Source organism: Electrophorus electricus, chromosome 2, assembly GCF_013358815.1.
Source record: "Electrophorus electricus isolate fEleEle1 chromosome 2, fEleEle1.pri, whole genome shotgun sequence".
Taxonomy (NCBI): Eukaryota; Metazoa; Chordata; class Actinopteri; order Gymnotiformes; family Gymnotidae; genus Electrophorus; species Electrophorus electricus.
The window spans coordinates 5,629,171-5,759,948 of NC_049536.1; the positions used below are offsets into that span (position 1 = coordinate 5,629,171).

At 40.5% G+C, this 130,778-nt stretch overlaps 10 protein-coding genes and 1 long non-coding RNA gene across 19 annotated transcripts in view; 5 read left to right on the forward strand and 6 right to left on the reverse strand.

Moving 5' to 3' along the window:
• Positions 1-3,476: 3,476 nt before the first annotated feature.
• Positions 3,477-17,484, reverse strand: cib2 (calcium and integrin binding family member 2). Of its 4 annotated transcripts, none has more exons than XR_003410182.2 (7): positions 17,160-17,484; positions 15,212-15,246; positions 8,803-8,914; positions 6,803-6,950; positions 6,414-6,609; positions 4,077-4,507; positions 3,477-3,721 (listed from the first exon to the last, which is right to left on the reverse strand). XR_003410182.2 is itself a non-coding variant. In XM_027003281.2 (7 exons), the coding sequence occupies exons 2-7, from the start codon at positions 17,208-17,210 to the stop codon at positions 4,486-4,488; spliced, it is 564 nt and encodes a 187-aa protein (XP_026859082.1). In that variant the 5' UTR covers positions 17,211-17,230; positions 17,357-17,484; the 3' UTR covers positions 3,477-4,485. The 4 variants fall into 4 exon arrangements, 3 of the variants coding, with proteins under 3 accessions (XP_026859082.1, XP_026859081.1, XP_026859083.1); XM_027003281.2 differs by having other exon boundaries at positions 3,477-4,507; positions 17,160-17,230; positions 17,357-17,484; XM_027003280.2 differs by having other exon boundaries at positions 3,477-4,507.
• Positions 17,485-18,341: 857 nt separating this feature from the next.
• On the forward strand, positions 18,342-23,251 carry lrrc61 (leucine rich repeat containing 61). Of its 3 annotated transcripts, XM_027003189.2 has the most exons (10): positions 18,342-18,614; positions 19,444-19,539; positions 19,627-19,773; positions 19,880-19,940; positions 20,067-20,152; positions 20,245-20,310; positions 20,408-20,476; positions 20,744-20,869; positions 21,041-21,179; positions 22,093-23,251. In XM_027003189.2, exons 1-9 carry the CDS (start codon positions 18,587-18,589, stop codon positions 21,145-21,147), a joined length of 786 nt encoding a protein of 261 aa, XP_026858990.1. In that variant the 5' UTR covers positions 18,342-18,586; the 3' UTR covers positions 21,148-21,179; positions 22,093-23,251. The 3 variants fall into 3 exon arrangements, with proteins under 3 accessions (XP_026858990.1, XP_026858988.1, XP_026858991.1); XM_027003187.2 differs by having other exon boundaries at positions 21,041-23,251; XM_027003190.2 differs by lacking the exon at positions 20,744-20,869 and having other exon boundaries at positions 21,041-23,251.
• Positions 23,252-25,185: 1,934 nt separating this feature from the next.
• Positions 25,186-32,651, forward strand: idh3a (isocitrate dehydrogenase (NAD(+)) 3 catalytic subunit alpha). Of its 2 annotated transcripts, XM_027003273.2 has the most exons (12): positions 25,212-25,300; positions 26,778-26,870; positions 27,584-27,643; positions 28,198-28,281; positions 28,630-28,744; positions 28,820-29,007; positions 29,672-29,805; positions 30,865-30,967; positions 31,414-31,478; positions 31,568-31,652; positions 31,820-31,972; positions 32,156-32,651. In XM_027003273.2, exons 4-12 carry the CDS (start codon positions 28,258-28,260, stop codon positions 32,237-32,239), a joined length of 951 nt encoding a protein of 316 aa, XP_026859074.1. In that variant the 5' UTR covers positions 25,212-25,300; positions 26,778-26,870; positions 27,584-27,643; positions 28,198-28,257; the 3' UTR covers positions 32,240-32,651. The 2 variants fall into 2 exon arrangements, with proteins under 2 accessions (XP_026859073.1, XP_026859074.1); XM_027003272.2 differs by lacking the exon at positions 26,778-26,870 and having other exon boundaries at positions 25,186-25,300.
• acsbg1 (acyl-CoA synthetase bubblegum family member 1) lies at positions 32,514-38,380 on the reverse strand. Of its 2 annotated transcripts, none has more exons than XM_027003271.2 (14): positions 37,970-38,380; positions 37,082-37,158; positions 36,597-36,865; positions 36,335-36,423; positions 36,120-36,240; positions 35,957-36,037; positions 35,720-35,869; positions 35,102-35,278; positions 34,720-34,898; positions 34,376-34,609; positions 34,022-34,239; positions 33,733-33,872; positions 33,371-33,617; positions 32,514-33,290 (listed from the first exon to the last, which is right to left on the reverse strand). In XM_027003271.2, the coding sequence occupies exons 1-14, from the start codon at positions 38,044-38,046 to the stop codon at positions 33,214-33,216; spliced, it is 2,136 nt and encodes a 711-aa protein (XP_026859072.2). In that variant the 5' UTR covers positions 38,047-38,380; the 3' UTR covers positions 32,514-33,213. The 2 variants fall into 2 exon arrangements, with proteins under 2 accessions (XP_026859072.2, XP_026859071.2); XM_027003270.2 differs by having other exon boundaries at positions 36,597-36,868.
• An 868-nt stretch (positions 38,381-39,248) lies between these two features.
• Positions 39,249-42,719, forward strand: dnaja (DnaJ heat shock protein family (Hsp40) member A). The gene is made up of 8 exons (XM_035523803.1): positions 39,249-39,368; positions 39,760-39,908; positions 40,378-40,558; positions 40,771-40,875; positions 41,112-41,339; positions 41,493-41,723; positions 41,819-41,919; positions 42,018-42,719. Exons 2-8 carry the CDS (start codon positions 39,777-39,779, stop codon positions 42,231-42,233), a joined length of 1,194 nt encoding a protein of 397 aa, XP_035379696.1. The 5' UTR covers positions 39,249-39,368; positions 39,760-39,776; the 3' UTR covers positions 42,234-42,719.
• A 68-nt stretch (positions 42,720-42,787) lies between these two features.
• On the reverse strand, positions 42,788-44,993 carry rps27l (ribosomal protein S27 like). The gene is made up of 4 exons (XM_027003171.2): positions 44,897-44,993; positions 44,154-44,262; positions 43,958-44,068; positions 42,788-43,860 (listed from the first exon to the last, which is right to left on the reverse strand). The coding sequence occupies exons 1-4, from the start codon at positions 44,900-44,902 to the stop codon at positions 43,832-43,834; spliced, it is 255 nt and encodes an 84-aa protein (XP_026858972.1). The 5' UTR covers positions 44,903-44,993; the 3' UTR covers positions 42,788-43,831.
• Positions 44,994-46,453: 1,460 nt separating this feature from the next.
• Positions 46,454-52,954, forward strand: LOC113573109 (ras-related protein Rab-8B). The gene is made up of 7 exons (XM_027003169.2): positions 46,454-46,656; positions 49,394-49,454; positions 50,071-50,131; positions 50,220-50,297; positions 50,585-50,674; positions 50,946-51,062; positions 51,176-52,954. The coding sequence occupies exons 1-7, from the start codon at positions 46,533-46,535 to the stop codon at positions 51,266-51,268; spliced, it is 624 nt and encodes a 207-aa protein (XP_026858970.1). The 5' UTR covers positions 46,454-46,532; the 3' UTR covers positions 51,269-52,954.
• A 956-nt stretch (positions 52,955-53,910) lies between these two features.
• On the reverse strand, positions 53,911-74,344 carry LOC113573125 (transient receptor potential cation channel subfamily M member 1-like). The gene is made up of 27 exons (XM_035523615.1): positions 74,246-74,344; positions 68,565-68,641; positions 67,456-67,648; positions 67,029-67,242; positions 66,689-66,813; positions 66,378-66,549; positions 65,540-65,714; positions 65,305-65,428; positions 63,083-63,155; positions 62,879-62,979; positions 62,587-62,769; positions 62,251-62,385; positions 62,040-62,090; positions 61,429-61,569; positions 61,312-61,341; positions 60,926-61,215; positions 60,393-60,621; positions 60,052-60,180; positions 59,562-59,690; positions 59,316-59,444; positions 58,059-58,307; positions 57,552-57,744; positions 56,549-56,569; positions 56,303-56,447; positions 55,929-56,131; positions 55,446-55,578; positions 53,911-55,328 (listed from the first exon to the last, which is right to left on the reverse strand). The coding sequence occupies exons 1-27, from the start codon at positions 74,342-74,344 to the stop codon at positions 53,921-53,923; spliced, it is 5,151 nt and encodes a 1,716-aa protein (XP_035379508.1). The 3' UTR covers positions 53,911-53,920.
• A 15,313-nt stretch (positions 74,345-89,657) lies between these two features.
• LOC113573181 lies at positions 89,658-91,958 on the reverse strand. Of its 2 annotated transcripts, none has more exons than XR_003410183.2 (4): positions 91,893-91,958; positions 90,812-90,968; positions 90,236-90,269; positions 89,658-89,961 (listed from the first exon to the last, which is right to left on the reverse strand). It is a non-coding gene; the product is annotated as an uncharacterized LOC113573181 (long non-coding RNA). The 2 variants fall into 2 exon arrangements; XR_003410184.2 differs by having other exon boundaries at positions 91,897-91,929.
• A 144-nt stretch (positions 91,959-92,102) lies between these two features.
• Positions 92,103-114,649, forward strand: klf13 (Kruppel-like factor 13). Its single transcript, XM_027003243.2, has 2 exons — positions 92,103-92,892; positions 107,013-114,649. Exons 1-2 carry the CDS (start codon positions 92,445-92,447, stop codon positions 107,324-107,326), a joined length of 762 nt encoding a protein of 253 aa, XP_026859044.1. The 5' UTR covers positions 92,103-92,444; the 3' UTR covers positions 107,327-114,649.
• An 8,603-nt stretch (positions 114,650-123,252) lies between these two features.
• The window catches only part of otud7a (OTU deubiquitinase 7A), a 54,216-nt gene continuing 46,690 nt past the window's right edge, over positions 123,253-130,778 (reverse strand). The window contains exons 11-13 of the mRNA XM_035523512.1: positions 127,794-127,908; positions 126,896-126,980; positions 123,253-126,774 (exon numbers count right to left, since the gene is read on the reverse strand). Of these exons, the coding sequence (XP_035379405.1) occupies positions 125,254-126,774; positions 126,896-126,980; positions 127,794-127,908 (1,721 nt within the window). The 3' untranslated portion in view covers positions 123,253-125,253. The remainder of the gene's footprint in view (positions 126,775-126,895; positions 126,981-127,793; positions 127,909-130,778) is intronic.

The following is a 130,778-nucleotide window of genomic DNA, read 5'->3' on the forward strand; positions in this document are numbered from 1 at the left end:
ATGCCAAATTAAATGTCTAGCTGGCCTTCTTCCTCCTCTCTGGTGCTCTCTCCAGCTGGTGGCACTCTAAGCACCTATGGGGGGTCTTCTCGTGGAAATGTGTCTGAAAAGTTCTGAAAAAACCTAGTCTAGCCAGTGTACCAAAACGTAAAGGTGCTGTATGTACACTGAGCTGTTGGCCCATAAAGATACGTATCCTCTTCACTGTGTGCTGTCTGCACATGCACTCTTGACATGGGTGATGAGAAATTTTGTTTTAAGGTTTATAGCACCTCTCTTACTAATCAATACACATACAGTGACAAGATGGCAATGGAATATTGAATCAATGAGTACAGCATGTCTGCACGCACTGCTGATTCATTCTGCAAAACTGTTACTTTTAATTACATAGTTAAGTTACGGTAATAAAATACAAAATTAATTCAAACAACAATCTTACATTGTCATCACACACTGTGAACAACTAGTTTGCCTAAAACCCATTTTAAAGCATATTCAGAATCCTGTTACACTTTCATTCAGCAGAGATCTCTGTCTACTCTACAAGCTCAGTTAGATGGGTTTTGACTGAGACTGGCAGGGACTAAATAACAAAACAGCAAACCAAACAAGTATAGCAGGTCATTGCTAAATCATCTGTTTTGCAAGGAAACTGCACACTTCCTGAAACTAGATCATGTTCTTCCACACTGCTTGAGTCATCCAGTACTGTGACAGTAGTGGTGTAATACAGTTTTAATGTCAAGACTGCTACAGTGAGGGGAGGGTTAAAGGGATGTGATGAGTTTTGATGTAACTGAATTCTGTAGCTATGCGCTCATAGTCATTCAAACCAGTTGATTTCTGTTGAGGTCAAAACAGACCATAATCAAACCAGGGCTTGAGAGCCCTAAAGTCTGGTTTGGTCTACACACAAAGCTTTATTTGTATGCATATGCATGATTACATTAAGGCTTAATCAGCATGCACATCTTCAACACATTTTAATGAAACTTCCTTGGCTGTTGCAGACTGATTTCCACACAAGTGATCTATGGGTAAAGGAGATTTATCTTGCTTGAGATGCAAGACTACTTGATTTGCACAGTTATGCATAAACTCAAGAGTCAAAATTATGTTGGACAAGATCTTCATGTAAAGGAGGCTAGTAAAGCTGTCTGCAATGACTGATCCTTGTTTTGTGGGAAGGAGTGCTCATAAATAACACAACATCAGAGCAGGCTAGATCTGAGCAAGTAAGAGATAAGCTGTAACAACTGGGGCCTTCCAAATTCTGCTAGCAAGAGTATACTGTGTTAGCGAGAGAGAGAGAGAGAGAGAGAGAGAGAGAGAGAGAGAGAGAGAGAGAGAGAGAGAGAGAGAGAGAGAGAGAGAGAGAGAGAGAGAATTGTTAATGTAAATATCTTGGTCAGTAAGCAGGAAAGAACACTCTATCTGTTTCCTTGTTTTTATCTTCACCATGTGATTAGGGAAAGCGTGATTATAATTAAACATTAACCTGGTTTCTGTGAGAGTTGCTATTGTATTCTCACTAATGTTTCTTGTTTTGCCTACAGCCAAAAGAACCAGGAACAAGACAAAAAAAACCAAACACCAACTTGTTTGTATAACAAATAGAAAATCACCACTGACCCACAAATGGAAACTATGTCTTTATCAAATGCTCTCAGATCTAAGTGCTATTGAGCTGCTTTTAAAAATTACCAAATGCAAAGATGGAACATTGTACAGCCTAGTGGAGGTGCCATCCTACACCCTCAGTGTCATCAGAAAAGATTAGAGGGCAGCCAAGGCCAGCAATTCTAAGAAGAAAGAGAGAGAGAGGGAGAGAGCGCTAGTGTGTGTGTGTGTGTGTGTGTGTGTGTGTGTGTGTGGTGTCTGTGTGTGTGTGTGTGTGTGTGTGTGTGTGTGTGTGTCTGTGTGTGTGTGTGTGTGTGTGTGTGTGTGTGTGTGTGTGTGTGTGTGTGTGTGTGTTTGTGTGTGTGTGTCTATCTGTCTGTCTGTCTGTCTGTCTGTCTGTCTGTCTGTCTTCATCTGTGTGGAGTTGCTGATGGCCCACTTTGCAATAGGGGCTACAGAATCAATGCCTTAATGACTACTTTACAGTTCAGCAGACACAGTGGCTGTATCAAACCTGAACAGAAGCCCTCCTTTTGGTATCTAAATCAGCAGCTGCTCTGGCTGAGGAGCGTAATTAATGTAGCAGCATCATCAGCACTTACATCCCCCTGCAGGTTTGCACACGGGCCTAATAAAGGGAGCTGGAGGCAACACCGGAGGAATTAACGGCATATTAGCACAGGCTGCCTTCCCCCAATGACTGCCCTCTGCTGCACACTGGCTCCAGAATGGTGCTTCTCACATCTTAGTCGTATCTTTTTAAGACCTGAAAACCATCCCAGTGCTTAAGCACACATTCTTAGTGATCTTTTTCAATTAGATGGTCAAGGTGGAAATGCTGTTAGCTTTAGGAATAAACTACGCATTCCTTACTTTAGGAGGTGTATCCTGGCAAAAATGAATATGTACAGAATCTACATCCTTGCTACCCATTTTCTAGCGTGACCTACCACACAAATAATGAAATATTTTTGATTCCTGTGGGATCCATATTATTAGAACCATGTAAAACCTTAAAGACCATAGCAGAAACTTCTTAGAGTGATGACCGCGAAAGGAACTAGCTCAGTGATTTCACTTGGAGCAATCACGCACACTTGCATTTAACCATCCTTTCTGTACTCTAGCACAAACAATTCTTACCCTTATCTACAAACTGAGAAAAATCCACGACTTCATATTGGGTCAGCGTCAGCCCTGTTCTTGTTGCAGAGGGCAGGTCTGCAGGGGCTCCCTATAAATCATCAGCCCAGCTAATACGGCCAAGGACAGTTGCCCGTGCATTTCGGGGGCAGATTTATCACGCTCCACTCGATAGGTATAATCATGCTGCTGGGTGCTGAGGCAGCGGTGCTCCTTACGATCTCATTCAACTTAAAAAGTCATTACAGGCTATACGACAAGAGGTGAGCAGGAATAATCACTGGACCGTCTTTATTGGGATGGCCGACCAGTTGGGCATTTGGGCTGGTAAAAAGGCGTGAGATCACAAGTGAGCAGTAATAAGAATGTATTTTACCATGGCTTTGACAAAGAATTCAGGTTGTTCATAGCTATTATGTGTGCTGAGACTGTGATATTAGTGCAACTGTGACAGACCAGAACAAGGCTTATCTGTAGTGTATGGCACATTATGATACATTACACATGATATTAAGAAAACATCACAAGCGTTCTTAGGATTTTCTTCTGTGAAACCCATTGAGAATATCCATATAATGATATTTGTTATAAATACTGACGCTTGGCACTGTAGATAAAAATCAATATTATATTAATTAGACTGTATATTATCATGCTCATGCATGAGGGGTAAAATAATTCAGTCAGCATGAAACACTCCTGCACTCGGCTGACAAACAACAGAAAATAATTTATTCAAATTTAAGTCAAATGCCCTCTATGACATGAAATACTGAAAAGGGCTGACATTAATAGACAACGTACACGAACAGGTGAAATTTATACAGGAGGAGAGTAGCCTAAATAAGAGCACAGTAAAATGCAAGGATTACAAATAGCTGAATATAAGACAAGGTGAGAGAGCCCTTCGATCAACTGGAGAACAGTTTGATATGATTGTCGTCATGCTCCAGTCCTATAAGCAATAAAAGACAAACAGAATTAGACACTGCAAAAGCAATTTATAGTGGGGGTGAATCTAATGTAGGCTTAACTCATGCATTTCATAGTGAAAGATTGCATAGCTGTATAACAGTTTTTTGACTGTGATGCCAGTGCTGTGCTTTTAGCCCTCTTTCATGTGCTTTCTCTTTCTCTCCCTCTCATGTCTTCTGTCCATGTCCACACCATATATATATATATATATATCTTTAGCAGCCCTAAATGAGAGAAGACGTCAGGAGTAGAGTCCATCTGAAGTGTGTCTGTTTCTGCCGTGGACATTGTAAGACTGACGAAGAAAGAAGTGTAAGACCATTAGAGCAGTCCACCTTTTGGTGCATCCTTCCTCAAAAACCACATGGGTAAATGAGACATGTGGCAGGTCTGTCAGGCAAGCTTTGTTATCCCTTCTGAAAATCTGAGCTATTGGTAGAGCTTTTCCAGTGAGAAAAAAATAGTCATGCATTGTGATATTTTGTTAGCCCTCCGCTATGTAAAATGTGCTTCCTCAGAAAACAGCAAAAAAAGGTAGATATAGCCAACGAGAGCCAAAATCCTGCTTTGCCAGCAAGTGACCACTGTTTGAACAGGACCAGGCAAGCACTCTTCAGCGCTGTAGCAGACAGGCACCACAATGGCCTCTATGTTTCCAAAGTTTGCAGGAGGGCTTCAAGTTGTAATTAAGTTGGACTCCAAATAAGTTCAACTGAGGAATTTCCCAATGAAGTTGAAGCTTTCTCAGATTCGTATATGGAAAGTGCTGTATAAGAGAGAGAGAGAGAGAGAGAGAGAGAGAGAGAGAGAGAGAGAGAGAGAGAGAGAGAGAGAGAGAGAGAGAGAGAGAGAGAGAGAGAAAGATGTTTAAGCCATTATTTATTATGAATAATTGATCTTATTTTCTTAAGTTTAATGTGCTATGGCACTTCTTGATCTAAGTAAACTAGAACATTACTGCATTTAAAGTATGTGACATTTAGTGCCAATCACAAGTTTTAGAACAGTGGTAAAGGCATTAAAACAGAGAAGGAAACTATGCCCTATTCTGAGTTATAACCTTGCAATAGAACATCATTAATGCTGTCTGACTCAGCAAAGGACTGAAGTTGTCCATATGTCTATTGGCAGCATAAGTACAACGGAATATAAAGATACATTGACAATAATCTTTGAAAGGAACAGATGGCGTTCAATATCATTTTCACTGAATGGTAAATTATGTTCAAATGACCTGGGATAAATAATAGAATAACTGAACAAGGCCATGTAAAATGGTTACTTCTATTTCAGTCTTGATTTGGAGGTCTATTATTTAACCCTTGTCCTTGTCTGTGTGGCTGGATTCAGAAAGAGATTTTGTTGAAGCACTGTCACAGTAACTGTGAGCCATCTAACATACACCAATGTATTATACTTTATGAGACATGGCAAAGTGATTTTCTAGAACGTTCTACTGTTCTCTCTCTGTGCAGTGGCCTTAGCTGACACCTTACCACCAACCACACTTAAAGGCACAATTAAACTGACTTTGCACTTTACAGATTTTTTTTCTTAAACTATATGCCAGCAGCAGTACAGTACCATATATGAAAACTGCATTTTATTTAATCGCCAGTACATAGTGAAATTACTAGATCTGAATTAAGTCCCCTAAAGGGAACAGAATAAAAATCCTCCACTTGAGTAATTTTAACTCTGGCTAATCGTGGCGGTGTCTCAGATAGAGAGATAGGGATTTAGCATCACAGAACAATGGCTCAGCAGCCTTCTGCTGCTGCCCTTCCCTCTGTGGCAGTCAGGGACAGCTGTGTAGTCCCAGCAGCTTGTAAATGTCATGCAGAGGAATGGCTGGCCCATAAAACGCACTGGAACGCTTCGCAGTCAAATTACAGTAGGAGGCATACAATTCAGACAGTGCTCACACGAAAGCTTCAGTACAAACAGGCTGGTGAAAGTTAAAAAGGAGCTGATCATTGTTACCAGTTAGTAATATTAGTTGTGCATTTAGTGACAATTACATTTACAAATCCCTTTAGGTACTGATAGCAGATATGCCTTGTTATCCTAAGATGCACGGAAAGCATTCCAAATGAAGGAAACAATTTCAAATAATTATTTCACAACTCATTTTCAACGGTGTAGTAATAATGAGCCTATCAGCAAAACCCCAGAATATGCAAAACAATAAATAAAACAAACAGGGAGCAGTTAGGATGGTCTGATTTGCATAATATTAACTGACAGCCACTACATTTCACACATTATTATCAACACTAACGTTTAACTGATATATTACTTTAGTAGTTGACAGACATGCAAGAGCATGGTTCACATTCACATCACATGGTTCACATTACACCACTATTATAGTGTCTTGTGATGAATGTCCACTGTGTATAGCACAGCTCTGGCAGCCTGTCTGCCCTCTAATGAGTGACTATGGTGGCACTTCAGTCTGATCTGATGAGAGCAAGGTGCCAATGAAATGATCAACATCTCCAGTGACCAGGGTAAAACCATGTAATCATCATCATCATCATCATCATCAGGAGAGACTGCACTCCTTCTTTTCAGCCTTTCATTCCTCTGATTCAAAGGCTCTTTCTCACAAGCCCACACTTTAAGCCTGAGACCACATGTCAATAATTTCAGTAACTAACGTTCTGTACCTTAAAAAGTCAGGCGCTCTGGAGATCATGTTTTCAAAATCAGCAAAGGAGAGCTTGCTGTCTCCATCCAGGTCGGCCTCCTCAATTGCCTTCTCACACACCAAGTTCACTTCCTCTGGAGTTAGCTCCTCCTTTGTCAGCTTGTTCAGAGTCTTCTCAAGGTCCTCTTTGCAGATATAATTATCCACATTGAAATCTACAAAGGAAATGCCATTAGGAGTATGGAAATGGTTACTTTTTGTTAGACTGTTATAATATTACAGCATCATTATTACATAAAACAGTTAGAAACATTATCAGTATAAATATGACAGTTTTTAGGGCCACTAATATACAACACTGAGCTTTTACATTTGTGGGAACAGGCTAATAAAAGGAATATATTTTACCGTATATTTTGAAAGCATAAATAGCCTTTAGCTCTCTGGGGGCCATCTCACTCAGAACTGAGAACATGTCCACAAAGTCATTAAAGCTGAGGTTCCCCAGGCCATCCTCAGAGAAGGACTCTACAATCCTATTCCGGAATGGGTTTTCCTGCAGAACACAGATGGATAACATCAATACAGAAAACATTCAGGTAGAAGCACAGACACAATGTTGCGCTCCAGACATTTGCCACTGCAGGACAATTGATGCCAAATGTAGAGTTTGAAACACTACAGGAGGTAGACCTGTATCTGTAGGATGTCTGAGCAGTACTGTACGCACCCTTACAGAATCCAAGCCTGCGCATAACACACCCAGTTTTGCTGAGTGAGAGCATGTAAAATGGAGAATGGCTGAGTCTTCATGCTAGTGCCCATATATTTCCTCTGCCTGTGAACTCTCCAATGGCAGCGAAGAATTTTTATGCCCAACACAACGGGCTGACTCAACACCTCTGAGTACAGTGAAATGAGCACAACAAAGAGAGGTCAAGCTTATAGTTTGAGCTCTGGTACAAATGCTGTATAGTGTCTCATGCATAGCTAATATGCATAGCTAACTTCATTTGATTCAACATTAAAAATGGTGATGATGGCATTCATTAGATCATATAAGTTGTGCTTTACAAACACTGATCAACAACTGTTGTCCATTTACAACACATTCAAATCAACACTTTGTGTAATGAATTAATGCAAAGTTCATCCCTACAATAAACACATAAGGACAGCCAATCAACAACTGTATTTGCTACAAGCAATCATTCTGCACTAATGACACCAGATTTGTCTTAAAAGTGGTCAAAATCTGATAAAGGGGCATTTGCTTGTAGGTCCAGCATGGAAGGACCAAACTGTCAACTGTATTTGCAGCACTCTGGCTTTAGACTCAGTGGTCTGTAGTGAATCAATTCACTTCAGCACAAAAAGCCTAATTAGCAGCCAGACCTGAGAGAGAACTATGAATTATGTTTATGAAGTCTAGGGGGACTTTTGGAGACTGCGTGCTGTCAGGGGCTCATCAATTCCAATTTGAATGGTCTCCATCAATATAGGCCACTCCAGAGAGTGGGGTTTATGGCCCTCTAAGCGTGAGACATCTTTACAGGGAGGAGCAATTATACTACCTGCAAGGACACTGCATTATGGTGGCCCTGTCTGAGGTTGTAACAAGATGGCTTGTGGCATGTTAACCCCTGCAAAGTCTCAGGTGAACACAGAGGCAGGAAGCTATGTAAGATTATTTTTCCGCGCATGCCTCACATCAGGGGTTGCCCCTGCTGTTGCACAATCTTTGCACAAATACTGGTAAACGGCTGAATGTAAATCTGTACTCTACAGCAGCCCTTGCTGTTCACGTGACATTCAGTAAAATTCAGTCTTAATGCAGAAATAATGCAGAAGTAGAACCACATGTAGTAAAGCTTTTATTGCTAACTTAGATGGCCTCTCTGTGAACAAATGAGCAGATGAACCATAAATGCTTGTTTTATATTAGTTGCCATTAGTTGCCATTTTTGTTCAGAATGCTACCACAGTCTAAACCCCTTTTAGTGGATAGTACAACCAATCTATTTGCAAATAAATAAGCTTGCACTGAAGTCACAGACTTACAGATTAACAGTATGTCTCTTAACAACCATGGCAAATCCAAAGTGCCAGCTAATATGTTAAAACACTATCATGTCACAGAGCATTAACTTTTACAAGCCCAGTGATGTAATCATCCCTTCCTTCCACGGCCCGTGCTTCATCATATAAACAGCAAAGTAGTAGCATGCCTATTAAAAACCAATTTCACACTATAAAAAAGTGTCTATTCATTTTGCTTTTAAATCTAAACTGTAGTACAGGTTATCAAACAAATGTGCTGCTATTTTAACAAGAATAGCAGACATTTTATATGGCCTCATATAATATTGCAGCAGCACTCAATGTACTCCCAAACTGTGGAGTATTACCTTCAGTTCTGGCATGTTGACTATGAGAGTTAAAGGTATTTTAACATCAGGGTCATCTGTGTAGTCCATGGGAACTAAATGTGGAGCCAGTTCATGGAATCGTCCATGTAACCTGCAAAGAAGAGAACAGTAGGGTTCCCTGATTTTTAATTTTCCTTGCATATAAGCTTCATCTTTTTGCCAAATGTTTAGCATAAATTGGAAGTTATTTAGCCTCATCTGGACATATGCAACTTATATACATTATAAATAATATATATAAGTTATGTACATTATAAATAATGTGTACATCACTAAAGGTAAAGGTAACCAGGTTGCCACATACTGATAGAGACATTTATGTCTTAAAACACTGTGTTCTGGACTTCAGTCACAGTGTTCTAAATTATCAAATGTTTTTTTTTTCCTAATTATTACAAGACAGCTGTTATTTCCACATAGGCAATAATGTTCTCAGGAATGGAAGAATCCATAACAATATACAGTATATATACATATGCATATACTTTTTTATTGATTTATGATCTTGTGATGCAGTATATACAGTATCAACTATGATTTCATATTTAGAAGCAGATGTCTCATGGATGGCTGTAAAAATGCTTTTCTCATACATTTGAGAAATTCAATTATCAATGATTCCAACCTAATATAATATTTTGCTGGACAAGGGGGAATATCATAATGTGCTTGGCTGATTTCACAAGGCTGTTTTGTCCATTTCTCACAGAGGCACTTGGAGCCTTTCCAGAGCTATGATGACTCATTCTGAGCATAACAACTGGTGAGAAAAACAAGGCTCCTACTTTATTGCGATAGAAAAAATAACACACACACACACACACACACACACACACACACACACACACACACACACACACACTCACACACACACACACATACACACACATACACACATTTGCAAAAAGATGTTTCATAACAATCAGTCTAGCCAGAACACATGGGCATAAACGGGCATACACATGCACCAACACATAGTCACATCACAGAGAAAAACCAAGAGTTCAGAACAGAGGAGAACAAACTATGCTTGTGTGTCTGAAAATATATGGTATGTAAATCAAGACCAATCACATATGAACAATTGCTATTTTGGTGCTCTAAAAGAGGATAAAAGACCAAAAGGTTGCAAAGCAAGAAGATGCATCACAAAAGGTTTATCCCATCTGATTATTTTATATTTAGCAAAATCAGTTCAAATCAGTTCCTCTCTCTGATGTCCTTCTATCCTGTCAAATCCCATTCATTCATAGCCTTACACTGTTGCCATGGCAGCAGTACCCAGTCAAACCATCCATCACTAAGAACACTAATACTAAAAGGTACAGCTATTTTGTATTGAGGAATACAGAAGTGATCCATCATGTCTTTATGTGCAAATATATGAGCAATTTTTTTCATATCTTGACACATGATATTATGGTCACAGAATATAACCTAAACAAATCAGTACTGAATTACTGAGGACAGAGAGCAAAAGCTTGTTCTGTAGCCAAATCAGGACCAAATCAGGATGATAGAAAAAGAGAGACAAGACATAACTACTGGTGATAACCCTTCTCTAGCCTGGCATGATAGTGTCACACAGCTTGAGACTGTGGAGACTAGACAAGACGAAGAGTGTGTTTTATGAAGGGCATAAAACACAGGACTCCATTAGGTTGGGAGGGGATTGTCCATTTTGTTTCCTGTGCTCCACTGGCCCTGTTATCAAACCCAATCTCAGTGTCATCGTGGCTGGATGGTTCAATCACATGAATCAAGGGAGGTGTGTCGTTTCTTGCGTAAGAGCTACAAAGCGTGGAACTCTTTTAAAACACCAGATCACAGCTCAGCATCAGTGAAATAAGGGACAGTACAATATTCCACATTACGTCAACCTTCTTGCACTAATTTCCTGAAGTTTGGGTCGAGGATTTTGCACTGCTACACCCAAGCACAGAGCTAACACCACACGCAGGCGTGACAACCCTTCCTCTTGCAGTACCCTGGGAAATGCATCTTAGTAAGAAAGTGAAGAGCAGCTGCAGAGGATAACCCACAATGCCTCAGTGCATGACACTTTTCCCTATAGACAGCTCCATCTGAGGAGTAATGAAAGCGGTTGGTGGCAAAGCTCTCTGAAGCCAGGAGATAAAAGCCCATAATGGCTCAATGGTGAGGAATAAGCTGAAGTTTTAGTGGCCATTAGCACTTAATATATTAAACATCTCATTAACCTTCATACATTGAAAATAAGTGCTACCTATTTTTATAAGCATACACTTAGCTGGTGTAGTGCTTGGCATGTGAGCAGGTAGCCAGGTTTATGCCAACAACCCTTTAAATATACTCTAAAATCTGACAGTGCATTGCAGACTTCATGATTTTAATTTGGAAGGTTAATGTCTCCACAGCATCTATACTATTCAGTATGCAATTTGTAACCACCATGTAGCCTTTACATACAAAGTGAAAGAAAGGTTACTTATCTGGTTTGATGACTAATAGCATGAGCAAGATTGTACTACCTACCCAGGATGGGGACTTCATACAATACTTTATATCCCCTCCCCCAGAGGTATGGTATTACAAAAAGATGAGTAACATAATGAGTCACGTGGGGATTTTTGAACAGTGTGCTTAATGCCATCACATTAAAGTCTTTTACTACAGTTTTTCCAATGTAGATAATAAAACAATTCAAATGAAATATAAATGAGGAGGAGAACAAGTGAATACAAGTGAAAACAACATTCATTAACACGCTCAGTCATCATCGTCATCTGCACTGGGACATGGGAATCAGCTCTGCTGCTTCTCTGTTCCTCTGAGGATTCACTTTTAAAGTCAACATTACCAACTATATAACTGTCCATCACAGTTCCAATAAAAGATCATATAACTTCTATGGCGTGTGCACTGGGGAAAACAATGATAAATCTTGTATGTGTGAGGCAATATAGAAACATGGATCATATTACATTATATATTACATTATACTTTCAGAGTTTACATGAGTGTCTGAGTCATATTCAGCCTACCTGTCAAAGCTCTCACAGAAATGCTTTCTTATAGAATTCATTGTACTGGATTGTTCTTCAACTAGAAGGCCTAATTGAAACAGGAGTGATTTAGTTTACATGGGCAGAAAAGCAAGCTGAGGTAAAGAATCTCATTAAAGGAAATATCTTTCATTCCTGGGAAGCTTGACTTAAAAAAAAAACAAAAAAACAAACAAACATATAAACTTGGATAGTTCCCTGTACTACCTAAAGCAAACACACACACAAAATAAATCTACAACAACTTGAATTGCCAAAACACTCATTTAAGCAACTACTGACATGAGGTAAAAAAAAAAAAAAAAGATTACAATAGGAATTATATTTAATATTTTAATAAACTAAAATAAGGTAAGCACTCTATACACAGTGCAAATGGTTCTTTTGTTCGTTGTACTTTTACAAGCTTCCCTGCTATATGTGCTAATCTGATTTTCCACCGATCCAACTCAGAAAATCAAGGCCCAGCATCTGTATGACTATAACTTGGACATTAGCCTCTAACCCTGTGCTCTGCCCCATTCCCCTGTATCTTCTTTTAATTCCTTTGAGTAGTGACTTGATCTTCAAACAACACCAATTAATAGCATATACTGAAACCTGAGAGTGGCATGTCAATTCCATTAGAAAACTGAGAACTTTGTTTTATATATTTTATATATACAGTCAGACTGAAACACAAACAACTGTAACCTCTTATAATGTAATCTTTCCGTTCAATTCTAAGTAAATATGCATAAAGGTAATGAATTTTGGGATGGTTTGGATGTCTGCCCCTAACCAGAAGATTGGGTTCCAGTTCTGTTGCAAGGCTTGCAAAGTGATCCCTGTTCAAGTGAGAAGACCAACGCATAGGTTAAAGGGTTTCAGTGAAAACTGAACCACTCTTCTCAGAATACACATGCAAGGGCTTTTGAGAACATTCTAGTACTCTGCATTTTTGGTACACCAGCAAATGTGAAATGCAGTAAGAGCTGTAAGAACCGGATCCTTCTTTGGCGAAAGACAAAGGGGAAAAGAACGAGGGCAGCTCAGCCCTGAGCCTCAAGGCTTTATCTAATGATTGTCTCGTATAAATCTAGACGTCGTAAAACTGCTGAATCAATAACTGTGACAGACATGATAGACCAAAGGGGAGGGGAAGAAGGCAAAGTCAATAACAGCAATGTGCAACAAAAAAATTTAAAAATCAAGGACCTCTAGAAAAAAAAAACAAGATGAGAAGTAACAAAATGTTGTTGTTTTGACCTCCTAGTTGTGGTGTTGATTGTTAATTACCAATATGAGACCTTGCTGTATTTTATGACTAATAGTTTCATTAGAGACACCTGCAAGGGGAGTGATTCAATCAAATCTATTTATGAAAAATGTTTCTTTAAAATATATATGTTCCTAAAGCTATGATAATATGTCAAATTCAACCAGGGTTTTCATGTATACTGTTAATATTTATTTATGAGTTGTCATATATATATATATATATATATATATATATATATATATATAGAGAGAGAGAGAGAGAGAGAGAGAGAGAGAGAGAGAGATAGATAGATAGATAGATAGATAGATAGATAGATAGATAGATAGATAGATAGATAGATAGATAGATAGATAGATAGATAGATTTAAATAGCATTTGTACAACTCACTTTGCTTGACATCATTCTTCTTTGTCTCATCTATGTAGACTGTTTTCCACAATACAAATGTGATACATGTAATATTTACAATGTCAACAATTACAGTGGCTAAGTACAAAACACCCACACCACTGTCAAGGATGCCATATATAACAAAATCCACTTCTGGAGAGCAGCCACCCATCCCAGCAGAGCTGGCAGGGAAAATGAAAGATTGGCTCTAAATCACTGTTTGCTGCGGATCCCACTGGTCTTGCTGATAAATATGGAACATTTCTGAATGAAAAGCTTGTGTTACAAATGAACTGACTTTTTATCAACAGAGGTGTGGCATTTGGGATTAAAAATAATCCTGCATACACCCCCACAGCAACAGCGCAAGCTACAGAGAGGTCTGTGCACAGATATGGGTGTACATGTGTGAATTTGAAATGACAAAGTGTCTTGTAACTGAGCTAGTATCATGTTTGTAGTTCAACCCATTAAACGCTTTGCTGCCTGCTGCTTGTCCTGCTCTGGTGGAGATTTTGATAGAGACATGTGAAAAGAGGACATGCAGAAAGAGTGGGGCTATAAATTGTGAATGGATAGGATTTAATATCTCTGTTCTCCTTTACTAGGACACAGTCATACTCATTGTAGAACAAAATGTAATATCTGCTAACTTTAATTTGGTGTGAGACAGTGTTGTCATGCGTTATTTTTGGACAGGTTCGTGTGCAGTGTTTAGTTTATCAGTTGGAACACAGGTTTTATAACGTGACCCAAAATCCATGTAAAATATATTAATTTGATGCAAACTGAGACAAGTAATGAACATACGAAAATATTTATTTTTAACTTTCAAATATGTCTTCATTTGTATGATAAGAAACACAGAATAAGATATTTCAGATTTAAACAACCCCATAAAATAACTTATTCTTTCTCAGTGCCATTAAAATGACACCTACCATTAAAAATTCCATTAAAATATACCACAGCTAGAGCAGCCTCTAAACAAAGCAAAACAAAGCAACCAAGGCATAGATGTGATCTAAGCACACTTCTGTTCCAACCATTTCTTATGATCAATGAGTCTTAACAATAAATTCTAATTAAAACAAATGGAAGTTTAGCCATTTGATTAGTTTGTCTCAAACACCTAAGAAATGTAATGGAGAAAATTTCACATATCTAAGGCTCAAATCTAAGATGTAGTCCTAACATATCAAATGAAGACTCCCAGAATAGAAATATACAGATAACAAAACACTCATGGCTTTGAACAAAGTTCAAGATTCAGCAACCTCTGTGACCCCAGTATGTGAAATCATAGACATCATAGCTCAAACATTCTGAGTTCACACATACATAGCCCATGCATTCATAGCTCACACATACATAGCTCATACATTCTAAGCTCACATGTTCGTAGCTCGTATGTTCAGAGCTCATATATTCATAGCTCATACATTTATAACTCAATGCAGCTCAGCAGTTTCCTCCCTGCATGAAAACACTCCCATATCACAGTAAACACTCCCATACCACTGGTAAACTGGTAAATGCGAAGTAAGGAGGGCAACATAGGATCTACTCTGTCTGAGTTAGTCCACCAGAAAAGTACAGATGAAAAACAATATGCCAAAACCACTTAACTGTGTTATGGAAATAAGGAAGACTGTAACAGCGCCATGACACCAATTCACTCATAGAACTTACCGAAGGATTTCCTTACGTGTGAAAAAGGTGCAATCCTGCAAGAACAGAAAAAAATCTCTTTAAAAATATGAACACTGATAACAGAAACAACATTTGCTACCTCATTGTTTTAAACAAACATTGCCTGATCTTTAATCTATGTTAACTATGCAGTTAAGCATGAGGTCTGTATTTATATTGCATTACTACACGCAAATGAACACAGTGGGCCATTGTTACCTATAAGCATTTCATCTACAGACATGGTAGGGTTTAATGTTTCACACAGACAATGATGTTTTGTCTGAGAGCTGCTATCTCTCACGTACATGTGATATGAAACCAAACAAAATTATAGGGGAATAGATGTGCCTGTCTGCATGCCTTGAGACCTTTCACCTGCCATAAACCCACCAACACATAGCACTGTTGCTGACATAAACCTACCAACACATAGCACTGTTGTTCTCGGCTCTGTGGTTCCATATTTCCTTATCCCCATTCAATGCCAACCAGAGCTGACAGTTTTATTAGCTAGTGATGTATCTCATCTTTATGACGTTTACCCTTCTTTCTCCTGCACACATGGCTTATGCTAAACAAAAGAAATTCCAGAAATAAGGATTTATGAGCATAAGCCTTCGACTATTGTTAATTGCTCGTTAATATGAGATATTAGGTCCTGAATCTGTTCGATGTGAAGTAAGGACAGAGAGCTAAGAATTATTAGCACACTGGATAGATGACCGAGAGCTAAATTATTGCCAGGGACAGAACACAACCCACATAATTATTTCATGCACAGAGAAGAAAACAGCTGCCTGACAAAGGCACAGTTTCTTGTAATGCTCCCATGAAAGCATAACAGAACTGCTTTAGGGGTTCAAAGGTTGGAGAAACATTGTCATGCTAAAATTAAGAGTAGTTATGTGAGTCAGCAAGACTTGGCCAACTAGAATAGTCCTTCTTTCAGCCAATTGTACAAGCTCAATTCATTCTTGGCACTAGTGGGGGTTTTTTTAAGTAAATGTATATAATGATATTCCATGATCTTTGATATGCAATTAGAAGAACTGAAATTACATTAATGATCAAAATGACAATATAATAAAACATCATAATAATGAAATTGCATTAATTAATCTACTTAACTTTTTCTTGAACTGAATCAATCAGTTCAATCCCCCCGTTTTCTTAATTGTTCATTTTACATTTTTATTCTTACAAGTCAAAAAACAGTGATGTTGGGAGCATAATACATGTAAAGATTTTACTAAAAAGACTGTAAGAGTCTATAATAGTACTGTCTGAAGATTATATATGTTGAAGACACACAATTAAGAAAGAAAGAAAAAAAAAACCTTTAGTCAGCACAAGTGTGCATGCCCTGCCAAGACACGAGACATTAGATCTTACCCCTTGTCCAACCTGCTCTAGCTATTTTCATATTCAGACTTGTAAACTCAAAGCCTCACATTCTAAAGTTTCATGTTTTAACCTTGATCTTTCACGACTTGATGACATTTGAGGCAACAGTGCTGACAGTAAGACTTGTGCATCGTCCAAACGCTGAGGTTCTTATGTCGCAGACACAGTTAAAGATAAAGCTTAAATGTTTTATGTAATGAACACCTTTTCATCCAACCACAGAAAAAAAAAACGTTTATATTACCCCCGTTCAGACTGGGGATTCATCGTCTTTACCTGACATGTTTACAAAGTCCCTTCATGTTAATTTTAGCCTACATACTATACGTCGAGAAAGAGAAGTAATTGCCGTCGCAAGGCGTTAAATAGCAAGTGTTTGCATTAAAACATATATAGGTTACGCACGTGAAAAATATGTAAACTTGCAATCTTGATCTTTGGTTTGATCGATTTTGTGATGGTCAGCAGTTTTCTCCATGCTTTATCATTAAGATTAAGTAACTGGTGGAAAACGTAGAATATTTAGAAAAAAAGCTCTTACCTGGTAGGCGTCTAACTGTTCATCAGTAAATATCGTTTGCTTATTACCCATCTTAGTCGAGTAATTTTCCTCTTGGACAGATGCATCACATTGGAAGTTAGAGGAATCCTTTGTTTTCTAGGCATTTATGGCATGTATACGATGTGGCCAAACGAGAAAACTGTGACCACGTATAGAATTTCAGAACTCCGACTTACTTATGGGTGTTTGAAATGCAGATAACACTCTCCATAAATACTTGAGTGCAACGTGATCGAGGTTCCTCCGCTGCTTAAATGTAGGGGGTCATGAATAGCAGAATAGCCCACAGCCTGCTCACTCACTCCCGTTTCAGCACCGACTGCTATCCATAGCTACTCGTACTGCCAATATCAAAGGTGATATCAATATGCTACAAGGAAAATTCAACGTTGGTACCACTAGGTGGTATTGTGCTTCAAGGGCCAAATCAATAGCCTTTGAGAAAAAAGGAAGCTTCTTGGCAGTCGCTGAAATGAGTTTAGATAGATTCCATGCAGCAACTGTAGCCTAAAAGGATCAGAAGGTAGTAAAATGTCGTAGCGGATGCAAGGTTTCGGACAGAAGCTGACAAAGGGGCCTTATATATATATAAATATATATATATATATATATATATATATATATATATATATATATATATATATATATATATATATATATATAAAACACACTTTTATTTATGTGTATTTTGTGTGTACGCGCGCGCGGCTTTTAGACAATGGACGTTTAGGCACGTTTAGGCAACTTTTCAGGTAGTCTTCAATTTAAGCAGGCAATTTAATAAAATAAATATTACAGCCTTTTCTCTTTCTTTCTTTCTTTATTTTTGATTACAGCTGCTCGTCGTGTTCAGCAGCTCACAACGTAGGGATAACACGGGTTATCTGTAATGATTAAATAGCCGGCAGGAACAACTCTGTGACCTTGGCAACGTTACTGGTAACCATTTAAAATGCATAGAAATAGAACTTCCTGGTGTGATAAAATTAAAGATGCCAAATTAGTTTGTATTAATAAATTACAGAATCAATACTTTTTAAAAAATTCCATCCCAAAAAGATTGGTGAGGGAAATGACGTTAGCTAATGTCTAATGTAAAACATCCAAGCCTTTAAAAGAGTGACACGCCACTAGCTAGCTCATACGGTACATAAGGTTAGCTAACCACAGCCAGTATCTGCACTGAGATGACATTACAGTCACCTTTACCTAGTGTAAACGGACAGCATTCCCATAGTTTACTTAGTGTAAACGGACAGCATTCCCAAATAGTTTACCTAGTGTAAACGGACAGTATTCCCATATAGTTTACTTAGTGTAAACGGACAGCATTCCCATATAGTTTACCTAGTGTAAACGGACAGCATTTCCATATAGTTCAAATGACTTAATGCAATTTGAACAGAATGGAATCAAAGAAGGACAAAGACAACGGTACGTGTTTTAACGACGTCTGACAAATTAATCTGCCAGGTTTTCATAGCTGTATCACGTCAGCTAGATTTTCCTATGTTGTAGTAACGTTTGTAGCTGTCCATTCGCAGTGGTGCTAATATCGATTTCGTTTGAATCGTGGTTTTTTTTTCTGACGCTAAGTTTTGGTTTCAGTTACTAAATAAAATAATCTAGCTAACGCTAGGTAGCTATGTAGCTAACATTAGCTAGCTGGCTAAGATAATGTTATACGAAGCTTTACACGTTATGGAGGAACAGGCTTTACTTCATGCAGTTAAATGATCGTTTGCTTGTATCTTTCATTGGTCGTGGTTTAACGATATCTCACGAAAATGTTATGCTTATCACCAGTTTCATTTTGTTCTGTGCCCCCATTGTTTTAGTAGCTCGTATACTACACAAATGTCTTTCCATCCAGCGATGTTTTCCCCAATGGTACATTTTTATTTGGCAGGATTAAAATAGGTAATATAACTCTAGCTAGCTATAAAACATTTTTGGCTCACGTTCTGAAGCTGGAACTATTACGAGTAGGGTAGCCATTACACATACATAGGTGTTAAAAGAAGAGTTATTTCTCAGGCCTACACGAAGAAAGACATCAAATGACCCAATAACAGTGAACATTGTAAGTCAATTTATATTAAAAAGAAAGAAAAATACCCGTGTTTCCTGGCCAAACACTAAACGGATAACTCGTATCATAAATTACTCGTTGTGCAAAAGTGAAGATTTGCGCCCGAATAGGTAGCCAAATGTTTTTTGTTTTGTCTTATGATCAGTATTTTCAATTCTGTTTCTTTTACAGAACCAGAATGTGCAAGGATCACCAATGGGCTTCTGAAGTCCCGAACAGGGGAATTTGATTTAGAGTCCATTTTGTTTCTTAAACTAAGGGGTCTAGGTACGTATTGAGTTGTGAATGCTTTAAAGAAGATGTGTAGCAAATAGGTCTTGTTTTAGAAGGTTACAGGTTATATGCATTTTGCAGGAATTTATGACCTTGGTTGCATTGGTGAATGTATAAACCTGGAGAGACTGGACCTCTCTGGGAATAATATTACAAATCTAGCACCTCTGGCATCACTCAGGCTTCTTGTTGTGCTTAACCTGTCAGCTAACAGGATATCAAACTTAGGTAAGTGAACATTAATAGAACATATTCATGATGTATTGATTAATTATAATAAATAAGCCATGGGTAAATATGGTGTCCATAACCATTAACCATATAATTTTTGGAGAACCCATCTCTAGCTGTGAAAGCCTTCAGAGTCTAAATGTGGCCGGCAATCTTATATGCAGGTAATTGTTGTGTTCCAAACATAAAACACTGCAAAAATCACATGAGTTCTGCATTTTAAATTCTGTTTATTTACCTGTTGCCCTTATTCCTCTGTGTGTAAATGTACTATTTAATCAAATCTACAGCCCTGATAACCTCCATGCTCTGAAGTCTTTAAGAAAATTAGAGATAATTAGACTGAAAGACAACACCTATAATTACACTAATCCAGGTTGGGTTTTCACTTGATCTCTTTTTCATTTTAAACTGTGTATTGGTTTTTTTTGGTTTTGATTTAAACTTTACCTCACTCATTTCCTTCAGTTTGCAAGAATTCCTCATACAGAAACATCCTCCTTGAAATGTTTCCAAACATCAAGGTGTTAGATGGTGAGAACCATTTTGCTTATATTTACAGCAACTAACTAAAAATGTAAGCAGTCAGCCAAATGAGCTTGCAAGTGATGTTTTATATGTGTTACTGTAGGCGAACGGGTGGTTGGTCGTGGGAGTGATCTATATCAGCTATGTAAAGATATTGATGATACAATAAAAGGTACCTCTAACTTTCCAACATGTCTTGTATATTTTAAACCTGTAAGTTAATGGTAATAATATGATCAATTATTCTATTATATTCATTCTTTAGAATTAACCAGATGTTTCTGATGTTACTCTTATGTTTTGTATCAACTTGTTAAAACCATAAATAGTTGTTTTTAGTTACTGTATACTGTAAATACTGTATTTCAGCATTATTTACAGCAATACAGGACAAATCTTACTATTCAATTATAAGTATTTTTACCTTTATTTTTTACAGCAAGCATATTTAAAAATTGCCAACTACCAGAACTGCCAGACTGTAAACCCTGGGTAGAAGACAGTTTTTGGGAGATAAAGAGATCAAATAATGCCATTGTTGATGAAGCTTACAAACAATTTAATGGTAATATTTTTTATTATAAATTAAGGTTTGTTTTTCTACTAAGGCCAAATAGTTACTTCACAACAGATACTAATTACAGAAGATAGAAGTGGATAATTGTTCTGAAGGGTAATGGCTTAAAAGTTTAAAAACAAAACTTTCATTTTGTGATATTGTCTTGCTCTTCAACAGATGTTCTTCACGAATGCAGGCTGCTGAACAGTAGAGCATCTCATGCAATCTCTCAAACTGAAAGAAGCCTTGGCCTCAAGAACCAACCAAAGCAGTATGCTGTTTAAAATCAGAAGCTGTGCCACAGTGAATATTTTGAGTATACCGAAACAGCTTTGCTGTTTTTTTACTTTCATCTTTTTCTTTTTTAACACACTTGCTTCTTTGTGCGTTTAAAGATTTGTATGCTTGAGACATCACCAGTGCCAGAACTCTCAACTAGGTGTTGCCTGCATTGTGAAAGTTTAGTTAACTATGATTTTGTCCTTTATGGTTATCCAACACAGAAAAGACCTGACATTTATAAACTGAATTCAGTTTTGACTGTCATTTCAGGATGTTCCATGAGTTGTTTTTGGACTTGTAACACAGCAGCATTGTTTAAAGCAATAACAGCTTAAAATGTGTTTGTGAAGCCCTTTTGAGGCTTTTCTGTATTGACCATTGTTGGCTTTCCAGTACTAAACCTCTTGGTTGCGTTTTTATTGGATTTTGTACTTATTGGGTGCTTTATATGAATGCTTGTAGTTTTTGCATCCTAAGTGTACTTTGTATTTTTTTTAACCCTTTTTTCTCATGTATCTATCTATATCAGAGTCAATAGTGACATAAATCTATATTTGTGTGTTTGTACACTGGGGAAACTTGATCCCCTGCTGATTTTGTCATTTTAACCCCTTTACAAAGACATGGGTTGTCTATAATTTGCCATGTTAGGTTTATTTTAACACAGAGACAGAATATCAACAAAGATATAAAAACACTAAAGGTTATACATTAATTTATATATGATTAAGTGAAATAACTTTGATCCTCAAGCAAAACGTGACTTAGTACTTGGTGGAGAAACCCTTGTTAGCAGTCACAGATCAGGTGTTTCTTGTAGTTGGTCCCCAGGTTTGTGTATGTCTCTGGGGTGATTTTGGCCTACTCCTCTTCACAGACACTCTGTGAGGCCTGGCCACTAAGTGAGACTTCATTTAGAAGCAAGTGGATCCTTTCTCCACCTGCAGGTTCCTATTCAGTGGGAGGAAAGAAACGTTACAGTCATAAAAGGACCAGGAGGCAAATGGATGATTCCTCCTGAAGCCAAAGAGTCAATGGACAGAAGCAAAATAGGGCTAAAGGGTATGTCCACTTCCTTTGTCATGTATTTATCTTGCATTTTCTGTTGTTGTTCACATCATGATTGCTAATGCTCAGGTCCTCTGAAAACACATATTCCTAATCCTGAAGGTTTTGAAGATGTTGCTTAGCAACACGATGTTTGAGCTCCTTCCACAGATTTTCTATAGGATTATGGTCCAGAGACTGGCTAGGCCACTCCAGGATCTTAATGTGATCCTTCTTAAGACACTCCTTTGTTGCCTTGGCCATATGTTTTGGATCATTGTCATGCTGGAAGACCCATCCACGACCAATCTTCAGTGTTCTGGCTGAGGCTAGGAGGTTCTCATTCAAGATTCTACTGTACATGGCCCCGTTCATCAGCCCCTCAATCCCTTGAAGTATTTCTGTACCCGTTGCAGAGAAACAGCCAAATGCAGAATGTTTCCACCTCTGTTTGACAGTGGGGATGGTGTTCTTGGGGTCATATCCAGCATTTCTATGCCTCCAAACACAGTGAGTCGAGTTGATGCCAAAGAGCTCAATTTTGTTCTCATCTGACCACATCACATTCTTCAAGACTTCTCTGAATCATTCACTGGCAAACTTTAGATGGGCCTGTACATGAGCCTTCTTGAGCAGAGGGGCTTTGTGGGCATTGCAGGTTCATAATCCATTACGGCAAAGTGTGTTATTAAAGGTTTTCTTGGTGACTGTGCTCCAAGCTTCCTTGAGATCATTTACAAGCTCTTCCTGTGTAATTATGGGCTGACACCTCATCTCTCTCATAATCATCCTTACCCCACAAGGTGAGATCTTGCATGGATCTCCAGAGCGAGGGCGATTGACTGTTATTTTGTATTTCTTCCATTTTCAAATTATCATGCCAACAGTGGTCTCTTTCTCACCAAGCTCCTTACTGATTTTCCTGTAGCCCATTCCAGCCTTGTGCAGGTCTACAATCTTCTCCCTGATGTCCTTTGACAGCTCTTTAGTCTTACCCATGGTAGTCAAGGGGAAATAAAATACTTATTTCACTTAATAAAATACAAATTGTAACCTTTATTTAATGTTTTTTTTTTATTTCCTTGTTGATATTTCTCTCTCTCTCTCTCTCTCTCTCTCTCTCTCTCTCTCTGTTAAAATAAACATACCATGAAAATTATAGACTGTTCATTTCTTTCTAAAATCAGGAGGGGAGCAAATAATTATTTGCCCCAGTGTATAATTTATAGGGATAGATATCACTATTGAGTGGAGTGTCCCATGCCATTTTTATTGTTATTTAGGTGTCTCATTGAAAAACCATGACTGTGAGATACACCACTGTTAATATCATTATAAAGCTTATTAATAGCATTACAAAAACCTGATTTGAAACCAAACTTTTCCAAGGCTTTAAATAAAGGTGTTCCAGTGTATCAAAGGCTCTGAAGAAATCTAAAAATAAAAATGAAGCTATGATGAGGGATCAGTAAATTATAATCAACATATCAAGTGCCAGTGAAGTGTGATTATAAATATGCTGTCTTATGACAAAAGCAGACTTTCATCATTTATTTTGCTTGGCCCTTTCTTAAAGTCTAGTAGCATAAAAATGTTTGAAAATCTTATAATCACAAGTGACATGTAATAATCCAATGAAAACTGATCTTTGTTCAGATTTTGGTATAAGCATGATTATGCCTTGTTTCATAATTGAAATAGAGCTGTCTAGAAAGGCATCATAAATCAGGTCCCTAATTTCAGCACACAAGTGTTTCTGAAGCTCTGTTGTGACTTTCAATAAGGCATCTGTGAAATGACAAAGTCTAACTGCCATAGAGCATTCAGCTTCTGTTAAAACTCTTCTCTCCAGTCATCTATTCTCTCATCTGTTTTTACTTATGTATTTGTTTTATTGATTACCACACCCACCCACCCCCCCTGTTGGGGCACAGTTTTATTCATTTCAAATTAGGGCTTTTCTATTATTAATCATATTTATGTTTAATCTATTTTTATTGACTTTGCTTACTTTATATATAAAATACTTTCTCCTTTCCTCTCCTATCCTCCCATCATCTCTCTAGGCAATGACAAAACGTTTTTGCACTTATCTCTGGCACTGATAAAAGACTGGCATATGGCATTATTTGGTCTTCACTATCAATGTTTGCTCTGTTTCTCACTCTCCTCTAAATCACCTGCTCTCCCTGACCTGTCCGCATCCTCATTCTTTCTCTCTCTCTCTCTCTCTCTCTCTCTCTCTCTCTCTCTCTCTCTCTCTCTCTTTACTCTGAATGAATCAGGGTGAACATGAAAGAAATATTATCAGCAACCCACTCATATTTCTAGCCATGACATTCAGGAATGAATTATTGACAATTTCCTATCCAACTGGTTATGATGTCAGGAAACAACTCTTGTACAACTGTCTTCTATACTTATATCATGTGACTAGTACTCATTTTCTCACAACTTCTTACTTTTCTTTTTTTTCTGAGGTTGCCCAAAAAACTGCCAAATGCCAAAAATCAGACCTCAGCGGGTTAAAGGGGGTCCTGCCGCTCGTCTGGATCCATGTTGGTCACCTCCAACAATGACTGTGTCTTTTGTGTATATTGCCTTCCAACCATCAATCATGCTACCTAAATTGGAAACCAATTTCTTATTTTTGTCCCTATTATTAAAATCTATAAATTCACCAACATATAATTACAATAATTTAGATCAATAATAACCATAACCCAATGGCTGTCTAGCTAATTAATACAGAATACTAGAAATATAATTATACAGAATGGGCAAATTATGAAGAACATGTTAAAGATTAGTGGCAAGACCGTTAATCATCTGTCTATGTCGATAAAACATGTACTAGGGCATTGCATTCATTGACTTCATTCAGTCATCTGAGCGCCTGGTCCCGTCTCCCTCTAGGAGGTCTATGGTTCCATTCCTCCAAGGATTTTTTTTTTACGTGTCGCATCATTGACGTCAGTAATCCGCGACGTGTTTCGGCCAGTTAATGCTGAGCAAATACTGCACGGGCTCATCATCCGCGACATTGATCTGATCTTAAACGGCTGAAGGAGGTCGGCAAGGATGGCTGGAAACGCTTTAAGATCAACGGTAAGGAATGGAGTAGCCAGTGGTTGCAAGTTTTTAATTAGTATGAATAATCATGCTGGTATTCGAGTTATGTCGAGTGGTACAGATGTTGGGTCTGTCAGGCTAGAGTTCAAACTTTGGTGCGAAGAGGCCCTCTCATGCTCTCAGTGGTAACTCGCAGTAGTAACGTTGTTGCTTGGATGTGTCCAGTGTATTGTGAAACTACTAACGTGGGTTAGATAGTGATTTCAGCCTTATAATCTGGCTGTCTTGGCTAAGTATTGCAGTTTTCGCAGTTCTTGATCACAGTTGCACATCTAGCTAGCTAGCGTGCCAGTGATCCCCACCTGATTCATGTGGATTAAGTAGGTTAGCAAGCGACCTACCTAGATAAAATGCTAACTGGTAGTAATGTTCCTTCTAACGGTAAATTTAATCTATCTGGCTAGAGTGAGTAGATATGAGCATCTTGATGGTGAACCCCATAGCTCGCTACGTATCGTGATGTCCACCCTTTGCCATATATTGGCCTTTGATGGTCAAAATGCCTTTTATTTTGGTAACATTTTGTGTTCACTTTGAACTTAAATGAATAGGAACTCAGAGTTATGCTTGGAAATAACTTTCAGCTTTAGAAGAGTAGATAAGATCACATATTGATCTAGTCCTCTATCTACCCACTTAAGCTATGAGGTGAGAATTGATTGATAATAATGATCAATTTTGTTTGGACACAAGGCCTATTCCTTGGACTGATAGAGACCATCACGCAATAACTCTGTTGTACAAGATGGTATTCCTCAGAACTAAAAGCCCATCGATGTTGCTTTTATTACAAACATTGAATTGATTGTTTTAAACAGCTCTTATTACTTAAATTCTGTAGTCATATTGTGTAAATAGCATCTGGCTTTTATGTTTTTACAGTTAATTCTTGTTGGTTGTTCACTATACCAGAAAATGTCATTCACAGATCTACTAATCTATTTGGGTTAGGCTCAAAATAGTAAGATTTTTTTTATCAGTGGTAGAGTTTATGCTTCTGTAATAATCCAGACCGATGTTATATTTTTGGATCACTTTCTCAGATGTGGAATAGATAGGTATTTAGATCAATCCATCCATCCATCCATCCATCCATCCATGTATCCTTGAGAGAAATTTTGTTACAGCAGCATACAAGTGGTAGCTGTATGGATAAGGTAATAGTAGTAATTATTAATAGTAGTGACTAGTAATCAGAAGGTTGTTGGTTCAAGCCCCACCACTGCCAGGTTGCTACTGTTGCATCCTTGAACATGGCCCTTAACCCTCAACTGCGCAAAGTTGTATTCAGTTAGAATTGTAAGTCGCTTTGGATAAAAGTGTCACCCAAATGCCGTAAATGGACCAAATTGAGTCACCACTGGAAATTGACTTTAGTCTAGATTTAGACTTGATCTACGCCTGTGAAACTGGCTTTTAATGTTCTATAAATTGACACACAGCCTCCTTTCAGGATCTTTGATGTCATCCAACTCAACACCAGGGATTAATTCTACTTTTCTGAAGTGTTTGATGTTGACTGGTGGAAACACAACATTTTGTCCTGGTACTTGTTCCTGAGTTTACCCCTGGGTTTATTTGCATTTTACAGCTGCATGTGCCATGCTTTTGAACTACTAAGCAAATATTTAAATGCTTAAGATGCTTTGCTATTAGTTGTGTACCATGGTCTTTACCCTTTGCACATATGGGATTTAACCATACCAAAGTGGGTCAGTTATCTCTTTCCCTTAGAAGTTTTGGGGCTTTTATGAGGCTTGTGATGTTTATCACTGCCTAGACCTAAAGTATATGTACTTCTTGCAGCTCACGGTATGTCTTAAGCCCAATGGCAGGGTTTTGATCATAAGCAGAGTTCCAGTTCTAAAATTTTGGTGACACTCAAATCTTTCTTTTATGGAAAAGTCTAAGCCAGATAGCCCTTTTCCCATAATCATTTTGCTCTCTGTTGTCGTTATGTCACCAGAAATAATAGTCAGTCGATAATGAAAAGCAAATGCTATGCTTTATAGTGTTTACTAGCAGAACCAGATCCCATCTGTTAATGTGGTGTTTCTTTTCCTTTATTAAAAATGCAGATGGACTGTGACAATACAGACAAGTCTGCACTCACAGCATCAGACATGCTCATTGGCTTGCCTAGGTGTGAACTAGCCTCACCTGTCAAATTTTGACAGTCTATGTGGTGTACGGAGTCAGTTTTGTTTCAGTGCAGATTTTACTTTTTTTAAAAAAAAATTTGTTTGTTTTTTCCTTCAGTTGTCTCGTGTCCTAGGTGCTGTGAAAAGTCAAACACAGCCCAGAACATTTTCCAGAGGAGTAAGTACATGGAATTTTGGATTATTTTCCTTAATGTTAAACAGCAATGCAAAATTCACTTAGGACTGGGAGAAAATACGTTTGAAATGTTTAATAAAGGTTATGAAATCAAATCGGTTTTATCGTCAAATTGAACATGTTAAAATGTAAAAGGGTAAACCTTTATACACACACACACACACACACACTGTTCATGTGAACATCTTGCACACATCATGTATTCACTATACATACTGTGGACCATTGCAAAACAACCCTGAGTATCTAGGAAACAAACAGTAGTTAACTGTTTTGTAAGATTTTGCACTTTTACAGGGCTTGCTTGACATACTATATCATTTCATTTGTTATAATGATCTGTTCTGTGTCAAAATGTACAAGCTGTATACAAGTTTTAGGATTATTAGTTTAGTTTTTTATGATTTTTATTTATATTTATGAAAGTATTTTGGATGGTTCTAATCTTTGTTGAATATTGATAGGCTGTGATGCTCAGGTGATCGGAATCTAAAGTCTTAGGCCAGCTAATCCTTGGTAATTTTTTTGCTTTCCAGGTGCACACTGTAACATTAATTCCAGGAGATGGAATTGGCCCAGAGATCTCCACTGCTGTAATGAAGATTTTTGAAGCAGCTAAAGTAGGAATAACACTGGAGATTCTTTTAAATCTTGTATTGAGCAAGATTTCAATCTAATTAAACCACACCTTCTGCATGCTGCTTTGTTCTTGGTACATTCACCTAATTGTGACTACCTAATTTTAAAAAGCTCAAGTATGTTGGTCTTGAGAGTTGGGTACTTACAACACTAAAGGCTTGGGTCTGATTCCCTGGGGGCACACATGCTGTCCTACTGAGAAATGTGTACAAGTTGGATATGAGCATCTGTCAAATGTTGAAAATGAAAATAAAAAATTACTCCCTCTGTGAGGCCTGCACTAAGTGAGACTTCATTTAGCAGCAAGTGGATCCTTTCGCCACCTGCAGGTTCCTATTCAGTGGGAGGAAAGAAACGTTACAGCCATAAAAGGACCAGGAGGCAAATGGATGATTCCTCCTGAAGCCAAAGAGTCAATGGACAGAAGCAAAATAGGGCTAAAGGGTATGTCCACTTCCTTTGTCATATATTTATCTTGCATTTTCTGTTGTTGTTCACATCATGATTGCTAATGCTTAGGTCCTCTGAAGACACCTATTGCTGCTGGCCATCCCTCCATGAACCTACTTCTCAGGAAGACCTTTGACCTGTATGCCAACGTGCGCCCATGTGTGTCTATTGAGGGCTATAAGACCCCTTACACAGATGTCGACCTGGTTACCATTAGAGAAAACACAGAGGGAGAGTACAGTGGAATTGAACATGTGGTATGTAACTGTAAATATTTGTGCCTTCAACTTTGTCTGTCATCCTTTAAAATGTGGGTTTTATCCCCTTTGAATGTGCTGTTACGTAAACATGCTATGACTTTCAAATATTCTTAACATTCTACATCTAAAAACAGCTTGTTTTTACTATGAAGCCACATCTTTCTACATGCGTGTGTCTGCCCCTCTTTTATCATAGAAGTTGTACTCTTCTTTCTGTTTTTCCATTTTATCAGCTGCTCCATTCTTCCTGACTATGTTTTCCTGACTATTTTACCACTGAATTTCAGCGAGTATACACAATTTGTTTTTCAGTGCAAGTTTTTCTCTAGGTAGGCACAATCCACCTGCTTTAAATCAGATGCTCCACTATATGTCAGTCATGCATGACAACTGAACTCTTTATCCCTCTGCCTCTACACTGTCTGCTGTAGTCTAGCAGTGTGTGTGCATTTGTTTCTAGACTTGCACACTGTCATGCCCCTATAAAACATGCTGTGCTAACCCCTGAGCCTTAATCCTGCATCTCTCAACACAGTATGTGTCATAGTTTTGGTGAGGGACTGTATGAACTCCTAGAACATCTACCGCAAGAGCTGTTTGTGGTGTGTGTATTTTGTTGCTCTGTGGCAGTACATTTGTGCTCCTTTTTCCTCTGTACTAGATTGTGGATGGGGTTGTGCAGAGTATTAAGCTCATCACAGAGCAGGCAAGCCGCCGCATTGCAGAGTATGCCTTTGAGTATGCCAGGAATAACCAAAGAAGCAGTGTTACAGCTGTTCACAAGGCCAACATCATGTGGGTGATATTTGTACCATTTGTGTAAATAGGCATTCATTCATTTCACACCTTTCTTTATAATGGTTAACACATTATACTTTATTACATTTTCACTTTTTTTTTTATATAAAATTTTTCACTTGTCTAAGTGTGTTAAATTAGCCAACATAAGTTGTGTCCAAATTGTGCTGCTTTTTTTTTTGTTTTGTTTTAGAATATCAGGCTATCATAGACACCATGCAATTACTTTAATTCACCTTAATTAATTAATTAATGTGCACCACAATACAAAACAGTCAAACCAAAATCATGAACACATTTGATTCTATATCTTCAAATAAACATAAACAAAAATAATGGAATATGTAATGTACATCAACCTGGAACCATGTTAGTTTCACCTCAGGTTGTTCATCACCTAGTAGTTTTTTTGCTAGGTTCAAGTTCACATGATCCATTTCCTTATAGCCCTTAGTGTGTTCTTGTTCAAATTTGTAAGACTGGAGATGTTAAATCTAAAAAATAATTGTATTAGTAGTTTGACACTTCATATTTTAGAGTTTGTGTCTGTCCTAATCTCTTGCCACTTTAGGAACTCAAACCTCATATATTCTAGTCTGTTAATTACACGGTGACATGTTATTATCTTAAAAAAGCATGGGACTCTCTCATGTTCTACCACTGTGGTTTCCTTTTACTTTAAATGATGAGCTTTTATTACCAATGTATTGCCTTAATTGGTTTTGTAAATTGAGGAAAACATTTCCATGGAACTATATTAAAACTTGTTCAGTGGAAAAATCTATTACTACTGTAGTTGTAAAAAAAAAATTAAAAATTCTCCTCACATTAGAAATTATTTTTATCTCCTAACATTAGGAGAAGCTTTGGCAGTTGATGGTGCCTTGTAATTGATGTTAAGCACTGCATGGAAGCTCCATCATTATTCTGTTATTTTGAATCAGCTAACCATTTTTTTTTAAACAGCTACCTCTTTTAAAATGACTACACTGTAATTATTTAGACTTTACAACACTCATATTGTGGGTGCTTGCTCACTTCTTGTCTGTGCCATAGGCGCATGTCTGATGGCCTCTTCCTAAGAAAGTGCAGAGAGGTGGCTGAGAACTACAAGGATGTGAAGTTCACAGAGATGTACCTAGATACAGTTTGTCTCAATGTATGTATTCTTGAATCTTTACACACATTTTCTACTTTTCAGCCAAGGCCAAAGTCCAAATTTTGTATTGACTATTGTATACAGGAGCATAGGTAACAAGTAATGGAACTGTAGGACTACCAGTCAGCATCATGCAAAATGTGTATAAATAATAATACATTTATTATTATTATTATTATTATATGATGATGATGATGATGATGTTTGGCTGTCATAGTGGTAATGTATTTTAAACATTCACTTGCATCAAGAAAAAGAAAGAGAACCTTTTTAAGTTACATTTTATTTTTCATTATTTCATTATCCAACTGGAGAATTTTTGGAGTTGCTGTCCCACGTCTGCTTTTGCTAGTTCTTGTCAGCAAGATTATATAAGTGGAGCGATGTTAGCTCTGTGTAGTTTCAGCCTTAGAGGCTAATGACCTGTTGTCTTTCCACACCTTCAGATGGTGCAGGATCCCACTCAGTTTGACGTGCTCGTCATGCCCAACCTTTATGGTGATATTCTGAGGTGAGTTCAACCCTCTGAGTCAGCCTAAAGTGTTCTTTCCTAATGAATTGACTACCAACATTTTATGGTGCATGGTCTCTTCATTTCAGTGATCTTTGTGCGGGACTAATTGGAGGTCTAGGAGTGACTCCTAGTGGCAACATTGGTGCCAATGGTGTTGCCATATTTGAATCGGTATCTGAAGTATTCTTTTGCTCTAAATGGAATAAGAATTGACATGCCCACTAAAGTACATGTCCGCTCACATTCCTGTACAAGTTTTATTTGGCCCCTGTGCACAATCGTATTGTTTATGGGGAACTTGTGTGAATTTGTGTGTTTAAAAAAAAAAAAAAAAACAGGTGCATGGAACTGCACCTGACATTGCTGGCAAAGACCTGGCCAACCCCACAGCCCTTCTGCTTAGTGCTGTGATGATGCTACGACACATGGGATTGCACGCGGATGCCAAGAAAATTGAGACTGCCTGCTATGACACCATCCGGGACAAGAAGGTGTGGTGTATATTCTTTTGAAAGAGACTAAGTTTCCTGAACAGAAAACATAATTCTCAAGTTATGTTGGAAGAAAAGGCTTAGGATTTTTTAGGCCATCTTTTAATAGCATGTAAAGTGTATAAATTAATGTAATTTTTTTTTTGTCTACCTCATGCCAGTATTGTTACTTAATTGTTTTAGGTTTTGACCAAAGACCTTGGTGGAAACTCCAAATGTTCTGAGTTCACAACAGAGATCTGCCGGAGAGTACAAGACATGGACTGAAATTATGTCAGCGATTGACTGACTGTCTATGGTGTTCCTGACTCAAAGGATGCATACCAAAAAAAGTCAACTTCATATCATTCTAATATCTACGCACAAATCTACTATTACTGTATATGTATACATGAAAACAAAAATGGCTGACGGTTTATTCTGGAATGTTGTTTTTATTTTATTTTATTTTTTTCACTACTTGAATAACATACGATATATCTTCATGTCCTATGGTATTCATTTGTGATGTACTCTCTCTCTAATTGCACTGGTAAAATAGCTTTTATTTATTGCTTGTATTTCTTGTCTGTATTTTAAAATGCCTATACCAATTTGTAATTCGGTTAATAGCAAGCATATTCTCATTCAATATATAAAAGATCAAATTCATTAAAGTTATAGATATTTTGAATGTAAATACTTGCTGGTCTTTGCTGTCTAAAGGTAGTTTGCTAATTGTACTTAATGATTACCATTTAAATATATATATCCATGAAGTAGCTAATGAATCAGCCATAAATCTTAGAATGATTCAGTAGGATTCAAAAAGCCATTTCTGTGTTTCAAAGCAGAGTAATTCTAACTGAAACAGGACTATGTTGGAAATACATGTTGCTAAATCTCACACAGACACAGGAATAGTTATACTTTCCATTGTTTCCATTGATGTTAGCAGATCATATGCATCAGATGTGACCACAGCTATAAATATTACTTACCTATAACCGACCCTTACACAAACTCTTTACTTGATTACTTGTTATAGGCTGAGAAGTAAAAGCTTATATTTTATATACTGCAAGTACATCCAACAAGCATTTTTGTAATCCTAAAATAGGAGACTACAAACTGAAGGCACTTAGCATTACTAACATTAGTTTAAAGTTTAAGTCCTATTTCAAGATGTTTATGACAAAAAAGATGTTTGGTCTGTTAGAATCAACAGTTCCCTCTAGATTGTACTAAGCTCCTTTTTTCCTTCATTCTCGGTAGAAGGTCTCGATCTCACTCTGGTACATCTTTAGGACAATGGGTCGTCGCAGTTTCATTGTTGGGCCTAAAAGGTTACAAAATAAGATTTGCTTATTTTACATTAACGGACAAAAAAAATCTATCCAATGCCAAGACCACACTTACCTAACTCTCCTCCGGAGCCTGAAAACTCTTTCCTTAAGATGGTCCATTTCTGAATTCGTTGGGCATTGGAAGTGGCCTTTGCATTGACCCGATCAATTCCCTCTTGAATGGCGTGGTTCACCACCTTGTCTCTCCCACCTATTATATCTGAAACATTTCTTGCTTGGCTTCCAAGCTGCTGACAGTATTCCACAGCCTCCAAGCTAAGGTTATCAGTAGGCTCCATGGTTTCAGGATTGGTGACACACTGAACAAAGGAAGTAAAATCACTAGTTTTATCCCATCTTAACTTTGTCCAGTATCTTTCTGATGTGGAATGCACTGCTGTTTAGATGTAGCAGATTTTCCTGTTCTAAGATTACCTTGAGTGTGAGAAGTATGGATAGAAACTTTCTCTTGTCCCCTATCAGCATAGCATTGCTGATGATGGGTATCTCCCTTTTCACAGCTTGCTCTATGGGGAGTGGAGGAATATTCTCTCCACCAGCAGTAATTATTAACTCTAAATAGAGAGAGGGAAGAACACTAACAATGCTTTACATGAAAAATGTGTAACAATGATTTAAGATGGTGTTATCTGAATTATGAGTAAAAATACAAAAACAATATGCTTTTTTAAATCTTTTTAATCTTGTATGCAACTTATTTAACCTTTTATCCTTCCAGTGATGTAAAGGAATCCTTCCTCATCCATCTTGGCCAAGTCTCCAGAACGTAGCCAGCCATCCTCACCCAAGGCTTCCATTGTCTTATCCTCCATGTTGAGATACCCCATGAAAACGTTACGCCCCCAAAAGCACACCTCCCCAATGCCATCTGCATCTATATTGGCTAGTTTACATCTGCAGCCAGGAACTACTTTACCACAACTAGAAGTTGAAAGTAAACAGTGAACAAAATGAGAACATATTTTATTAAATACTGTATAAAGAACTTCCAAGCCTAAACAATCTTTTATCTACGCTGGCAGGAAGATGCAATAAATTCATGCTGAGTGAAATGTACCTTAGGAGTTTGCAGGCCTTGGGGCCAGACATAAAGTGAGGTCCAGCACTCTCGCTCATCCCATAGACCTCATATATCCAGATGTTGAGGCCAAGGAAGAATTGCATAGTATCGCTTCCAATGGGAGCTGCACCAGAGAAGAATTTTTGACAACGAGAGAAGCCTAGTTCAGCACGAAGTTTCTCCATGACAAGGGAATCTGCTAGAGTGAAGACAAATGATTTCTCTTCATCCCTGTTCCAAAAACATAAATTCAGAGAGCAATAACTTCAATGTAGCTGATCATAAAAGAGGAATAACTTAAGTGTATATGAGGAATTGTTGAAGTGATGTAATCATCTTACTTTGTGGACCTTTGATTTGCGTCCAAGATAACTGACATGGCCCAGGTCACAAGTTTCTTTTTCATGTATGCACTGTGAGAAATCTCCTCTTTTATTTTCTCCATTATTTTTTCCCAAACACGGGGAACTCCCATATGTGATGAAGGGCTGGCCTCTCTAAGAGTGGTTATTAAGCTCCCCTGAACCGGAATGTCAACATATAGATATTACCAGTGAACTCTGCAAGTACTATTTAATGCTACTTTTAATGGTACGACACTTTTTAAAATTAGTGCATAAGCATATCAGGGCATACTTATTACGCCCTGATATGCTGACAACATATCAGGGCATCTTGACAGTACCTTACAAAAAAATGGTAAGATCATTCCCTCTCCTGTACCTTCAAAGCATCAGGCTGAGCAAAGTAGACTAGCTCCCCCCACTGGATCCCTGTCCACAGATCATAGATCTGACCAGCAATGTGGCTCAATGGCAGGTAGCTCACTATTGTTTCCTGTTTCACCTCAGCAGGCTGCATGTCACCAGCCTGACTAGCATGGCGAGCTGTCCATGTAATCTACCAAAAAATAAAAGGATTTGCAGATATAATATTAATCCTAACATATAATGTTAAACATCTAATGCTCAAAAGAGTTTTATTTTAATAGTAATTAGGCTCCTATAGCTTTATAGGGAGATATAGACATTGGAGATGGTTTTCAAGACAGAAGTACTAGACAGGTTTATTCCTTAACCAAATGGTACATGATGAATCTCCGACTTAATTTAAAATCATTTAAAATGTTGTTTTTATAACAGTTTTCTTAATGTAATGTTAAAGAAAGACAGATTTCATTTAAAATGAAAGTAGCATCTTAGTATCTTTTCATCTTATTCGCACATTAGGTCACTAGAATAGTTATGCTTAATACTGTGAATTACTGTAATAAAGCTGGTTTGTAAAATATTTTTCTGTATTATTCTTTTTTTTTTTTCATTTTCATCACAGTATACCTACATTGTCATGGCTGAGCATAACTCCTTTTGGCATGCCTGTGGTTCCCGAGGTATAGATGAGTACACAGCATTGGTTGGCTTTCTGACTGTCAATAATGTCGTCAAGTGATTTGTCAGAAATGTCCACTCCAAAACCCATGAATTCCTCCCACTATCCAAAAACACAGCAACAGTTACTCTGGGGTGCTCACTGCACAGTCTGTATGTGTGTATGTGCAGATCATATTATCTTACTGACTGAATAGAGATTGGGCATTTTTTTCTGCAGTGGCCCGGAATACTGCACAATCGCTTTTAAATGTGTTAGGTTATCTTTTATCTGTTAAAAGAAGGAGTCAACATTAGATAAGGCATTTATACACTGGCAAAGAGAAGAAGACAAACAAAAATATATGCATTACCTGCAAAATTTTATCCAGCTGCTTTTGGTTCTCAACTACAATGACATTTGCTCTTGAGTCACTAGCCACATAAAGGCAGGCTTCTGGTGAGTTTGTGGCATAGATCCCTGTCATTAAACCCCTAATGGAATCACAAGTCTTAAATAATAATATAGACATGAAGATAGCAGTTCAAATTAATTTTATTTACACTGTATGTTTTAGAAGTATCTTACCCTGCAAAAACAGCTCCTACAGCAGAAAGGAACCACTCTTCTGAATTAAATCCTAAAATGGCCACACTGTGGAAACGCTCTAGGCCCAACTAGAGATATGTGGAAATCAACATCATTTGGTATTATCAGCTAGACTCAAGATCTTAGAACCATTCCGAACTGTTCATATGGTGCCTTTAATTTGGTTAGAATGATGCTGGAATGGGTTTTTGAAAAGAATTATTATGTAATTAAAACAGATTTTGTTCATCATTAAGATCACCTTTAGAAAGCTCTTGGCAGCCATCCTGCTTAAATGGTAGTATTCGGAGAATGTGATCTTTTCCCATTTATCATTTCTTTTAGTTGCCAGGGCAAACAAATTTCCGTATTTCTGAACTGAGGTCATGAACATCTGATGCACTGTGATGGGTTCCTGAGGGCAAAGTTCATCAATTCTGAGTCGCACTGATCCATTCGCCTCTGTGGTCCAAAGGCAATGAGCTGGTGCCAAAGACACCCCTTCCAGAACCTCTTCAACACACTTTTTCTCTGCTATACAGAATAGAAGACAATGACTATCAAAGGCTTTATGGTCTTTTAATAATGTGAAAAGAAGAATTCCTCAGACCTGATGAACAGCATTCCATAAAAACGCTAATCCAACTTGGAGTATAACCAAACCACAAGCCTTTTGTTTATTAAAAAGTTGCTTAATACAGACAGCAATGGCTGCAATGGTGTGCCAACCGAAGCTGGCTTACTCACGTGTTTCATTATCCATAACCTGTTCTTTTCCTTCTTCTCTCAGGTCTGTCATGAGCCCTGGAGACAAATGCTCCGAGCTGTAAAAGAGAGTGGGCACAGTAGCCTGTGAGAGGAGGCGAGCTCCAGATCGCACTTATGCATAGCAGAGAGCCACTGCTGCAGCAGGAAATCACATGGCTTCAGTGCAGCATTGTAAACTCACACAATGTCGGGTTTTAGTTATCAAGTGCCAAAGCCCCTGCGGCTTTGTAATAATGGGGAGTGCCCAGAATGCATGAGCACTATTCCTTCCCATCGGTTGTGGAAACATTTTCCCTAAAATTTGATGTTGTCTAAAACAGCTATTAGGTTTTTTTGTTTTTGTTTTTTGTTTTTTGTTTTAAAAACACCCCATGACTTTGAAACAGACTGCATTCTAGTAAACCTATTTGAGATGCTCTTTACTCTTTGTATGCAGTACCAGCAAACTTGGCATTTCTTTTTCTGAAAAGCCCCAAAACACACTAAAACATCCAATGTTTTTCTGGCTGAATAATACTGACAAGCTCTTTTTAAACAATATGTTATTTTCTCACCAATTCTACTAATCTCTGGACCAATTTAATTGGCACAGTTCAGTAATAGCCATTTACTTGCCTACTTTCCCACAGTTACAATTATGTAAGTACTGATATAATTAGGAATTTGAAATAAAAAAATATATATAAATGAAACTTTCCCAGCTTTTTTGCATAGATACAAGTTATTTTAGAATAGGTTGTTTTTTAAAAGCACTTAATAAACTTATGTAATTATTACAGCGTATTAATCAATGCCACTACAGTATTCTAAACCTTTGACAGTGCATTGCTAGTATAGGTTAAATAACCCCCTGATATATCTTCATACCTGCTTTGAAGTTTCTCTTCATAACTATGATGACTTTTGTTGCAAGCTGTATGTTGGAATATTCCATTACTGCTCATGCTGGCTGCTGTGATCGTTTGTCCTGCACAGACACCTTCCAGTTCTTGGTATAATGACAGAAAGGCAACCCCACTCACTCCCCTCAGAGAAAGGACATGAGGCACCAGTGAACAGAAACACAATTCTCCAGTCTCCAGCTATGAAAGACTTCAGGTAACTGACTGTAATTTTTTAACCCAAAACATAAGCAAGTTTTAAATTACTTTAGAAGCTACTTCAGTAATTGATTATTTTTGTGAACACTTTAGTTTTGAAGTTTGTTTTGTAGCTTGTTGTTTTGGGGGGTGTGAGATCACTTTATGCATATTAATGAGCTTGGGGCCATTTTTGTATGCTACAAACTTCTTAGTCTCAGCTGTGCACTGATTTTTTTTTTTTTCAAATCTTTTTGGAAGCTTGAAAAAGCTCACTTGTACTAGACTTGAAAACGGTAACTTTAAACAGTAGTCACTTTTAGCTAGACCTACTCTAGAACTGTCTAATATTTAGATGTAGCTTTCAGATGTACCCAGTCTACATTAGTTCATTGATAAAATTATGTCTTATGCAGTGCATAATTATGCCATGTTTTCAGTGGTTTCTTTCATAAAGCTGCAATGTAGGTGCTGGCTAGATAATTTGTATATCTACACTAAGAACATGTAATGCATTGTATCAGATTTTTTTTTACAGTGAAATGAGTGGCGATACATACAAAAGCAGGGAATATAAATACAAAAACCTATGTTTGCCCATTGGACTGCTCCTCCACTCAACCATTAGGCTCTAATTGTTTCAGGGGTGTCGCTGACTATGTGACTACCAGGGAGGCAAGGCAGGCCAGGATTTCCTAAAGGATACGCAGATCATGTTTTAACTATGTTTGCAGATATTTTCCTAAACAGTACATGCCTTTATAAATCTACACTGAAAATGGCCATTTAATATTTGTCAGTCCATTAACTTCTAAATCTAACCCTACAGCCAAAAAATGGTTTTAAAAATAACTCACGCATGACCCAAGTTAGCTAAACTAAGTCAGCCAGTCTAGGACTTATGTCCACTTTAGGCTAGTATCTTTACTGACCCTCTGGTGACACAGCACGTCACCTCCCTCAGATAGGAGCTTCTAGATTGCGGGAGGCGGTCCGTAGAACGTTCTATCGTGGCTTCTGCTTAAAGATCCAGAACGTTCTGCACCGCGTGAGCTTATAAATAAAACCCGCCGTAGCCCTAGTAACGTTATATTCTCAGTGGTAGCGGCCAGCGACGTACAGTCTGACAACTGTGGTAAGAGGGGACCTAGGATCGCTAGCGAAGCATTTCTTGCTGAAGATTAATTGTAAGTAACATAATTAATCTGTTATAATGACAGTACACGTGGAACGTAAAAGTAACGTTACGATTAATTAGATAGTTACTTTTATTGTATAGGAAAGAAGCTGTCAGCTAGCTAGGGTAGGTTAACTTTATAGAAAGCTCTGAGCGATCACTCGTTGCCATGCATGTTTAGCTAGTTAACTGCTGGACTAAACTGACTAAAGTAAATGGTTTTATTTGATTACCAGTCATGTCATCTATATTGCATTTGTTGCCTAAATAGTTATCTAACTAGCCAATTGTCTTTATAGTGTGCATTTTTTCGTATCTGACAAGATAGGCAGATGGTAAGCATTTGGTTATCCCTAACTAGCTGTCTGTCTAACCAGCCCAACTACGGTCCTGTTTTGTAGCCTAGCCATATTCAAAGATGGTTCGTGAGACCGGCTACTACGACATTCTTGGAGTGAACCCCAAAGCTTCTCACGATGAAATCAAGAAAGCATATCGAAAACTAGCACTGAAATATCACCCTGATAAAAATCCGAACGAAGGCGAAAAGGTAAGTTGCCATGTCGAATGTGTCGGTTTTTAGCAGCATATGCCGCCTGGAAGCTGCAACAGAAACGTGCGGAACTTTCTAGAATTGCCTTGAGCTTTAGCTTTAGCTAGTCCGCTGCTTGTAGGTAGGAGAGGTTAGCTAGGTTAAAGTGAACAGCTCGCAACCGAGCAAGCAGTAGAGGACTTGCCTTATTACGATAAAGCATGGGCTACTCTAAGTGCTATTGGAAAATGTTAGTCTGTAATGCAGAATTTGTACTCGATTTAAATAAAGTTAGCTAGTTTAGGGTGCATGTAAATTGATTTTACAGTAACTACTGAAAATACTAAGATAGGGGCTGCTATGTATTGGTGAATGAAGGTTAGCCGAAAGTTGTATCGCTCCACTAGGTAGCTTATGTAACCTACTAATCATATTTTATTGGTAGCTAGGTTAAGTTAGCTAGATAATTGTTGTACTATTTCCGCAGTTCAAGCTTATATCACAAGCTTATGAAGTCCTGTCGGATCCTAAAAAGCGAGACTTGTATGACCAAGGAGGTGAACAAGCCATCAAAGAAGGGGGCCTGGGTGGAGGAGATTTCTCTTCTCCCATGGACATTTTCAACATGTTTTTTGGTGGTGGAGGCAGAACACAGAGGGAAAGAAGAGGTATCCAACAATTTTACTTCCATCATGTTCATAAGAAGAGTTATGCAAGGCATAAGCTTATAAGAAATGTGATAAAACAGGTTAAAATATTTTTCATTATTATATTGTCTTTGACTTCAATTACATAATTTACCCAAGTAAAATTGCTGAACAGTATTGTTTGTTCAAATAATGTCAATATTGGATAATTACAATCAATTCATTTGAATTAGGGAAGAATGTAGTCCACCAACTAAGTGTCACACTTGAAGAAATGTACAATGGTTCAACACGGAAACTTGGTCTACAGAAGAATGTAATTTGTGAGAAATGTGATGGTAAGTACAGACATCTGCATGAATTTAAATGCATTCAACTACCTTAGGTTCAATATATATATTGTCCAGTGGTTACTGGGCAGCTGCATCATTATGGCAATGTGCTACTTTTTTGAGTTTTTCTGAAGGCAGTACAAAATCTATTGGGCAACTTTTTGACTATTTGTGCACTAAAATGTAATGATGGGAACTATAGTTGTAAGAAAATCTTAATTTTGAGGCAATTCTTTTCACAGGCTATGGAGGAAAGAAAGGGACTCTTGAAAAATGTTCCAACTGCAAAGGCAGAGGAGTTCAAATCCAGGTGCAACAGATCGGACCAGGAATGATTCAGCAGATCCAAAGCATGTGCTCAGAATGCCAGGGACAGGGGGAGAGGTTTAGTGCTAAGGATCGCTGCAAAAACTGCAATGGGCACAAAGTGGAACGCAAAAAGAAGATTCTTGAGGTCCACATTGACAAAGGTATGTATTCTGTAATTTATAAACAAGCCAATGTGTATTGTAATCTTTTTACAGTCACTTTTTTTTTTTTTTTTTTATCAGTTAACACTAGCTATTTGGTAATATGAAGTGAGTTGTAGTTCACTTGTGCATTTCTCCAATTCTTTGTTACAGGTATGAAAGATGGCCAGAAAATCACGTTCCATGGAGAAGGTGATCAGGAACCCGGACTGGAGCCTGGTGATGTTATCATTGTCCTGGACCAAAAGGACCATGCTGTATATAAGAGACAGGAAGACAACTTGATTATGAAGATGCAGATAAAACTGGTTGAAGCACTCTGTGGGTTCAGGAAGACGATACACACACTAGACAACAGACTACTTGTCATCAACTCGCCTCCTGGTACATTACAAATTAATTTTCATTTTAAACCAATGTCTAGTGAATGACTGGTAGTTGTATAATAAAATTAACATGCTCTCCTTCTGTTTTATAAGGTAAAGTAGTAAAACAGAATGATTTGAAGTGTGTTCGGAATGAGGGAATGCCTTTGTATAGAGATCCATACGAGAAAGGACTGCTCATTGTTAAATTTGATGTGAGTATTCACCCTTAATATCAATGTTGCATGTCGTCAGCTTGTCCCTGTAATAAATGAGGAGTACTTTACCTCACAGTGTGTTGTATTTTCCTCAGGTTGAGTTCCCAGATAATCACTGGCTCCCTGAGAATATGTTTCTCCAACTGGAGCAGCTGCTTCCTGAAAGGGATGGTGTAATGGTAACTGACGATATGGAAGAGGTGGACCTGTGTGAGGTGGACATTGAATCCCAGAGGAGGAAATATAGTGGAGAAGTGTATGAGGAGGATGAAGGTCACAGAGGCCATGGAGTACAGTGCCAGACTCAGTAACTCTAAGTGCAGTCATATCTTTCGTAGTGTTTGTGTCCTCTGTTTTCTCTACTATTACTGATTATCTTTTTAAACTGTCAATTTTAAGTTAAAATCCAGGTCTCATACCTGGCCTTTTGTTAGGTATTCGTTATCAAGGCACTATCCTATTGAATAACCTTTGAAATAACACTCCCTGAATAACAATATGGGAATTTCCTGTATACTGAAACCTTAAAGTTTAAGTGGGACTTTTTAAGTATAGATGAAGATTCTTCTGGGGAAGATTCCATCCCAGTTATTTCCTTAAGATGTTGGTTTTGTGCTGATAATAGGTTGTGCGTGTACTTTGTGTGCACATTTATGTTCACTTTTGTCATCTTTCCCCTTTTTTTTTTTTACACAAAAAAAAATGCTGAAGATGATTCTTGTATGCTTTCTGTGAAGGTAAACAAAATGAAACTTGAAGTGGTTTCTCAAATAAAATGGTACAAGCTAAGAACTAAATTTTGTTTTATGTTCATTTAAGACATAAATGCCTAAAATAGCAAGAATGAAGGTGTGGAAAGCACCAGTTAAAATGGATTACTTTTATTTGGATGTTTACTTCCAACTTTAACCAGCTTTTTTTGTCAACTTGCTGGTATACTCCAGATTGTATAAAAAAAATGACCCATACACATCCAGTTTAGTGATAAGACAATGTACAACCCACCCAATAAAGTGGCTAAGCTGATGAAGTACAATTGATGAGTGTATGTCCTGTTCTGCTGCATTAGCAGTAGGATGCTCAGAAATGCTACACATTTCACATGACATCAAAGGAGGAAAGCATAGTTTTGATACCTGCCAACCACTTATATTCTCTTGTTTTTACTTACTAATTTGCAATTTGTTTCTCATAACTTGAAAGCCAAACCCAAACAAAATAATGCAAGACAAAGATGCATTTGGTTTGACTGCTAATTTCTGGTAAGCATTGTACAGATGTGACATAACAGAATAGGATATGTTTGGTTCTGATTTTTCTTTCATATAGAGGTGAAAATTGCAACAGGTGAAAATTCTTTTTGAAGTTTGAAGTTGAAGGTGAAGTTTTTTTGCTAGTTTTTATTAAACACATGGAAGAAAAAGTGTGATACACAAAACTCACAAATATTAAACCAAAAAAAGGCAGCATTTCATATTTTGTCCTGTATATTTTGAAACGAATGAATACCCAAATAGTGATTTCAGTATTTGAATAGTTATGGTTAACTGAATATTTAAAAACAAACACAAAAGTTTTTTTTTTTTAAAAGAACTCCCCATTTCATAGCTTTTTTTTAAAGAAGGGGAAAGGAACAATGTTACTTCATTACAGGAGAACACACTTAGATAACAAAAATAGCTTGGCTGTATGGTGAACATAATGTATAGGACCATAATGCTATAAGTGGGGGGGGGGGGTTCTTGGGACATTTTTTTTTCTGATTGAGTGCATAATTTAACAACACTTCTGGGATTTTATGGAAATCTTCCACTTAATCATTATAATCATTTCTTCACTCATTGCAATCAATGAAAAAAAAAACCTGACCATTTCATTTCATTCAAAAGGTCAGTTTCAAATTGTCCCATCAGTGTTGCTTTCTCCTGAAAGAACAACCTGTTGAAAATGAAAAGAAGCAATATCATTTTTGGTCAAACCAAAAATGCTTTATTGAAACTTAGAGGAACATCCGCTTAGCTTCAATGTTACTCACCTTCAGTCAGCCTGGCCTTTCCTCCTGTGGGCTGGCAGAGCACCGTTGAGCACCCAACACATAAAACCACAGTCTGTGCATGACTGAACACTGTTGTGATCTTATAACAACCTGCAGACAGGAAAGAAATCTTTCATTACCATCATTCGCACTACATATAACTAATTAAGTGGCGCTTTTAAAGAGTGCGTTTTACCTGGGCATTTCACATCCATGAAGTAAGAGTTCGGACTCTGCACGAGTCTCTTTTTTTTGTGCTGTCTTCTCTCGAAATCAAAGGCAGGGTGGAGTAAATCTCTGGCCAGCTGTTGCACGCAAATCAAACTGGTTAACGTGAAACGACACTGACATTCAAAGTTTTAAGTATTCGTTAGCGCAATCTTAAAAATCAGATAAATGAATAAAAAGATGTGAACGTCAGAACGTCGCAGTAAAAATATGAACTAAAGTTTGCTCAGGCGAACGCATGTAAAGCTACATTACACCCCTTTATGGTTGGCAATATAACATGTAAATAATAGGAAATCAAAACATGTCAGAAGTTTATTACGATTAACAATTACGACTGTTAGTTCGACAGTCGTTTAAAGTAAAGCTGACGATTTTCGTATAATGAATATATACAATTGAAAAATACAATAGATATTTACCCATGTATGCGTTTTTATTGAACGTACTGGTCGTTGTTGTTTATTCCCCGAACTTAACAAAATACACATCCCTCAAAACATAAATAACATGTGTTTAAAAGCTAGTTAACCAAACTAAAGGTAAACAAGGCCCCCGCAAAGCTCTTTTAAAACACGCCATGAACAAGGAGCAAAAACTCTGATCTACTCTAATAAATTACATCGGTCGATGTTTAACATCGGAAAGGAGAGAAAGATTAGTAGATACGACTGTCAGCTCCGAATGTTTACGAAAAACGTGCGTACTTACAGGCATTTTCGCGAGCAGACGATTTCCCCCGCAGTAGACTGGTCGAGCTCTTCGATACCTGAGGAATACTGAGCTTTCTCTACGGTTGCCACGCGCATTTTATAACTCCTCGTCATAGTGTCTTAGAAATGAATCAATGTGAAAACATGTCCAGGCATGCCGAATCGCTGCTGAATATGGATGAATGTCCTGTGGTATCTTAAAAATGGTACTCAGAACAGTGTGATAACATGTACTATACTATATATTGTTTTTGATAAGTGGAAAGGTCGAGGAATATGTACATGTAACTGTAAAATATACCTACTTACTTCTAGATAAAGATATTTGCTCTGATGATGAGCTAACAGTGATCTATAAGTGGAAATATGAAATCTTAAATGTGCAAATGAATGTATACCTTTCTTTTCAGTGTCTAATGGTTTCATCAGTCCAATAAACTGGTGTGTTATAGCCGGCCTCTATTTTCAAAATATGCACAGTGGATTTGTACAGGACAGAAATATACAATTAAGCGAACAGATTATTGATAAATCCAACTGAGTAGATATATAGGTTAAATTTGCACATTGATAGCCGATGCTCTGATTCTGGCTTGATGAATATGTGTCATGGTGTGATATGGCATGATCATTGTTTAATGCTAGTCAGCGACTTTATTTACAAAAATACGTATAACGATTTTAAAAAGTTAGGCCTATATAAATCTCTGGGGTTTTGATTACTGTAATAAGGTGAAAAGAGCCATTAACATAGGGATAAAATAATATCTGGCAACCTCGGTGACAACCCTCACTTCCTCAAACTGTGCAGTGTTTGGATATATTGAGGTATCTGACTGCATTCGAAAGAACGGTAGCTAAATAAACCAGTGTGGTAACTCAGCAAAGCTGCAACCTAAGAATGTAACATGAAACCATCGCTACAACAGCAATAGCTAGTAACATTTCTTACACCTTTTATTTTTATGTAATTATATTTATATTGTTATTTATAAGTTCCACATAGCCTATTGTAGGGTATTGTTTACTACACAGATGTTGACTGCTTCTTTGTTTATTGCACTTATCATTGTCTAAGAGAGCTTATGTATTTTGTACTTCTAGGCTTTAGCACTGATCCTTGTATTAGTACAGTATTCGAGTTCATTGGTATATTGGACTCTAACCTGCTGTACTAGCTAGGATGTATTCTATGAGTAAATGACAAAGCACATTTGTAAGTCGCTCTGGATAAGCGCTCAATGCCGTAAATGCAAATGTATTTCATAAAAGCAGCTACGTGTTTTTGTACTGGAGTTATGTTAAAAAGTTGTTGCCTAAGTGACTAAATAATTTAATCAGTGTCATGCTTCCCATTCTATGGAGCTCCACAGTTGCCCGTTTGATGCACGGAAAATGTACATATTCACATTTTCACATCATTTTAAGCGAGATTAAAACATTTAAGAGCTGTATCATTCTGGTTTCTGCAATTCCACTCGTAGAAACTGATGACCGGGCACACGCGTCGTGGAACGCCAGTGACGTCAGGCGTTCTAGCCCTGCCCTGTGTCGTGTGCCGTGTGAATTTGTGTCAGTGGTACGAACGAGGAATAGTGTTCTGACATTCACGAAACGGGGCGCAGGCATAGTAAATGGCTAAAACCTACGATTATCTCTTCAAACTCTTGCTCATAGGGGACAGCGGAGTTGGAAAGACATGTCTTCTGTTCCGATTCAGCGAGGACGCGTTTAACACCACCTTCATTTCTACAATCGGTCAGTTTACCGGGTTTTCTGGGTGGTACTGCATATAGGCTAATTTAAATTCTTTCCATAGGCTAGCGCTTACCTGACAGTACCTTCCTTTGATATAGCATATTATACGTGTTAAAACGTTTAGTCGATAGCGGTACATTATTTTTGCCATTGTTACAGTAATTACAGAAAAGAAATTTATTTAACTAGCTATTAGGCTCTTGTTTGATAATAATAAACATCTGCGCACAGTTTGCCGTGTTTAATCTTATCTGCAGAACATTTCATAGGCCTGCATCTTATGAGGAAACAATAACGTTATGAAATGGGAAGTGTTAGTTTAAACCATGTCAAATGGCATCCAGAATGGGCTTAATTTATGCAAAATGTAGCCTACTATACTCTTATAAAACAACTTGAACAGTAAATGTAGCTGCATTAATGCATGTTCTCTAAAAGAATCCTGGTTGCTCAGTTATCCACAGTTTCAACCAATATGACACTTTTTTTTCCCCTTTGTTTTTGCTTTAAGACACATTTCAAAAACAATGGCGGCTATGTGGCAAGTTTTAATAAGAGAAACTGGACACTGGTCATGCTGTCTATCTACTAGTCTCACTGTTGTGATATAGTTTGAGATCAACTGGCAGTTTTAAAGAGTACTAATGATAAGATGTTGGTGTATCTACAACACTTGAAAGCTGGAAAATACAAGCAATAAAACAGGTTTGCCAGTTTACCGCATTATAATAAACCTCTTTTCGGTTGCCTATGGAATGATTTGCAGTGCATCTGTGTGACGTTCGTAGTTTATATGGACCCTCCATTTGTAGCAAGGACAAGTAATTTCCACTTGCAGGTTTTGTAGCTGGTTACAGCAGAGCGTATTTAAATGGTCATTGTCCTCTTTGCCTTTGTTTGAGATGCTGCCTTGAACCAGGGTCTTCTGCTGACCCATGATTGTCCTGCAGAAAGGACAGTTCCGTTGTGTTCGGAACTCATTGTACTCCTTCAAAGAACATTCTCTAAATAAAATGTCACTTTTGTATTTCCTTATTAGATCTACTAATTTTACAATTTGGATGCTTGACATTCAGCAATAATATTGTTTTAGGTGCCCAGGTTTGTACTTTCTGAAGTTAATGTGTTCTACCTTTCTTTCATTTTAACTAGTCAGATTGAAGTTAGATTTTTTTAACCAAATATATGACAACAGAGGGCTGCGGATTTGTTTCTGTTAATTCCTCTATTATTTCTTGAGTCCAGTTAGGATGGGCGAGGCCTTCTGTCTCACAGGGTCTGCCCATGAACAGAGGCCACTCTGTGCAGAGCCACCTCTGGGTCTCGTGACATTCAGCTACGCCTTCGTTCTACTGAGAGCCCAGTAGACAGAGGCCCGATGGGCAGCTACTTCCTTGTACCAGGAGGAGGCTGACCCTTGCCATGGTCACACGGCAGGCTTCCGAGACTCCTGTGCAGCACCAGCACTGCTTCCGGTCACTTACTTTGTCTGCACTTGTCATGATCATGCTATTCAGAACCTGGTTGTAGCATGGTTATTGATTTTCATATGTATTTGTTTGAAGTGCACCAAGCCTCTGCTGACTGTAGCATGAATATAACTGTAAATTTTTAACACCACCTTTAGCAACCACTGCTTTGTCAAAAATAATGTTTGTAATTCACAGGTATGATGGTGGATACATTAACTTTGTCGCCTCCCAGTTACTCAAGGCATGACAACAGAAGTCAGTGAACTGAACTGTGCTAATATGTAGTTTTATCTACTCATCAGAGTGTTCACTCATTTCTAGTAAAAGGAAAGATAGAAAAACGGCTACCCGGCCTACCACTTCCCGTGGGTGTCTTTTGCAGTTGTGTAATCATCATCTTGTCATTTTAAAACTTTTGTTCTGAGCAAAGCTTAATGACCCAAAACGTTCCTGTTTTGTGGATCTCCCCAGCAGCTATACTGCAGTTTCCAGTCATCCATTGTACCAGTCCCATGTGTTGCATATGACTCATTGAGATGTTTATAGGTTATAATGACATTAAAAGGCATTCCTTCTTAGAATGAACGTGAAAGTAACATGAGTGGCCTGTTCAGGTGGCTATATTAAGTAGTATGAGTGGCTTGTTCAGGTGGCTATATTAAGGATGTGGGTTCCCCCATGCTTCCTTAGTCAGCCCTGAAGGTCTCCCAGCATGATGGCGCAGTGGTTAGATTTAGCAGAGGGTCTGTGTCGCCAGTGTTCTTAGGAAGCAGTGGTTGGAAGTAGGCCAAAAATCCTCATTTTTTTATTCACAAAAGAAAATCTGTGTGTGAGGTATGCCTTGTCTGTTAAGAAAACTGCAGTTTACAGATGGCACTTACACTCACCTCTCAATGGCTTTGAGCTTCCCACTCTTGGTATGAGTAATTGAAAAACCTTTGTAATTTGTTCCTCTACCTAAAGAAATGAGTCTGTTTGCTGCTTATGGAAAGCACCTTTATCTCCCCTCTGTGAGCTGTCTGGTATACAGAAAATAGGCCTTCCTTGAGATTCTACCTATCATTACCAATCTAGCTCAGCATCAGTGACCTAAGCTTTGCCATGGTCAGAGACTGCCTTCTGTAGGGCCACCGGAAATCATTTATTCATTCATTTGCAGTGCAGTTGCCAAAGTCTCAAGATGCAGATATAATGCACTATACCCATGCGTTTAGCACTGAGGAAGTCTGATATAATTGTTTCTCTACTCCAACCCCCCATTTTAGGAATTGACTTTAAAATCAGAACTGTAGAGTTGAATGGAAAGAAAATCAAGCTCCAGATATGGTAAGAAATTACTTTGAATAATATGATCATACTATCTGATTATTTTATTTTCATTTTATTTAAACTCAGTGAATTGAGTTATATAACAACTCCATTACTGAAAAACATTAAAATAGAATTGTTATAATTCACATATAATCCTGGGTGAAAAACTGTAGTGCAGGAGTTAGGTATTGCTTTTAAATTGTACAGTAGGTTCAGGAACGCGATAATTGTCCCCCAAGGCACCACAGTTTTACTGTTTATTATGTGTCTGGTACTTCCCTGCAGGCTTGTGTTTCTAAGAGAGCAGTGATGTCAAATAAAACAGGCTGATCTTCCTGTTGGGATTCACAGAGCCCCCTCACTGGGCCCTGTCATTAGTAGACTAATGTAAAGGAAAGAACACACACACAATAGTGCAGTGAAAAGAGTCAGTCTGCTCTGTTTACAGGATGTGTAGTTTAAGAATGTGAGGACTGGAAAGGGTTGACCTCCCAGTAAGCCAAGATACAAGTTACACAAAAGGTAGGGTGGGGCGGTTGCCCAAAGTCACCAGGAATGAAGGATGAAGGATGGCCTCTCTGTCAATGCATGATGGGCTGATTGGAAATATATATATTTGTCCTGATTGCAGGGACACAGCAGGGCAGGAGAGATTCAGGACCATTACCACAGCGTACTACAGAGGAGCAATGGTGAGTCCGTGCCAGCATTACTTCACATTGCTTGTTTAAATTATTGATAGTATTAGATTTAAGTCCTTGGTCTTTCTGTCTTTCTTAGGGCATTATGTTGGTGTATGATATCACTAGTGAAAAGTCCTTTGAAAACATCAAAAACTGGATTCGCAATATTGAGGAGGTGAGTTTGAGGGGCCCCTGGAAACGTATTGTGAAGTTAATCTTCTTATATACTGTAATTATAAATCTCTTGTCATATGTATAAGAATTGTAGCAGATATCAGATTTATCATTTGAATAATTAACTTAATAAGACTGAATCTTTAAGAACTGATGGTCTCTGTGATTGACTCTTCCATTATACATTTTATATTGGTTCCATATTATGGACAAACTATGAATGTAATATAGTATTACTTCACAAGTATATTTTTGGTATTTATACTGCATGTTTGTTGCTTTCCCTAGCATGCATCTTCAGACGTAGAGCGGATGATTCTCGGGAACAAATGTGATATGAATGACAGGAGACAGGTGTCTAAGGAGAGGGGAGAGAAGGTGCTTCCTTTTGGGATGCCTCATTACACTCTGTTCCTGCTTATTACATGTGTATAGGCATAGCTAATGAATAAGATAATCATGTAGACAGAGAAGATGTTCTCATTGTGACAGTACCATACTGATGTCACAAATGTGATCTTTTACTGTCTACTCTGTGTACTGTGTGCTTTGATTCCTCCTCGTAGTAGTTTCTTAGATATTTAATTTGTCATATTCTATGCTTTTTACAGTGTTGAGTATTTATTTATGACTTATGGTGTTTTTGTAGCTGGCAATAGACTATGGGATCAAGTTTTTGGAAACCAGTGCAAAAACCAGCATAAATGTGGAAGAGGCCTTTTTCACCCTGGCCAGGGACATTATGGCCAGACTCAACCGAAAAATGGTGAGCTATGCTGCTATTTATACAGCTAACTTGGAGAACACTTAGTTCTTAGCAATATGTATCTCTCGATATATTGTTATTGAATAGTCTCTTCTCTTCGCTCCTTTCTGTAGAACGATGGCAGCAACTCAGATGGTGGAGCGGCAGTTAAGATCACAGAAAAGCGTTCTAAGAAGCATAGCTTCTTCAGGTGTACACTGCTATGATGGACTGCAGAGAGTGGGACTCTTACATGGACTCTAACTCTCTGGCTGCAGAACTGTTCAGCTGGTAGGAGAGGTGATGTGAGCCTCACCCAACGGCTGTGAGCTCTGGCTCCAAAGGTGCAGCGAGGCTCATGTTGAAACAGCCTAAAAGGCAAGTTGGCCAGGCAGGATGCCGACTGTGTTGGAAACATGTAGCTGGCCTTGTGAAATGTGTTTGGGCTCCCTTGGACCCTGTTTGTTTCATAAAGAGATAATCAAGACTAATTTCAGGGTTTGGCTGACTTGCCTCAGTTGAGCCATTAAAAATCAAAGTTAGTATTATATTAGTTATTCATTTTTTAACTGTTAGACTTTTATGTTTTTAGAGCTTTCATAAACATAGCACACGTCATAAATAATTTGCATCTATAAACGGAACATAAAGGCCTTCAGAATTTTACTGAGTAAACAGTTTGTGTGTCAGTGTATATTATAAAGCATTTTGTGTTCACTATCATTCTAACTGAGCATCCCTTTGTGGGACTGACATTAAAAGAAATGGAATGAAGGCAGAGGATAATCTGTAAAAGCTGCAGTATTACTAGACATATGTATGTTTCTGAGGGGATGAGAGCTTTTTAAGACGGCTGAGGGTGACCTTGGAATACCTCAGGGTTCCCTAATTTGCTAATGTTTCTGGCTCCTACCCACAGGCACACACACAGCATTGATGGAGCAGTGACAGATATACTGCACTCCCCTCAGTGAGGAGACTCTAATATAGAACATGGCAGCTGCAGTGCATGATGGGTTAAAGCACACCTTATGGTGTGCCCATGTGCACTGAAAGCAGCAGCCGCTCGAAACATGACATATATAGCACATCTTATAGAGAAATAGTTTATGCCTGTATTTCAAATCATTCACTTTATAATGCACTGATATAGACTATATTCAAAGGTGCCTTATAAGGTAAATGAGTCAGTCAGAAATACATATAAATTATATCATTTTGTTAAACAGCATGGGATGCGGTGTCTGTATGTGAATGTATTAGACAGTCAAATGCATGCATTTATGGTTATAATGAGATCTCCGTTTTTTTATGTTGCCATTTTTAATAAGTATTGTGATGGTACATCACCTGTGCTTATTGTTGTGTGATGAAAAGTACTTTTCTAAACAAATGACATAACTTTGTCTTATGTATAACTAGTAACTTATAAAGGAAAAGTGCAGTTGCCAAATATCGTATTATAGACTTTAGGTGTTGTGGTGTGTGTCAGTGTTTATGGAGTGAATTCATGTCTACATTCTGCACCCATTTAACATAGCACATGTAGTAGCATTCATTTCACTGGTGCAAATGCAACTGTGTAGTTGATTCGATGATTCTGCTCCGCTATTTTACAGTACTGAACTGGTTTGTTGCTATTGGTTGGACTTTCAGAAGAAGAAACTGATGAGATACATGAGTTAGCAATAAAATGCCACCTCTACAGCTGAGGCCTTGAAAACAATTCCTGTACATGAATTAGTGTTACATCTTCTAGGCCACTGTGCTAGAAGCTGTGGCAATTGAAATATGTTTGGAAGCTTGCCACAAAATAAAGGCCAATGTAGCATATTATTTCAACAGGTTCACATGGCACTCTTGCTATGCACACATGTCTGTAACTGATTTTATTGATTAAAAGTATTCTGATATATTGTTGTCACTGTACTGCCATTTTTCAATTCAACAAGGAAATGCTTTCTTAAAAAAACCTACACATCTAGCAGGCTAATGATTGTTTTAAAAAAAAAGAAAGTGTAACCTGTCATTTTTAATAATTGTGCACATTTTGTACTACATATAACCAAAGTAAAGATTACATAATGTTATTATTTGTATTCTAACTGTGTTTTTTTTTTTTGCTATTTCATGTTATATCTTATACAACTATATACCTGCAGTTCATATACCTTTCTTAATCACCAGAGGGTGCCGTAGTGCTGTGTAAGTTCCATGATGTATATTTACTGTACTTAGAAAACCTTTTTTATCTTCATAGTTTATCATAGCAGCAAAATATTAGGAATAGTTGGATGAAGTAGGTTACACTGTAATGAATAGAAAATGGACTGGGTGTTTCATTCTTCTTCTGCTTCTGCTTCTTCTTCTGGAGTAACAATGCAGACTTGACTTCCCTTATAATTTTGTGACCACCAGTGATCAAATATTCAACTTTAAAGCAAAATATGAAGTATTTACTACTAGTTGGTTCATGTAGAATGAGGTCAAGAGGTTTTTTATTGCCACTCCAGCTATATACAGTGAAATGAAATAATATGAAATGAAATAATAAGACCAGGGTGCAACACACACACACACACACACACACACACACACACATAAAAAACTTAACTGTAAATAATAAATATGAATATGTATTTTATTGAAGCATATACAGCTGCAAATATAAGCAGATACCCTGAAAATGGTTGTCTTACTAATATCAACAAAAACATCCAAAACATCTATTATGAAGGAAATAAATACAGTTTTAATGCTATGCCAAGCTCTGTCGAGATAAAGTCATTAGAGACTGTGCACAGTCAACTGTGCACATGACTGTTGTGTTACAGGAGCATCTATTACAGTATCTCCTGTCGTCGTCTCTCCAAGTCTGTTTAAACCGCCATATTCAGATATAACTCTTTCTCAGGTTCTTCAACCTGTGATTCTTTTCCAGAGTTTTCTTCAGGTTTCTCAGTAGACCTCACACCTGCAAGGACTCTCTCACTGTTGGAACTCCTGGGCTTGTCCACGCTTTCCACTAAAACTTTGTGACCTTTGTTCAAGCTCTTGGATCTTGCTGGGAGGTACCTTCTCTCTTCAGGTACACGAAGGTGGCAACAATCGCGTCCGTCCTCATATAGGTGCATCCTTCCTTCTTCCAGACTGTGTCTCTGTGCTTCAGCTCTTCCTGTTGAGAGCCTGGCTTTCTTACCTCTAATGCTATCGATCTTCTGACTTTCTTCTGGGCCATTCTCCTTAATTCCATCTTGCTTAACATTATTCCAGTTTTTCTGGCATTCCTCTGGTGTATCTCCCTGGGATCTACCTTCTGGTTGTTTCTCATTCCTGGTCTGAATTCTTAGTCTCTGACACCTCTCATAGTCATCTGCCTCATGTTCATCTTTGGGTTTGATAATGTGTACATTTGGGGGCTGGACTATCGATACTTTAGGCATCTGGCCAAAAAGGCTGGGGTGAACCTTATACTCAAAGCCATCACTCCACCGTCTCATGGCTGGTGACCCACCACTCATTTGTTCAGGAGAGCTGGAGTCTGTAGCCCACTGCACATCAGCTTCCTTATCAACTGGGTCATACAAGATGGTGCTTCTAGACTTCCATGCTAAAGAGGGTGAAGTGGTCAGATCCTCTGATAGATAGTGTTTGAATGCCTTTACTTTTTCCAAGGGAAATGAGAAAGCAGAATCAAGCTTAACTCTCTGAAATGTTTTGTCAAGTTTAACTGCAGGAGTATTCTGGTAAACTTGACCAGCCGCGAGAGGCTGGGTAGATATTTCAGCCTGTGTCCATACCTCTCCAGTATGATCTGATACATCAGCTTTCTGCTCACAAGGGGAGATCCAGATGTCCACACAGGAGCTCCTTTGTTCAGGGGCTTCCATCTCCAAACTCTGGCCATGCTCTTTTGAAGGGATTGTAATGGTGCTAGGTGCCTTCCCCATTTTGGACTGTCTCGGTGAGGTGAGCTGGCTTGCCTTGGTCACATCCTTCTCATCAGAGGGTGAGCAGTCATCCAGATAGTAGCGATAGAGGCTGTACCCATCAGTGCTGTTAACACTGCTGGAACGAAGCAGCGAGGTGCCACAGACCGAGGACGCCCCTGACCGTGTGCGGGTCAGTTCAGCGTGATCAATGCCAGCCAGCTTCTCCAAGGCATTCATCATGCGAGAGTGGATGTCCTCAAGCTGGGCAAGCCTGAGATCCACTGTCTGTAGGGAGGCCTTCATCGTGTTCTCTCTTTCATTGACTTCCTCAAGGCGTATGGACATATTTTCCACCCTGAAAAAAAAACCATAGAAGGTTTGATTTAAAAATGCTTTAAAAGTGCACTTCAATGCCGTGATAAAGGCAGCAGCAAAAAGCCTTCTTTCATCTTCTGGAATGTGGTGTTAGAACCTTTCAGATGTCACCCTTATCCGCTCATCGTTTGAGCACTGTTGCTCGTCTTCCTTCCCTCTGAAGTACTCCTCCACACACTGCTCCTCAAATTCGTACAGAGCCTTCAGCTCTTCCACATTCAGGATAAGCTCTTGGAGAAAAATGCTGAAACTGTGATCATTCAGTTGCACAGTGACATAAATGCAAAATGTAACACATTGGAAAATATGCTTGATTATTTTGTTTTATAAATCAAATCAAGCTTAAATAAATATGGTTAATACCTTTTGCCGTTGTTCCTAACAGGAGTCCCAAATAGTGTGTAATGTAGCAAACAAATGTGGTATTGTATTATGTGACTAATGTCATGGCTTCAAATGGGGGAAAATGATCAAATACTTTAGTGCAGCAGAAATGACTGACCCTGGAATCACAGACATCTTAAATGTAGTTCATTATCCATGGTTCAGAGAAACCAGGCCATTGATCTCACAAACTCACTCAAGCCTCTGTCCTTCTCGTCCACATCCCCCTCCTTTCTGCTGCCACAGCGGCAGCATAACTGTTTGAAGAGAACGTAGATGTGGCTGAAGATGATGAGAGGAGGAGGAAGCACTGGCCTATCATGGAAAGTCATGATCAGCTGATACCGCTGGAACTTCCACACCTGGTTCGAGATGGACTTCACCTCAAAGAAGGTATTGCTGTTAGGTCAGTAAATATAGTAGTCTGTTAGCGTATTACCATATCCATACTTCTTACAGAAGCCATTCATTAATTTATATCTAAATGTTGAATTTCCTTTTTGTTCTATGGCACATTGAGGTAGGCCATGGTATTCTAGGTTGTGCATCGGCACTGACTTGTACACTTACTTAAAGACAGCAATGAGCAAGTTGACAAGGAGGATATTAGCCACCAGCAAATAGCAGGCCATGATGGCTGGAGTGAGCCAAGCCCCAGGGATGCAGGGCGGATATTTCTTCCCATCTTCGTCATACTTATTTTCTCCACAGGGGGCTGGAGGGAAAGACCTTACATCTCACTCTTGCACTCTAGTGGGAACTTCCTTTCCTTGTTCAAAGGACAGAACATTTTTGAAGAATGTACTGTTTACTTACGATTTATTTCCATTGCATAAACTGCAGAACATTCCAGTGAAGCAAATTCATTGAGAAGAGAGAGGAAGTTAAATAAAAATTTTTTAAAAACAGCCAGCAAAAGATGTGTATTCAAAAGAATCACAGTTATTAACTGAAGTCAGTTGTAAAACTCTATATAGATTAATTGTTGGATTTATAATTCCATAACTGAAGCTAAGAAAAAGGGACTTCTTAGAAAATGTTTTGATGGACAAGTAATATCTGCAATTTCCTTAAAAAAGGTTAGTTTTTATAAAATGTTATGTATGACTGAAAAGGTAGCGATATAGTCCGGTGCTTTAGTGAAAAGGTTGTGTTCCCTGAGACACTGAAGCTTAACTGCAAGACATCCAAATCCATATATTTTCTAATGACTATGTATGTTAGATGCATAAAATCACATGAGCTAAAAATTGATAATGGTTATGAAAGAAGTATTTTGGTGATGTACTAAGAGAAATGTTACATTTCTGTATCACAATGGCTATGTACTGTATACCTCTAACAAGCCCAATCCTGGCTTGTTAAGACTACCATTTGTTAGCTTTTATATACATTATAAGGGAATATCTCTTGTAATATTTCTGTGTCTAAGGAAAAGAGATTTCAGGGCAGTCCACACTCAAAAACTGACAAATGCACAGTCTATAAAAACTGCATTGTTACTGATTTTTTTGTTGGCCTTTTTTTGTTGGTCTGAGTAGACTACTACTATATCAGATCCAACTAAGTTTATCCATCCCAGTCAAACTGTTTGGTATGTATGGCAGTTTACACTTTTACTAAAAATACTGAGTAACCCCAAGTCTTCATTTTATTTCATACCAGATAGAATAATATCTGAAACTTAAAGCCTACAAATAACACAAAATGAATATGCAAATCATGAAAGACCACATAATTATGTCAACTAATTATGTCAGTGGAAAGAGAAGCACACTCATAAGGCTATCTACCCTGGAGGCAGCAAAAAGAATCTTACTATCAATTCTAGTCTTACGGTCTATTGAGTCCGCAAACACCTCTCCATAGATCATCCAGTAGGGCATGTAGAAGATGTTTCGGGCCAGACGCCATGTCAGCTCCTCATCGGGGTGCAGTATGGCCTGTCGTGCCACCCCAAAGCTCATGAGGACCACCAACATGATCACCACAAAATACAGCATGTCAATCATCTGAAAGACACAGCAACAGAGATTCTTACAGCACGGCAGCCTTCAAGACACACACACACACACACACACACACACACACACACACACACAGAGGTAGAACAGTCACACAAGTTTTAAACTTCTCTGTATCCTAAAGCCTAAACATTATGTTATCTAAGGTTGAAAAAGTCTGAGATTCAGAAAGAAAAAAGAAACAGGGTTGCAATTAAGCCCAGAGGCCTGTTAGAGGTTATTGGTCCAAATGCTTTGACATGGAGACATGCATAAAAACCCTGAAGTCTGGTTTACTTCTTTGCACAATGTCCATTTCTTACCATCTTTCCAATCATCATGACATAGGGTCCAAGGTACTTGTTGACTCCAAAAATGTCTAAGACACGGATGTACCAGAAGATGATGTCCACACAGTAGATAACCCGGCCATAACCCATATATGGCTCCTGCAGTCTGAGGAGGAGGCCGAGCAGGAACATGGAGATGGCTATCAGGTCTGTGATGTTCCAGTATTCTTCCAGCCACACGTTAATCTTCTGCCTGAGCTTACCAGGCTCTGACATCAAGATCTGACATACACCAGACAAATCTCACATTACTAGTTTTGCATTCAGCCTATTTATATTCCCTGTTTACCCCTCTAGTGCCAGATTCAGGTGATAGAATATGTGCAAGACATCTACAAAATAAGAGTGTGTTATAAACTATTGAGCTTGGTCAATCATCTCTTACAGTTACGGTGGTTCACTGTGAGATGACTTTGTAACTTTATAGAATTGTCTTTTAAACATTACACTTTTAACATTTGGTGTGTTATTCAAAAAGAAATTAGCTTTCAAATTAAGGAATCGAGTTAAACTTGGTAATTCATATAAATATAATGTTTTAGTTAATTGTATTCTTACTTTGGGATGTCCTGAACAGGAATCATGTCTTGTTAATGTGAGAAAAAGTAAAATAACTTTTTAAAAATAAATTGTTTGTGACTACACCTTGATGCCATATGAAAATATACAGACTATAACTGCTTCAGTTATAATTGATGCAGTTCTGTTAGAACAACAGTTAAAATGGCAAATGTGATTTAACTGTATTAGTGTATGTCTTTTTCTATTTCAAAATGACATTCCCACTTCATTTCTACTTTTATTACAATGACATTTAACTTTTGTGTCATTTTGGTTTTAATATATTTATTGTTATTAGAGTACACTATGTGTTTAGGGCCTAAAATTTGCTTCTAATTTGTTTATGGAAGGGATTCTACTCTGTGCACTGAACCTGTCACTTAAATCTATGAACAAAATATTCAAATAAGAACTCTTACTGGTGAGATAGGATTCAATGTTGTTGTTGTTTTTTTTTCAATTCCGAGACCACTGATACGACAAGAGTTTAATTCAGCTGTCCTGCACAGTCAAATCAGCATAATTTAAATAACTTATAATGTCCAGTCCTGTTGGGTCAACCTTATTGACTTTACCTTGTACTGTCTAGTTTAATTTAATTGTTTACTGTTATAGTTAGTGCTTTAGGGTACACTGCAGATGTTACACTAAAAAGGGTTTGAATCTTACCTGTCTAACTTTCTCCAGGCCCAGGGTCAGTATATAGGAGATGACCACCCACTCTTGGATGCATGGCCAATTCTCCATCTTCACCAGAACAACGTAATTGTACAGCATAAGATACACAAGGTAGGATATCTGCAAAAAAAATAAAAAATCAGACACATTGCAGGTATAAGGAATGCTAAGTTCGCACTCAGTAAGACTACATTCACATGAATATCAAATACGAAATGGTATGAACATAATACTGACAGTATTAAACCAAAATTTGGTGAATGGGGCGTTGTAGAATTCATAGAACTTCTTTCCAATGGGCACACGTCCTTGTTTCTTGCTACCTTCTTCTTCATCTCCTTTCCTGGAGTGTGTGTCTGTGGCATCCTGGGTTTGGGAAGATTTGAAATTGTGTAAAATTTTACTGGAACTTGAATAACTTTGTATAATGTGAAGTGTTGCCATAAACTTACTATAGCTAATTCATTCTACAAAGTGTCGTCTATGACCTTGGATATTTTTGGTTACTATTGCGCGCTACTGTGCTAACCTTTTAAGGTAAACACTGAAAAATAAACCCTGTGCAAAGTATTGTTTTAATTCCAAACCAAACATTAAATTATAATGTTCTGTCTATTACTATCTATTATATTCTAACTACAATAACTAATATTCTATATATGAAACACATGGTTCTGAATATTGCTTATAATTATGATGCTTCTTAAGGGACAAACACTATAGTTACCTTGCTGGATTTGTTGTCGTCATCCTTGTCCTTGGCGTTTTCCTGGTCATCAGAACTTTGGTGGGTGTCATCACCCAGACGGAAATCCAGGAGCAGGATTGATGGAGGGAAAATGATACCGATAATCACCTGGGCAGAGGAGGTTGTGATTACAGTAATAAACAAATGAATAAATACATAAGCAAAACTACATGTATGCCTAGATAAGCATGACATTTGCATAAGACCTTATGAGTTGAAAAACAGCCCTAAACAGAGATGGAATGTATATATTTAAAAACAGTGAAATCCTATCCTAAAGACAGACATATTATGAAATGTCAAAATAATTGATTCAGCACCTTGAGTCCAGGGTTTTTGCCCATCCTCAGACAGCCCATCCACATGTCAGTCAGGAGCATCTGGCTGCAGGTGTGGGCAATGAAGTCCCTGTGCTTGGCAGCCACTGCCAGTTTCAGACAGGTGGACTTGCTCCAGTTCTTGAGCTCATAGGTAAGCAGCTTCATGGCCACCTGCTCGTCATGCTTGTAGGCCTGGTCCAGAAGCTCATAGGCTAAAGTTCCAAACTCCCTGAAAGTGAACACGCTCTTTTATGGACACCACGAGTGGCTTGTTTTTAGTAACTGCAAGGTGACATAGATAGCTCTGGTAATGGCTGATACCTCTACTAGAACGGTCAGTGACTGTGACAGTACAGTTACATCTACACCCTTTGGATCACATGTCTGAAATAAAACATTTGATCCAAAATGGCTTATACACAGCTGACACTGAGGAAGACTAATATTCTTTGACTCGGCGATATTCTGAGGAAAAGTGGGATCAGTGACATGGTGTGTCTGCCTGCTTCAGGTTGTTTACCGCAGGCACTCACTTAGAGTTGCTGTCCATATCCTGAGAAATGTCATCCACCATCTCACTGGCGGAGGACTCGTGGGCCATGGCTTTGTAGAGCTTACAGGCCACCAGGGCCTTTGCCATGGCCTCCTCTCCTCTCTGCCACAGGAACTGAGCCATCCTCTGCCTTCTCATTAGCACTGCCCAGATCATCAGCTCATGGAACGGGAAATGGAAACGGCTGACCTCGGGGTCATCCGTGTCAACTTCCACCTCCTCCTCCTTCTTTTTCTTCCTCTTCTTGCCTTTCGTTCTGGGTTCATCATCCTAGAGGAGGTGAATACTGACACCTTAGCAAAACAGGATTCAATAACAACGATATACAGCAATATGTACAACAAAGAGGTAGGTTCGTAATCATACCTCCATACCAAGTAGTTTTAGGGCTTTAGGCTGTAGATATGAAGATGGTAAGATACGTTAGATTCTTATTAACAGTACATCCCACATAGGCAGACAGTTGAGAGTTGCAGTTCTTACCCTTTTAAGTCCATAAAGGTTGTTGTAGAGAGAACGGAAACCTTTCCTTGTGTAGTTACAGCGGTAGGCTCCGCCCATGAGGTACTCCACCACCAGGCCGATGTCAATCAGTGTGATTTGATAGTCTGGAGGAAGGTTCCCCTGGGATATCATAAAAGACAGCTGGGATATAAACTACCTATGTAGTAGCCAGGATCCCTATAGCACTAGCAAAAACTTAAAATGACTGCCGAAAATGTTGGCAAAGCATCTCACAGAAAATCCTTTAAAAATAATAATGGTATATAAGTGTTATTATTCTGTTCAAGCAATATGCAACCAGTGTTAACCTTTATGATAGTTTGATTTACATTACTTAATTTGTCTTTAAGCTTTCCAAAGATTATAAAAGATGCTGTTATGTAAGACTGATTAAAATGAATTAAAACCTATCAGTCTCAGATTTTGAATTGAAATAGATTTGTAGATAGATATTTAACCACTTAAATATGCAGAAAAGAAAACCAATTTGACTTAGCTTTTGACAACTCTGCATATTTTACAGTATCTGACATTAAAGAATCCTCTATTTTTTCATATACTTCTGGAAACATATATTTTCAGTAACTTACTTTTTTAACATCTCGAACTAAAATGTTTAGTGTGTTGGTGGGTCCAAGTTTCTGGAAATGCAAACAACAGCAACAGAAAGAAACAGTGAATTGTTTCAAATAATAAAACACTGTCTAATAAATAATCCCATGTATCTTTATGGATAGTGAATATTCTTTTGGAGGATTGAAATATTATTTTCACCAACTGTGCTGTGATCAGCATGCTCACTGTGTTATATAACTCCTCTAGTCGTGGGATGGTCAGGAAGTGGTGAATGTTGACCCCATTTTCGATCAGCAGCTTCACAAAGTCTACTCTGTCCAGCACCAGTGCATCCATCATCGCCTGCTCCAGTGAGTTCACCTGAAGGGGGTGCCAACAGGAAAAGAAGCACATTACACTTCGGTACACATTACTGCTCAGACGGCTGTAGTGGCTTTTTGACCCATGGCTATTCTACCGCATATTTCAGTAAATAAAAATAATTACTGAGGTATTGAGTGCTGAGTATTAGTTCTTCAGACTATACAAAAAGGTAATGGTTATGTATTGTGTCAGGCTTACCCAGTTCAGTAAGGCTAACTTCCTAGGGTCTGTTTCCTCTGGCACTTCTGGCTTGGCCTTCCCAGCTTTGCCTTTCTTCCCTCTGGGTTTTCCTTTGCGCTGAGGTCCACCACCTGAACTCTTGGGCTTCTCCTTAGTGGGATGCTCCTTAATGGATGTAGCACTGGCTATTGCACTTGCAGGCTATGAAATCAAAGAAGCCTCTCCTTATCTCTGGGAACGCTGAACATGTTGAAAGGGTTGTTTTGGGAGTATGCTTGCATTCTGAAGATGAGGCTGAGTGTGCACTCACTGGAAGATTGTGTCCATACACAAAGATTTGGTTGCGTGCTATGTCCACCCTATTCCAAGCTAGAGCCAAACTCAGTTGGTCCGGAGCTGAGGCGTTAGTGCCTGAGTGTGTACAGAAGGCATGCTCAGATGATTTATGGGATCTGCAGCCAGTCTGGTTCTTAGCTGTGTTCAGCAGCTCTTTTGTATAAAGCTGAATGTGTACCTTTCAGTAAAGCTGTTAGAATGGCCATCTCAATGTCCTGCTGCCCCTCTGCACCCATTCGAAAGACTGTAATCTGTCATAGGATATTACAGTAGGAGATTTTGATAAAGGAAATCTTTTTGTGAATAATTGTTCTTACCCTTTACTGTACCAAATAAATGAAAAAAAATACATGAATGAGTAAATGACTTAACAAAGGAACAGGGGAATGGAGGAATGAATACTGTGTTTTCTAAGAAGATTTTCATGGCAAGTAACAAAATAAAAGCACTTCCTTTGAGCATCCCTACACCCGCTTTTATGCATTGCCTACTGAATGAATTATCCCTGAAACAAGACCTTTCCTGGTTTTAGAGGCCTCTATAAATTATAATTGTTTCAGAGATGCAGTCACATGTGCACCTGTCACGGTTGGCCCCTCCTCGGCATCTGTCTCCATGGTTTCCCTGTCTCACGTCTTCGTTCCATTTTCTCCGTTCCTGTTCCGTTCCTTGTTTTGTTTTGGGTTTTTTTTTTTTTTTTTTTTTTGCTGTTTCATTAGTTTCACCTGTTTCTTGTTTCCCTCTGGTTAGCCCTCATTACCATGTGTACTTATACCCCGTGTTTCCCTAATTTTGTCGCTGGTAATTGTACGTAGCCTTTGTTTGTCTTAGCCCACCTTGTGCTTTTCCTAGCCTGTTTTGTATGCAGTCTGTTTTCCATTTCTTGTTTGTAGTTTTCTGTTTATGATGTATCCTTGATCTTTTTGTGTTGGCTCCATGACCCTGGGCTGTCTAAGCGACACTAACTTTGGATTTGCCCATAATAAATCTCACTCCTCTCAGCGACTGCATCCGCCTCACGTTCGTTACAGCAACACTATTATGTATAATTAAGCTGGTATGCATATGTGGCACTAAGCCAAAGATTTTAGAGTTCTACTGTGCATCTTTAATAAGTAGCTTGGTGCAGCTGATTCATTGTGATTGGAGCCTTGTGCTTACAATGAAATGACAGAGGGAAAGCTGAAAGTGAACTATACTGGTTGTATTCATGATTACCCAGACAAAAAAGGTACTGTGTTCCTGTGTTTAATTCATTTTGTGGTTCTATGGAGACGAAAATATTTGCTGAACTGTAACCACTAGTTTTTATGGAATGTCTAGTGAAATGCCATGAGATTATAAACTTTAGGCTTTTGAAAATAAAGGATCCTATGTTTAAATTTCTAATGACTAACTAATACCTGATCTGAGTAAAAATAAGGTCTACGGATTATTTACCTTTTTATTTACCTAAGGATTTATTTACCTTTTTAAAATGGCATTTGGGTATTAGGCACTTCTCATTTAACTTATTGTAAAAGGTATTCTAGGTATTATATTAGAAGCTATTGGAGGCAGTTTTAATATGACACAGATACCACAGTGAAATTTACTGTGACTAAAACAGACTTAGTTATTAGTGTAAGAGGAAGAGGAGCTCTGTGTGGATTACAGAGTGATAGAGCATCTATTCCATCTGTATGTGTGAGTCAGGACAAATGAATGCGAGGCTGCTGGTCGGAGCAGGTGGCAGTGCACTGATCCCAGTCCAGATGCTTGGAACTGGAGATTATCTCCTGTTTTGAGGAGTATTAAAAACTACTTAACACATCACTTACTATCTACTAAACCTGCTGCTGCAGCACAAATGGTTGCAAAATCAGAAAAAACAGACCCTTTGGAATTTAGCCAGCTCCTAAACATGAAGATTCTCACTGCAAATGATTTTGCCTTGCTCTGGATAATTAATGTATGGCAGTTTACACCACATAGTGAAGTGAGCCCAAGAGACTCATCAGACATAAAAGATCTCCAAATGAATGTTATGCCACATAACATGGGAAATGTCTTAGGGAAGGGAAAATGATTTTAATTCCAAATGATTGAATAGAGATGACTGCTGACAAATGAAGACCACATGAATGATGATCCACATCATTAATCTCAGGACAATGTTTATTTATAGAAGGCTGCATGTAATACAACCAAATGGAATGATTTAATAGACAAGCTATAAAGGTAGTGAATTCTTAACCATTTACAACAGTGTTACAATTTTCTTACAAAACAGTCAGTCATAATGGTTATATAGGTATAGGTATTCTTTAAGCAGTCAGACAAATCCTTTTGAGCACTTACGTTTTGCAACCAAAATCATGCATTGCTAATTGTTTCCTGTTGTTTCAGACATCTACTCACCAGCTCCCGTTTCTTCATGCACTCCATGATCATGTGGTAGATTTGCTGAGACTGGCTCTTGTTGTAGCTGAAAGTCTTCTGAATGGTGACCAGCAGCTGGTCTCGGGCATCCTCACTGATTACTCTAGAAGCATCAAATGTCTGTATTAGAGAAAGGACTGCCCTACCACCAGCAAGCTACCGGCCCTGTCCGAGCTAATGGCGTCTTAACACTCCACTAGGCATGAGCTCTTACTCTCCCTTCTCTGAGTGCTTGTGGGCAAAGGAGAGGATGTCGGAGGCACGTCCGCTGCCGTCGCACACCACCACTGGCACCGGCGGCTCCTCGCGCAGGCTCTCCAGCACCACGGTGATCATGTTGGGACCTCCTTCTACAATCAGGCACAGCAGAGGCACCCCCTGCCCTAATCCTAAGGCACGGGGACATTACAAACCCACTTAACACACACCAAACCCAGTTTGAGTTGCAAGACTGACTGTTGCTTTCAAGTCTTTAAACCATGAAATAACAGCAAAAAATAGTAGAATAAGGCAAAACAATAGTGATGTTGCATGAACCACAGCTCAAAAATACACATATCACAGAAAAAGTACCTATTACACTTAATCAACTTAGCAGTTATTGCATGATGAGAGTAAAAGTAGAGAGTACACGCATCTGACAGTAACATTTGGCAGAAAATTAAGTAAAAAGGGCATTCATTGTATAGTTGTGAGACCTCATTTTTTGCCATGTGCAGGGGCCCAGTTAGGGGGTGATGTGAGTGGTGACAGCTGAGCATCCCTTTGCTGTCCCTGCCTTACTCCAAGTTCCAGGCATAGGATGACAAAGGGAAACCCACAGGTCACAGACAAGAGCCTCTCAGTGTACTGACAGAGCAGCAAAACTATCCATAAATGCTTTTCCCAAATGTTGCTGGCTGACATAATTGTTCTAACATTTCAACCTCAGCATCGCCAGCACCATCCTTGAGCTACCAAAAAAAAAAGCACTTACGTTAAGATGACCAGTGGTGCATTAGCAGCAGATGTGTTTGAGGCACTGCATGGCTGGTTTGTCTGGGCATACTTACGGGTGTTAATCTTCTGCAGCGAGATGTGCTTCTCCAGCTGCCTACGCAGCCTGACCTCAGCCCCGTACTTCCCACACGTGCCGTTATCACACAGGATGAAATGTGAGTGGCTGCTGTTGAGCACGGCCAGCTTGCTCAGAGGGTTGGACATTGCCTGGTAAGGTTTGGTCACCTGAGGACGTCCAAACAGGCCGGTGAAGAAGTGAGCCCTGGGCTTGGAGGCTTAGCTGGATTCAGTAACCAACACAGAGTACTAGTCTCTGGAGTCCCATGGACGTAAGGCTATGAATGGATGTTGTGCTCAGACTCACGTCTTTTCCAATGAGATCCTCCTTGCTCTCCAGGATTCCCCATGGAGCAATCCCTATGGCACAAACCTTCCCTCTAGACTTAGAGGAATGGTCTTTCAGTGCATCTCCAACATGTCGGATCACCCCTGTTGGAGGGCACACAGTGCAGGATGTTTTCATCGTCACAACAATGGCGGTTACCGTGGTGAAGTCAGTACTTCTATTATTCTGAACCCTTTTGATACACACACTTCATGATAATTCTCTACTGAATTTAACATGGTTTTTTTTTAGCAAAACAACAATAGACATTACATATTAAATATACAGCGAAGCATGTTAGCGCCATCTGTAGGTCCACCTGTGCTAATTCCAGCAGTGAAGATCCAGGCTCCCGTAGTCACTGCAGCCTTAATTAGGCCTTTGCCAAAGACTTGCTTGAGTTTGGGCTGCAAGTCAAAGTTCTGCAGGCCTCCATGAACAGATATGAGCAGTGTAGGGAGCTCTAGGTGCCACTCTTTCACCATGAGGTGCAGCAAGTTGTCGGGCTTAGTGTCATAGGACACTCTGATATACTGAAAAAAGATTGAGGTCTTGATGACAGACATTCTAAATACTTCCAGACATTAATTGTAGTCACCGACTGACAGTGTCGGTAAAGATTTACCAATAATAATCAAGCTTAGTTGACATTTTAAGCTCTGAAACTAGTTTGTCTGATGCTCAGTGTTAACCATGATTTAAAGGAGTTTTTATTTTTCTGAAAGTAGAAGGTGTAACATCTGTACCATGGCCTTGTTGACGAACCCTCCTCCCTGGAACTCGATGATGCCGTAAGCGTCTGTAGGGGAGGTCTGGGTGTGCTTGGCCACTGACCATTTCTCCTGCAAAACGTCTCCCTGGTTGTCCACTGCAGGCTTGCTGGTGGCAGCCCCGGGTGGGATGGCTGCATGTTGGGTCAGCAGATTACCGCAGGCACATCTTAGGAGAAACCAAGGCGGCTCGTCACTACTGAGGCTTAATGAGTTAAGGCATCTCAGATTTTTGGTAACACTTTATTTTGATTGCCCCCATAAATGCTTTGTAGGTGATTAGTTTACCTTTAATTAACATTCCTCTGGATATCAATTAAAAACAACTGGAAATAATTTAAATATGATCAATTCTAATAAATCTAACTTTAAACCTAACCCCAGGCCTAACCTTAACAACTCAAAACCTAAACATAATTCTAAACCTAAATCTAACCCTGTTGAGAATCACTATAGATCCAACCAACAGCATGTTAACAATTTGTGCATCTTTACATAATCTATAGAGATCAACAAAATAAAATGGAACCAATTTTTTTAATTTGGAGAGTCAAAGAAATATGGAGAGGTATGAAACGATTTAAGAGTCACATTAGAAAATCGATTTTTACCTCTTCAAATAATAATCATTTCAAATGAAAATGATTCATTAAAAATGATAATCAGGACAAGTTTTTTAAAATTTTTTCTATGATGCAGAAAGCTTGTTTTAAAATGTAGAATTATGTGACCTAATAGAGTTATGGTACAGTGAGACCGAAAGGAAAGAAAGAAAAGCGTCCAGTCTTTCTCTGCGGTCCATCTGCGCCAAAGCAGCCCTCTTTAGTACGCGCACAGAGCGCACAGAGCTCATTCGCTCTGGCAGATCTCCACCTTGTTATATAAGAACAGCATGCATTATGAATAGTTGCTAATGATCCTTTCCAAGCAGGAGTTGTTGAACGGCACTTCTGTTGTCCCTTAACCTTAATATGCTTGTTCCACGTTCTGTTGACTGCTGTGTTACAGTCTTTCTGTTCAGCATCTGGTGCAATTCAAAGTGTTGTGTGAAAATTACAGTGATTTACTGAGACAAAGGTGCTTACCGAGTTGGATCCTTGCATGGAAAAATATGAATGCAATGTCTTTTCTGAAAGGTTTTTTCAATCCAAGCTCTCTGGCCCTGTGATACAAAAGGAAAGTGTATAGTAAGACATACATGACAATTATATTTTAACTATCAGCATTTCACTGTCTAATTGACAAATTGTATTTTAAGTTAGTGGACCCGATTTGCTGTAATATCAAAGGAATCAAAACACAAAGGGGTGAATAGCACCATAAAAATATGATGCACTTTTAAAACTGCTCCCTATGAAATAGACAGTCAGTGTGGTGCCTTTCGCTTTAATTTTGGGTCAGGAAATCCATATGTTATACCAATTACTCTAAGAAGTGCTTTTAGTCTTACAAGTTTTGCTCAGCTAGATGCATTAGATCCTCTTACTACTGCTAATCCTCACTATAGTATAAGCAGCAAAGTAGCTACAAGCTAGTAACATACTTCACACATGGTATATCTTGCATCGTAAATATGCACACTGAAAAATAAGATATTAAATAGCTGCTCATTTAGCATTTAGTTAAAATGCATTTATTTACATTTACTGTATACTATACATTTGGATGAATGTACATCTAGGAGTATACAGCTCAACAGAGACAGGTATGCATGACTGGACAAGGCACTAGAAAGAGCTAGTTATAAACCCAACTAACCTTGACTTACTCTGTGCTATTTTTTATATAGAGTCCTCATTCTATCGTTTCTCTTTAGTCTAGAGTAATATTTAGTCAATATATTCTCAATATATTTTGTTTAATATTTTATACCTTATATTTTCTTTTCATAAGACCAATGCACTAGATTATGATGAAGTAATTTATCAAAAATACTAATTGCTTAGATTTATTCATCCAACAAATTCAATATTATGCAATGCTAATTTTATGAGGGAGCTTTTTAAGGATTAAACATTAGATTTGACCATTTTAATTTATTCTTGCACAATAGTGAGCTCATGATTTAAAGTATGTAATTAAAGCTTGGTGGCTGGCACCAGCTCATCACTAAGAGGAATAAATGGTTTGTGAATTCCATATTTGATCAAGATAAACTAAACTACACCACAATATCATTTCATTTCAAATTGTAGCTTTGAATGCCAATGTAGAATTTTTCTAAGCAGCTTACATTTTCATAGCAAAACTACACAATCAGCTTTTGTTCATTGAGCTCATTTTCTGCTGCATGGAAACCGGCTACCCCATACTGAGTGTCCCCACTATAAACCAGATGCTACAGTGTACAGTCCCATCTCATCTCAGAACCACACTACCAGAGAAAGGACCCATAAGATCATCAGCTTCAGCAAGAACAAGCAGGTCCTACCTGTGGAGTTAGAAAGCAGAGATATTGTGGCTGCAGCTTTCTACATCAGCCTCCCTGCTGCGGCAAATCTACCGAGGGGTGCGTTCTTTCCCAGTGTGTCGACACCCAGTGAGTCCCACAGCACATGAAACCTCATCACTTTATGAGGGGCCGTTCATATGATGAGCATGTGAGCGGGGTTTTTGTTCAGGGCAAGTCTCATGACTCCAGTTCAAGGTAATCCTTTTGGGAGTCCCATGACCCCTCTCTCGTTGCCCAAAGGGTATTTTCATCCCCCGCTAGAACAAGGAGCACAGCAAATATGCCTTAATAGCCTCAACCCCCCCAGGCCTCGTGCTACATTAATCTTCCTATTCTTCAGATCTTTTGTTTTCGTCAAGTTTTCAGGGTAACAGTCAGTGCTAGGTTCATTGTAATAAAAGGGCTAGGCTGAACGGCAGAGCAAAATAGAAGGACCTGTGACCTGTGTACACCTCAGTGATTGAAACTCCCTGAATTTTCAATTTGAAAGTGTCCCCCCCCCCCCCACCTTTGACTTCAACCCCCATTTGCATAATTGAGATAATTGGGCCCTTGTTAAGAAACGAATGTGGGGTGTGGGGGACATTGCTGTGGTGAGGTCAACTGTCATTATTTGCAGTTAATCTCTATTTCCACCAGCCATGTTAGAGCATTGCAAGACCATCCTGAGAACTAGGCATAAGTGCCACAGCTATCTTTCTTCTCTATTCAAATGTTCCTTGTAGAAGAGAATAAGATTTCCCTCTTATGTACGTGGGGAATCTTTGGAAACAGCTTCGTTATGTCTGTTCTTCTCAGATTCTCTGACCAGACAGCTCCACCTCACACTTTAACGTGCTGAACATTAAGAGGAAAGAAGGTGAACATATCAATATCAAGCCCAGAGGTGCTGGGAACAAGAGGTTATGTCAGCTTAGGTGAAGCAATACCTTAAAACAACATTACAATATCATATTTCTTTTCAGATTTGTTTTTGTTTTTATGGAATTAAATTTTTATGGAATTAATTTCTCCACAGAATTTGTGTGCTTACCAAAAGCTCAGCTACTAATATGTCACATTACTAGAAAATACAGTTGTGAGCAGTTCACATGTAACCTGTACATCCTGTTCACTTGCATTCTGTGATGCTACGATGCTACGTTAAGTTACTGTGTATTGATTTATACCACTGTGTGCAGTGTTTTCAGTGGCCTTTAATATCATGAAATGGATTGTCTTTTGTATTGTGATTGTCTGTGTTTGTACAGCCATTGAAAACAGTGACTCCTCATAGGCAGTGTGGCACTTACATCACAATGCGAGAAATGTGATTTTGCTTTTATGATCCAAAAGGGGAGTTGAGCATCTATCGTGTGAAAGCCACAGGCAGAAATCAGCAGAAATCAGCAGCATTCAGACCACTGTGTGTTAGTGCTATGGTCAAAAGGCTAGTTCTGAAGATATGTGCAGAACACAGAGGGTACTGGCTGGAGAAAGGCTTTGGCTGGTGTGACTCGCTTTATTCAACTGGCGTACTCCCATTATCCACAGCAATTAAAACCCAAATCCTCACACAACTCACAGCCTTGCTCCTTTCTGCAGAGTGTGTGCAAAGTCCCCAAGAAAGAAGAAATATGCTAAAAGAGGATTAGATTTGGTTGTTGCAGATAAATGACCAAGAACAATGGAACCTGCCCACAATTAAAAGTATTCAGTTATTCCACACTGCCTTGGTCTTCAGTAGAACTGAATCACAATTATTTGTACAATTATTTGCATTTGTATTTTGTATTTATGCAATTATTTGTACAAGAATAACAATATCAATCAGATTTTTTTAAATTTGAGAAGGAAATCTGTAAAATCACACTTTTAAACTCTTAATTTATGTAATTTCATAAACAACTTGCATTTTCACATTGTTTAGCTGAAAACTCTCACTGTAAGCCTACAAATATGAAAGATTGTTCATCATAACACCTTAACCGTCATCTACTGACGAGAAATGTTTGGCCTTAAAAATCACAATAAACTTTCAACGGTGAACAGTTTTAGGCTGACCATGACTTTACCCATGATTCAGTTAGGCATATGTGGCTTGAGCTGTCGCTTAAATGCCTGCAATGTCATTCTGTGCTCATCCCTGATGAAGTACTATTGGAGCTATTGAGTGTGTAAGCAAGGTCACATTTCCTTTAATTTGCCTAAACTCTGTAAAATGTGTTTCTCTCAATCTACCTCTGAAAGGGCTCATTGTCTGTGTGGGTTTAAATAATCCAGTTAAATCCAGTCATCATCACATGAGCACAACGTGGCACTGATTAGCTACCAAAGAGTCATAAGACACATTTTCAAGAATGTTGATTTCTTTATATATATATATATATATATATATATATATATATAAACCGCTTCACACTGCTGGGCTTGATTTTAGTACTCTTTTAAAATAACACAGCAGGGGTTAAGTGAATCAGTATGAACTAGTAACACTGCAGTAGAAGACTAAGATTCATCAGGATACCATATAAATAAAAAGTTTGCTAAATGTGTAAAGCAAATGTCCTTACAAGTAACATTTTGAAGGAGAAAGAAACACTAGCTGGTCTTCCATAATTTATATGCATTCTGTTTTGGAAATCATTATTTTTCCAAAAAAGAAAAGAAAAACAGTTAGGATTAGGATTGTTACATTAACACATTATACATTATATATTATACATTATATAAAAGTAGAGAATTTAGGTATGTGCATCCATTTATCCCATGGTTTATTCAATGTACACTACAAAAAACATTGAACCGACACATGTAAATTGCATGTGGAAGAATGCTTTTGTACAAATGCTTTTGAAGAATGTATTTCTTATACCAAATACAATAATACACAAGTTAAAAATCAGTAAGAATAGCCATCATATGTATGTGTGCATGTGCATGTGCGTTTTAATTCAAGATAACAACACTATATTCCTTTCTTACTAGAAGCTGACCTGTTCACACCTAGGCATGTTTGGACAGGTGCCTGTGTATGTGTGTGGGCCTGTGAATGTCTGCAGCCTTCCGCATTCTTTGACAGATTTTGTGAATATTGCTCGAGCATCAACGTTAGAATTGTTATTATGATTTTAAAATATTTTGTTTACCAGCCACAGATTCTCTTATTCATATTACACTCTATAAAGAACGTTCAGTTCCTTGGTTTTGAGCACAGGAGTTTCAGTACTACTCATAAAGGGGCAGCTGTTAGAAAGAGAGAAAGTAGAGTATTTAATCTGACTCAGCTGCTGTGCTTCTACTGCACTATTATAGAGGATTAGAGGATGGGATGGAGCAGCCTGGAAGTATCACAGCATTGCAGGAAAAAGCTGCAATTTTGTGCTGGTCTGAGAAGTACTGCAGAATATCATATAGTCACGTATTAAGGTGCAAAAGGAAACTTCCTACTGAAGCCCCACTGCTTTCTTTCCTCTTCGGTCCTCTGTCACCATGGCAGCAGGTCACATGTCCTAGGACATGCTTCTGCTCTCATGGCCTGGCTGGGAATGCAACAACTGCTTTCACACTTTTAGACTCAGGTCCATTACTTTACGTGGAAATAAAAGTTATGTAAGACATTCTGGATTTCTGTAGTAAACAAACAAATCAATTTTACTTGATAGAACATAAACTGAGAGATTTAAAATGGTTTCAACCTTTGTAAGACCCAAAATTCAATGTTGCAGGTGTACACCTAATTTGACTAGATCCTGACTTCTGACCAACTATGGCTTTCATTATGCTTTAAATATTAAAATACTAAAAAAAAAAAAAAAAAAGCAAAACATTCAAAAATAATAAACTGTTTTACCTTTGAAAGCTTTATAAAACAGAACAAATGCAACAAATGCTCCAGATGTTTAAAAGGTCTCTGTTTTCTCTACTAAGAAAAGTCTGATGAAAATATTCAAATCCATCAGTGCTTGTAAACATCACTTCCCCTCACAATTAATCTGAAACGGCAAATTGTTGCAGCTGCATTGTACTCTTCAGGGTCATAGTGTGGAAAAGATGAGTTCACTCATGTTTTAACAAAGCTAATTGTGTAGACTTGTTTGCCTAACTGGTAATAATTTATTCAGAAGGTGAAAAATTCAGTGAAGCAATTCAAAGGCCTATGTTCTGTTTACTTGAAACATTCCGATGACCTTGGTTTCTTCCACTTAACTGTGCATGTACCTCTGGACTTCTAGATTTGACCTACTGTCCGTAAGCTTCCTGTCAAGTAACAGCTGCTCCAGGAGGGTAGGAAACTCTTACGTTCTAAGATCCAAGAGAGTAGGAAACTCTTACCTTCTGAGATCCAGATGTGGTACGATTGATGGAGGCCTGTTTAAAAGATCCACCTCTCCTCAGTCCTGACTCAGGGAGGCTTGTTCCTAATAGACTCATGTCTGCCCCGGATCCTCTAACCTTACAGTGTCACACAGTGTCACCAGCAAGGCTAACGCAACTGTCACGTTGGCAGGATTATCTCTGCTTTGTCTTTCTCTCTTCCTCTATCTATCTATCTATCTATCTATCTATCTATCTATCTATCTATCTATCTATCTATCTATCTATCTGTCTGTCTGTCTGTCTGTCTGTCTGTCTGTCTATCTATCTATCTATCTATCTATCTATCCATCCATCCATCCATCCATCCATCCATCCCAGCTCACTGTCTCTTCACTGACAAACCAGGGAGGGATAAAAATCATTTGAGGACAAGCTGGACAAATACACGCTGTTTTCCTGGCCCGTCAGACTATAATCAGGCTTAATGCACCCGCATCCTGGAAGCATCAGACATTAATGGTGTGGGATTTATTAAATGGTTTTTGAAGGGAAAACTGATTTAAAACACCATGGCCCTAACAAAAGAGCTTAAGCACATGCTCACGCGTCTTTTAGCCTACGGGTACGGTACGGCAACATACACATACAGTACTGCTGATGAGAGATACACATCAGCTGGCAGCAATCTAATACTTGACTTTAAAACAATGAGCAGCACTTAAAATGCACCTCTATCAGATTATGCCTATTAACTGACTAAAGAAGAGCTTTAGAAGAGAGTTTCCAATTGATAGATTGTAATGTTTATTCCTGACTTTTATGCATATTGTCAAAACATACATCTAAAACATATTTATTGTCTTAAAACCAGTTAAACCTTACTATGACATTAAGCATAATGACTTCACAGAACTCCGTGATATGTAGCAACTATCCTAAAGAAGCACTGATTGTTTCTTTAGCAAACTTTCAACACAAAACATTGGCTGCGGTATCATGAAAAACACGTCGAAGCACAAGTGCACCCTCTAGTGGCCATTATAGTAACTGCAGTTACAAAGTAGGTATAGGGTAAGACATATGTGTCCTTGCAGCTATTGCTATTTGTCATAGACAGAGTTATTTTGTTTCTTTTTAGGTTAGGTAAAATTGCGACCTAAACAATTAAGATATTTCAGTGATCACTGGGAGATTCTTAGAAGGACAATGACACAACTGTGACTGAAACTAATACATCCTCTCATCTCATGCTGAGAGGATGAATCATAAGGTCATCCAAATCATAAAAAGATCTAGAGACACAAAGCCATTTTTGTACATGGACACACAAAGGCATTTCTTCAGATTGAGAGATTTGACTAAAATGAAAAATGTAAGCAAAAACATTACATAGAGGGAGGGCATATGATAGTGTATCTAAGACATGGTCCCAAGATTAATTAATAAAGCAGGAGCAAAACCTTTTTAAACAAGGAGTGGAGTATTACAAGTATTACAATAACATAGGTCATTGTTGTAGCTCATAACAGCCCAAACTAAAATCATACTGAAGCAGACGTCCAGTACAGAACCACCTTACCTGTGTTACAATTTCTAAAATCACATGGAAAATGAGACACAAGCTTTCTCCCATGTGTCCCTAATGGAAGTCCTGTACTAGAAGAAGTTTTAAAAATCTCTTCCCATGCTTATAGATCCATGGAGCAGATAATGCATAATTTCTCACTGTAAGCAGACACAGATGAGCTGTATTAGCTACAGATGGCTGCGCTGTTGCCAGTCCCAGACTTATGCCCCTATGAGGAGAGGGCACCATGGTCAGCAGAGCTGTGGCCACCTGTGGGCTCACGTCACACACAGCTCAGCCTGAGCACACTGTGACTGCCGTCTCCACTCCTTTAGCACATGTCCAAAGGTCCTTCGCGAGCCTGCTGTCCAGCATTTGGTGAAACAGGCTGTACTTATGCAGCATCAGCATGAAACGTCCATTTCCTCTCTCGTGCAGAATGACTTTGCAGAACATGAGGGACAGAGAACAAGCCTAATTATCACTCTCAAGTGTCCATGCCACACAGTGTATAAATATGGCATGCCTCTACTGAGTGAGGTTATAAATTATGCAGATAGCAGAAGAGCTAATGCTAAATGAGAAGCATATTATGCATCATCTTCCTTCTGACTGGCTGTGCAAACACTCAGGCCTCCATTTTCTATAAAGGATACTTTATGTTAAGCCCATTGTGGTTCTGACTATAGTTCTCAGTTACGAAAGTTTCAAGTGCTATTTAGACTATCGAGGTCACTTTAGTGTTTTAATTAGTAACACATCAGTTTGCCTTTTAGTTTGCCTGTGTTAACATAGAGTAATATTGTCTTTTGTAAGCCTAAATTCCAGTGTCACTTTTTATATCCTTTGTGCTGCTCCTAATTTAAGACCTGCTGTATTTCAGTAGAAGCAAGGGACTGACTGCAATTAAAGAAATGGATGAGATACAAGAAAAAGTGGACTACAATAAAAAGTAAGACTACGATAAAAAAAGAAATTCACTTTAGGCAACTAAAACATAAACTTGTATTCACACTGTATATGTTAAATTTAAATGTTTTAGAACATTTTTAGAAACTTTTTAGAAAATTGTACATTTAAATTTGACATTGATGTCAGTGAACTTAAAGGTTTTCTCAACAAATCATGGACGTGCTGAACTAAATTTAACCACAAGAGGGCAGATATGAGGTGCGATTCTGCTTCTTCAATCCCACAAAGAAGCTCGGGATTTCGCTTCTCTCCTTTGTATGGAACCTTATATACAATTAAAGTATTAGGTTAGCAAATCCTGGCAGAATTCAACAAAGCATTTTTAAAGTCACATTTGAAAATAATCAAATTAGTCTATAGCAAGTGAAGTGATTACCTAGAATGCTACTAGAGGTCAAGGTTCAGAATAAAGTGTTCGTGTAATTCCAGGAGTCATCCAGGAATTGAGTCAGCAGAATAGTCCTCAACATCGGCACATCTACTCTTCTCCCAAAGCTTGCTCTAATGAACAAATGTGTTAACTTCAAAATTTTGTTGATTAAACCTTTTAGGAAAGTCATTTCCTATTTCCAATTTTGAAATTGAAGGATTCGTGCTATCAGAAATCTATTTACTCTAGACAGTACAATGTTATGATTTTTAACTGGAAGTCAGTAGTGACATGTCTCATGGTTGAATCCAGGGGAGAAAATAGGGTACAGTTGTTATGCAGGTTGTAACCCAGAATTAGCTCCGCATGCAATAAACTGGAAAACAGCACAGCAAAGGGGCCCAATTTAGGGGAAAACAGCCTCTTTTTTTTCTATTATTTAATATCCAGAAGCAGCATTTTGCCCTCCACTTGGGGAAAAGCCCAGTACGGTATGGTTAACAGCCCAGTACAGTATGGTTAAAAGCCCAGTACAGTATGGTTAACAGCTAGCAGGCACAGGAGGGATAGTGCTATTTGGTTGGATTAAGCTCAGCTGCAGGCCTGCCTGGCCTAGTCAATAATGCAGCAGGTGTCTGTTTTACCTGGGAGAGCTGACAGCTCCACCTGGTTGCTATGGAGACAGACTATAGTCCCTGCAGGGACAATGAGTGCATAGCGAGTTCAATCTCTAGTTCTGTACATAAACCTTGGGCCTCACACTAGAAGCTAACAATTTTTATTAGGATAACAGAAATGCCTTTTCTGGCTTTTGTCTCAGTAACACTGTGGTAAGAGACATAGTCATGTGGGTAACAGTTGAGACTGTATTTGTTTGGGTTTCTCTGTAGGGTCATTTGGAATGTATGTCAGGCAGCAGACACAAAGTACAACTTGGAGAGGCTCCAGAGCAGAGAAAGCCTTCACCATGCACTCAATAGTCAGGCATGTCGAGACACGTCACCCATGTAATGTTTTCAAGAACCTCACTGCACGGCCGGTCCACAAGGCAGAGCGCAGGTCGTGAACCTGCGTCTCAAGTTTGGCAAGTCATTCTTGTGTTACAACAAGAGTGGCTGAAAACACGTGACTCCAGAATTATGAGGTTCCACTTGCCATACATGTGGTTCTAACGTGGCTGGATTCAAAGTTCATAGGGTGACATAGGGTTGTTAAGAACAAACTGTTTTAAGTTTTGTTTGAAAAGTTAAAATCTTGTCTCATACACTTTAATGACACATATGACATTAACTCAGGAAGAATGTTCTAAAAAGTGTTAATTGTCTGTTCGGACACAGCTGGGCAGTATTGTGATAAAGTGCCCCCAAAGCTACTCAGTAATGGGTGAAAGCTATACAGATTTGTATTTCATCATAGGCCTCTTTACATAGTTATGTCATTTATCATAACTTGTTGTGTGTATGTGTGCATAGTTCTCTACTGAGGTGTCTCACCCTTTGGTGCTTTGAAAGAAAGGCCATCAGACATGTTTCTCTTGTGGTTAGTTCACGCCCACTTTACACCCTCCCTTGCATTTACCTAAAAAGAATGAACTCCCAGGAAAAATATCAAGACAATTTCATTTTTGACAACATTTAGAAAGGTTTATATGAATATGCAGTCAATTTTGCTTTTAGTGTTTACATCTGCACACATTTCCTCTTGCATTCTTGGCAATAGTGAGACATCAACATTTGGCAGTGTTTTCCTGTTGTCAAGGAACTGACCAGGACAAACTATGCAACTGTTAAGCAAGTCATGAACAGAAACACATACACATAGACAGAGAAGAGAGAGAGAGGACACAAAAATGCTATTATAGCAGTAAAGTGAACAGCTCTTCATAAACACAGACAGAGAAGCTATGACTACATTGCTGAAGTGGTTATCTTCAGATTCATCCAGGGTTTCAGCATAAGCTAGAAAGTCATAGCCTTTTTTAAAGAGACCTTAGTTTATTTTATGTCCTAACCACTATAGTCATTTTTTTAAAAGCAACCTGCAAGACCCCTGTGGACTTTCTGGAAAATGATGACTTATGCAAGTTAGACCACTGCCTTATCAGGCGTACTGAATGAGACCAGCGCTACTGCACATAATGTTTGGCTGCTCCCTCATCACATTTGTTTTTGTGGTTGTGCTAATGAGGAGGGAGGACCCTGTGTTCTCAGGATGAAGCTCTTCAACAGCTGGTTTTGTCGAGTCGCTGCAGCCCAGCAAGCCCCAACAAAGCAGTAAAAAATCAACAGAGATGAGGATGACTAAGTGTTTCCTGTGAGGACAGATCTGGAGAGAGAGGGAGAGATAGAGGGGGGGGGGGAGTTATACAAACCTGTATATGTACAAGACAAGAAGACCTACTGCATTTATCAACCCCTTGCCCAGGGGTTTGCACCAGCTGAACGAAGCAGGAGTGCGGCATAAAGTGAAACTCATACTGTGTTGGAGCCTGTGGCTTTATAGCTTCAAAGGTGTCAGGCCCTGTCTGCTGTTGCACACTCCAAATGGGGTGGGCGGTGGGGTGGGGGCTGGGCGGTGGAGGACCAGCAGGGAGACACGGGGGAGGAGCAAGCCAGCACACAGCTCCTCTCTGGGCTCACAAAAGTGGGAGTGGCCCCGGAGATTTATGGTTGGCAGGGAAAATGTGGCACCTGTGCTTGGAACAGGGCTCAACCTACATTTCTGGCTTGTCATGCAGCCTTCCCTGATCTCTCTCATCCTCTGTCCTGGTAAATGTCCAGAAGAACCAGAACAGTCAGTGACCGGTAGTTTGCTCCTGGGTGCAAAAGCATGACATGAATCCCCTTTGCACAGAGCAAGTGGCCAAAGAAAACCTCATTTAGTAGTCTAAATTGCTTTTCTTCAATCCCTTTCTCCTCAGAGGACACAGATGAACAAAGGTTTCACACCTTGCAGGACATGCTGGGGAGGGGGGTGGGGAATCCCTCTGAAGTCACTTCGTTCTCTGCGTGTACCTGACCCAGGGTTAGAATTTGCTACAAATCCTTGTGCACAGATGTAGGAGCCAGCTTCCTATGTTCAAACCCCAATATTAACTCTTCTAACAGAAACCACAAACAGGTCAAATATTTGAGAAAAAGGAAAATTTTCCCAAACAGAGGAAATTCAGGATATGTGGTTCAAGCATCCACAGGTTATTAACCTTTCACCTGTTTCCACTCCATTCAGCTCAATTTTACAATTGGTCCAGACAATCGAGGAGGGCCTTCTCTCTCTGGTGTGAAGGGTCCCATATACTGTTCCATATACTCTCTATGTCTAAGGAGTCCACTTTGGTTTCAGGTGGAGTTTATCATATGCTACATAACAGCACTCCCAAGGTGCAGTTTGGGAAAGACTTGACTCACATATAGGGCAGGAGAGAGAACTTCAAGGCACTTAGTCCTCATGTCAGCTGTGTAAACTTGCAGTATCAGGCCAGAGTCCACAGTCCCCAGGGGCAGAAGGTGGACCTGAGAGGCCTGGATTAAGGGCTTCATGCTCGTGTACTTTTCCTTCATTGTGTTGTTCCCTCAGAGGCCTTGTTGAAAGGGCGCCAATGGAAACAGCCACTTTGTTATCTTCCATGGTAAGACGCGGCTAGTTCTGATGAGTTGGCTGAATGTTTGTGTCACCAGTGAACTGCTGCGAGGAACAATGGCATGGCTGAGGTTAAAATAGACCCTGCTGTCTACTGTCTGTTCCTCAGAAGCAGCTTGTAAAGCAGATTTGTGTCCTGTTGCTCCGCATTTTGACTTTTGCCCTTCGCTGGGATTTTGAACCGGATTCCCAAGGCTCAACCTTAGCATTATAAGAACAATCTATTTTACCAACCAGCTTATTTCAATGTTCAGCAAAACTTGTGTTTCTTACAAGTTCCATGGTAGTTATTCACTGCCTTAATAAATGTAAACAAATGTCAACACGAGTTGTGGTTACACAAAATCAATATCCATGTTTGTGGCAGTTTGACTGCCAGATGGACATGGGCGAGATCAAGGTCATTTGGCATTACAAGCATAGTAGGTCAATATTTTTTGTTTTCTTTAAGCCTAACAAGAGTCTAAGATACTATGCTTTAATCCAAACTTAGACAAAATACAATTACTTTCTACTGGGCAAAATAGGGCCAAAAACCTGCAAATCAACTTTATTTATCAAAATACATCTTGCTATTCCGTTTAAGGATAAAAGGTCATATACAGCCTCCTGCTGGGCCATAGATCCTAGCTACTAAATAAAGGACAGATCTGTATGCTGTGCCTGGTAACAAAGCTCTGTTAAGCTCAAGGATGATTTGTGGCAAGGTTTGGTGAGATTTAATTGAAGCAGATTTAGATAAAGGGTGATTGAACAAATTTGTGTTGCACCAGTACGTACCACCAATATACCTAATATACTTTACAGTCATAAAGATTTGCCATATTGAAACTAGCTTTGCTTCAGGATGTTCTGGCAAGGATCTGACCATTTTTTTAGCTTTAAAGTCTGACATGAATACACTTTAAATATGAAGCATGTAATTGTGGGTGCAATGAGGAGCTTAAAACAAGGACCAATATGTGTGTGATCATGCAGGAGGGTTATTATCTAGCTCACAGAAGAACAGTGCGGGAACATTTGGGTGGAGATAGGGCCGAGGACAATTGCTGTTTATCAGAGGACTGAGCGCTCCTGACTCATTTGGTTACAGACCATAGTTAAGATACAAGGATAAGAGGCTAGTGGAACAAAAACATATAAAAAACATTGGAAAGGCACAAAACTAAATAATGTGTTCTTCAGAGAAGCCACTGCACAAGGTACTTTCAGACATATTCAAGGGCAAAGCCATCTTACTTTTAGAATGTCACATTTTTGAAGAGTTCTGCATAATGCTGGGGCTTTGTTTGCTCCCCATTGCGTAAGCAGCGTTCAGCACAAACCCTTTTTTTTCCTTTCAGGGCATTGATTAGTCAGGATGTTCTGAGCCTTAAGAAAGCCCTTGTAAGAGACAGTCTATTAGCATCTGTCTAATCTTGCTGATGATAGCTGTCTTGTCCTGTATTTATGGGGTCTTATCTGTGGCTGTATTAATTGTAAGTGAGGTGGGTGCTCAGAGGCACAGATGGCGCACAGACCCACAGCAAATGAGGAGGAGAGATCATTGGCCATGCTTCAAGGGAGTGAACCCTATATGGGCCTACCTGCTCAAGCAGGTTTGGGATTCCTAGGCAAAACCAAATTACTGGAACAAAGTTGTCATATTAGCAAACAGGTTCAGTTGTAAAAAATAATGGGAAAGACACTAAAGAGAACACGTTTGGAGGGTAAATTCTTACCTGTTTTTAAAACATATTGATATGAAAAGAGACCATTAGATAGTTTGTATTGTGCAGTGTTTCAAAACTGATTACTAAACAAACGCTCCTCAACTTTTTAGAAAACATTGTGAACTGAGCTGGCCATTGTTTGCACTGGTATTCATAGCATGTGCTTCTCAGAGTGCACACAAACATCATGGAGTACCTACACTCTTCCAAACATTTCAGACATTTAAAGCCCTCAGTTCTGACATTTTTCTTGTACTGTGCACCTTTGATGAAAACTAAACTGAGCAGAAAACTAGTGGCACAGCATGCTTTGGAACTCTGAGTTCACATGCTCAGTTATGAAGTTGTATTTGGAAAAAAAAATACAAGTATTGTAAATAAACTATTCCTAAAAACCTACAGTTGTACTTTATTTCCTCTATACAGAAATGAGCAACAAAACAATGTATATTATAAAATTATAAAATGGCTTTATCAAATGAACTGAATTTTTCTTCTCCTAAATGAATCATAATTGAATGGTATAATTGCATGTCTGTGTGTGACAGCATATTGCTTCGTTAATACACCTCACTATTCCAACACTGTCATCAGTGGTTGGCATATCTTGCCAGAACACCCACTGGGCAAAAACTGATTCAGTGTCTGTTGATTCAGTGTCATTTATGTATGTTTTGCATGTGAAATCAACACTCACTGTAGAATTACTGTTAACATGTCATTGGATTTACCAAAGTCATATTTCACATCATCCATACACTTTAAAACTATCATTTGTTTTATTATTTGATAAAGTCAAGTACCTAGTGCACAGTTATCTATATATGCCTGGTTCCTAAGAAACGTCTATGATTAATCATGAGTCATATAACTAGGTGTGTACTGTTTGTCTTTTATAACTGATAATTCTCTGTAATCACCCTTATTACTCTTAGGACTAAAGTGATGGGGTTTTTGTTTTTTTGTTTTTTTTGGCTTTGGCACTTATTGATTTCCTTGTAAGCGTTTTAACCTTGGAAAGATCCTGACCTAGTTGAGGACATTCATTTTGAGAATGAGGGATTGTAAGTAAATAAAAACATCTGTTCATGATACATTAAGTACCCATGCACAGATAGTAACAATCTTGAGTGAGATGTTCTTGGTGTCTTTCATGCCATGACTCAAAAGGTCATTATAGACAAGTGTCAAATCGGTTCTGCTGTGTGTCTTGCTCTGGTCCAGAGACAGAGCAAATATCTTCCATAGGGGTTCGTGTCTTGCTCATAGTTGCTGGTGGGTTTGTTTGGGGTTGTACTGTAATTTGCATGGTGCCTATCGTCTGGGTGAGGCCCCGCCTGCATACAGAAGCAGTGATGTGGGTCACTTAGGCCTGTAATTGCTGGCTTGATAAACTACGCAGAACTGAAAGATGTCCCTCCAGATATACAGCCTGAGATATTTTTCTTATAAAATGATGACAAAGTAGTCTGAGAGGAACATGTAAATAGTGTCTAGAGCATTGCAGTAAACTGCTAGATTACACTGAAGCCCACTGTTGTATGGCGCTTTTTTAAGGGGAAGTGGTTAGGAATGCGTCAACACCTACTCCCTGTTCCCCTTACCAAAAATCTGTTGTGCACATGTATTTCACATACACCCCTATTAACTTGCATATTAATCAAATAAAAATACATTCAAAGAATTTTGCTATGAGATGGTCCGCATGGGACCAACGTACAGATATCTCCAACAGATTTGTGTCTATGCATCAAATCCACACCCTGCAGAACAACACAGAACCCAGCTGAGAGCTTCCTCCCTCCTCTGTCTGTCTGTCTCTCCCTCCCTTCCTCTCTTTTTCCACCATCCTCCCCCTTTTCCCTAGGGTTGGGCCAAGCTCCCACTGCAATCCAGCATTTAGCTCTCCTGGAAGCCTGTGAATGGGGGAAGGGATGAAGTCACCACCATGGATAATGCCTTATTGTTGCTCAGCATATGGTCAGCAAACTGTCCAAATAATTGCTACATAGTTGTATGATGGTAAATATTAAGGTTGAATTAAACATTTATATGACGTTTCCAAGTCCTTGTGCAATTTCCTATCCCCAGGGCATATTATCTTACATGCTACACGTGAAATGGGGGGTGTGATGGGATCGTGCCAGTTTGGAAGAGCCGGACTGAAAGAGAACTTCACTGAATTCCAAACGAATACCATCATTATAATATCAAAACTCGTTGATAGAAAAGTTATTGATGTAACCCATACAACGGATAATTTTGGACAATAATTTCCAGAAAGTCGCATAACATGCTGACCAGATATGCCCTATGCCGCGCAAATGCAAACGTGTTCCCTACGCGCTACGCAGATTTTAACGCGCTCTTCCCGACAGGGATCTGCCTTTGGCTAACCGTTTAACAGAAGAGAGCCCCGTGGCTGTTAATACACGGCAGGCACACAAAGACGACGTGTCATGCATGGCGACACGCAAGCGCGCATGCCCCAGGCGGCCGACCGCTGACTGCTCTATAAGCGTGTTTACTTTTAGTTTGAACGTGTTGCTGGCTACCAGTGTTGAGTAACATCGCGTGTCTAGCATAGCAGTCTAGCACAATTTGGTGACGCAAGTGGGGACTATTAATATCACAAGAACGGGATGTACTCTGCTCTGCTCTGGGTTCACTCGAGGATAAACGATGAACAACATTTGACTGTTGCGCTTCGGTCTGTGCGACATTGCGGGGGGAAAGGCGCATAAATCGTAAATCCGGATTGTGCGGTCGATTTGTTGCACGCCCGAAAAGCACGAAAGAAGTAACAGGCGAAATGCGTGCGAGCCGGTCCTCGGCTTCGCGTGTTCCTCCGTGATCGTGTGCTGCGCAGTCCTCGAGCCTCGCCCACTCGTGAACCCGCTGACTCGGTGCACTCGGATCAAAAACAACCACCAAAGAATGCGCGCGCGCGGGCGCGAGCTGCATACGAGTGTTTGTTTTCATGTGGAAGACCAGACTTCACCTTTGTCAAGTACTCACCGAAGTGCAAGTATTCACGAGGAAGAAAACATGATAGTTTTTTTTATTATTTATCTGAGACACTTTCTAGAGAATATGTGTTCAAATGCGAAAGGAATGCAAACCATCTCTTGGTCTGTGGTGTCTAGTCGGTATCAAACATTTTGGTATTTAAACCCAAATCTAACGGAGTTGCATGCATCTATGAGACCGTCAATGTCGCCATGATGCCATAATAATGTTCATGGCTCATAATTATGTTGTACAAAACAAAATACACATTTCAATGCACAGGCCAGTTCCCCTGCACCAAATGAATTCCTTACTGAATCCATAACAAAAGCTGAACAGCTGCAGAATTAAAAGACGGGATATTTATATTTTCTACCACAGCATATTCAATAATACAAACTCATCAGAATAGTATAAAAGCAATCATTACTTTTTTAAATCCAAAGATTGAGATGGGGTTACATCCATTATGTGATAATCAGTTGTTGAATTCTTGCAAGTGTGAAATTGTGAAGAAAACAATTTTATCTTGTGGGTATAACAGCATACATACAGTTGCAAGTGAACAGCCCAGGCTGCATGGATGAGAGGATTTCTGAACTGTAGTCTCTCAGCATAGTTCCTTATGTGTTGTGGAGAGCTTAGTTTTAAAACAAATGAGCAAATCAAACTCATATCAAAACCACAGGCAGTTTTTGATACAGCACAAACTGGGCTACGTGAGTCTCATTCATGAGATTAATGTCTGTTCAGTTGGCTTCATATGCATGGAATATTTGGTTCTGCACATAAACATGCAACAGTTAATGTTGGATGCTAATTCTGACATGGCTTCTGGGAGAAACTTGGCCCATAAGTCAAAACAGCCATGAAATCACAGATGCTCACAGGTGTTGTGTGTTACCATCTGCAATAGTCATCCTTTTTTCTTGTTTTTTTTTGTTCTTCTTCGAGACAAGTAGTATCAATTAATATATTTAAACACAGATATACAGCTGCACCCTGTGGTGTTTTGCTAGGTTTTCACATTTCAACAAATACACATCTGAACATATAACTGTGTGTTAGGTATGGTCAGCTGACCTTTCCAGTTTATTATCCACCTTAGTTCAGTAAACTGTATTATACTGTCATAAGATCATGTCTTCACGCTATGTTGTTTCCTGTTGTTTATTATCTAAAATCCTTATTTATGTATGAGATATACTGTCAATATGCAAAATGGTTTATTATAATAAAAGAATAAAAATCAAAACAAAGGCCAAGGTGATTATAGAGAAGATTTAAGAAAAATTTGATTTGTAAAATTTGTAAAAATAAAATGACTGTTGTTGTTGTTTTTGCTGGTCTTGTTGCTTGCATCCATAACTACTGTAACTGTATTTTATAGTGTTACATTTAGTTTTCACACTCTCTGGTTGTAGGCATAACTGACTACAGTATGGCCCTGTGCATCCAAAACATCATTAGAGAGAGTGTTTAAATCACAAGAATGCTCACCATGTCATGATCATCTTTGGGTATCCCTTTTTTGGTAAAAAGTTTTGATTCTGTGCTCCTGTTAAACCTTCTACCTTGGAAAGTATGTCTTTTCGTGTAGTGTATTGACAAGTTACACAGGATGCCTTGTATCACGAAGCTGATCATATTGGTTAGATAGTGTAGAACCTAGCTTACGGTATGGTAACAAGAGTTTTGTCCAGTAGAACTCGAAATGGCACCGTATTTTTGCTGATAAGGGGTAAAGCTTTTCAGGCCTACTTATAGTGCATCACTGCCGTTTAGTCTGAGGAAATAGCCTAGGCTGAATAGAGAGATGCCCCTTATACACTGGGCCATCACTGGAACCAAATGCAAAGTCTAGTGGTCACCTGATATGATGCAGCTGACTGGAGAGAGAAAAAGAGAGAGATGTTTCTCTTGTTCCTGCAGGGCACATCCCACATCCCACTGTAACCAGCCCACAGATCAATGTTCTCAATAGTGCCACTCATCACAGGCCAGCGGACAAGGGAAAGAAGCAAACGTGTGCTTGCTTCATTTCGCTCTTTTCAGCTATATTGTATAAAGCAGACAAAGCTTTGCCTCGCGGCACTGCGGTCATTGGATTGCTACTAACCACAGTTGGCATGTCACATAAAATCACCATATGCTTAGTAATGCTATCTATTTTAGTGGTGGTGATACAATCATCAAAAGACATTTAGTTATGACGTGTGTGGTAGATGTGGTCATGTTCATGTCCTCTGCTCTATTCAATCATTAACCAGGAAGGTCTTGATATAAGATTTTTAAAGGGTGGAAGTACATCTGGTTGCGTGCGCACCTTATCTGAAACGTGCCATATCACCACTTCTTTAATATCGGAGTTCCAGGAACTGGAATTTCACAGAAAGCTGAGTGGATGGTGATGATGATGGTTGTACTGTGCAGAGACTTTAAGTGACTTTGTGGCATATGTAACCTGGATATCCTACTGCAGGTGGACGGAGCTAGGCCTGGTATAACACAGTCGCAGCTTGTTTGTGTTCCCCATTGTGACTCTGAAACGCTTACCTTGAACACAGGGATGTTAAATCCTGACCAACCAGAGGGTTCAGCCCCAATAAGATACCAAAAATGTGGCAATGAAAACTCTTTTTTATTTTTGAATATTGCGGTCAGACCCTTAATTAATCTCACGCTTTTGCTTATTTAGCACACCCTCCTCATGTAATTCAGACAAATGGGTCAATTGTTTCTTTCATTGTTTCAGCGGTTGCATGCCCTGAACTGAACAAGGCACAGAACACTGCCGCCTGTGCTTGCCCCGTGAGCTGCGACAGTCTGGGCTAAAAACTTCAATTATTGTCTTTCACACTGTACACTTAGTCATCAGTGGCTCTCCGTCGGCCGTAGATTTAGCTGCGAAGCAGCAGTGAAATGCTGTCCCCTTCCCTTGCCTTTTGTAGCCACTGCCGCAGTTTTATCAGCCATACATGAGCAAGGCTGAGACATGCTTGTAGCTCCATTGTTGAAGCGCTGAGAACTTAAATGAGCCGTTCACTTGTGACAAGCAGTACAGTGGCGCATGAAAGTGTTGAAGCATTCAAAAGAGCAGCAGTTCAGATGGTCACGTTGTGGTTATAATGACATCTGAGACAGCTCTGCTGATGACCATTAATGAAGGTACGCTGATTAGACACCTGAACACCAATGACAAATGCAATGAGACTAAAAGATACCACTAGCAGATGTGGTGGCAAGCTAGCTCTCTCTCTCTCTCTCTCTCTCTCTCTCTCTCTCTGTTTGTGTGTGTACATGTTATCTGGCCACTCCCTTTTCTGGGTTTTTTACAGTGTATTTTTACATGGGTTGCTAAATCTAACTATTTTATTTTATACTGTTCTAAGAGCAGTTTTGTGGTTTTCCTTACAATAGTTAAGAGTTAGTCACACCTAGAGACACTGGTCTTAGATAAGCTGAAAAGGGTGACATCTGTGAGCTAGCAGGAAGAGAATATCTGCACTCATGATGGGAAATGAGACATTTCCAAACTCTGAAAGAACAAAGCTAAACCACAAGACAAGAAGTAAACAACCTCTGGGTTTCATATATATATATATATATATATATATATATATATATATATATATATATATATAGAGAGAGAGAGAGAGAGAGAGAGAGAGATAGATAGATAGATAGATAGATAGATAGATAGATAGATAGATAGATAGATAGATAGATAGATCCACAGAGCTGTGCAATAGCATTTAACGCTACCTGCTTTTAATGTAACATGAAAACAAGAAGCCATCCATTAACTTACAAGACTTCAGAAATGGCATAGATAAATTACTGGCTAAACTCAGAAAAATGAACAAAAGCCTATTTAGAATGCTTTTAGTGTCAGTTAGTACATGCCAGAAGCTCTGGTCTTCTGCTCATGTACAGGCATGGCTGAAAGATGGATGGCCCTCATTAAAGTAATGCTGCTTTATAACCTTCAGCCCTCTGATGGATGTTTGCCAGTCAGACGGTTAGAACACTCTGACATGTTCTTGGGAAGAGTACAGTCTGGGTGATTACCTGAAGAGCTGTTTTTTCCTGCTTCAAATGCTTTTACAGAAACAAAATGGAATGGAATCACATGCACAGTTCACATGAGCCTTTATTTTTACTCCTGAGTATAATCAGCTGGCTTTCTGCTTTTACTGTGTTTGTATTAGATATGCATTATAGTTTGATTATGGACAGTGTCAGGAAACATGATTGTTTTAGCTGTGTTTGTTCCATTTTTTCCCCACACTACAGTGATTGCTGCATTCTTGTGCCAGTTTGGACCTCATCCTTCTACTGCCCACAGTAAAGGAACCAGGGCCGCATGTTCTAGGGCAGCGTGGCAGCATTGAATGGACACTTCTGCCAGGTAGTGTACATGGTCAGGCTTTGCTGTCCTAGCACAAAGCATCCCCCTAGACTGGATTAACATGGAGCCAATCGGAACATGTGAGGCATGAGCTTTTTAAGAGTCATGCTGTTACAATTGTAAGAAGTTGTAAGAATTTCAAAAAAAAAAAAAGGTTTTTTAAAATTATTTTAGTGTTATTTCCCTTTTGGAACACTGTGTTATTATTTTCCCAGCCTTTTTGGAGCTATAAAGCACAAAGCAATTCTAATTGGATGAAGGATGCTATGTAAATACATTTGACTTGACATTGTAAAATGAAATAGATCTTTTTAAGGATACTCACTTCTGAAATCTTGTAGGGCACACATGTCAGTCATCTAGTTTGTGATATAAAACCACAGGTGTCAGTGACAAATTTTAACAGTGAATCGAGTCATCTCACAGAAGTGGTCATACAGTGGGATATTCTGCCTACAGTCGAAATCATTTTTGGTTACTATTGTGTCATGAGCAGCTCAGAGCATAAGCAAAAGGCCACAGAGTGGGCTTTTCAATGTGTGGGTGAAGTGAGACTTATTCAGAATTTCTCACAGGTCGCACAATTTTCAGTGCTTACTGGTGAAGTGTAAATGATTATAATATTATCCCAATAGTTGCAGTATTGGTGTTTATGGTTTAGTGTCCCTGTGGCTGAAGTATTTTACATGAAAGGCAGGTATACTTCTTTGACCGCATTGCTGTGCGTCTGCATGACTTAGATTATTAATGGACATAACTAACTGCAAATGCAAATGGAAAACGCAAATCCTCTAATACTTTAAAATTACTTTACAAAATTAAATTTAGAATTTGGAAATTTGGTATTGCCCTTAGTTAGAAAGGTAAAGAGAAATGCAGTAACCTGGGACCGTCTTGTTACCTGTTTCTCTTGCCTTCCAGAGTGGCAGAGGCATATGCGTTTTTCTTCATTTTGAGGCAGCCATCTTGTGAAAGAGGAACTACCCTCTTCTTGTTGTGCTGTGATGGAGTGCGCCTCTGAAGCACCACATGAAACGCAAGAACACCCAGTCCTTGTGCTGAAAGAATATGTAAAGTAATACAGCCAGATGGCCCTCTGGATGCAGTACAGCCTTGTTCTCACTGAACACCAGGAACTTTCCAAAGAGGCCTTTTGTGAACAGAGCTGAAAGAGTACATGATTTCTCATAGGAGAGAAGGCCATTGCAAGTGTTAAAGGGTGAATTGCACCCCTCTTGCTTCTCTTATGTCTGTTTCTTCAAATTAACTGTGATTTTGAAGAGTTTGCAAACTCATGTTCCTTTTTGGCCCCTGAGTGTAACTATATATAATTCAATGTTTTACATTTGTGGAACATACTTTCAAACATTGCTATTAGCCTCTTACACTGCCTCTGCTGCTGAAACCTGGAAAGCAGGTTTGCAAATGAAAATTGTGTAATTATACATGCATTGCTTAACTGTATCTGTTTGATGTGGCGCTATGGGACAGTGCCATGGATTTGCTGGCACTATTATGACAACCAGTTCTTTGTTATCTAACAGATCGTCTGAAACAATGTTGACTTTTTCTTCTTAAAGGACTGTCACTTGTGTCTGCAGAGCCTGAACAGTCAGTTCAGCTAATGGTCAATATCCAGCGTTTGTTACTGTAGACCAAGAACCTCATCCCTCCTTATATGCATTAATGATAGTACCTTTTATTTTAGGCATTTGCAAAGATATATGAATGTGTATGTGCTTAAAGCATTTTAGATATTCTAACATTGTCCAGAATCATTACGTTATAGTAGATATCTAGATGTAACATGCATTCTATGAGTAAATGACAAAGCACATGTGTAAGTCGCTCTGGATAAATGTAATGTAGATAATACAATTTCATAGTTCTTTTCAACTGCAAATGCTTGTTTTTTGTCATTTGCTATGAGATCTTAGATGTGTGCACTGTTTAACTAATACAAAAATAAATACAACACATACTCACACAGCCCTCACGTTGGTCTTAACTCAATTTTATACAATTACAGACACTGAATGAAGTTTCTCGGGCACTACCGCGAAGTTTGGTGGGGGCAAATGAGGCAGTGCACTTTGGGACACTTCGCTATCCAATGAGCGCGCTCCCGCTCTGACGACGCTGCTAAATGCTACCGGCGGACACGCCCCCGGCGTGGACACAATCAGCTCTAATCGGCGCAGAGCATACTGTCACTTTACGTTGAAAGGACTCCCGGCCACGATGGGAGTTCGCATATTCAGCGAATGCAAGTTTCTAAATCGCTTGTTACCGGAAAACTGTCTCTAGAAGTAGAGAACTGTCCGTGTGGTGCGTTAGCGGTTTATTTTTACACGATTTAATCCAGGATGTCATTCTTGCTGAAAAGCCGGTAAGATTACAAAGTGAGTTTGCTTTCTGAGAGCTACCTCCACATCAGCACCACACAAAGGGATCAGCGGAGATAAGTGATTCAGCCAAGTTTCATTTGGTTTGAATGTCATAGAGAAACATTGGGGCAATTTTCTTTTTACGAAATGGAACACTTTGCAGCAGAGTGCCTTGTATCAATGTCCAGCCGTGCAATTGTCCATGGTCCTAAAGGGAATAGAGACATCAAACCCGAAGCTGCGACTGCTCCCAGGAGCGGAGAGGAGACTAAAGAACCTCTGGTGAAGGACAACTCTTCTCTTTTTGTAGTGGCTAGAATTTTGGCGGATTTCAATCAACAGACCCCAACAAATTTTGCCGATCAGGCAAAAATAAAAGAGGAAAGCATGCCACCGACCCTGACAAGAGATGATGGAAACTCTGCCACACCTACCACCATCTCCGTCGACTCTGCTCTTAAACAAAGAGGCAAACGATTGAGGGGACGAATTGAACAAGAATCCCCACAGAAAAAGCACAAATGCAACTATTCAGGTTGTGAAAAAGTTTATGGCAAATCGTCCCATCTCAAAGCTCACCTAAGGACACATACAGGTCAGTTTCAATTGCAGCAAGTGTTTTGACATTGTGCACAGCAAATATAACTACTGAAACCGATCGGGATAAAATTCGTGGATTTACATGAGGATTTGTGACCATAGAGAGGATTTTACATTGCTACGCTGTAAATGTAAACACCCACCAATGGCTGAAACGTTGTTACTGTTTTTTTTGTTTGTTTTTGTTTTTGTTTTGTTTTTTGTAGAAACTAGCGTTACAAGAAAAAGAATATGTAAATCATGTTTTCATTATAAAAGTCCATGTAAATTGCATTTACGAATCTTACATATTCTTAAAAAGAAAGTAGGGTACTTTGTTATTTAACCGAAGGAAGCCGCATCGTAAATAGTCACGCCCACTAAAGAAACCTATAGTCAATAGCAACAGTTTCCCCCTTCAATCCTCCACCTCCTCGCATATCAGCCCGGTACATACTAGGGGTGTGACCTCACTCTCACTCGAAATGCTTATTAAACTATATATATATATATATATATATATATATATATAAACTATATATAAACTATATATGATCTTGCATAAATAGTCACAATATGTGTGACCCTTGCTGCTAATCACTGGAAAATTAGCGCGCAGTTATCACTCGTTATTTGCCATGGGAGGAAAAACTAAAACACCCTATGTAACCGACGATTAAAATATAAACATGTAGGAAAAATAACATTTTACGCAAGCCTGCAGTTTACAGCAAGCCATTTCAGTATGAGAAAAGTTGTCAAAACTGGCAGCACTTGTCGGTGTAGGTCACGGTGCGGAAATTACGGCGACTGCAGAGAAGATAACGCGACACATTCCGCATCGCAACGCGCAGTTTGACCTTTTTCGGCATGTTGGCGGTCTTCGGGATGCAAATGCAGCAATAAAATATGTGGAAAAATGAATAAAGAGGGTGTCGGTTCGAGTTCTGCGGACGCTTGTCTGATTCTTAAGCTCTTTGTTGTGATGTGCCACACCCCCGTCGAACAGACTGCCAGCTGATCTGGCCAGCAACAGACTCAGCTAGATGAGCTCAGAGGCGATGGGAGTCAGGGCAGAATACAAGCCTTTTATAAATCTTTGATTATAATTACAATAGCATATACTCTTCGTTTTCTGAGGATGGTCCCATGATGATTACGTGCTATACCGTTGTCGTTATCATCCCATGGAACAGTTTGTTTTACACCAAAGCCAGGCTAGTCCCAGACCAGAAATGATGCAGTGTGTTGTTTGCACATGTGACCTCATAAGGTAGGAATCACTCACAAAACTGGGTCTCCTTCACATTTTTGACATGGCACACACCATATGGTATACACGGTTTCTTATAAGTTTTTTCCGTTCTTTTTTATATATTGTTAGTTAACCCAGCTGGTAGCGTTTCATATTTGAATTAGATTTTGTAATATTAACATCTAAGCTGTTTTTTTTCCCATACCAGTCTGTTTGTTTTACTGCAGTGCAATTTAATTTTTATCAACCAAAGTTAAAAAGGGTCAATTGTGTGGCATGGAATTTGCATAGTATATCTATCTATCTATCTATCTATCTATCTATCTATCTATCTATCTATCTATCTATCTATCTATCTATCTATCTATTTTTTGGGTCTCTTACTTTTTAATTGGGTCTTGCTTCAGCTACAGGCGTGCGATTGGGTCGTGTTCTGGTTGAATAATAAGTGTTCCGTCTCATTTGTTTTGGTAATCAGAGAATGTGGGTCATTTGAGTGCAGCAGTCCAGGGATCAGCCAGCCTCCTCTGTGCTGGGTGCCTTTTCCTAAGCACTCAGCAGATTTGCCCTCAGTCTCAACCAGTAGAGCAAAGAGAGCATGGATCCCTTTCCCAGCTAAACACCACTGTCTAATTGAAGGGGGGGGGGGACACAGTGTTATAAAAACAAACCGGGGGAGGCAAGTGAGCCAAAATCCTCATTTGACTTTAGTAACGCCCTGAACTCTGTGCCGACTTTGGTTTGAACTCTGAATTGGAAAACTTGTCTTCCTGCAACAGAAACTGGGCATGGAGTTATACTGCTCTCAGAAATTAAAATTACTTTGAGGTCAGGGTCGCCATTTTATTTAAATGACTCTGTTCAACATTGCTGAAGTTTTGAAGTGACGTCATATTAAATGCCAGACTTTTATATTATCCACTGCTACTTTTTATTCACAATTTTGGATAATGCAGCTGTTTGCTTTCTATCTGCCTTAACACCAGCTCATTATGTATTTGTGTCTGTAAGCTCACAATGTTTGAATGCATCACAGGGATAATTGTCTTTGCATCTGTAAGCTAATTGTATTTGAATGTACTATACAGTTGTAGTAGATGCAAACAATATATTCTGGAACATGCCATGGGATGACTGAGTAATAAAGCCAGTTGTCACATGTGCTAGCTTGTAAGAAGAGGTTTATGGTGGATCCATTACAGATGTACTATTGTGATCAAAAGCTTTGTTGAACCATTTGACAGAGGGCTTGACTCACTGTTTTGATGGTAACTGCAAAACTGTGTGCAATGAAAAGCAAATATAGTGAGGACACAGTTAGAGGGTGAATGTAAAACAGCTGCATCACATATTATGTCATATTGATAAAATCTATAAGCATAACTGTATTAATTGCTCAAGTCTTAAGGACTAAGTGTTTAACAACATATATATCTATGATCAAAGCCCTTCATCTTGAGTTATGGCATATTACACTGTACATTACTTGCCACATATCTGAAACTTGTGTGGTTGCAAGATTTCAGCAAATGGCCATATTAGCTTTCGGGTGTTTGTGTGTTGTTTTGTATAATTTAACTGCGTGTCTGAAGTTCACTTGGCTATTGCTTGTAATCCTGTGGTGACCTGTGGTTACAGAATGTTCCTGATTGAGATAAGGTTAGTGGAATGACCTTGAGCTGACTTCCCAAGAAGTCTGTTACAGTTTAGGCTGACTGTACTGGAGCTGGCCTCCCAGGACAATCAGGTTTTGCCAGAGTGTTGAAGGGTGTTGAGGTAAAACTAGCTTTTCCATCAGAAAGTTGTGTTATGAGGACAGCTTTGTTCTCTTTTTTCCTATGGTAGACGACTCTTTTTACCACAGTACAAGCTGGTTGGTTCAGGGAAATTAGATATGTTTTATATATGAGAAGCGCAAACAAACAACATCTTGAAAAACAATCAACATACTAAAAAAACCTACTGCCTCGATCTTTGACCCCAAGTCTCAGCCTAACCCTTGAAATTATTCTATCCACAACTAAAGCAAAGTCAGAACTCAAAGATCTTGTCTATAAACTACAAGGTGACACAACAGGGAGGTGCAGTGAGTAGGAACAGAGACATGCCCAAGTGTGCAGTGGACAAGCTGGACAGGAATATTTAAAGTTTTTAAGCACGTGGCTGTTTAGGAACATGTGGCTGCATTGTGTCAGGGTCATAAATCATTTTCATTACAACACAGATGCTTGACTAGCAATCTATGAATTATTAAATATGTGAGCACAGTATGTTTGCAGGTCACTATTTATAGAATCCCTATTCTTTTAACAGTCCACAGTTGTGATAAGAAGAGGAAATAACACCCTCTGTTGCTGTGTGGTGTTCATGCGAGATGGAAAGGGTGGGGGTCCGTTTCAGAAGCTCTTATGAAATGTAAGAATTTTGCTGCAGTGTGAGGATGTGACAAATTTGGAGGAAAGTAGTACTGAGACACTTTATTGGCAGGATAGTGGGCACATTTTGTGCTTTTCTAATAGTACACTTGCTTTCTCTTTACCAGGCATTCTTTTTCTCTACTGTTTTTCCACTATCATGTATGGGTCTATATGAAATGGTGAACATGTCTCCACTTTAGCTAAATGTTAATAAAGTGTCTTAAGTAGAGTGTTTTTGGGCACATGTATTTGTAAGGATAATAAATATTGATAAATATTTTGTTATAAATCTGTCTTTTAATTACTTTTTCCCCTAATTTAGTTTGAAGAAGTGTTGATATTGTCTACACCACACTTGTGTTTGTTGGAGATTATCATTGTAAAAAATCAGCCGTCTGGCAGTTCATTTGGTACACAAATGTATTTGATTGACAAACACAAGATGGATCCTTCTGACTGGAAATGATGCATGTGGGTCCCATGTTCCAGCATTATCTTTCCCATCATAAGCCAATTTGCTCCTTTACAACTCTATAATGTCACCTGTGCTTATTTACTACACTACTAGAGATTTCCATCAGTAGGACTAGTGTGATGGGAACATCTCAAAGAAAGCAGGGTTCTACATTCAAGAAATAGGGGCCAAGTGAAGATAGTCACAATAAGGTTTTTACGTTTCTCTTAAGACATGACAGTTTTCAGGGCAAATTTTGAATAGAAATTGTTTATTCTGTTAGGTGGGATTGCAGAACCATAGCAGGTGGAGAGTAGAAGGCTAGCAGACACATTAGTGTGACCTGCCTGTAACGGTAAAGTGTGGGCCCCCCTTCAACAAACTACTTTTCCTAAGCATGGAAAATTGTTTGTTAATACAATAGACTGACACAAAATTGGTAAAAATGTTTTGGGGTGGTTAGCAGTGGGAACAGGATTATGGAAAAGCACTGTATGTTCGCAAAAGGCTATGGCAGTTTTGCAACTGAAGATCTTGTCACTGATCCCACCGAGTCACATGTTGGCTATTTTGTGTTAGGCAACATTCATTTGCTTAATCTATCTGCAATGTCTATTGAGCCTTATGGAATAAAAGACCTCCTTCCTCATTTACTATGTGGAAATTGAATAACATGGCATGGAGTGGGAACTATAAGGTTATCATGGACCCAGAGAAGGCTATGGTGAGCTCATTAAAAGTCATGTCAGCTGGGGACATCTCTAGCCCTTATGGTTCCACCGTAGCTCTTATAAAAGGCCATGCTGCCACTCCATTTGCTTGGCAGAGACTTCATGACTAACTGCCAGCAGCGCAACATAATCAAAGGACATAATGACACGTTTCACATTTGGTTCAGTTCTCCTGGAGGGTTCTCATGGCATTGTACTCCAGACGCCCCCCCAGTACCACATGGGGCCTCTGAACAAAAAGTACGTATAGCATTGTCGTTAATGGAAGGACACGCACACACAGCCACATGAGATAATTTGTACAATCTGCACTTGAAGACATTAAAGCAGCCAACGCGTTAATGATTAAAGCTAAGAAACATGCCTGACATCCAGGTAATTTTTCAGGCATTTTCCCTTTACTGTAAACTGTTATGCAAGAGCGTTTATGTCCTAGGCAGTATAACTGGACTCAGCTTGAAGGTCTAAAGGTGTGTATGAGCTGGGTGTTCTGGCCCTGCTCTGGTTTCCAGCCTCTGACCTGGGAATGGATCCAAGGTCATGACAATGTAGGGCACAATACTGGGGGGACAGTGTCATGTAAGGAATGCTCTGCCCTCCATAACTAAGCCCAATGTCATATAAGGAATGCTCTGCCCTCTTTGACTAAGCCCAGTTTCCATTCCACACCTCAGCACTCACGCTTACAGAGGAGAGAACAAGGCATGGATGGTGCCATTGGGTATACTTAGATTTTTGCTGACTGGTCTGCATTTTAGCCTCCACCAGGTGTTTGTTTCATAAGTACTCTTTTTATTACAACTGTGGGTATTATAATTATTTCAAACAGGATCATTTACACAAACTATGGATAATTTAGACTTTTACTGTATTTAGTTCACAGATGTCGTACATATCAAGCTTATGTACTTTTTGATAGTTCTGCATCCAATGCAAACCAAGGGCTATTTGATCCTAAGGATGTAAAAAATGCATCTAATCCAGTAAATCATTGCTATAGATGCACACTCTCTCTATCTCTCTCTCTCGTTTGCTCTCTCCTGTCAATCCCTATATGTTATAGACAAAGGAGCTTCAGCCTCACTGAGTTCCTCATACACTCAACTGTCCGTTTACAGTCATCCATCACTCATAAAGACTATTCCACTGACGGGAACAGATTATTTCCTCCAGTATCAGGAGTGTCTGAAACACCAGACCACTCCCTTTCTTCCATAGGAGAGATAAGGGATTAATGCTCCTCTTCTTCCTGCACTGTTCCTTATGCCACACGTATATTCTTTAGTTGGCTTTGGCAGAGCCTTATAAAAGCCTCTCTGTTTCTTCCCCTCTCTTTTACCCCTCTGTCCACTTTCCCCTGCAGCAGGGGCTTTGGGAAAAGAGCCACTAAAGAGCCATGTACTCGGCAGGCCCTGGCCTCTCTTGCTCTCTGGCTGCCTGCAGCTCAGGGGTGTCCGTTTCTGGTGGCGGGAAAGAGTGGATCTGGAGCCAGTGAAGTTTTGCATTTTCAGCGCCTTCTTGATTCATGGAGCCACTAGGCATGGGTCTCCAACTAAAGTAGCCATTCATTGTGCACTGGCTGGGAAAAGCGGTTTAGATGTGTGTGCGTGTGTGTGGGGGGGGGGTGTGGTGCAGTGCAGAGATCTGCTGTCAGTGCCCCCGTTGACGTAGGTCATTTCTACAGCTGCATCTGCAGCAAGTCTAATTTGTTTACTTTCTGCGGCAGTGGCAATGAACTTTTTTTCTTTCTTTCTTTTTTTTTTTTTTAGGGTAGAATTTTGGGTGGGAGACCAAGACAGCAAGGAGGGAGTGACTCCAAGGTGTCCTTCTTTACAGTGCAGCAGATCCTTGGCTGTCTCCAGCCTGCCATATTTACATTAACTGTAGCCTGTGAGGGGTTTGTAAAATTCCTGTCTAATAAATCCATGCGTGGAGGATCCAGGGCAGCCCGCTCCATTGGAGGGACGAAAAGGCACATTAAGATGGCAGCTTTGGCCTTACAGGGAGGTCTCGTCCTGCGATTTCTCATCTAGAGGTGAACAAACTCCACTTTGAAATGCTGTCTGACTGCTTGTTGGAAGACCGATTAGACAGTTCAGGTCAGGGACTGCTAATGTTGTGTCTGGCCTTGTAAAACCATATCCGTGGTCTTTATTTAATGACCAAACATGTATTTCAGTGGTCCTCATTGCACTGCATTCTGCCTGGTGAAAGCACCGGGAGCGTCACACAAGAGAAACTCTGCACCCACCTGCACATGCCAGCCTTTCTGTAGGCATAAATAGCCCCTAATGGCAGCAGCTGTCTTCGTGTCCTTAGTTAAACAGGGTTAAAAAGATTAGCCCACAGCCTGCAGCAAAACAAGCCTGCCAGGCATTTTAAAGTGCCCTTAAGGCCAGACAGAAGCTCCACTCCAGCTAATTGATGAAGCTGAAGTGATGAGATGGCCAATTTTATGGAACATGCTTCTCTCCGGATTTGTGTGTGTGAGTGAGAGGGAGAGTGAAAGTGCTGTAGACATTGGGAGGAGTGAGATATGGTTATCATGAATGAGAGTCTGAGTGTTGAAACTGATGGCTGAAAGTGACAGCCCTCCTTCTGCTTAACAGGCTGATGCTTTGTCCATGTCCCAACCATACAATATAAGATATGACATGCAATTCAAAAGCAGTGGTTTTGCATTTTCCTCATAGACAAAAGGGGGTAATAAATTAAACATCACTTTTTTTTTTGCCATCCGGTCTTTCAGCAAGCTCAGTCCAGTTCTGATCATTACACCTGTCCCACCCCTATGTTTTTGTTCCACCCAAGCTCACAGTAACATTAAACCTCAGTTTCTCAAAGTCCAATGAGTGAATGGAGACAGCAGACTGAAAGCCTATAATGACACATTAGGCTCTCTGTGGTTAGACAGACCTGTCTTCCGTGAACCCATTCACACACAAACAGATGCTCTCACACGCAATGTGTGATGTACTTCTGTCTTTTGCGCCCTTTCTGCTCTCTTTAATCTGGGTCAAACCACATGAGGAACTTTTCACTTTGTCAGCAATATGCTCACAAGCCTTTCCCACCATTTGTTGCAAAGTGTCTGTTACATATGACATTGAAGGTGATGTGCTGTTATTGATATCTCCCGCTGATCGTTTGAAGACAGTAATTTATTACAAACTATCCTTGAGCCAGTGTTTGTGGCTCTATGGTATATGGTCACACTGAGCTCTCTGTCTGGCATACTACATTAGATATTGGGTGTGACCCACATCTCGCTCCCAGTGTGACTACTGCACCAAACTACACCCATTCCTGTGACACCTGGCTCTGATTGGCTGTAACAGACTAGAGGTGAGGTCATGGAGTTGACACTGCAGGGGTGGTAGTGAGGAGGCGATCCTCGCATTCTGCTGAAAGCTGTTCCTCCTTTGGCCTGATCTGAGAACAGCGTTGCGCTATCTTCTGTTAGCGGGGTAGATTTGGGTGTGACACGCTTGTCCTGGACCAGAACAAAGAGGCAGCTTATACCTTGACAGGAGCCTGGCTGGGGTGCAGCCTCCACAGCCGTCTTGTCATTAACCCACCATGGAGAAGCACGGCTGGCTGGCTCCCGCCTGGCCCACGGCCATGGCCGTAAACACAGGAATAAATTACATCCCTCCGATGAATGCTACCACTGCATTTGTGGTGCCATTCTGGGGCTCACGTTTGCCCTGGTCTGCCACTGATCTGAGGGGGCATGCTCAGTGGAGCGTTGCAGCTCACTGCGGTGAGGGCTGTGTTTCTAATTCAGTACATTTAACCAATAGTTCATTTGATACTTCAACCTAAACTTATGATAACATCAGGCCTTTATTTTAAGTGTGCTATTGTTAGCCACAGAAACACTACTTTGTCTGGGGTCCCTACAGAAATTGCCCTTACTGACCTAGGACCAGTTTTGTTCTCTCTAAATTCTTACCTCAGTCATGTAACACAGCACAGAACAGGTCTTATGTCAGTGTACAACATCAGCTTCTGCCACCAACCTGAAACGTCGCTCCTGGTTTTGTATAACTAGTGGCTGAGTGATGTAAGGATGCACTGGTTAGTTTAGCACAGTGTCTAGTTGGTGGGCTGCACAGTGAATATCCTTGTCTCCCTCTCATTGTCTTCTACAGACAGCCTCGCAGTTGGAGTTGTTTCCCAGGCGACAACAACTGAGGAGAGACAGTTTATAGTCTGGAAAAAAAAAAAAAAAAAAGCTCATTCCAAAGCCCATTTGAGAGGCATCTTCATAAATAATGTGTGCACTGCCCTGGGAAGTGCACTTTATGAGGCTTATATGGCTCAAAAGCCAGGAGGGATTCATTAGACCTCCCACTGGTGGCTACATCTCGTGGCCTGCCTTTCTGTCTCACTCCCCTGCTTGCATGCCAGGTTCATGGCTGAACAGGCCGGAGGAATTTTATCTCACTCTCTCCGGGATGCTGGCAGCTGTTGTTGGAACAGGTAACCGACATTAAGTCTACTGGATCGTCATTCAGTCTGCTTCACCGTCGGCCTAATGCAGAACTGATCAGATGTCTGTGAAGCAGACGGCCCCCCTCAGAAGGCCTCTCTCATCTTTCCCACTGATCCATCTCAAAGCTCATTCAGAGGCTTCTCCCATTCCTTGATTAAGCCACAGACCAATTACACATTTTGTGTGCATTCGGAGAAAAAAATTAAAATAACAAAAGAGACAAGCTGTTTACTTACTGACCCAGTGGCACCAAAAGGGAACAGTTATGTAAGTCTGCTTCCTGTGACATAACCACATCGCCTCAAAGGGGAGACACTCGCTGTTCAGTTCGACGAGGTGCTCGGTGTGTCTGTGAGCGATTGTGTAATGTAATGGCCACTTGGGGTAACTGGGTCATTGTGATGGTTAGTGCAGAGCTCAGTTATTATGCCTGCCCTAATTGCTAGCCTGTGGCGTGAGAAAAAGGCAGGGGCCCTCCAGGCACTCTGCCAGAGAGAGGCCAGGCTATTGGCAACGTCTGACGTCATCACCCGCTACACAGGCCATGAAGTGCAACTATGCTTGCTGGCGCCCACACCGCAAATGTCCTCGGAAACATGGTGAAGAAAAAGGAGACCAGTGAAGGGAGGGGTCAAGGAGGGCTTTGTGTAGATCCGCCAAATCATAGCTGCATGATTGGCATGGAACATTTCCATGGCTGCGGCTTCTTTTGTCTTCTTAAAGTCACCAAAGATTGTGTTTTTTAAGGGTCCCCAGCATCCCCTGAGTTTGATTCTGGTTACCTTAGGGATTTGATGGCTTCTGCAAATACAATGCTGTTTTTTTATATAAGTCTGTAATTCACTGCAAGCACAACCGGAAAAATCACCACAGCGTTGGTGCCGTGGTTGTCCCATGTCCTTATGGTCACGGATATACAGAATGTCCTGAGTACAGCACTTCTCCAGGATGGACTGCCTGCTCTTGTTTTAGCTGTATGGTGATGCAGTCCATTGTTTTTTGTGGAGGTTTCTCCTGACTGCACACATGTGGATTCCCTTTTCCATTGCCTCCGGAATGTTCTGGGCCGGCACCACCAACAGCAGCAGCAGCAGTAGCAGCACACAGGAAAGCAGCCAGGGTGCATTTCAGCTGGGAAGTGTGCCGGGAAGCATCCGGAACTTCAGCGGCAGTCTGATCACTACCGCTGCCATGGCTCTTTTTCAGACTCCCACGCTCTCTCTGTTTCATTTCCTCTTCATTTATACATTTTTTTCTTGTTATAAACAAAGTCTATTCAGGACACTCATCACGCCCTGCAGTTACATAAACCGTGACAATAGTTTGGTTTTCTCTGGGCTTTGTGCTGCTGTGCAAGACTGTTATGGCACACTCATTCTGGTCCTGCTCATCTTTCTTATGGCCAGTGAAATATTTATGCTGCTGTATCTGTTACCATTGCCTTGGAGCTGCTTGAAGACAAGTAGAATCTCTGTGGTGTGTGTGTTTTAGCCACACAACTCCCACCCAAGTCTGCATTGCACTGTGTGACGACACTTTCATTAATTGATCATTCTTTCATTAATTGATAATCCTGCTAATCATAGATTACTTGTGTCTTTGCCAAATGACTCAGTGACTCTCGGTGCATGTGAGGTTTCAGACTTCTGTTTCTTTAAGTAGGCTAATCTTAGATTTCCTATATTTATGCGTATGTATTCCAAGATGATGTTTAAATCCAGGATGTTTAAATGAGGTCAAACTGTAGTGACCCCTTTGGGTTTGCACGGGCATGTAAGTGATAAAGGTCACAGAGAGGAGAGAGTGATATTGTGGGTGAATGGAAAGAGCAAATGGGAATCAGAGGATGTTGTGTTTTGTGTAGGACTGGGAATCAGAGGATCTTGTTTGTTTAGGACTGGGAATCAGAGGATGTTGTGTTTTGTGTAGGACTGGGAATCAGAGGATCTTGTTTGTTTAGGACTGGGAATCAGAGGATCTTGTTTGTTTAGGACTGGGAATCAGAGGATGTTGTGTTTTGTGTAGGACTGGGAATCAGAGGATCTTGTGTTTGAGTAGGAATGAGAATCAGAGAATGTTGGTGTATGAATGGGAATCAGAGGATGTGTTTGTGTAAGAACGGGAATCAGAGGATGACGTGTTGGTGTACGAATGGGAATCAGAGGATGACGTGTTGGTGTACGAATGGGAATCAGAGGATGTGTTTGTGTAGGAATGGGAACACTGATACTTGATTTGCTTTCCTTTTTGCTGGCCCGAGAATGAGTATATTTGCGTGGGTGTTTAGGACCTGTTATATATTTTTTGTTGCGTGTGAGTATCTACAAGGAAATGTAAAGTGAATCAGCGATGGGAAACTTTGAATACAGACGAATATTAGGTGCATGTACAATCTGTTTATATTCTCATTTTTTGGTTGTGTGTGTGTGTGTGTGTGTGTGTGTGTGTGTGTGTGTGTGTGTGTGTGTTACAAGTGTACGAAATGAGATCAGGGCAGAGTGGCATAGTTCACTGAGTCTGTCTGGAGGGGAGTGACAAGACATGGAGTCAGACAGAGCTTGTCTGGACTCACTGTTCCTGCTGCTCTCTCTTCTCTTTACAGCCAGTGCATGGTGGGGGAAGGGATAGCACACCCCATGCACCAATATCGCATGTTGATCTAGTATCACATACTGAACAATCGTTTGAAGTAGCACAGTGGTTTTCCATTGGAGTGTTCAGGGAAGTGCGAAACAAAGGCAGTTGCGGTGGGCAGTCTAGCCCACTGCACGCTCTTCCTGCCCTGTCCAGTTTCCCAGCGTAATGACAGACGTCTGACCCCATTTCTGTTCTCCCTCCACTTGTATTACAGACATCCGGAGTCACATGACAAGAAGATGTGGGGGGGGGCACAATTTGCAAAATAGCACAGCCTGCATCACATGTCCCCATATCTTTGTATTCCCAAAGACGGTCTTGGTGAACTGCTGTGTAAAACGCCAGTAAAATTAGAACAGCAGCTCCTGCAATCTCAGGGCAGAAAACCAGCCAGTGGAGTAAAATGAATAGTGTATAAGACAGGTCTCGCTGACTGTTCAGTGTGAGATGCTGGATATAGACTCCATATACTCTTGCCACATGGAGCTAAGAGGAAACCACACCAAGATATATAGGCCCATCTGGGTTTGAGTAGATTTGTGTCAAAGCCTACTTTTATTGCCTGATGGAAGGGGGGAAGGGTATAATTTCCCTGTGCATACAGTCACTGATAGTTACATGTTGGATCGGGGGCAGAGTAGTACTTTAAAGATCTTTAGCATCTGAAATGTGCCTAATTAGACTGTGTCTGGCTCCACAGCCTGTAGACTCTAGTGAAAAATGCTGCTTTGCTTGGTTATTCATGGAGCATGCGTTTGCATGGCTGGTTAGGTGTGTATTACATCACCTGGTGTTCACTTGTGTATTTAACACCCGCAACGGTAAACACAGTATGCGTTAAATGTCTCAGATCTTGGGTTTCTTAATATAATTATTTTTCACTTAGCATGTTGCAATGCTTTATGGCTCATTTCCAATGCAATGCATTCCTGATTTAATGTGTAGGGCCTTTCACCCGGAAAAAAAAACCCAACACTTTTGTCCACAGGCTTTTCTACAGCTAAGGGAGCAGTGGGAAAGAGCCGCTACATTCATCACGGTGCCTCGTAAAACGACGGCAAGCATCGGGGCCTTCATGCTTGTGTGTCTGTTGTTCATTTGCCATCTTAATGCTATATGAGAAGGTTACACCCTCGAGTGACCTGCGTGTGAATAGGTTCTGCCACCAAATCATTCACTGTGCTCTCCTGTTAAGTTCTGTTGTTAAATCAGGCGAAGCAGCTAAACTCAAGTTATGAACGATGCAGCTTCGCTTTGCTTTGTGCCTCTCGATATATAAGCTGGCAGTGTACACTGCTATGTATTCAGACACCAAGGTAAAAACATTTTGTTGTTGTTGTTGATTATTTATGAAATCTGTCTTCCAAAAGGTGAACAAAAGTCTAAAATGCCACAATGACAGATTTGATTTTGGGGAAAATGTTTTTTCATATGTCCTAAAATGTCTAGCTATCTGTTTTTGTTTATATGATGATGAAGGACCTCTTTCCAATGCACAGTTGCGAACCTCAAACACTGCAACAGCAGCTGCTACTGTTCTATGATTATACGGCTTCAGCCAGTGAAAGTTCAACTTAAACCAGCACAAATGAGCAAGATCTCCTAAAACAGAACGTCTGCAGTTATTTAGTGTGCGCTTTGCGGGATACAAAAGGCCACGGCAGGGCAGCTGTGCTGAAAGACCTCTTTGTCCACATAGGGCCTGGAAAATCTGCTAGGTTAGCATCAGTTGGCACAGACTGCCGGCTGCCGTTAGCGACCTACGGTAGTGTTGATGACTTGTAGCCTCCTTCACGCCTTTGCTGTGGACTGAGGAAGCTGTTGAAATGCAATCAAAACACAAATGACTACAGTTAGAAGCAAACCAAGCTAAGCAAACGTTCAATAGACTGGAGGAATGTACAGGTTTATGTTTATAATTTATAATAAGTTATTAACACTATGTTGTATGTATAGATATATAATATACACACTACTGCAGTCTGTGTATCGAATGCAGTGTAATATCTTGTACAAAGTTATATGTCTGAATATCTATGTTGGTGTTGCATAAATACTGACAGCTGTGTGTGTGTGTGTGTGTGTGTGTGTGTGTGTGTGTGTGTGTGTGTGTGTGTGTGTGTGTGTGTGTGTGTGAGATACAGGAGAGCGGCCCTTCCCCTGCACTTGGCCCGACTGCAGTAAGAAGTTCGCCCGCTCAGACGAGCTCGCCCGGCACTACCGCACCCACACGGGTGAGAAGAAGTTTGGCTGCCCCCTGTGTGACAAGCGATTCATGAGGAGCGACCACTTGATGAAGCACGCCCGTCGCCACTCCAACTTCCAGCCAGCCATGCTGAAGAGGCAGCCTGGGGCAGCCAGCACGCCCGCTGGGAGCAGCAACCGCCCGGGCTCTCTGAGCGATTACAGCCGCTCAGATGCCTCCAGCCCCACCCTCAGCCCAGCCAACTCGCCTTAAACCTGGCCACACTTTCTGCCTCCGCCCCTGGAGCTCCAGGCTGTGTGTGTGTGTGTGTGTGTGTGTGTGTGTGTGTGTGTGTGTGTGTGTGTGTGTGTGTGTGTGTTTTTTTTTCCCCCCACCTCCTTTTCTAGTGGTGTTGCACATTTGTCAGCAGCCACGTCTCTGTGCTAATCCCTCCGCTTGCTGTGGTGTACTCTACTGTACATAACCGCTTCCTGTAGTGCAATTTTCTCGTGCAACTCCATAAAAGAGAAGAATAGAAAATAGAAAAGAAAAATGCCTTTCCTGAATGGCAATATTTACATTATGTACTATATGTCTGTATTTTTATAGCTTCTGGCCATGGCCAATGTTCCATTGTGTTTTAGTGTTTTGTTTTTCTTTCGATTAATCAACTCTGTTCAAGTGAACAAAAATGTAGACAAAATTGACAGGTATACGATTAGGGTTTTTTTTTTAATTTAAAACGGGTGAGGGGGAGGGGCACATACACCTCAGGATTCAAGACAGTTGTTTTTCCCTTCTTTAATATTTACCTTGACTGCACAATACAAGCATCACTTTACTCTGTAATTCAACAGGGGTTAAAATTTTGTGCCCTGCTCAGGGATGGCCTCGTTAGCTTGAAAGAATGAACATGAAGAGAAAACATACATAAAAAAAAAAACAGCCTTACACTCAAACAATTGCACTCTTCCTTTGTCTTTTATTCTTGGTTTTTACATCAGGGGAAATGAGCACTGGGTTTGACAGTCAGTCAAACTCAGCATTCTATTTGATCTCTCTGTAAGGTGGTACAATAGGTGGGGACTGCATTGGAGAGAATGTCATTGTGTATTAGAGACTGGAAGTAACTCTTTTTGTTTTTTCGACATTGCTATCTCTCACTTTTTTTTTTTCCACAAATCTGAGGTGGTTGTTCTGCCTGGGTCCTCGTTTCAGGAGGAATCCTTACATTGTGTGAATGTAGGTGATGAAACCACCATTACGTGCTCAACCTTCCCAGTGAGGAGCATTGAGCCCAGTGCTCTCCTTACAGGGCTGAACTAAATCCCCAGAAAAGTGGAGGATAAAGTTTCAAAGCAGCTGCTCTCCACCATAAAGACTGCACATGCATCAACTTCAGGGTTTTTCTTTTTTTTTCTTCTCACAACAGTACAGGTATAACACACCTGTGAAGGGACTTGTCAGGATCTCTTTCACACGTTTTCACAACAACAACATCAAAACAAAAGAGCGCAGAAGCAGAACCCACCAAAGACCGAAGAGCTATGGCCAGAACAGGAAGGGTTTTCTGCCAGTGATATCCAGAGTTTGGGAGGGGGGCCAGGGGCCGAGGGGGTGTTGGCAGAGTGTCAGGTAACGGCAGACGCCCTGGCCCTCTGCCACGCAGCCCGTCCCGACCCAGCACTTAGGAAACGGCTGCATCCCCCCTCCACAGACCTATTCATAGACCACTGGGGAGGAGAGGGGAGAGGCATAACTGCGGCGGAGCCTGCCTTACTCAACCTGCCTTACTCACTCCACCTGGACAGAGGCAGGGAGCGTGAGGCAGAAGGGGAGGGGCGGGGGTGGGTGAGAACTGAACGGAGCCATGGAAGTCGTCTCCGGGGCCTTTGACACAAGCAGGCCGGCCCCTTGCAGGTCTCGCAGTGGGGCAGAGCTGGAGCTGGGCTGGGTTTCTGGGCAGTTGGGGGAGTGCAGCACCTCCATTAAGAACAAAAGCAGCTATCTGCGGGAGGCAGGAAAGAAAGGCCTGACCCCGAGGGAGCCAGATAAAGGTGGGGGCTTTATCATAAGCTGAGCAGTCCAGCGGAAGAGACACCCAGCCAGCTCTCCCCTCTGGCTATTGCAGTGGAACACACCCTTCCAGCTCCCCCCTCTCTGTTTACCCACTAATGAAAGAGGGCGCATCCCCCATGTACTGTGCTGTAAGACAGGCTGGGTGAGGGGAGCAGGGGGACTCCCTGATTTGACATCATCCACATTTCAGGACAGTGGGGTTTACCATACAAGATGTTGAGGGACAAACAATAGACCAAAGGAAGGCAGCAATGATCGTGTTTATAAATTATAAATAGAATGCTTAGCATGTCTGACAAGATGTTACTGGAGTTTTTGACCCATGGAGCAGATTTCCAGTAGGCATTACATTTGATTTTACAGCTGTCTTTCCAGTTTTGATACAGCAGACTTTACTCAGACACTTCTTTCTCTCACTTTGAATGACTGCTCTAAAGACTTGGGGTCAATTATTGCTATTTGTCTTTGCAGTTTGTCATGTTCATTGGACTCCTGCCTATAGGTTTGTTGGGCATTCTTGTGTCCAGAAGTTGCTTTATCATATGCACAGGAACCTCTGCACAGTTTTTTTTTTTTTACTGTCACCGACACACTGATAGAAACAATCAGTGTTGACACTAATCACATTACCTCAATATGCCATTACAGCAGCTGCTTTCAAACTTGATTCTCATTACCAAGGAGCTTTAAGCCTCTGTGAAATGTCGCTACCAAACCCATGCAGTAGAAAAAACATATCATTTAAGTAAACAGTGATTTGCCGTCCTATGCCTGCTGTAGCTGGGAAGATAAAGAACTGGCATGAGAAAGTGGTCTACAAGTCATGCCTCAGAGCTATGGCTCATCAATTCAGGCCAGGGGCTCACAAAACCTTTCGTGAATAGAGGCACCACTGTCTAAACTACTGTGGCACAGCCTCACACACACACACACACACACACACACACACACACACACACGCAAACACACACAGACATGGGCAGATGCTCACAAACATCCACCCATCTACAGACAAACTCTCCGAATGGTCCAGTAATGTCACTTTCACATGTACTTTGTCATCCCTCTCTTAACTACCATTCTTGTGCTTATTTAGCTTGTCGCAGGCCTCCTGGACTTATCGTCTCTGACTCCCTCTCCGAGAGAGCTTGCCACAGGGCCGTGGAACTGCCCAGCTGCAGGGGCAGGTGGAGGCCTGTGAATACTAGGCCTTGTCTCTTTATCCACCCTCCCTCCTTCTCTCTCCATCCCTCCCCAGCCCCCTGGGGCTTCTCTGCCCAAGCCTTTCAAAACGCCACACATAATCAAGGCTTTCTCTCTTCTCTCGGCCCAAAGAAAACACCCCTAATGAAAGTAAACAGCACCAGAGATGCATTATTCCTGCAATAATACCACATGTAAAGCTGTCTCACTATTAGACGAACTGCCTACTTTCATTTTAAACTGACGCCAGAGGTGTAGTTTGAAGTGGTATTCCACCATGCTGCAGCTAAGACTGAAACGCTAAGTACAAATTAGCTAAATGGCAATTTTCACACCCCTCATCAGCCATCACAAAGAGTGGAAGATAAGACCTTTCCATCCAAGCCTGCTTACATTTTCACCATACGCAATTGCCCATGCTCCAACAGAGCCATTGTGGTGCAGTGGGTATACCGTAGGTCCTCTTTGTACACTCTCCTCACTGCTGGCCAGTGTGGAGTGCCACGCAGGGAACAAGGGTACTTCTCTTCTTAGGAGTAGCTGTATCCCCTGTTTGCAAACTGTACTTTTCCCAGAGCTAGAAGAATGTTCAAATGGCACCAGTAGCTATTATGGGCCCTGAAATACGGAGGCAAGGTCTTGTCTAATGCTGTGGTACTGGTGAAATATTACATGATGATATTATTCTGCTTTAGTGGAAGTTGATACATATACAGTCACAGCTCAGTGTGAGATACGTGTAAAATATGCGTTTCTTTGTTCCTTATTTTCACTGTACTGAAACTACTTGAATCAGGAGCAAGACCATTCAACACAGATTGAGGCATGTCAACAGTAAAACTGTACTTGCTCTGTCCTTAGCTTGCAACTAACCTTTGACACAAGTTATGTGTGATTATGGACATACTCATCTGGCTAGGTTTAATTGTAATATATATTACTTTGTTGTTTTATCCTGATTATTTTAATTTCTCTTTTCAGAATTCTAAGAAAATGTATGTAATTAGATATTTTTCCTGATTATTGCCATTGTTGTTTCATAGTGTGTTAATCTCAGTCCACTGCAATGAAGTCTGCTCCATGTTCTGTTTTTGTAGACATTGAGGCAGGTAGACCCCAACAATTTCTATTTTATTTAGAGACACTGAACACTCAATATTATAAACAGGATATAGTTGTGTAATCTCTTTTTTCCCTTTAAAACTTGGAGAGAGGAGCAAGTGATGGGTTAAAGTTAACAAAGAAAGATTTTCTCTAATACATTGCATGAGACTGATGTGATTAGCTTCACTTTTCAAATGTCGCATCACCATAGGGACCACAGCCCTATGGCTGTTTTTTTCTCCATTGTTTGACATTTAACTAGCTGACCATTGTGTTATCCATCATGTCTTTTGTAACTCATACCTCTATTAAGAAACTGAGGTTCTGAATGAAAATGTATGAAGTATTTGGGGGTTACTGAAGTGCATATCTGAAATGATGGGCCATCTGTAATGGCAGTGTTGTCTTGATTTATCAAAATCTCTCAACTCAAAATGTCAAGCTGAGGGGAAAAAGGAGTAACTAGTTTCACCATGTCTTCTTAAGTGGATAATTTCATTTAACTACCCAGCAGTCCCCGTATGAGGATTATTTAGTTTGTAATTGTTGACAGGATTAAACCGATCAGTTTAGTAGATTTCCATTGAACGCTCCTTTTTGATCGCATATTAGAATTGATAATGAGTGCCAAAGGCATTAAAGTGGTAATTCCAGTAAATTGCAAACCCTTAGACAAATAAATGCATATACCCTAATAGGTGACATTACACAAACAACCTTGTACAGTTTTCTATGAGTGATGTGTTTTTAAGTACGTGTATAGGTTTAAACAGTTGGATACAAGTATTTTAGTTGAACTTTGTTCCTTTTGGTGTGCTCTTAATGTATTTTTCATTATATTGGCTTCTGTTTGTTTTGTTTGTTTGTTTTTGTTACTCTTAATTTGTCTTTGTTATCAAAACATGTATGGTTAGATAGCCTCAATTCTCAGTTGTTATATTCATCAAAAGTGAACACCCAACCATTCCAAAGGATTGCAATTGCATTTGCTTTAAATGTGCTGCTTATATCAAACCAATGCATTGAAGCTGCATTACATTTATGTATTTATTTTATGTTCTTTTTTGACTGTGATGTATTTGCTGAAATACATTTGTGACTAGTTAATATTGGTACTTTTATTAACATTAATCCTTTTCTGCGGTTTTGTAGAGTTGCTAACATTCACATATGCTACGCGCCTGTGCTGTCTCGGTTAGGGCCTACTGAACAAAACAGACACAACCATGCCATGTTCTGACAGGATAAGCTGAACTCGCCGAGCTTCTCAGACGAGGGATTTTGAAAGCCAGTTTGCTTGCGTACATGCATGTGTGCACATAGCCAGTCCTGTGTGAAATGAAAACGCCTGCTTGACAGACAGGCGTGTGAAGCAGGGCATGGCCCATGGGACTGTGGTGTGTTGAGCTTCAAGGGGTGAAACGCAGCAATGAACCAGCAGAAGTAGTGACAAGACCTACCAGTCGAGCCCGCCGCTGGATGGTCCTGTGTTTTTCTCTTAATTAAAGTGCTGCACTGGGTTACTGTAACCAGAGCCTGAATGGGGTTAAATTCATGGTTTAAGACTGGTCACCAAGGGCTTTTAGAATGGATGGAGGCATGAATGTTTGGAGCATGAGTGGATGCAGTCTGCCATTTTTAAAAAGCACATTTTAAAAGCTTTTGCTGGAATAAAAAAAAAAAGAAGAAAAAAAAAGCAGTCTGCCCTTCAAAAATGCTAAAGGCTATTCACACATATCTAACGAAGAAATAAGAACCCCTTTTGACTCTTTGTCATAATAACACGTGTCAATATACAGACTAAGAGACTGTTTGTCCTTTCCCCTCTGTGTGGTTCCTCTGTGTGGTTCCTCTCACCCTAAAATATGGAACCTCCACAGGTAGATTAGCACTGCACTTGTGCAGTTTAGTTTTTTCTCCAAAGAACCCGTAAGCGGTAACATAAATGCCATACTGTAAATGTGCAACGAGGATGAAAACCCCTTGATACCATCCATCAGTGTGAGCATATTTTTAGAATGACTTCCTCCTTCTTCTGCAAAAAATAGAGATGTTTATCAAAAGCAAAACATGGTTCAATGGTGTCAGTATTATGCTGATACCATAAATACTACCAAAATATTTCAATTGTTGGGGTGAACTGTAGATTATTGCTGAATGTGCAGGCTTTCTATATGCCATTGCCCTCTGACTTACAATCAGTAATTTACCCTAAGTGCAAATACCATTATCAAAGCATTCAGCATTCAGTAGTGTCAGCAGTGCTGAAACTGCTTCAATAGCAGATGTTAACAAACATGCATGACCGGGTTACTATATGAGCCACCCCCCCCCCCCCATTTCCAAAGAACTCAATATGAGAAACTGCACTATTCACAGATCTCTATATGTTCATGCAATTTCTCATTAGGTCAACAGATTCTTCTTTTCTAAACTGCACTCAGTAAATGTGATTTACTGCAAAGATATCTGCAAAACCCTGCATTTGTGATGGAGTGAAACTTGTTTTTGACTTGGAGAGAAAGAGAGAGAAAGGCTTTAAATATATGCCTTTCAAGCCCGATTCGCCCTCCTTGGGAGAAATCATTTGTAGCTGGATACCTAACAATTAGTGACATTGTGTCTTTCAATGGCCAAAATCCATTTTAGATTACTTCTTTAGTCCAGTAAGAACAAATACAAATGTTGTACAGAGAGAATTTTAGGATGGCCACAGAGGCCCCAGACTGTTAGCAAGGCTTCCACTGCGTGTGCTTGGCTTGCCTTTCTAAGGTATGTATTAGTCTTTTTTTTTTTTACATCACCATTCGATGCCTGTTTCATTGAGTACAGCACTGCTGTAATGCTCTTTGTGCAAAAACTCATAGTACTTCAACTATGGCCAGTTCCCCATCTCCATGAACTCAAACTGCCATGTATCATCTTCTGTTTTTTGTTTTTTCATTTGCTCAATCAACCAAATCACTACAGTGATGTATTACAGTTGTACAGTTTCATGAATTATACAGACTATTAATGTTGCTGGTCTATGGTTGCTCTGCTGTACCTTTTTAAGACATTATTTTTTACATGTTAGACAATATATTGTGACTCTGTCCTATGCAAATATGAGAATTAACAAGAATTTGTCAAATAATGTATGTTGTCTTAACTTGTATGCATGAAATAGTGAAGTTTACATTTGAAAATAAATTCATAAATAAGCAGCTTTATGGTAGTCATGAGTGTCTTATTCCTTATCTTTAATACTCGATGGTATTCCCTTTCATGTTATCATTCCTATTAAAATTCCAGTAAAGTGAAATAAGATGTCAGCATTTGTGCTATTGAGACATTATGTTTCATGCATTAGGTTAACTGTGCAATACACAGTTAAAACATGCTTTGGCATTACTGAATGACAGATCATTTTGTCACCACAATTAAACTGCATAATTAAACTCTGCAGCATATACTACAACAACCAGTGGCAACAGGTGTTGATGATCAGTGAAAGTAGAGCACAAATGAACACTTCCAGTGATGTCAGTTCTGTAAAGGACTGTGTACAAGATGACAGGGTGGCATGTGTGCAGGAAGTACACCTTGTTCCTGAGTGTTCGCACCCATGCAAATATTTACTGGAACTCATGCTGTTTGAGCTTTCTTGTTAAGAGATTTTCATATGTGAACATACGGTTCAGTGAGAGTCGAAAAATTTGCTTGAATTCATATTTGTGAGTCATAACATCATGGGAAAATATCCTTTTGTCAGTTATTCACAGATGCACAGTCAAAAGGTCTGTCATACATAGAGAGCACATACATCAAACCTGTGCTAAAGTGAAATGGTAGTGGCAGTCCATGCTCTCAAGGTCGCCCTGTTAGTCAGTCATATAAGACAAACAGCATCAGAGTACACAGCCACACATCAAATGGTGTCCTTGTTCTGTTAGTCTCTATCACTCTGGAGCTGAACAGGAAGGAAGAAGTGCTAAAAATATTCTGAGACAAGGCTGGTGTGTTTCTTACTCAATCTGCCCACCTCCTGTCTCTCTGTCTGTCCATGTTGCCACCATGCCAGAGAGCTCCGTGTGTGTGTGTGTGTGTGTGTGCGCGTGCGCGCACGCTATAGCATTTAATACATTCCCCACTTGTCTGTCTGATTACAAAGCAGAAGCTCTGCGTGGCAGGCAAGCCTAGCTCAGATGACAGCTTGTGAATTTCTTTTACTGTCGTTCCTATTCGGACACTGTTATTATGACGAGTGCACTGAGAGGCCCAGGCTCCTCGCCCCCTTCTCACTGAGAAACTACATCCTGCCAGCCTGCAACCAACAATTACTCAGCACATTCAAGAATAATTAGGGTAAGTTGGGATCCTGTTGCCATAGAAAAGGTGGTCAAAGTAAAACATGATGGCAGGAAATCAAACGGAAGGAGGACAAACCATGTCTAGACCTATAATGACATTTGAAATTTTGAACGGTGTAAGGAAAAGGTGCCTTATGAGCCTCATCACCTCTACCTTACCTCTACCTCGTGTTTATGTGTAACTGTCATAATATGTGGAGTGCTCAACTCTGCTATTGTTTAACACTTCTATTTAGAGTTACATTCCAACATACGTTGGACCTTGTGCTTCCTGGCCTGTAAAACCATGGCTGTCCTCTTCCCTCTGGTCCTCTCTGACCAATCATATCAGAGCACATGGTGTGAATGCATGCATTCTCACCCCCACAGAGAGGCAGCCAGGAGCAGGAGGAGGACTGTTTGAGGACAGCTATATGAAACCAGAGGACTCAGTGTTCCTCGTCTGAGCACGATGAAGTAGGTGGAGGATTGAATGTGTGTGGTGGGGGGAGGTTGGGCGTGGGGGGAGGTTGGGTGGTGGACGAGAAGTTCTTTCATATCATTTCAGTGTCTGTTACGTGGCGTCTGCTAAGCTTTGCTGGATACAGTGTTAAGTGATAAATTACAGTTAATTGTTGCAAGGCAGGTAATAATCATGCCTCTTTTTTTTTACAGTCAATAGTGTGATGATGGTTAAGAGATGCTTGCTTCAGTGATGGGGAGTTTCTGGCATGAAACGTGTCTGCAGGGTGAAAGAATAAGCAGGAGAGTGGGAAGTCTGTGTGTGTTCGAATGCATGCGAGAGAGAAAGACAGCGGAAAGATGGAGCAAGAGAGAGAGAGTGGGTGGTGGTGGTGGTGCTTAGTGCAGACAGCCTTAGAGTTCAGACTGTGTGTGGGTGTCTCTCAGTGGGTGCTGCTGCAGTGTGACCTCTCTGGGGTTTCTCTCTCTCCTTCTCTCTCTCTCTCTCGCTCTCTCTCTCTCTTTCTCTCTCGCTCTGCCTGCGCGGGGGCGACACCGGCTGGCACTGGCACACACACCGCCGCCTGGGCTGGATATGAAAAGAGACGGGGGGGGCACACTCCAGTTATTGGCAAACAAAGCCTTTATCAGCTTGATCAACAGTTCCATTCTTTGGTTCTTTCTTTCTTTCTTTCTTTCTTTCTTTCTTACTTTCTCGTCCGTCCTTCTGTCCCTCCATTTTGTGACGCTTGGCTTCAGGCTAAGATGGACATCAGTCAGATTCCACCCCACTGTGATATATGAGGTATTCACATGGCCCTGCTGGTACTCGATTCCAAGCACTCAGCCACAACACTATACACCCTCTGTACAAGTGCAGAGGAGCTCATTAAGAGAACGTCTACAGAGATCAAAGTGACATATGTGCAACTGGAACTGACATTTGGCTAATCATCATGATGTAAACTTGCAACCTCCATGTTGTCAGTACATTAATAAATATTGAACTCATTTCATAATATCATAGTATCAATTAATAGATATTAAAAATACTTTATTGATTGCACTGATTTTCAGCAATCCCCTTATAGCAATCCTCAAACAGAAGCAACAGCTTTCAAAATTTCAAAAATAAAAGCAAAACGTGTTGATTTATATAGAGATGGTGAAATGCTGTGCTGCATTTCAAATGGAAATCAGCTCTTGTATTTAATTCTGTAGCCTTTAAAGAGGCACTGGGCATTGAATAAGCATCAATATTTATCAGAGGTATTTAAATTCTTCTTTTTGGACTTGTTACATGAGAGCAGAGACAGATGTGCCTGCAACTGACATGAAAGCAAAGATGATAATTAGTATTTTTGATAAGTGTTCTCGTTGGGAAATTACTCTCATAGAAGTGGCAGCAGGGATCCAGGACTCTGTCTCATCGTCAGACCTACCAAGCATCTGTAGTATCTGCCAAAAAGACCCGTAAAGTGTGTCTTTCTGCCAGAGCTCTCTGCTAATGCCACTAGCTACTAGAACTCAAGAAGAAGAACACAAAGAAAAAGGATATACTCTCCCACATCCAACACACACACACACACACACACACACACACACTGAAACACAGACGTTCATCCCCTCTCCCTCCCTTCCACACATGTAAAACCCCGTCCTAGCAGAAAGTGTTTAGCTGTTTCCACTCTTCTTCTCTCTGTTTCCTCTTCCACGTGGCCTCTTCTATGTCAGCAGGTTCATGCGGGCTGTTTCAACAGTGTCTCTCATTTGATCTCAAGCCGTTTTTCTCAACCAAACGAGCTTTAATTTAAGGCCACGTGTAATCAAAACTAATGTCGCAACACCAACGGTGAGAAGAAACCCTGGTTGCTTAGGATGGAAACTCTTTCTCCTGCGCGTGACCTCGCTCACTCCCTTGACCCAGCTCATGAGCGAGGTATGTAGGGTTGAATGAGAGCTCTGTGCAGTGTAGCCTAGTCTGCACAGCGCACACACCAGCCAAGCCCATTAAAGCAGGAGCTCTGTCACGAGACCCCTGCAGTAACATTCAGCACTACCCACACATGGTGGCATGCCACACCCCCACCCTAACCACAACCACCAATGCAATGCTGGCTCATATAGCATGCTACGCCCAAGGAGAAACACATACACATACACACACACACACACACACACACACACACACACACAAAAACAGCCTTATGCTGTCCATACTTTTGTCTTTAACATTCTACTCATACTTACAGTAACTCTATCCTGGATAATTGCATCGCTCAGAGGCAAGCAACAAAAGCTTATAGCAAGGTGATGTTTTGAAAAGTACTCCACACAAGCACAGTATAACTCAGTGGAGACTTTTTGGGGGACTGTTTGGTTTACTGACAGGCTGTTGTCTCTGCCACTGTGTAAAATGGCTCTAACAAAGATGGCTTCTCACCTGAAGAGCAGATTCTTCTAATAACAGAAAAATTAAATGAATAAACACACACAAAAAATTACACATGCAAAATCTTTTTTTGGTCTTATTTGGTTAGCAGGTCTATAGACTTGTTATAATCTTGTTGGTAGTGGTTATGTTTAATGAGTAATGTTTAATGAGTTCATGTAATCACGTACCCAGCTAACAGGAAATGTTCCCAGAGTGTCATGAAGGTCATAATGCTATGAGGAAACATTCTGGACATAATGTCAATGGAACATTCTTACGTTCTAATGCGCTACACCTCTGCCTTCATTCAGTGCGTGTGAACCTACTGAAATAGTTCCCATCTCTGTCTCCACCCACCCCTCCTCTGCTCGCTCGCAGCCTGAGCTAACCTGCTCACCTTTGACTCAGCTCATTAAACACACAAAACTCTGCTTTCTGCATTGCTCGCTACTCTACTCCACACCATGGCAAGGTGTAACATTGGAGTGCTTCATGTCTGAACCAAAAACCGAAGAACAAATTGTACTGGGCTGTCTACAAGTCAAAGTACCACAATTTTATGTATCGCTCTCTACAATCTTAGAAACATAACAGTAACAAATTATATGAGCCTTCAGCTTGACTATGTTATCAAACAACTAATCATGTGTTTCCTTAATGTTAGACAACTTTGGTCTCATCACCAGCTCTGACAATTTAGCTTGGACCATCAAAGAAAGTCTCTGGAGAAAGACTTCTAGTTCATAACTGATATATACACTATATATATATATATATATATATATATATATATATATATATATATATATATATATATATATATATATACATACAGTTAAATTTATATACAGTTAACATATATACATATATACAGTAAACTTTATACAGCATTGACAGGAATTGACAGGAATTGATATCCACATTTTTAAAAGAATAACAGGAGATACGATTTTGAATTCCCCACTGAAAAGTATTTCAAAATAAGCAACCTCAAATCCATGCAGTGTGTTATGTATTTAGTTGCTGTGCATGGCTGTCTTTCCAAAATGTACTAACATTGACTTCCTAACCACAGGTCATGCATATACTGGTAGAAGTGTACATTCATGGCTTTCTGTTAGAAAGTGTCCTTTTCCACATGCCATATGCACTTGAATTATTTAACCTTATCTTGCAAACACTATGAAGACAACCTTGATTTTGATGTTTTCTTTGTGAACAACCCCAGAGTAATGTTAAGTATTCAATCAGAAATACTGTAATGAATATAGCCATCACCTAATTCAGACGCTTAGCCATCTGACAAAGTTTTGAGTAATGTTTGCCATTTTCTCTGCTTTTCATGTCCTTTGGAAACAAAAGCTGCTATACCTGACATCACCGCTGATATCCCTCATTTCACCATAGCATTATGCTAATGATATGGAAAGCCCCACCCCAAAAGTTGATGGGATTTTTTTCCTTAGATTTTTGACATATGAAACCCTGGCTGTCTGTATGCATGTTTTTGAGACTGTCATTGGGACAAAAGCCGATGTTCCAAAGCCCAAACGCTCAGCCATGGTCTTGACTGCTTATTTTGCTTGTGATTTGTCTTCTAGCAAATGCCACATGGATGTGTTATCAAGGTTAAACACTTTTCACTGGAGGGGGTCTTTAAACGTTGACACTCACTGTGTACCCTGTAGGGCAGTAGGTCTGAAAATGTATTTAGCTACCTAGGCTTGAGGAGATGATTTAGTGGGCTGCACATCAATGTTACTTACATAATTTGCAGAAAGCATAGCTACTAGCTGTTCTCTTTTTATCGATGTGGCAGTACTAATGTTGTTCATTTGACCATGACGGACTCTTGGAAGAAACAGGCTGCAGCATGGTTTGCAAAGGCTTTGGCTTAGATATCAGCATGTGGATGACAAGAACATGAATATGGCGTTGCCATGATCCATGTCTCTGCAACAGACCAGTACACCTGCCATCCTTGGCCATCAAATACTGGCCACTGCCCACTCATCTTGCTTGTAGTTTATCACAGATACCCTATCTGGACTACATTTTCTTTTTGATATCCACGTGCACGTAGGCATGTTGCCATTATCAACAATTGATGCTGATGTTGGACAGAATGGGCCTGTGTTTGAGGCTGCCAATAGTAGCAAGATACAGGCATAGAAAAAAAAAACAGGTGTCGCTATGGTCCAATGGCCAACATTTTTGGCTGGAATTTTGTCTTGGCAGAAGTGCGAAGGCCCTTTTTTGGGGCAGATTTTCTTTGCACAAATGGAGATACTTGATATATTTCTCAGATCGAATACACCTTGCGTTTCACCCATGGTGCCCAAATCTCGTGGTGGTTGCCGGCCCCGAGACAAAATGCGCCACCTCGTTGATGCCACCATTCCTAAATGTTATCTAGTCCCGCACATTAACGTATTTTCAACCTGACTGACTGGAATTGCATTTTGTCAGCAAGTACCATTGGGTGCTTATCTGCACTAAAAAAGTTCCCAAGACAGCAATCATAACTCTGGATTCTCTCTGAGTACCTCAATCAACTTCCATAGTCACAGCATTACCAGTAATGAAGTAGCTGCTTTGCCCGCAAAAGTGGTCTCTATATCAGAACTTCCCCTGCCAAGTAGCACTAAGGTTCTTTTATTCTTTCTATTATTGGTTCATCCCTCAGGAGCTAAACTCATGTGCCCTCTATTTGGGGCTCTTAACGGTCAGGCACAAGAGGACCCACCCGACTGGTCAAAGGATATGTCCAAGGCATTTGCTGACACCGAGCAGGCCTCAGCTAATGCAACTATGCTAGCATGACCAGCTCTAGCAGCTCACATTACCAAGACTTTTGAATGGATTGTAAGCGCCGTCTGTGATCAGGGAGTGGAGGGCACTTATTGTCTTTAGTGAGCACTGGTGAGCAGAACTGCATCAGAAGTGCGGCGTTACTGCCACGCTACCTTGCTGTCTAGCATTTCAGTGTCCTTTTGGAGGGCTGACCATTCACAGTGTTTGTCGACCATAAAGGCCCTTGAAATGCCCAAAGGCTTCATAACCACGGTTGGCCTACCAGCAGTGACTCCTGGCTGTATGTCTCTAAATTCACCACTGATATCCAGTATAGTGAAGGTAAAAGCAATGCAATGGCAGACTCCCTGTCTCAGTGTAGACTGTGGTCCACTTGGGTTTACATTACTCTGGCATGGCAGATGGTCAGGTTGGCTAGTTACATGCACAAAATACTGTGCACAAAATGTAGCACTTATCCATATGCTATTTCACTATTCTGCTAATAACATGTTTTAACTAGGAGATTGATTTAAAAAGAAGTGATGCAAGCATCTTACTATTATGACATTCAGTTAACTCTTGCTCAGTATCAGCTTAGTGTTGTTTATATTGCATCGATGTGAACTGTAGTTTTCTTAAAATGTTTTGTAGAATGTTCTGATTTTAAAAAAAAATGTAAAATGTGGACATTATGAGCATTTGAGAAAATGTCACCTGTAATGTTGTGAAAATGTTTTATAGAAATTTCTGAAACCTAAAATTGTTAGCTAGGTGCCCACTCAGTCAATGAAATGTATTGTCAAATGTACACACTGTGAAGGGCACCGTGCAGGGCAATGAGTTACTGTAAATTGTGAAATATATTTCATATAATATGTGTAGTGAATGCTAGAAAAATGTGTTGATATATTGGTGGTTTTAGAGACCTATCGAATAAGACATGACTGCCAGGTTGATCACTGTCAGACTCACTATAATTATAATGAGTAAGTAATTTGCTGTCTTTCCTGAACCATAAGGCAGAATGCTAGTAAATCTTTGCAATGCTGTCCTACTGACTGTAATAGCAGTTTTCCATGAAACCACAGACCTACTGAAGAAGATTAATGTGTGTGCCTGTGAGCACGTGGGCGTGTGTGCGTGCACATGTGGGTGTTTTTCTGAACCTATTAAAACACTTCAGGGTGAGTATGTCATTTCAAGACACTCAATTTTTTTGCAAACCATGTGAATGATGCATGACATTGTCAGACAGCATAACACTCCTGCTGTTGTAGTTCTTCTCTACTCTAGATTAGCACAACAAGGACATGATTCTGTACTGTAAGTCCAGGTTGTCTGTGTTTTTCATATGTATGGAATGTGGGTTTTAAGCATGCTACATGGTATCATGAACCAGGACTGTTGTCAGCTATGGGGCAGGTGACCTGTGAAATAGCTGTCACTCCGGGTTTCTCCGCTGCTGTCCAAGCCGACTGGACCTGGAGTACAAGCTGGAACGTTACAGGGTTAATGGCAGAAATGCAAAGGACGCACACTGCTATATGGTGGAGTCTATTTTCACCCCACAGGATCCATTATGTGAGCTAGCAGACAGTCTAATCTGAGCTCCTATATGGACTGAAACCACAGCTTGCGGCATTGGTCAAATTACAGGACGCTCAGCATGACACATATACACCCATCAGAGGACACACGCTTAAACAAGCACACGCCACATCCCCGTGCTCACTTACATTCACTCACTCCAAAACTCACATACCATACAAAAGAATGCACAGACACCCGTGTTACCAATAAACTAATCTCGTTGTTTTCTTTTTTCTTATTTCTACTATTTACATTGGTACCTAATTATGCAAATTAATAATTTAAAGTAGTGTAAAACTGTCAAATGAATACAAAATCATATTTTACAATTCTAAGACGGCGTGAGTTCATGATCCCGTCACACGAAACAGAGGAAGAAGAGGGGTGGGGCTGGACAAAGAAGGTGCGGTGGATGGTGCAGTAGAATCTTGGGAAGAGAAGCAGAGGGCATCCTTGTTCTGGAGAGCCGGAGGCATGAGGTGTAGGAACGTGCAAGGGAGGGGTCAGCCTGGCCCACTCGCTGGGCAGGAGGAGCGCGTGGAGAGGCCCTTCGCTGTGTCCAGGCAAGAGGGGGCTGAAAATCTAACGCTATTGCCCAGCCCCGAAGGCATGTGGTGCCTTGTATGGCAAAGGTTTCCCAGCCTGACTGCGGTCAGCCACAGTGCACTGTCCTGTCGCACAACACACGCAAAGCTTTAGAGCTGCGAAACACCGGCCCGTCTAGTTCAGACGGTACATTTGTTATGCGTCACCTTCAGAGCACCTTCGCTGCCGTTAGCTCTGTCTTAGCTGTGTGGAAAAGGCACGCTTTTCCAGTGTGCGTGTCAACGTTCAGATTTTGATCTAAATTGTTCAGCTTTGATAAACACTTAAAATATTCTGTTATAAGTTTAGGGATCAAACAGGCTAATGTGCAAAAATTATACCACGATATTTAACACAATACCTGAGGATTTCAAATAGAAGAGAATAATTTTTTTTTTTCTTTTGTTGGCCCATACTCAGGTGGGTCTGTCTGTGAGAGACTGGCATGGTAGTGCTCCTACATTACTGAATGTATGATGAGAAACAGCTATCACATCCAACACACCACAGGATAACCAATGTGCATAACCAGTAATGACAAACACTGCAGACAGATCTCCATTTGCATTTCACCCTTAGTCCATTACTCAAGTGTATAAAGGTTTGTATTCCATTACCTTGGTACTATGAGAGCACTGTCAAAATTTGTCATGAGTAGTTTTATTTTACATAAGCCCACCACTTGCTACTGTGAATGTGATATATTGCGCATGCTGCTAGCAATATACATTTCTGTATTGTATCAGATAGCAAGTAACCCTGCATGGAATGCAAACCTACATACACAGAGGACTTTTTAGTATGTGCTGTTTAATCTGAATTACAACAGATTTTGCACAATCCAGGACATCTCGGTTGGCTACATATAAAATGTTTCACCACAATCCTCTTAAATCAGGACAGATCGAATCACACTCAGATCTGCACGGGGACAATATTACTATGGCTGACATTATGGATGCATAGATAGAAAAGGGGGGTGGGCTGCAGACATTACCGAACTTATTGCTTTTAAAAAAATCCCATGCTTAGCAGTGCATGTACCTCCCGTTTTAATTATTTGCAATGCACAGCAGAAAGACATATTTTGTATTAAGATTTCAAGGAGCAATGCCGTGAAGTATTGCATTCAAATGACCTCTGAACGGACATGCCCTTCAGCTTTGGGGCGCTCTGAGAAGATTGACATATGCTTGTACATCACTTTCAGCTAATACAAGGAATTTTATATTACAGACTGAGCAAAATGCGCAGACGTGAGCTTTTACTCTAGAACAAGTAAAAGTTTTCAAATTCAATCAGACAAAACACAAACTGGTAAAGAAAACGACAGCACAATCTCTGGCGCAAACTCTCTGTAAACTGATTCCAGTTATGGTATTTCCTTTCTTCCTAAAGTAACAGTGTTCTTTTGCCATTATGAGAAAGGGGATTAGAGTACAAGGAGACCATTCTTAATTAGAGTAAGAAACTGTTTTGCCAGTATATTCTATCTATCTTCGATTGCAGAAGGTGATTGGGTCACTACTGTCTTTCGATGAGGTTAACTCTGCGCACACACAATGTTTCCAAATATGTGTGTGTGTGTGTGTGTGTGTGTGTGAGCACTCATGGGGCTATCCAGGCCGGTGGACTTTGCTTTCTCTCTCCCTGTGTTTCATCTCCTCTCTGTAGCAGTAGGAGCAGTAGTTTTCGGTTTCGGGCCGCCCGTAGAAAGAGCAGTTCTCCCTCTTGCATCGCTTCTGCTGGAAGCAGTACACGGGGCAGGTCCCACTGCGGCCCTTGGGTCGCTCGTGACTGAGCCAGGCGTGGGGTAGCGGCGGCTCCTCGTCGGCAAACTCCAGGCAGTCCTGGATGTCGCCGGCGTCAAAGCCGTTAGTGTAGGTGTGGGACTTGTGCTCGCCGGGCATGTTGTACGGCACGGCCTCGTGCCCGGTGTGGACGGTGCGGACCCCAGACATGCGTGCCGGGCTGTAGCTTTGGGAAGAAAGTGAGCGGTTCTGCTGTGGGTATGTGGCGCAGGTCTTCAGCGTGCCCACCGCCGGCTTGTAGGGTTCAGCCTGGTAGCCGGAAGACTGTGTGTTCGTGTCCCGCAGGTGGATGACACTGTGCCTCTGGACGGGCGGCGTATGGCTGTAGTGTGCCGACACGGGGACAGGCCCTGGTCTTTTAGCACCGTTGCTGGGGGACGAGAAGGGGACGGGCGAGGCAGACGTGGCGGGGACCGAGGCCGGCGTGACGCTTGGGGCGACTGCGGGCAAGGCGGTCAGCGTGGGGCTGTTCCTGGGCAGAGGGATGTGGCTCGTGCAGGATGGCTGCAGGACAGGTGAGCAGCTCTCGGCGGGGGAGCTGTCGGAGGGCTCACGCGGGAAGGCGCTCTCGGGCTCCGCCCTTTTCGGCGCCGCACCGTTGGTCGCCGGCTTCCTCTCCGCCTCCGCCTTCCTCTTCTGCTCCTGTTCGCTGCTGAAGCGCTCCTGTGCGCTGCTCAGATAGTAGCTGATCATTTCTTCATGGAACTGGTGCCTGTGGCTAGTGAGCAGGAGCCCGGCGAAAATGAACTTGCGCTCGCCCTGCATGGCCGCACGCAATATGTTCAGGCTCAGCTTGACGTCCGTGCTATACTTCCAGTTGTCCAGCGTCCGCTCGCCCGCGATCTTGCCTGAGCCAGGCTGCCTCTCGCTGGGCGAGCTGCCCGAGGCTCTCTCTGTAGGCGAGGGGCTGGTTGCCTTCTCCGAGGAGGACGTGCTGGCCGACTGGCCCGACTCCTCTTTGCTCCCTTTGCGTGCTTTGGAGTCCTTCTTCTTGGGCTTCTGCTCACCGTTCTCCACGGCGCGCCCGTTCGTGGTGGTCGACTTGCTGATTTTGCTGTGCACCAGCCCGCCCAGGCCGCCCATGTTCTTCTTCAGCTTGATGCCCAAGGTCTTGCTGAAGCTGCCCAGCTTGTTGGCCACCGAGTCGGCGCGGGCTTTCTCCTTGTCCTTACGCTGCTTTTCTTTGTCCTTCTCTTTGCTGGACTTGCCATTGTTGACGTTGGAGTTGCTGCAGACAGACTCACGGTCTGAGTCCATGGATTCGGCCAGCGACTGCACGTCTTCGCCTGCCGAGGCAGTGGGAGACTCCGGCTGGGCGAGAGGAGCCTGTGGAACGTGGCACAACCCATCAGGCACAGAACAACCCGGATCGCGCTGTACAGTCTGTGCATCAACAACCCAAGTTGAGCAAACCGTTGCACTGATCCTAGGTCAGGCCCATACGTACCCTGGTCTCTGATGGTATTCGGATCCATGTTACATTCATATAACTGTGCAGAAGGTTTAACTTAGCCTCCAGTGACAGGATAAGACTGAAAAGAGAAAACAGAAAAAAGCACTACAAAACCCACGGCTATTAAAGTCATTCTTTCTACCACACACATGACTCGATGACTGCTCTGGACACAGGCATGAGGGAATGGACTCAGGCTAGTTTTTCTATGCCATATGGGCCTCCATTTCCCATCTTCTCCTCTGAGTCAGCAAACGGACAGGGAAACTCCAGCACAGAAGCATCTTAATCGCAGCTCAAATTAAATCCGACAATGCCACAGTAATTAAGATGACTTCATCAGTCTAATGAAGACCTCACCGGGAACTGCTTCAAAGTTACACCACCTCTGAGATGTGCAGCAACAGAGGCTTGCAAACAGCATCCGAACACCTTCAAACATGCGCAGTGGGTAAGCTCTTCAGCCTCGGTAAATAAATCCCACAGCAGTGAACAGGCTAGGTTGCTGTCTCTCTGTTTCCTTTTTAATTAATTGGACTAGTCATTCCTTTATTTCGGCATATTTGTTCGCTTCAAGTCTCCGTGGTTCCTTGACTAATCTCGGCCTACTTTAATTTCTTCCACTATTGCACTTGAAAAGCAAAACGTTTTGTGCCTGAGATGGAGGGAAGGTAAATTCAACAGGGAGCTCAGCTGTGTGTGGTGGCATGTGCTCCCTCGTCTTTGTACTGGGATGCTGGTGCCCCAGATTTAGTACCAGCTAAATCCCACACAGACGGACGGGCCTCGTTAGCCCTGCCTCTGAGCCGCCGTCTGAGCACTAGGGACTCCGCGGTGCGGCTAGCCGAGCTCATAAGCCGCCGGGTGGATGGAGAAGCTAGAGGGGTCTTACTTGGCCATCTTGGTGTTGTCGTTGTCGCCCCTCCCCCACTCCCAATCTCGGCCAGGGTCCACAGCAAAGTGCAGTGCTAACAGCTTGTGCTCGGAGTCTGTCAGAGGGATCACGGCTGCGGAGGAGAGCAGAGGGGGAAGATGGGAACTTTTTTGTCTGAAAGAGCCAGACATCGGGCAGCAATAAACCACAGTCACACCCTCTTCTGTAGTCACCAGAACTGTCTACACAAACACAAGCAGAGAAGAATCGTCTTTTGTGTCATGTCTGACGCTAGCGCTACAGCTATGAAAAGAAAAAAAAAATTTGTTATAACTCTATCTTAGAACAATGAGCGTATTATTCCTGTGCACCGTTTAGAAAACATGGCACAGCGCTGGAAAGATGTGATCCCTCGCGCACGAGCAGCCTGAACCGCAGTGTTTTCCTCTGTGTCACTCTGCTGAGATGCAGCTCGAGAACTGCTGCAGGCTGGGGGGGGGGGGGGGGGGGAAAGGATTTTCCGTGCTCCGACAGTGGCTCTCGGGCAGGAAGAGTGCTTCAGCGTTCGTCAGCGGGAATGCCGGCCAGACGAGAGCCATGCTCTCAGACGCTGCCCGCGCACGGCACTGCGTCCTGGAGCGCAGCGAATTAGTCCCGTTTAGGGGTCTGTCCCTCCTCCAGTTGCTCACTCACTCCCTTGTCTTCGCCCCTGCCCTGTTTGCCTATGCAATTTCTTCAAAAGTGCAGCAGAGAGGCATCGGTTTTATAAATCGGTTTTATAAATCATTATAAAACGTTATGTTTTGATGAAGAGAAGAGAAGAGAAGAGAAGAGAAGAGAAGAGAAGAGAAGAGAAGAGAAGAGAAGAGAAGAGAAGAAAATGAAGGAGTGGTGGAAAATACAGCATGTTAGAGCAGAGGACATTCCAGTACCTGCTGTCTTTTCAGTCACATGTACTCCCCCCCCCCCACACACACACACACACACCCACGCACACACACACACACCCACCCACCCACGCACACACAGACACACACACACACACACCCACGCACACACAGACACACCCACACCCACCCGCGCACACACAGACACACTCACACCCACCCACGCACACACACACACACACACACACACCCACGCACACACAGACACACACACACAGACACACACACACAGACACACACACACACACACCCACGCACACACAGACACACCCACACCCACCCACGCACACACACACACACACACACACCCACGCACACACAGACACACACACACACCCACCCACGCACACACAGACACACACACACACACCCACGCACACACAGACACACCCACACCCACCCACACCCACCCACGCACACACACACACACACACACACAGACACACACACACAGACACACACCCACGCACACACAGACACACACGCACACACAGACACACACACACACACAGACACACACACACACACCCACGCACACACACCCACACCCACCCACGCACACACACCCACACCCACCCACGCACACACAGACACACCCACCCACGCACACACAGACACACCCACACCCACCCACACCCACCCACGCACACACAGACACACACACACCCACGCACACACAGACACACACGCACACACAGACACACACAGACACACACGCACACACAGGCACACACACACACACGCACACACAGACACACACACACACACGCACACACACACACACACACACACACGCACGCACACACCCACGCACACACAGACACACACACACACACACACCCACAGACACACACACACACACACCCACGCACACACAGACACACATACACACACACAGACACACATACTCACACACACACACACACACACACACACACACACACACACACACAGACACACTGGTAGAACATACAGTCTCTTCTTTTCGCAGTAGGTCTGACATTTGCCAAGTGAGTGCCTGGCCAGTTTCATAGTGTACCAATGATTAAGTGAACACTCGGCTTCACTCTGACTCATCTGAATGACACAACGGGTGTAATCCTCCATTTGGTGAAAGAGTGGTGAGAGACAGGATGCATGTGTGCAAGTGAATGAGAGAGAGAAACAAAGATAGATAGACAGATAGAGGTGCGTGCCAGAGAGATCAAGGCCTTCCCCTGAGGGAGGGCCAGACCCAGGCCCCGCACACAGGCCCCGCACACAGGCCCCGCCGTAGTCTTATCAGCCAGCTCACGGCTTGGGCTCCAACCTGAATGCTCCAGCACACAGAGAACCTAAAGTCTACGTAACAATCTTTAAGCTCTGAAATGGAAACCTTGCAGGTTAATCTGAACATTCATCTGAACATTCCAGCCGTGGTGATAAAAGAGTTAAACGTTAACTTCTGGAACAGTATGGGTTAAAAGTAGCAGGCCAGTTTCCAGTCAGCAGGTTTTTATTAGCTGTGTTAATATAAAGGATCACATCATTAACATGGCAAATATGTTTTTGCACATTGGAGTGATAAGCTGAAGCTGGCAGAGGATTTGCGCATATTTGGTGACGTCTCCAGGTCGTGCTGCAGGGCGTGAATGCAGCTCCGTGGCCACAGCTCTGCAGTGCTGCCGCAAGTGGCGACCGTCCAGGATGCGAGCGTGAGCCAAAGCACAACAGGGGGATGCATGTGGAGTACTGAGCAGTCTGAGCCGGAGGAACTCCTAATGCACAGCACGCACTGTACAGAACAGCACACACACACACAGACACGCACGCACACACGCGTGCATGCACGCGCACACGCATGCACGCACACGCGCGCACATACACACACACTTACGTGCAAGCACGCACACAAACACAAATTAATGAAGGGACACACAGGCAAAAACAAAGCATTCACACGTCCACACACAAACAAGCATGTGTGTATACGCATACATATGCGAGTGTTCAAAAGCACTTTGTTTCATGAGCACACACACAAGCCTGTACACAAAGTTCCCACCAGGACAGGGTC

Bases quoted from the DNA above. Each gene is read 5' to 3' on its own strand.
- cib2 (XM_027003281.2), bottom strand. From the start codon at position 17,210: ATGGGTAATAAGCAAACGATATTTACTGATGAACAGTTAGACGCCTAC. The intron at 15,247-17,159 runs GTAAGAGCTTTT...CTGTTCTTGCAG, and splicing joins AACAGTTAGACGCCTACCAG to GATTGCACCTTTTTCACACG. The intron at 4,508-6,413 runs GTACAGAACGTT...TCTCTTATACAG, and splicing joins AGAGCGCCTGACTTTTTAAG to CACTTTCCATATACGAATCT.
- lrrc61 (XM_027003187.2), top strand. From the start codon at position 18,587: ATGGAATCAAAGAAGGACAAAGACAACG. The intron at 19,941-20,066 runs GTAATTGTTGTG...TCAAATCTACAG, and splicing joins GCCGGCAATCTTATATGCAG to CCCTGATAACCTCCATGCTC. The intron at 20,870-21,040 runs GTAATATTTTTT...GCTCTTCAACAG, and splicing joins AGCTTACAAACAATTTAATG to ATGTTCTTCACGAATGCAGG.
- idh3a (XM_027003272.2), top strand. From the start codon at position 25,274: ATGGCTGGAAACGCTTTAAGATCAACG. The intron at 28,745-28,819 runs GTATGTCCACTT...GCTAATGCTTAG, and splicing joins AAGCAAAATAGGGCTAAAGG to GTCCTCTGAAGACACCTATT. The intron at 31,973-32,155 runs GTGTGGTGTATA...TAATTGTTTTAG, and splicing joins ACACCATCCGGGACAAGAAG to GTTTTGACCAAAGACCTTGG.
- acsbg1 (XM_027003270.2), bottom strand. From the start codon at position 38,046: ATGAGCAGTAATGGAATATTCCAACATACAGCTTGCAACAAAAGTCAT. The intron at 36,869-37,081 runs GTGAGTAAGCCA...TATTCTGTATAG, and splicing joins GGTTATGGATAATGAAACAC to CAGAGAAAAAGTGTGTTGAA. The intron at 35,870-35,956 runs GTCAGTAAGATA...GTTTTTGGATAG, and splicing joins AAATGCCCAATCTCTATTCA to TGGGAGGAATTCATGGGTTT.
- dnaja (XM_035523803.1), top strand. From the start codon at position 39,777: ATGGTTCGTGAGACCGGCTACTACGACATTCTTGGAGTGAACCCCAAA. The intron at 40,559-40,770 runs GTATCCAACAAT...CATTTGAATTAG, and splicing joins AACACAGAGGGAAAGAAGAG to GGAAGAATGTAGTCCACCAA. The intron at 41,920-42,017 runs GTGAGTATTCAC...TATTTTCCTCAG, and splicing joins TGCTCATTGTTAAATTTGAT to GTTGAGTTCCCAGATAATCA.
- rps27l (XM_027003171.2), bottom strand. The intron at 44,069-44,153 runs GTAAAACGCACT...TCCTGTCTGCAG, and splicing joins CATGGATGTGAAATGCCCAG to GTTGTTATAAGATCACAACA. The intron at 43,861-43,957 runs GTGAGTAACATT...CATTTTCAACAG, and splicing joins AAAGGCCAGGCTGACTGAAG to GTTGTTCTTTCAGGAGAAAG.
- LOC113573109 (XM_027003169.2), top strand. From the start codon at position 46,533: ATGGCTAAAACCTACGATTATCTCTTCAAACTCTTGCTCATAGGGGAC. The intron at 50,298-50,584 runs GTGAGTTTGAGG...TGCTTTCCCTAG, and splicing joins GGATTCGCAATATTGAGGAG to CATGCATCTTCAGACGTAGA. The intron at 50,675-50,945 runs GTGCTTCCTTTT...GTGTTTTTGTAG, and splicing joins CTAAGGAGAGGGGAGAGAAG to CTGGCAATAGACTATGGGAT.
- LOC113573125 (XM_035523615.1), bottom strand. From the start codon at position 74,344: ATGAGTCTATTAGGAACAAGCCTCCCTGAGTCAGGACTGAGGAGAGGT. The intron at 61,570-62,039 runs GTAAGTTACTGA...ATGATATCCCAG, and splicing joins TAGTTCGAGATGTTAAAAAA to GGGAACCTTCCTCCAGACTA. The intron at 59,691-60,051 runs GTAACTATAGTG...TCCCAAACCCAG, and splicing joins ACGACAACAAATCCAGCAAG to GATGCCACAGACACACACTC.
- klf13 (XM_027003243.2), top strand. From the start codon at position 92,445: ATGGAACACTTTGCAGCAGAGTGCCTTGTATCAATGTCCAGCCGTGCA. The intron at 92,893-107,012 runs GTCAGTTTCAAT...TGTGAGATACAG, and splicing joins TCACCTAAGGACACATACAG to GAGAGCGGCCCTTCCCCTGC.